Source organism: Cyanistes caeruleus, chromosome 2 (genome assembly GCF_971803275.1).
Source record: "Cyanistes caeruleus chromosome 2, bCyaCae1.hap1.1, whole genome shotgun sequence".
Lineage (NCBI taxonomy): Eukaryota > Metazoa > Chordata > Aves > Passeriformes > Paridae > Cyanistes > Cyanistes caeruleus.
In genome coordinates this window covers 15,216,903-15,337,701 of record NC_141702.1, presented here as the reverse complement: position 1 = coordinate 15,337,701, position 120,799 = coordinate 15,216,903, and the positions used below count along the sequence as shown (strand labels likewise).

Genomic DNA, 120,799 nt, shown 5'->3' with positions numbered 1-120,799 from the left:
GAAGTTGGGTGCTGCCACTACATGAAAGACACCATAACAATATACATACATATATTGAACCTAGATGCTGCGTAGATACCCAGATGAATAATGCTGCTTTCAGATGAATGAAATTAAATTCATCATTTCAAACCATCAGTACAGAGCACAGAACTTACCAAATCTGATTGATCAAAACCAAAACCAACAGCTGTTATAACCAAGAAAAATGGTGCTTGCAGACTTGACAAAGAGTAATGACTTCCTCCCCAAGCAAAGGCTTCAGTGAGATGTAATCTGGGAGGGTAATCAGTTCAGGGAGTAGATTGTGAAGGGTTTAAACCATGAAGTTGTTTAAAAAATGGGAACAGGTGAATGACAGGAGTCTGGAGCAAGTGATAGCAGTATCTCACATAAAAGTGGGGCAGACAGGACTATTAAAAGTGAGTTTTAATAGTTACATGGAAATACTGGCAAACCAGGAGGCTTTGCTGGCTCAATAGTGGCAGGAGGTAATATGGTGTCCTGATATGGGGTGACACAAAAGACACAGTTTGGGTGAAAGTTTTTACTTTTTCAGGTATTTTAATTAGTTATTGTAGCACAGGGATTTAAAACAATGGTCCTATAAAGTGACTAACATGCAGATGATAAGGTATAGTTTTAGCCATACAGAACTAAACTGTGCTTGATGTGGGAAGAGGAAAGAGACTGAATTATTACTTGGTGTATGTGTTAAGAGATTTCGTAAGTGGGCACAGTGTAGTATGTCTAAATCTATTGCCATGCTGTGCTAGATACCTCAGACTTCTGGCAAGGTATGTCTGAACTGATGTTTACATTAATGGACTTGGAACATACCAGTTTAAATCTCCTCTTATGTCTGGTGTTTGTGTTTTAAAATTAGCCATTATGTATAATGTTTGACCTCACCTGAGTAAATTACTAATATTCGTAAGTAGTAAAATTATTCTTTGTACTTTTCTAGAAGAGTATTTGTATCAGTTAAAAATCTACAGAAGTGTAATACACGCTTTTTGTGTATTGTCACTCTTTTCAACGGTGCTGGCTCAAATGACTGAAAGCATCTCATTCTTTTTATTGTAATACCTGTTAAAGTTTTGAATTAACTATCTAAAAGACATCTTGGTATACATAAAGGATCAATATAATTCAGAAGTCTTTATTTGAAGGACTTACACAATTATAGGTGCAGCTTTCTTCTAAAACTACTGTAGTAGTAAATAATCTGAGCTTCACAAATTTAGAATACTGTGCTCATTGTTACATTGTTACAAACGTAAGAAAGCTCCCTTAGATGTTAGACTAAATTAAGGCTGTACTTTAATAAACTGGCATAAAGCATGCAGTTAATCATCAAGAGCCATGTGCCTTCTGGACACAGCATAAGCTAAGAGTCAGATTTAAAATAAAGGGTGTGCCCCAGAAATGCTTTTTGTTAGCTCTATCCAGTTTAATCAATCAACCCTTGTGTTGGAGTAATGGTGTTTAAGAAGCTGACGAGCCCCAGGAGTGCCTTATCTTCGGTGAAGTGTAGTGAGCTCTCCTGGGACAGCTACTCTGCATGCAGGCAGTGCAAGCCGGAGGCGGAGCGAGCTGCGGGCATAGCCGAAGGGCAGGGTGTCTGCACAGCCCAATCACCTCCTCTCTCGGCCTGGAAATCACAGCTCCTTTCTGGAACTATTTGCTGAAAGCGCCCAGGTAAAGCTCAGCTACTTTTTTGTACTTGATCCCGTGTAATAGTGAGTAAAAGAGGTTTCCCTTGTTTAGTTTCTTACTCTAAAATTTGAATGACAGTTCTTAAGTATATAGATAAAGGCAAGTGGGTTTTTTTAGAATAAACTTTTTAAACTGTATATACTGAGAAGACTTAATTAAATATTAACCTAGGCAATTGCAAATCAGTTATTCTGAGACCTTTATGTGCCTTCTAAAGTGAATTTTCACTTTTTTCTAGTTTATGTTTTACAAAAAAATGTGTTTAAATGGGCAAAAATAACCTTGCTTTCTGAATTCTCCCAAATGCAACCTTTCTGTTGTTTTGGTGGAGAAATATGGCACATGTCTCATTTTCTTTTGAAAGGCACAGCCTTCAGCAGAATTGGTATATTACCCTTACTAGTTTTTCACTACCTCAATGTGTCTGTGTTCTCGGTATCAACCTAGTCAAACACAGTTTTCTTTTCAAAATTTTTGCTGTTGTCCAGACATGGAGAGGTGTTTGACTTACGCAGAGTGAAGGCCCTGAACCTGATTTAACCAGAGAATGAGAATTGGCAAAGCCCAATGCCTGTAAGCAATGCTAGTCTTAAGTTATTTGCCATAGGGTATTGTATGGGCTTCCCTGCAATTACATATTTTCTAATCCATTTTTAGCACAACCCCTGAAACAACTGTGTATAGAAGATTTAAGAAAGCTTCATGCAGTATTTCAGGCAAGGCAGTGAGTATCTTGCTTTCTCATAACATCTTGGAAATCTTCAAAGTCCCTCAAATAACTTTTCTCCTGTTTCGGGCACATAAGACTTCTGCTGGTTCTGAATAAAAATTCAGGATATTGTAGTAAGTTTTCAAGAGGATGCTCTTGCATGGCTGGGAGCAAAAGAGCCAGGACCCATAGGACTTTTGGGACAGGTAAAGTTTGGATATGTTAAATCCCCAAATAATGTGTCTACCCCCTAGATCATCTAGATCGTCCTTTCCCCATGTTAGGACTAAGTTTTATTCTTCACAGGCAGAGAAAAGTCAGGATAACTTTGTGTAATGAGTCTTCTATTTTGATCCAAAATTGAATGGGCTTCCCAGCACATATGGTGGTACATATTGCCTGGCTGAGCATGTTAGGTTGTGGGTTGGTTACAGCAGTGTCTCTCACTACATTTGTCTTTGTGCTAAATGCAGGATGCTTGCTTTCCAGCATTTCCTCCACAGTTACTGGTCCTGTTGTTCCTCATGTGTGAAGCTCTTTGCTCCTGGCCAGGTTAGATGAGGGAGAGCATGAAGGGGATACCAAGGTGTGGAAACAGGCATATGTGAAAGATCTCTCACTGCTGAAATGGTGAACAAAAGTAAGGATTACCAGAACAGGAGATGGAAGCTGGTGTCCTCACATGAGGTTACTGCTGCCCTTGTACAACTATTAATGGCAGTACTTCCAGAGCCAGAACATGCCTCCCCCGCCCTCGGCATCTACATTCTGCCTCCAGCCATACATCAGGTGGTTTTAGAAGAAAATACAAGCACTTTCCTCTGGTAATCTCATATGACTGCTCTCTATTGTAGAAGTACTCTGTGTCAGCTCATAGACCACCCCATTGTCCCAAGGAGCACTGCCTTTGCTCACCAGCTGCAGACCCTGCCATTGCCCCGTGACAATGCCACCAAGCGTGTTCAGTGCCTGTGTTGCGATCCTGCGGTGCTTCTGTCGTGCTGTGTTGGTATAAAATTGTGGCAAACCATTGTTCTCTGAACTGAGACCCAGGATATTGGTAACTCATAACTGGGCAGCTGTGTGGTTTCTGTGCTGAGGAGCAAAGTGGGTTGGGCAGGGAACAGTGGGCACCAAAGGGCCTGCACATGCCGTTCTCTCACTACACCAGTATGGGCCCGTGTGGCAGGACCTATGGACACAACAGTCAGTCCCAGAGGAAGCACAATATCAACCAAAGATGGTAAGTGCTCAGTGAAACCAGATGACATGCTAAAGATTTTACTGTCAATTAAATTTTAGGTTTCAGGCTTTTTTTTTAATATATAGGCTCCTGAAAAATTGGTGAATTTATATTATAGTAAATTCAGTGTCCTCAGGCTGATGGAACTGCATCTCTTGACCCTTAGTAGTCTGTATCCTTTTAATAGTATTTACATAATCTTTAGGGATAAATACAGAATCAAAAAGGAGAATTTTTAAGGAATGTTTGCAAGACTGCATATAGGGATTTGACTGAAGCAGAAAGAAAACTGTTTCTTTGTTTGATATTTCACACATTGTGCTTTCATTTATTACTATGCCTTTTCCCCCTCAGCTTTTTCCATCTCTTTCTTACAAGGCATTTCCAGCTCCCTTTTCCACTGTCACTTGTCTGTGTCTTTCCACTGTTTCTTTTGCCTCAGTTTCCACTGAGTTCATGAAAACCGTCTGGGCTTTTCTTTTGTGTTCTTTTTAAGCTCTTTGTTGACTTCAGGCTTATTCTGCAAGAGTCAGTGATCACTTTGGGCTCACTTTTCCAGGTCTACCCGTAGCGACCAGAGGCCTGTTGGCAGAGAAGGAAATTTTGCCTGGTGTGCTGTGTAACGAAAAGCATAGGAGTTTCTCTGCTCTTTACATCCTGCTCTGCAGCCCAGCTGTTGTATTTTAGGGTTTCAGATTAAGCAAAAAGTATCTTGTTTTGACTCCCTGCCGTGTTTTGTGAAATCAAAAGTACTGCCACAAACCTGATGCAACTTGTTTGTTTATTATACAGGTGTGAATGACCAGAGCATGTAGATGATAATTATCAGGTATGAGATTTTAAACCCATATTTGTTAGGTAAGTCATAACAGTAGCTAATTCTTGTCCAGAATAAATCCCAGTTTCTCTATACAGCAATGCCTAAAGACAGACTGTGAAGAGGGGCAAGCATGATGGGACAGTGCTCAGCCCGATGAGTGCCAATGATGTATGAGTGTGGTGGGGTTCCTTGCATGTTTTGAGTGGCACTCATTTAAAAGGAAACAAATGCATGAAGAGGGGAAGGAGAATACTGAAGGAAGGACTGAGGCAATGGTTAAGGGAAGGGCATGAGAGGTGGAGGAGAGCAGTGAATTCGAGGTGAAAGGGCTGAGAGAAAGATGAAGTTGGAGGGAAAGCTAGTCAGCACGGGGCAAGGGAAGTCCTGCCACAGCACTGCCCCACGAGGCTGGCATGGCTTTATGCCCCAGCCAAAGCTCTGCTAAATCCCTTTGTGCTTCTTGCCTGATTTTACTTGGTGGTGATGCAACCTGGTTAGTGACATCACATAAATACACCTACAAGTGGTGTTGCAGTGTCTAGATTGTGACCGGCAGATTAGTCAGCGGTGTCACAATCCCATGTTTATATCATTGTCTCCTGAATGTGGAAGTGATTGCTATGGAGATAACCAAGTTTTCATCAGTGGATCAGGCTGTTAAGAAAAGGCATCCCTTTCACAGAGACAAACAGCTTTGAGTTATTTGGAATAAAATCATGGTGAACTCAAGTTAAGTAGAAATATCAAGTGTGGCACATCACTAAGATTTTAGCAGTTGGGGTGCAATATAAACATGTGACTGAACTCCAGCACATCCTGCATCTGGGTCACCTATGGCTACAGGGCAGTATTATATTTTATTGTAAAAGAAAAGTGTGCTCCTGTGCCAAAAAGCAGCTGTTGCGTCTGCACATCCCAGAATTCTATAAAGAGAAGCAGGGAGCATGAGGAGTGAATGACACCCAAGAATGTCAGCAGGCCTTCCCAGTACTTGAGATTTTAAGCTGGTTTGGTAATTTGTATCAGAAACAAAGCAAGTTATACTTGTTTGGAAAAATGTAACTTCCTAACCTCTTAATCAGATGACAGTATTTTTTTCATATGTGAGATCAGATAAGAAAATTTCTTCTATGTAATCGTGAATTAGATTTTAAAGATTAGTTCAAAATATAGAATACTTTTAACTGCATGTCATAAAGAACAATTTACATCAGTTCATTTAATTTTGTAGAGCTGACGATCCGACTTCAGTATTGGTATTTATCTTTTGCCATCCTAATGGCAATGTTTGCAGATCCAAACAAAGCATTTTGTTTTTAGTACAATAACTGTAATCCACTCAGAGGATATTAAGCAACTTCCAGGATTAGACCCTTAGTTAAAGTTTGTCTTCAGTTTCATATTTCCTTCGGTTGGCTGTTCTTCTATAATTTTGCATTGGAGTATATCCTGTACAAATAGGGAAGAGATTTTGACCTAGAAGGAGAGACCTCTTATTAGTGAGCATGCTTTTAAATTACAGTCGCTATCTGAAGCATCTTGACATATTGATAGATAGCACTGTTGCTATATGGGTTTGATTCAACTTGTTACTTAGACAAGCAACCTCCCACCTTTATTTCTCAAGGAGAAACTCGAGATCTTTCTGATTTAACTTCAAGCATGCCACTTTGGATAAGTCTGATGTTTGTGATGCTGTTGCTGGTGTTACACTGGAGCATTTTGATGCAGTTTCAGCACTAGCCACATTGTAAATGTCCCTTGCTCCCCAAACCCGGGTTCATCTGAGAGACAACAATTAACACGCGGTTCTACTGCCCTTCAGCAGCTTGTGCAAATTCACAGGATCAATGAGGTTGGAAAAGATACCTGAGGTCATTGAGTCCAACCTATTACCAACACCACCCTGTCAGCTAGACCAAAGCACTGAGTTCCACATCCTGTCTTTTCTTTAAAACCGCCAGGACAAGGAGGCCACCACCTCCCGGGGCACCCCGTTTCAATGTCAAATCGCTCATTCCGCCAAGAAATTCTTCCTAATGTCCAACCTAAACCTTCCGTGGCGCAGGTCAAGACTATAGCAAAGACAATTCATACGACTGTGGCGAGCTGAGATTTTCCTAAATGTGGGTGCAGTACATGAAAAAGACATGAAGTTACACGGGAGGGGAGAGAGGGAGAGTGGAATCCCATTTACAGCACGGCAGGGATAGCAGGGCCAAGGCCGCCCGAGAGCTCCGGCCCGCGGAGCCCTCACAGCGCCGGCCACGCCCCCGATCCCGCCCGACCAATGGGGCCGCGGCGGCCCCGCCCCTCGGGCCGCAGCAGCCAATGGGAGGCGCGGCGCGGCGCGCGTCCACCTGCGGCTGCGGGAGCACCTGAGCGGGCGAGAAGAGCCGAGAAAACCCGTCGGAGCGGCGGGTGCGCTGCGCTGCTCCTCCCGACCCGCCCGGCCAGTCCTGCCGCCCGCTGCCTCCGCCAGACATGACACAGGACTACGACAAGTGAGTGAGCCGGGCGGGGGAAGAAGTACCGCGTCCGGTCCGACCGGTGCTGCCGCCCCGCCGGGGGGCTGCGGCGAGAGGGGCTCGCCGCCCGGGGGCCGGGCCGGAGAAGCCGCTCTCGCGGGGCCCGCCCCCTCGCTCCCCTCTCTCGGAGGAGTACCCGGAGGCTGCGGCGGGGCGGTGCGGAATGGCGGGGGGAGCGGGGGCTGATCCTCGTCGGGGGGGGCCCGGAGGTGCAGCGGGGCGACCCCGGCGGCTACCCCGCCCCGCGGGGCGAGCGCCGGGGCTGGGCCGGCTTTGAAACCCGACACCCGCAGCGAGGCGTGGGGCCGCCCCCCGCCCCGCCGGGCCGCGCCTTAAATGCGGGCGGCGGCGGCGGCGGCCGCGCCGTCGGGAGGAGCTGCCGGGCCGAGGGAGCCGGGCTGAGCCCCCGCGCCGCTGCCCGGCGGCCGCAGCGGCCCCCATGGACTTCTACGAGGCGCATCCCTCCGGCAAGGTGGACTTCGGCAGGTAAGGGCGGCTGCCGGCGAGTTCGGCTGCGGCGACCCCGGAGTAGCCGAAACTGGGTCCTGAAAGAGTTAAACTGAGGTCGAGGTGCGTGGGTTCTCTAACTTTGTGGTGTTGTATACGAGACGTCGCCTTCAATCGGATCCCAGGCTGTGTTTAAGGACTCGGGTCTGCTGCTGCACCGTGTCCATCTGCCGACGGTGGCCGTGGACACCTAAGTGCCAGAAAATGGGGTAACTCTGGAGTGATTTGATGTCAAGAACCGATTCTAAAATTTCTATACTTTGAATGATTGGTGACTTAAATGCACTCCTTTCCTAGGGAATGTGTAGGATTTTAAACCCAACTTTTAGTTTCAACGTGCTACTTTCTAGGAAGAGGACTCTAGTGCAGCAGCTCGCTAACTCATGCCTGTGATTAGAATTTTTCATAGGTGTTTTTATTTCCAATGACACTTAGTAGATGAGGGAGCAGCAATTTGGGTAGAGGCACTTTGCTTTTCTGGCACACAGATAGATGCCAGTGACAGAAATGCTCGGTGCTGCCTCAGCGTTAGAGGTGTGTTCTGTGCAGGAGCAGACACAGCACGGCTGGCAGCTCTGAACGTCACCAGGTAAATTGCAGGCTGAGGGACAGCACGGATGGTCCTGGATCGTGAAGGAAGGAGGAGTAGTTTCTGTGGTCTGAGCACAGAATTGCAGACTGGGGAAGCCTCGCAGGCAGAGAGAGAGTCTCTGGTTTTTGTACTATTCCTCTGCTTCCACTGTGGTCACGTGGAAAGTAAAATTGCAAAATTATTAGAACTGCTGTGTGAAAATTAATTTTCTGCCTCCGCTGGAATTCTACTACTCTGTGAAGAGATCAGCATGCCAGTTACCTTCTGAAACTTGGGAAAAAAAGTTGTGTTTGCCTTCTCTTCTTAATATGTTCTCATTTTCCTGAAAGAAGCTGTGGTTCTAATGGAGTGAGTTCCTGTCAAACACTGCACTTTTATTGATGATTCTGCAGACAACTTTTTCTGTGCTTTTTTTAAGTGTCTGGGTTACCCGCAGGGCAACGTGCATTGAATTTGGGTCTTTAAATGACACAGAAATCACACAAAAATACACAGGTCTTGCATTTTCTAGGCTTCTGGTTAGTTGATGCTTTTGTTCTCGGTATTTTTGGTTCTCTGATGATTCTCCCTTCCCATGTGAGTATTGGGCTGCTGGAGGGAATCAGCTTATAGTGGTCTTGTGAGTTCAGCAAGTCTGATTTAGCCCTTTAGCTTAGCAGGGATGGATCAAGGGAACTGCACTCAGGTTACTTCAGTTGCCTTTTTCTTTGTGAGTGAGTTTAACTGGACAATTTTCCAATTTGCTGTGGATATTTGAGATTTCTTTTATCATATTGTATAAGAACAGGAGCTTGTGCGTTGTCCCTAAAGCAAATTCTGCTTTGTCTTCTGTGGGTCAACTCACTTTGATAGAAAGTAGCTGTCCTCAATACCAGAGGTATCTGCGTTTGCTGTCTGTGTCAGTGTGTACACAAGTACGTATGAAGACCTAAGGAAAGGGTTTGATGCAAGAACTTGTCTCTTTTGTCATTTTTGTTTGCTCTTCTTCCAACTACATAATACTGATTTATAGCCACGAAGTGCTCCTACAAGTCTTGGAAACTCCCACTTGCTTTCAGTGCCTTCAGCTCAGCCAAGGTGTCTGATGGCAGCTCAGTGGGGCGACTTGTGTAACTGATAAAGCATTGAATGCGTAATTTGCTTTGCAATCTTTTTGGTAGAAGGTGGTGATAAATGTAGGATACTGCTAAGCTGATTATAGTGATTACAGTATTTCACAACTTTCTATTTCACAACTTTTTGTATTTTTAGTATATTTCAGTCTCTGAGTGTATCTGGGTAAATAGATGAAAAGAAGGATTCCCTGCTAGGAAAAGGATGTGAAGGTGGTGGGGGGCTTTCTGTGGAGTTAATTGCTTTTAAATAATTATTTTTCTGTTTTAACCATGGCCAATTCACTAAAAATGTCAACTTCGGGATTATTAAGGGAAATAAAAAAGCCTCTCCTTCTCCCCCTGTCCATCTGCAGTAAACTAATGTTAAACTTGCACTGGAAAGAAAACTGAACTGATTTAAAAGTCAGATTTAAATATTGGCTTGAGCTGACTTAAAAGATGAAGCATATGTTTTACCAATACAACCAAAAAAATTTTAAGTTTTCTAGGCTGTCAGGGCAACATTTTCTACACATTTTGCTTTTGTCTGTGGACGGAATGTAGAAGTCATTTTGGAGTTTGTTGGTTCCTAGCGATCTCCAAATGTTCAGAGTAAATATATATATATATATATATATATATATATACACACTATAGCACAAAGGGAGTAACACAGATTTTTCCTTTTTCCTCACTCATATGAGTGTGTTTCAAGCTAGTGTGTTGGATTATTTCAATAGTAACCAGGCAGTAAGTTGGTTTTTTTTTCCCCCTTGTCAGAAAAAAGCACTGCCAAATTGATTTGAACTCCCCCTTACCAATTTCCCTATGTCATCTGTAGCTTCTAGGTGATGCTTTTAGATATATTCTGAGAGTAAAGATATTTGAAAGCACTGTAGAAAAGAGATGTTTCATTAATGCACATTTTCTAATGCACCTGGGAACTGTATCAGGTTGTAGCTTGGCATTTTTACATAGGATGTACTGGAGGCTTTGTAGGTGGCTGGCTAGAAAGTAACTCTTTCTGGGTTGGATTCAGAGCATGAGCAGGTCAGTTGTGCTCTTACATGGCTTTGTCTTTTTGCAGAGGCTGGTGTAATCCATCTGAGTTTGGTCAAATTAATCCTGATTTACTGTGAGCATGAGTGAGATCAGAATTAAGTTTCTAGGCTTTTTTGTGTTGACTAATCTTTGCAGTACACTGAATCAGAATATGAAGCCCATGAAACTGGGACATCTAATTTTGAAGAACTTTAGGAATGTTTCTCATATGTTCTAACAGGTGGCTTTTTTATTTCTTCTTTTTTATGATTCAAGTAAAAGACCTGTGTTGGTTCTTCAGAATGACTCTCTCTACTCTCAGAGACGTCCTTACACCAATGAAGATGAGGCCTGGAAAACTTTTCTTGAAAATCCCCTCACAGCAGCTACCAAAGCTATGATGAGCATCAATGGGGATGAAGACAGTGCAGCTGCCCTCGGACTGCTCTATGATTATTACAAGGTAGATTGGCATGGGTTCGCTCTGGTAGCCAGCAGAGCTCGTGTTCCACCTGTGGAAAAGGTGTCATTTGCTAAAGGATTTTGCAGAAGCTGTGAACAGATCACAATTAAACAATGTGGGTTTTAAATGGAAAAAAACCTAGGTCTCTCATTCTGAAAATTTGTTTTTATTTTTAGCTCTGTAAAATATGGTTCCCCTAGATCTTGATGTAAAAGTTAAGTAGCGTTTTTCTACTTTTCAACTTGAGTAGCACTTTTTCTGTTGACCCTAAGTTCTGCAAGAGGCAATGTGTTATAGAAATAGTCATAGAGAATGTCACTTTAGGATCGTATCTCTGTCTGAATATAAATATACATGGAGAAAGAAATTCCTTTTGCTCACATGATCCCTATTCTGGTGGACCTTTAGCTTTTGCTGGAGCTTTGATGTATTAATTTTTTGCTCAGCTGATACTAAGATCCAATTACAAGTTTTTGGTGGTATGTTGGGCAGAAGTGTCCACCTAAAAGAGTTGCTGTCTGCATCCCTGTAACCCTCAGTGAGCTTCATCTGCTGTAATCTGTTAATCCTTTGATAGCAGTGATTGTCTTCCCCAATGTTCGTGGTCTTCTCAGAGGCATGTGCCTTCCTAGATGCTCATAGCTGAACTGAGCAGTCAGAGCATTCTGGTCTGCATGGGGTGCGTTTTGCTGAGCTCTGTTTCCCAAATACCAAAAGTATAAACTAGGGTAGTTATCTCTAGCCAGGTCAGTGGAGACCAGCAGGCAGGGAGGGGTCCTGCTTGTGTTGAGATGTCTGTGTTACGGTGACCTGGCTCACCAGGTGGAGATGCCTGTTTTTTCTTTGCTGAGCATGCAGGAAGGCCAGGAGGCTGACTTGGCTCTCCTGCCTGGCACTTTGGCTTGTGTCTTTAAACAGTAGGGAGCGTAGTTGCCAGCCTCAGTTATGTTCTTCAAGCACTAGGAGAGATTGCCTGATGCAAACAAAACCCTTGCCTGCACTTTTAAGAGTTGAACATGTCTTACATATTGAAATATTCTTATAATGCTTGATATGGAGATTAACACTCCACACACACATACAACAAAATGCCACAGACTAACTAATGTGGATGTTATTCAGCTAATTTTGTGAGAAAACTGCCTTTCTGCTTTGTGCTTGCTATGCTTTTGGAAAAAAAAAAAAAAAAAAGAAACAACAACATGCTTTCACCAGAACAATTTTAATCCACGAGATCAATTTTGATTTCTAAACCTGTAGATTACAAAAAGAATTTTGATGTTGATCCTTCATGCTTGGCAAAGCAGAAGGGATTTGCTGTACATTAATGCCTAATTCAGGGTTTCCTCTTATGTTTGGTTATCGGTGGGTGTACAGAAAAAATTGGTGGAAGAACAGGTATGCTGCACGCTTGGGTAAAGCAGAGTGGCTGGAGGTTGAAAGATTTATTGAGGGCTATTATGGCATAATATTATAGAGGGATGACGTTGAGGCATTTCTAATACACCCCCTCTGCATATTAAAGGCAGCTGATGAGATCACCTTCCTATTAAAAAAACAAAACAGTAAAACCAAAAAACTTGTTTCCTTCCATTTGGCTACTGGGCTTGCTCAACTGTGCTTAATAAGGCCTTATAGGAAACAAATTTTTGATATAAATTATTTTGGGAGTGTTGGCCAAATGCAGCTCGGAAAACCCTTCTTTTGCTATGGCTAGTTAGTGTTGGCCTCCCAGCAGTCTCCAGCTAGAGGTTCTCCAAATTTTCCTGGTTACTATGGGAAATCTAAGAGTTCTGGGGGTTCCAGATTCTGTGTAAGAACAAAGACATAGTTTTGAGGCAGGGCTGTGTAGTGAAGAACGCTGTTTGTGTGGTGTGCCCTCAGCCTTCACATTCGTGCTGAAGTGGTGGTTCCCCACCCTGCATGTGGCAAATGGAGGCAGGATCTGAATGGGCTTCAGTAAAGGAGAGTGATGGGAGTTCACTCCTCCCTACGTACACCAGAAGAGGTTTGCTTTGCTCATTCAGGAGGTGTGATGAGGGTGACAAAAGTCCTGGGCCTTACATGTGGGTTGACAAGAGAGCTTGTGTGGGCTTGCTGTGTGGCTGAGTGGACCTGAGCACCACGGGCTTGTGCCAGCAGCTGCAAGAGCTGTTTGAGTTGCTGCAGTGCTGATTATGTGCTCCATGCACGGAACTGAGCCACCACAGCTCTAGGAGCTCACCCTCTCCTGTGTGCCTTGGTTTTGTGGTGCAGCCAGGAAAATGGCATGTGTGTGGGCATTGTTTGATTATGTGTTTTCAGGGCAAATCCTGTCTGTGACATAAAATACAAGGAGCAATACTGAGCTGTCTTAAATCCAAAGTACTGAGTACATTTTGTTTATAAAAGGTTTGATATAGTTTGGGCCAGAGTGTTTTGTGTGGCCATGCACAAATATGAGCTGTAGTATCTCAATATGCTTACTGGATATGGTGTTCCCCAGATTCCCTGATCACTGAGGAGAAAGGCAAGCCTCAAGTGGTCTTAGAGGGAATGGCATAGAAAGCACATGTCCTTGGAGAAGTGGCTGTGGAACAGCATCCTTTCATAAGCTTTGAGCTCATCCAGCAAGCTGGACTCTGCCAGCCTGCAGAGGAGAGAACCTGCACTGCTAGCAAACCTTGGGAAATCTCTTGGTCCTGCTCACCCCAGTACTGGTGCTCATGGCGATCATGGATGGATTGTTTTCTGTGCCTGGTGCTGGCAAGAGGTCAGGGTTGACACAGATGACTGAGTTGGCCACATAGGGATCCATGGGGCATCTCTTGCGGTTGGCCTGGCATCCCAAAGCCATGTGAACATGGGTAAAGCTGTAATGCAAATAATGACTGGCATCCAAAGCAGGAGTTCCTTAATTTGACCAAATTTTAAGGAGCTAATTTTTTTTGTATGAGAGGAAGAATTGAATTATAGTATGTCTTCAATTTCCCAGGTTCCAAGGGAGAGGAGATCTTCAACAGCTAAGCCTGAGGTAGAACATCCTGAACAAGACCCTAGCAAAAGGTATTATTTTTTATTATTGCTTCTCTATTTCCTCCCTTCCCTCCTGGACCATTAAAGCTGCTGAAAGAAGGTAACTTGCTGCATTGTGGTGATGTGCTGGAGGAGAGAAATTGTTGGCTTTTACTCTGTGGCCCAGATTTCGATGTTGCCCCAGAAACAGGATGGGGACTGAACCATGGTGTGGGGAGTTGAGGCTCAAACTGCTGCTCAATGCCATCTGTCTGCTTTTAGTGTGCTGATGTTATATAGTCAGCCTGGCAAAAGCTGCTCTCTAACATTAGGCACAGCCTGGTAGCACAGGCACTCCCCCAGGCTGCGGTCACTGGGGACACTTTCCTTTTTTCATGCAGTAACTTCAGTTGCTTTCTGCTGATTTTTGTTCTCAGGTACCAGTAGAATTGCTGTTTCATGCATGGGCCAGCTGGGAATGACTTCAAAGTGCTTGTGATTTGGTTTTTTATTGTTTGGGGACTTCCTTTATATCCTCTGGAACTTTGTATCTTTCTTCCTCTACCTGTCTGCCTTCTCTTGTGCCTCCCAAGCAGATGATACTGATTAGGTGAATATAACAAATGGGAGGTTTACTCAAGCCAGGCTTCCACTCCTACCATCCTCTTCCTTTGGACAAACTAGAATGCTTTAAGGACCTGAGGTGAGGTTTTGTGGTCTGGCTGAGCTGATTGATTGACTTGTTGTTGAGTAGAGCAGGCTGGTTCCCAGCCATGTGTTTACACTGCTCCTCTTGAACCAGATTGGGTCTCACACTGATCCATCACCAAACAGGGGAAGAAAAGGTGGCTAGTTTTCTGCCAGCCAGGCAAACTCAGCTGGCTCACCAAGGAGACAGGGGAATGTGAGAATTGGTGTAAAGGAAAGGGCAGGACCACTTTGTGGGGAGGGAGAAAGGGAGAGCCAGCTGACTTAGTGGCTACTAGCTATGAGGTCAGCTCAGCCACAGATCTGTGTTGTCCTGACAGAAATGAGTGCGGTGGGGTGGAGAGCAGCAAGTTATGCAAACCACTCCCAGGAGTCTTGGTGCAGATTTTCTTGGGAGGTTGTGCATGAAGTGAGGGGTGTAATTTTCCTATTAGCGCTTCCCAGGGGTGTGCAGTCCTGGGGCAGAGGAGCAGCAGCCTTGCTGTTAGTCCTTCTCCCTCTGCCGTAGAGCAGCTTCGTGGAGCCTGTGTGCGCCAATGTGCAGTGGGAAGTGCTTAGTTTTGGACTGCTGCTTTCCAAGCAGTAAGGATCTGGGCTGTGAACCTCACCCTTTGCTCCAGGGTAATTCATCTCCAAGGTGGGATGGTTAGCAGTGGGATAAGAGTTAAGGGTTTTTTTTAAAAAATAGTTTCTCAGCTTTTCAAGTTTGGATTGAGCTGTTCTTCACAAGCAGGAGTTTGTGTCAGCTGTGCTTGTCCAAAAGGCTGAAAAACCTTTCTAGCTCTTGTTTAATGAGAAAATAAACTGTATCATTTATGCCTGATTTCTTTTTGCCCTTTTAAGGAACAGCATCCCAAACGTGACAGAACAGTCACTCATTTCTGCTGGAGAAAACAGAGTCCAGGTTCTGAAAAATGTGCCTTTCAATATTGTCCTTCCACATACCCCCCAGATGGGCATGGACAAGCGAGGCCATCTCACCACCCCTGACACAACGGTCACCGTTTCAATTGCCACGATGCCCACCCACTCCATCAAAACGGAGACGCAGCCCCATGGCTTTGCCGTGGGCATCCCACCAAGCGTGTACCACCCCGAGCCGCCTGAGCGGGTGGTGGTCTTCGACAGGAACCTCAATCCTGACCAGTTCAGTTCCAACACCCAGCCTCAAAACTCCCAGAGGCGAACACCAGACTCCACCTTCTCGGAGACTTTCAAGGAGGGTGTGCAAGAGGTATCAAGAGAGGCAGTTGCTCTGTGTGTGTGTGTGTCTTGATCTGGATGGAGAGATCCAGTTCCATCTTTAACTATTCTTGTTACATAAGTCAGAAATCAGTCCAGTGGCTTAGACATAGAAAACTTTCTCGGAAAGGTGCATAATTAAAACTTAGTAAATAAAACCTTCATAACATCAAATCATTGTCAAAAGCAAATGACTAATCTTACTGGTGATAGAAGCTTTGGCTTGCAGAGTGTGGAAATAGTTATCTCAATCCATAGAGCCAGGTTTTGCAAGAGTTCAGCACTCAGTGGTGCCTTTGCAGGTACCAAGCTGAAGTGACTGTATGTAAGGTTTCTTATTGCCAGTTTCTAGGTGTGGTATGTGTCCATGGAAAACAGCTGGATTATGTAGGGGCCTTGAGTGAGAAAATCTGTGTGTTTTGTTTTATGATGCCAACTGAAAATAGCAGCGTAACCATGTTTTGATTTTTAAGCCAAACCTCAAGGAGCTGTGTAGCTGTGCCCTTTGAGATTTGGGAAAACGTTAAAATTTTGCCTTAAGCTGACTTGGAAGGCTCACGAGATGTTGTGCTTAGTTGACACCCAAAAGGTTTAGATTAAAACACTGTTCAAGTGTCCTGTTTGTTCAAACCAAAATTCAGTTGTTCTCTGGTGAGCAATTTGCCTGACAGAAGTTCTGTGGTAAGGAGTATTTATTTAATACTGACTTTTCTTGTTGCTGCAGTGTTAATTGTTGTTTCGTCTACTCCAGGTTTTCTTTCCTACTGAGCTGAATCTCCGAATGGCCAACATGAATTCAGAAGATTATGTTTTTGACAGCATTTCTGGGTAATGATTTAAGGTCCCCATTTGCCCATATCCTCCTATTCTCTTAGTTGTCCATGAACAAACAGTACAACTCATGCCAATTTGCACCGAGTCATAGTTGGATTTGGTGGGGACCTGTGGATCTCAAACCCACAATTATGTCTGCTTATTTGAATTTCACAGTTGAAAATTGTGGGTTTAAATATACAGTTGTATCTTTAAAGAACAGTTGTATCTTTAAAGAAAACAAATACTTTAAGGAAAACTACCTGCAAGGTTGGAATTACCACCCAGCTTCAGTTAAGGTCCTTGCACCGTCTGTGTCCCATGGGAATGTGCAGTGCTGTCTGGGAGTGGTCTGTGAGTTTGCTTTCAGCTGTGCCCTCCTCCCTGGTCTGCCTGTCTTGCTCTCAGTCTGCTGGAAATCTACAGCAGAAATAGGAAAAATAAAACTCTGAACTCCAGAGGCGGGGAGTAAATTAGCTGTTTGATAGTTGCAGTTGACCAAGAGGGTGCTGGCCACTGAGTAGGTTATTAGTTTGTGATTTTAATTAAATTGCTAATAGATACTTTTCTGTTCCGTGAGAGCAGCTTGCTGCTCTCAGCCTGAATTGGGACCTTCCAGTCTTGCCTGCTGATGTGTCTTAGGATTTAGCTTGCCAAGAACTTCTCTTAAATGTTCATTCATGAAGGAAATGGTTGAAGAAGGGGCTCATCCTGTTTTGCAACTTCTTTGCCTGTTGATGGCTTAATGAGTCAACTAACGACTTTGGAATTTCTCCAAATTAAATGTGGAACGTTTAATCAGCTTTCCAGGAAAATGCCTTAGCAATCACTACCCTCTTCACTCTATAGGAATAACTTTGAATACACTCTGGAAGCCTCCAAGTCCCTCCGACAGAAGCCTGGGGACAGCACAATGACTTACCTGAATAAAGGTCAATTTTACCCAATCACGCTGAAAGAAGTCAGCAGCACTGAAGGAATCCATCACCCCATCAGTAAAGTCCGAGTGAGTGACAGCACTTGTGGTTTCTTGGGAAGGAGGGTGTGTATGATGGTAACCTTAAACTCTCCCAGAGTGCAGTAATCTAGACCAGAGCACCAGCATAAAGGCCAGCTTACCTGTGCTCTTACGTCAGTGTTCGTTCCTTTGCTGTCCACCTACTGCCAGACCAACCCATCCCAGCTCAGACTGTTAAGAAGTGGTGTCAGCACTTGTGTAAAGGTGATGCAACACCTGGAATGAGATCCTTGAGTTCTAGTTAGAAGAGCAGTTCTGCTCATCTCTGTTTATGACCCAGAAAGTGCTGTTGTCTGCCTTCCTGTTTGGCAGTGGTGTGTCTCAAGTGGAAAAGTCTAAAGCTCCAAACCAAAATGTACTCTCTGGCCTTTTCTCTATTTCTCTTTTCTCTTTCATGGTTTGTTTTTGTTTTTTTTTTTGTTTGTTTGGTTTTTTTTAATCTTTCCCTCTCTCCTTTCAGAGTGTCATTATGGTTGTGTTTGCTGAAGACAAAACAAGAGAAGATCAGCTCAGGCACTGGAAATACTGGCATTCAAGACAGCACACAGCCAAACAAAGATGCATTGACATAGGTAAGGAACACTCTCATTGCTGATGTCAAACTTCAGACCTAATTCCTTGGCAAGGTTCAGTTTTCTGCTAAAGATTTGATTTTTTAAGGAACTTCTGAATCACTTTCTCTGCTATCCATAGCTTTGCTGAAAGCCCAGAGATGGTTTGTGATTGCTTGGAGCTAATGCTGTAGCTTTTAGGACTCATTAAAGAGGCTGATTTTTTGGAGGATTTTGATTGGTGGGGTTTAGGGTATTGTACTGGGAGATCCAACAGTCCCTTCCAGACAACAGGTTTTTTTAGAATGTCCTGGTGCTTGTAGCTAAATCACAGCTTGTGGTCACAGTGGCTGTCCTAAATACTGTGTTTCTTCAAAGGACAAGATCCTTGTAGAAATACCTCAAGACTAATGATCCTCCTTCCCACAGCTTTGCTCGCAACTCGTCTTTGGTACATGTAAAAAAAGAAAACACTGCAAATTTCCACTTGCCTCCAGACAAGGCTGGGGCTGGCTGGGTTCCAGCCTTCTCTGGCTGAAGGCTGGGTTACTCCTCGTCCCTTCCTTCTGTGAATCAAAGCAGGGATTAATCACTTGGCACTTAAAGCAGACGCGCATGCAAATCTTTGTTTGTTATTGAAGGAGTTTTATTGAGAGCTTATGTCCTTGCCATACAGGGTAGAGTTTCCCGCACATAGCAGGTTATGATACAGAACACCTGATATTTAGGATCTGCCTTTCTCTCTAAGAGTTTCTAGTTTAGAATTTTTGCAAGTTCCATTTTGCTTCCTCTTGTTTGTTGGGGTTTTTTTTTGTGAGAACCATTTCTAGCCTCTTTCAACATCCATTCCTAAGGTACAGTTCAGCTTTTTTTGCCCCCAAGGGGCTGCTGAAGAATTAGTTTCTGGCTGTTGCACCTGATTAAGGACTCGGGTGATATCTTCTCTTGAACCCTTCTTTCTGACAGCTGACTACAAGGAGAGCTTCAACACCATCAGCAACATTGAGGAGATCGCGTACAATGCCATATCCTTCACCTGGGACATCAATGAGGAAGCAAAGGTGTGTGACCACGATTGTATTTCCTGTCCTTTTAGCAGATTCAGGGGCTGGGGGAAGGGAAGGGTGTGTGGCCTACCTGGTGATTAGCATGTAACAAGTTTGTTTACGCTCTTACATTAGGCAAAACCTTCTGGCTATTTCTTAAGAGGTTTGCATGTGCAACTGGGAGGGCTTTGCAACTGCTCTAGGGCGCTTGGCAGAAGGGCCTACCTGAGAGACAAGTACTGACAGAAGGAAGCACTGAGCGTGTCCCGAGCCGATGGAGTGGCGCGGGAGGTGTGATGGAGCGTAGCTGGGCTTGGCACCGGGCGCAGCCTCCCCCAGCATCCCCGCAGGAGGTGGGGGGCAGCTCAGGCTCCAGCCATGGGCTTGCCTTCCACCAAAGAGGGAGCAGCTGTAGCCTCTGAGCTCACAAAGCATGCGTTGCTTAAACCGCAGATCCCAACACCCAGTGACCTATTTCAAACTAGAACAACCTCCTGGTGAACTCTGGTTTGATCTTTCCTCAGAACTGTGGGTACTTTTGTAGGTGTGTAAGTACAGGAAGCTTTCCTAGCTAGAAGCTAACTGCAGCTGTTTGAGCCACTCTGGCTTCTGGAAAAGGCTTGTACATCTTCTAGGTTCAAGGAAAGCAGGTCAAAGTGTGGAGCCAGCTCAGTTCTAAAGGCATTCTTCACTGGTTAGTTGCTGGAGTCAAAGTGAAGGAGTTTTCTTTTGAGAATTTCATTACTAACTGGGTTTTCTTTAAAAACTGGGAATGGTTTCTGTCTGTCTTTGGTGACTGGCTGTTTCCTTGGCAGTGCTAGTAACTGGTACCAGCAAGCAGTACCAGTGGTCACCAGCATCATGGGGAAAACCACTGATGGCTGCAGAGTGCCTTGTCTAGGGAGAGCCTGGCTTGGGGGGACGTGGGACCTCTCAGCAAAGAACACAGGTCCTTTTCTGGAGCTGTGTGTGCTTCCGCTCTGCCAGAGAAGCAAGGGCTGGTGTCGCTGGATAGAGCTTGCAGTCACCACAAACTCTGCTCTGTCCTGCACAAGGGCTGTGGAGAAAATGTTGTATCGGTACTGCCGTTAGGTTTCAGCTCTGTGGGAGAAGTTTGGGATGCATAGCAGACAGCAGTAGGAGCTGTGTGTGTGCTGCTGCTGAAAGTACTGCTTTGCACTGTGTGGGGCATTACTTGTGAGGCTGGTGTTGGGTGCCAGGATTCCCTTTTCACCAGATTTGACTTCAGTCAGTTTGAAAGGGCTGGCAGGGAGGACCTTATCTGCTGGAGGATGCTAAAAGGCTGACTTGAGTTGTAAAACATGAAGCACTTCACTTTGTGAACAAACAGAAGAGCTGTCAGGAGTCAGTAAGTATTATCCTGCTGCCACAGCCCATCAAACATTTAACAAACCCAGGTAGTCAGTGTCTATGAGGTATGCAAAGGCTTAGGATTTGCACACAGGGTGGATCATGCAGACAGAACAATACAAAGTCCTCAAGGAGCTGGAAGCACTTTCTGCAGCTGCCTCTCTGCTGGCTGAGCCACTCTGCAGCAGCAGGGATGGGCCACTGACCCAGGAGCTCACAGCTGGTGATGAGAACTTTGTGGCTGCCCCAAGGAAAGCCATGCCTTCCTACCTGGTGGTTATTGCTAAGTTACTCTACAGACCTCTGATGAGTAGTTTCAGTCTGTAATGAAATTGCCAATAGCATCTTGAAAAGATCTAAGGACCCTCATGGTGATATTTTACCTTGAGGCTGAACTTTGTGGGATGAAGTGGTGTGGGGAGCTGTAAAACAGACTGGTTTTTGGCTACAGAGGCAAATTTGCTTCCAGATTAATGATCTTAGTGTGTGAGAGTCCAGGTTTATATGAACGTTGAGAGGGGACTGTTGATACCAAATGTGCAAGCCTTCACTCTTGGGATCAGAATCATATTAAGACAAAAATACTTTTGACTTCAGTATCTAAAGAATTGGCATTTTTAGTAAGTGCTCCATGTGCTTAAGTGTCTGTTTTACTTCATTTTTTCCCTGAGTGGATGTGTTTTGTCAATGACTGAATTTCTCACCAGAAGAGCTGCAGTTCTTTCTCAACTTCTGTGATCTTATCAGGAGATGTCTGAGCCAATTTCAACAATTTTTATTGCATGGTTCATTTACCTTGTATGCTCTTGCTCTCTCTTTTCCTTTCCCTCCCTGCCTCCCAACCCCTGACAGCAGTTTTAAAGTATATGAAGAAAGCAGGGAATAGATAGAGCTGAGTGTCTGATGTTACAGAAATTCCTTCACAGTAATAAATACAATGTTTTAAACTTAATAACAGCAGAAGTGTTGCATAGACAATATGTTTAACCAGCCAGCAAGCCTTGATCATTAGAAATTTGCTTCCTGAGTCCTGGAGTTACCTGGACCACAGCCAGGTGATTTTTTCTGGGCTTGCTGCTTCTTCCATTTCCCTCTTGCTTTTGCTTTCAGCTTGCTGTGGAAATGATTTGATCCTGTTCAGCCATGTTAAATGGGAGGTGATGAGGCTCTGTGTCAGGGATTTCGGATGTAGTTACTCATTTGGATACGCAGAGCGTGTCAGATTTAAGGCAGAAATAGCATGTTATCACAAGGAGTTGCCCTTAGCAGCTCCAGGACCAGGTACTTGCCTTCTTATGGGGATGTACAGGAATACTGCACCTCTGCCACTGTTTCTGTTCAGGAGGGTGTCACCTGCCTGAGAGTGCTTTGCCAGTGCCCTTGGGGCACTGAGGCACTTTAGTAAACTGCATCATTCTGGTGAAGAAACGCTCTTTCATACAAATCATGCGCTCCTTCTGTAGCGAAGAAAATGGTGTGAATTCTGTAGCTGTGGATTTGTGGGACACAAAAAGGATGTTTGAGATGGGCTCAGTAACAAGTATTTCCCATTCCCTGTTGCATTGTGCTGGGAGAGCTGAGAGCATGGCCAGGGCTCTGGTCACTGGACACATCAGACAAGCCTGGCTCTGCACGGCTGGAATTGTCCCACAGCTGCCTGTGTTGGTGTGCTGTTCGTGAGCCCTTGGGTGTAGAAACCAGGAGTATTTCATGCATGACAGACGCTTCCCACTCTGGGACCTGACCGTGTCTGTGGATTTCAGAGCAAATGTGCTTCTCTCTGGCAGCTCCCCTCTGCCCTCTTCTGTTGTTTTGGGACATCACAGGAGCTGCTGGAAGCACCCGCTGCATAGCAGAGGCTGGTTTAAGTATTTTCTGATCTTTGCAAGAGTGTTCAAGCTGGAAAAGGGCCCAGGATTCAAAGCTTCCTTGGTCTGAGACAGTGAAGGGAGCAGAGGGTGGGGAGGAAGGCCAGGCTTCGAAAGAGGCAACCTGCCCTGAAGTGGTGCGGTTATGATTTGAAGAGGAGTGAGGTCAGGATTAGAAAGTTTGTCAGGAGACACTGCAGAATGTGGAAGCAGTGATTCAGGTGGGCTTTCAGATACCTGTATTAAGAGGTGAGGTCTGATCCCATCACCTGGCAGAGCAGGGGAAGGGAATAGTTGAATGAGGAGACAGTCATGTTTTGTGAGAAGAAATGGGAAGAGGGTGGACTAGAAAATTAGTTTATGAACTGGTGAGTTGTTGAATGGGGTATTTAAGAAAGCCAGTGTAGCTACTCAATCAGGAGGCATCCTGCTTGAGTGGAAGCATGATCGGATGGGTCTGATGAGATGTGTAACTGATACTCACTTGCATGCAACAGGTAATGCTGGAGTTACCCTGAGGCTTCTGGAGACTTCAAACAGTTTCCCACCCCATGATGGATGTCTGCCGTGGGCAGACAGTCAAGGTGGGGTTCTTCTCCTGCAAAGAAGCTTTTAGATGTCTGAACACAGGCTCGTCATCTTCTGCGTCTATGACTTCATTAAGGACAAGGTGTCTAGAGCTGGGATGCAGCTTTCTCTAGAGAGAGGTGTCTGCCCCTTCTTGTTGACTGAGCAGGCTTGCCTGTCTTTGAAATATGGGGATGTTGGAAGTAGGGAATAGGAGTCCTTGCAGGCCTTTCTGTGTCTTTGTCCCCCATGTCAGTCAGAAGAAATGGTTGTTGGTTCAGGTCATGAGTTTTTGAGGCAGAGATCCATCTCTTTCCCAGGTCTGTACAACATGGCAGGCTCTTCTTTTCTTGGTTGGTACCTTATAATGGTCTTTTAATGAAAATTGCCACTATGTGTGTAGCTAAATGCACATTTCATACTGCTCTTCATAATGTTGGTCGTTGTCCTGTTATCTCTGCTATATTAACCGTTAGTCTGTGAAGCAAATTCTGTCCCTTAACTCTGGCCTGGGGACATGGCCTGCTCTCAGGTCAGTGGCAGTTGAACAATCTGGACAGATTGGTTTCCCCAGGGTTAACTGGCTTTGCTGGATCCTGCATTGCTCAAATCCTGTCTGAGCTCTTGCCTTGTGGAGCAGGAGGGTTGGGGCCTCTTGTCTGCACAGTGACTGCAAGAGCCTCCCTGCCTGTTTCTGTAGCTCTTGACAGGGCAAGGATCCTGCCCTTGTGCTGGGGCACCCCTTCTGTACTTCCCAATGGGTCCCTTCTGAAACACTGCATTGCTTCCAGCAGCTCCCAGAGAAGGGCCCCCATGGAGGTCTTTGGTCTGGCTTACTTTAGGCTGGGTAATGGGACTGTAGCCAAAAATGATGTCACTGCACATTAAGGGTTCTATTGTCCTCCTACTCCTTCCCTCCAAAAAAAAAAAAAAAAAAGGCATTGTAAGCCAGATGCTCTGTGTGAAAAGACCCTTTCTACTAAAAGGGAATACATGGAGAGAGTGTAAAAGGCATTCTGAACTCAAGAATATCATGACAGAGTTTTTTGCTGCCCTTTCACTACAGGGAAGATGCTGTGGTGTCTTTTAAGTGATGCCCTGAATGACAAAGCAATTAAACAGTGCTTTTTTTATTACTTCTTTTTTGTCCAAGAAGAGTGGAATGGTCCTAATATTATGGCAATTTGCGTCTAATTTGGGATAGCCTTTTGAAGCAGAAAATTTGGCAATGAGGGTGGTCTTCTTGGCAGATCCTCCAATGTGTTGGCAAGGTTATTTTGTTTAGAGGAGTTCAGTTTTTGGAGAGGGTGGATTTCTTGCTGCAACTTGAAGTGAGGCTGGGTGGTACACCACTGATTTATTTTAAGAGCTTATTCTAGCATAATCCTCCCTTGGTGTTCACTATAGGAAGAATTTCAACTTTTTTGATTGATGAATATTGCGTACATTTATATGGATGCCATTCCAATGAAGCAGCAGTCATATGCCTCATTAAAGAAGGTGTTGTCACCTTCAGCAGCATTGAGGAGGTACAGGTTTGACTAGTTGGAAATGAAACTATGAAATGTGATGAGTCAAACATACTTAAGGGAAAGAGATTGGTGTGCAGCCAAGGCTGCAGACCACAAATACTTTGTGGCACAGGTACACGCAGCCTTTGGAGCAGTGGCATAGGAAAGTCATAGCAAGTATTGCTTACCTGCCTCTTAACACTGACCTCTCCCTACTCTGTCCTGGGTTTTCTGGAAAACAAGCATATACTGCCCTTGATTTACAAGAAGCAAGTTTTCAACTCAGTATTTCTTCTGAATTTGGTGTCCCAAGCCTCTGGTCTTCCAAGTACAAGCTCACAGGATGTTTCCCAAAGCTGAAAGGAAAATCTCCTGACATTAGCTTTTCTATAGAGAAAACTAGGAGGTGATTTTTTTTTTTCTTTTTCCTTTTCTCTATTCCTTTTTTTTTCTGATGGCAGCTTTTTCTTCTTAGCCATTTTTGTGCCTTTATAGACTTAGTTCCCTATTTTGTGTTGTTTTGTCATGTTTCAGCTTTTGTCATTGTTTTGGAGACTCATGTTGTTGTTGATGGGGGGGGTGCATTAGGCTTGGGTTTTTTTGGGGTTTTTTTTGTTGTTGGTTTGGTTTCTTTCAACATATTGTCACTACTTTTGCCAAACTGCTGTTTTTACTTTCTTTCCACCAACCTAACAAAATCTGGCCCAGCAGCTTTATCTTATCAAAGCATGGGGTGGGAGGAAGCATCAGTAGGACTGGGAACCATTATCCCCAGGTTTCCCAGGTGTTGTAAGCAGAGACATTCCTATATTTCCTTGCCTCAGAACAGGTTGAAATAACAATCAGCACTGCTCTTTGTGAACAGGAATATGTATTTTCGTTTCATTACCATTCCTTTTTGTTTTGCTGATGAAGTGAACTTGCTAGGAGGATGTTCTTTATTTGAAGGTGGATTGTATTTCCCAGTTGTAATTTCTTGATGTGCTGTGGGACCCATGATGGCCTCTATGTCAGTCACCTAAATTGGGATTGGTGGGTTTGAATGCAAACTAACTCTCCTGGGCTGCAAGCAGGATGGTGCTGGGTCTGCCCGAGCGGAGCTGGAGCGGATGCAGTGCTATCACCCATCTGCCAGACAAGCCTTTTTTGGAGCATCCGATCCCAAAGGCAGGAGGCAGCTGAGGAACCCACAGGTGCATGAATTGCCCAATTTTTTTATCTCTTTCCTGGCTCACCTCCTGCTGATGCAAAACCTGTGGTGCGTGTGGGAGGTGAAGAAACGAATGTGAGAGCAGTAAGATTAGCCACCTCTCAGGTGATCTTACCAAAGTGTGGGTTTGGGGTTTTTTTTCTTTTAAACACAGAAGAGTCTTCCCAGCACTGCTTTCTTAGGACATGCCTTCGTGGATGTGTGCAGGCAGACCTGTGCTTGCCCTGCCCGCACTCGAAGCTGCTTGGCTCTCACCCAGAGCCAATCTTGGAAGCCGCATAGCTACACTGGCACAAAGTAGTGCCCAGGCTGACAGCTCTGCCTCTCAGAAGGGCTTGGAACCCTGCTGGTGTACTTCATAAGGCTTTTGGACTGGAGATGTTTTGTATCCAGCCAGCTTGCAGCGTATAGGAAACATATGGGACAAATCTTTAGAAAATACTTTTTTTTTTGGTCCTTGCTGTTTAGATTTGTCCGAACCTTTAGAGGAATGGTATGATTTCAGCTGTCAACATTGAAATTACAAACTTTGAGCTTCCAGTAAATTTTTCTTTATGGGAGGGGAAGACACTGCCTTTGTGTGAGAAAAATGGTCTCTAGACCCACTGTAATCCCTTTGCCTACTGTGTTTTGGGCATAACATTAAAACTATTTAGCCAAGGTCAAGAAAAGCAGTATCCAACTGCATTCCCTGGAAAGAAGCTCATTGCAGTTTAGCCTGTCTCTGGTTGTTGTGTTGTAGGCTCCAAACTCTGTATTCTGTACAAACACAGTCATCCAAAATCAAAAACATCCTGACAGTTGTAAGTTGAATATAACATAGACTGAAGATAATATAGCCTGGAAAGTGTTCTATGAAGACGGGCTGAAAAGTTGAGCCTAAAGAAGAGATGGCTCTGGAGAGATCCTAGAACACCTTCCAGTACCAAAAGGAGGCCTAAAAGAAAGCAGGAGAGGAACTTTTTGCAAGGGCTTATAGTGGTACAGAGCAAGGGTGAATGGCTTCAAACTGACAGATTCAGATTAGGTGTTAGGAGGACATTCTTCAGTGTGAGGGTGCTGAGGCACTGTAACAGGCTGCCCAGAGAAGCTGTGGATCCCTAATCCCTGGAAGTGTTTAAGGCCAGGTTAGATGGCATTTTGAGTCTTTCTGGTGAAATGGTGTCCCTGCCCATAACAGGGGGACTGGACTACACGATCTTTAAGGTTCCTTCTAACCCAAACTGTTCTGTGGTTAAAATGAGAGGCTTTTGTGTACTAATGTGAGAAAAGAGCTTTAGTTTTTAACTGAATTCTCAGTAGAGAAATAAATATCCAATGGACTTGGATTGCTGAGTAATATCTTAATCCTTTGGACACAGAAATATAAAGGATCATAGATAGGAGGAGATAAATACCATTTACCTGCCTTCTCTTGAAATGAAATAAATGTGGAGCAAGGTGATCAGCCTGGAAAAGTCCCAAGTCTGCCTGTGTAGGTCCTTATCCAGAAGAATGTACAAGTCTTTGCAGGATAGTGTTACCCTTGCCTGTGATTGCTCTGACTAGTCAGAGTTCATGGTGTGCTAAAGCAAATTGCTCCCTATGGCCTGTGGCAGCCCCAGCTGCCATAGGTGAGAACCTACACTGCTCCTTTCCAGCTGGACAGATGAGCCTGCAAGAGGTGACATTTCATCTAAAGCTGCTGCATATGTGGCCTTTGGACTCATCAGAATTGCTAGTGCTTTTTGTGTGACAAAAGAGTACGGTGTCCAAGATAAACGGAGGAGAAGAGGTCTGGGTATGCAAGCCTTCATTTAAAAAAGGCATCTTTCATCTCGCTGACAGAGAGGTTCCTGCAGCACTTTGATTGCCCTTTAATTATGTCTGTTTTTCCTGGTTTGTTTGAAAGGCAGATCTTGTTAAAAAAAGGTGCTGTGTGGAAAGAACTTGGCTGTCTCTGCTGCCCTTCCTTGAGGGCACACAGCAGAGCTGTCGGATTAATTTTTTTCCTGCGTTATTAAAATGGAAGATTGTTTCTTGTGGATTTGAATGTAGGCACAGTGTGTTTCTCCCACCTTAGGTGAGGAGGGGCATGAGGGGTCGGTTAAAGCAGACAGAGAAGTCATGAGGTCTGACTTCTTCCCACGCTAACTTTCAGCATGATCCCAGAGGAGGTGCTTTAATCCTTCTGTCTTCAGTCTTTTGTTGTGTGCAGCTGGGCTGCCCCAAAGGCTGCAGGAAACCAAGCATGGTGTTGGGGAAAGGAGGCTCTAAAGTGTTGGGGTGAATGCCAGGTGTGGGAGGTCAGCAGTTTGTAGCAGCTCACAGTTTTCATGCTCTTTGATTTAATCTGAGATGCCACCATTGTGGAGCCATTTGCTTCAATGAGTATCTCAGCTTTTGTTAAAAGGAGTTAGGAAAAGCCTTAGGAGCCTCCTCCTTAGGAATTAGGAAAAGTGGAAAAAATCAACAGAAAAAAAGGGAAAATAAAGCCTGTCTTTGGTTAGAGAGAAAAGCCTGGCTATCTGATAGCCTAGATATAAGTAGTCAAATATAGACTAGAGGGTCAGCTGCCAAGCAAGCAAAATAACTCAAAAACAGGTTTCTAAATCCTTTTACAAATCTCAGTTTTAAAGAAAATCTGCATAACTTTTGAGGGCTTGACTCATGTTTGTAAGTGCCCAGGCTTGACAATGCTCTATTTTTAAGTGCTGTCTTTATGTTGAATCTTGGGAGGTGAGATGAAAATGCGTTTTTTTTAAAAAGTAACAACAAATCTTAATATAGCTGAGAATGCGGAACTGCCCTTGGAAAAATAGGTTGGACACATGAAAAGGAATCTTGCTCAGCAGGCTGAAGACGCAGAGCAACTTCTGCGGTTACGTTTTTCTTTCTTCTGGCAATTTTGGGGTGGGGATGTAGCTGATGCAGTCACTTGGCCTTACATTTCATTTCTAATGTAAGTCAAATATTCCTGTACATTAAGAACCTGACTGTAACTGTCTTAGCCCACTGGAAAAGCTGTTTGCTAAAATACTGTTTTGTGAAACTTGAGGTAACCTGAAGTTGCTCAAAAATAGGAGTTACAGGATGGGTCGAGAGAAGTAGATGATGTTCCTTTTGAATTGAAGTGGTTCAGTACAAAAAGGAGAGGACAGGCTGTCTCGTTGTTGCTTCAGAGACGTGATTAGGTTTTAGTTGTCATCTCCTGCCTAGAGTCCTGAAGATTTAAATGGCATGAAAATGAAGTCAGCTGCTTAAATCCAAAGCTAATCAAATGAGGAGACTCTAAAGTAGGAGGATAATCTTTGTCATCTGACAGGCAATCCTAAATTCCCATGGGATACCTGTGCAGCTCTGCTGTAGTAATACGTGTCTGTTGTGCCGAGACCAACTCTTCTACCTTCAGCCCAGCGGGCTTTGTGTGGCTGGTAAGCTGTAAAAACTGAAAACATGAACTTGTAGTCTCAGAAGAGAGGTGACACCATGTGCTAGAGAACTGCTGATGCTGCACACAGAATCTTCTGGTGTGAAACTCATTTGAGGGATTTCACAGAAATTTTGAGGTGGTGGTGGACCTGCTGATGTGGCTGCTTGGGCATGTTTTTCTAGAAGAGTGTAGTCATTTTTTCATACAGAAATGGATTGAGTGAATATTCAGTGTAGGTAAATTTAAAATATAAAAATATGCAAATGCCAGAGTTGAGGATCTTTTAAAAAACAAAACCCCTGCTCAGGGAACACAATTATTCAGGCTGTGCATACATCTGATTACCAAACTCCCAAGCTGGTGAGAGCAGCTCTTCAAACTCCTTGAAGCTTTCCCCCAGGGTGAACTAGCACTGCAGGCAAAATACCCTTGCAAAGCCGAAGGTAGCAAAAAGGGAAGCAGGGTGGATAAAAGCAGGCAAAGCCATCCTTTGGGTTAGTCTGGGGAAGACTCTGAAGAGCTCATTTTAAAATAATTTTCCTTACTGTGATTTGAGATGTATTTAATGCTTTCACAAAAAGTTACCTTGGAAGAACACAGCTTTGGGGTGCTGGGACACAGGCTGGAGGGTGAGCAGGCACTGAGCACCAGCTCACCTTGCGTCCTGTGTGTGCTCCTGGCTGCTGCAGAGGCAGCAGTGTGAGTCAGAGGCTGGGGCTCTGCTGACCTGCTGTGCTGGCCTGGGTTGGTGGTGTTTCACACATTCCATGTCCCTTGGCACAGCAGGACTTGGTGGGGACACTGGAATTGGAATCTCTGGGATGGTGTGTGCACGGGGCTGTTTGCTGTACAACTGTGCTGCCCTCTCAGGGCACAGGGGCTGCAGGAAACAGCATGTGAATCCTCAATGTTCAGACAGGTTTTTATGAGAGAAGTCCCTCACCTGCACTATTTTGCCTCCCTGCCCTGGCTCTTTATACAGCTGTGGTGGAGAAAAAACAATGGTTATAAACTATCACCAGATCAGGGTTTTATGTTTCCGTCTCCCATCATTGTTAAAACTGGTAAAGGATGTTGCAGAACGTGTACGAAGAGGACCTTGATAAGCAGCACTTAGCAAAGCCAGAGGCTGTAGCTTTCCCAAGCCTGTGTAAGCCTCTGCAGCTCCGGGAGGTGGCATCAGCTCACTGCCGAGACTCAAGTGGTGCTGGTAGAATCACCACTGAGCGATCAGGTCCTGCGATGGTGCTCATGCAAAATCTCTGGGAAGGTGCTTCTGGCTCCCAAGGCTTTGATTATGTTTTAAAGCGGTGACTTCCCAGACTTTATTCTTCAGGCAGAGAGGAGAGAAGCTCTTTGCAGGTCTTGGTGGCTCGTAAATTCCTGGTAATTAATCCTTACAGCTTCTGAGATGTGCCAGTAATGGGCATTGTGTCTGTAGAAAAGCCTTGCACCTGCAAGCCCATTATCTAGATACAAAGTACTCTGGTCTATCTGCTTATATCCACTTAAGGATTTTTCTTTATTCTGTTAAGCAGCGTTGGACTTGTTCTCTGGCTGTGTGTGATTTGTGTTTTTAAGAGGGTTTTTTTGTTGCTATTTCAAGCAGTTATGAAAATGAAATTAGATATGTTTAAACATGCAATTAATTTTCCCTGTAATTAATTTTTTTGTAAGAATAATGGAAAGGTTTCTCTTACCCTTTCCATCTGAATGTTAACAGGGTATTGCAGGTCTTACTAAGGAATATTCAAAGTAGTCTTCAACTTAGTGCAAAGCCCAGAAACCTTCACTGGAATAATGGTGTTATTTCTGTGTTTAAAGATGACATGTTACCTAATATTTTTTAAAAGCTTTTAATAGCCTTTAGAAAAAAATCTCAGTCAAGTACTTTCAAGCATAAGCTGTGCTCATGTAAAACTCATGGAAAGATTTAACTTGCCCAGAGTAACAAGAATTTTTTGGAACATGGTTGTGTTCATACAAGATGCTAATAAATGCAGTGAGGGTTGATTGTAGGAGCATTCCTTTTGGTAAAAGTTTGATGGTGATATTTGAGAGTTCTTGGGTGGAAAGATGGGTGGAGTCTCCTAAAGTTTGGAGAGTTTGTTGAAATCTGTTTTGGACAAAGTGGCTTTGTCTCCTCCAGTGGTTTATGGAAAGACTTAAGAATGTTACATTGCTTCTCTTGGATTTTACCTGATGTCTCAGAAGAAAGATGGTGCTGCTTGCAGTGGCAAGGACCAGCATTTGGGTCTTAGCACTCCTCAAGTATCCCTCACTCAGTGGTCAGCCAGGACTCCATGTATCACTACTGACAGCTGCTGCTTTCCTCTCCTGCAGGTTTTCATTTCTGTGAACTGCCTCAGCACAGATTTTTCCTCTCAGAAGGGGGTTAAAGGCCTGCCCCTGAATCTTCAGATTGACACTTACAGCTACAATAACAGGAGTAACAAACCTGTCCACAGAGCCTACTGCCAAATCAAAGTCTTCTGTGACAAGGTAAGGTTGGATCAATGTGCCAGTGACTGTTTTGGAAAGGCTGCTCCACAGCTTAGCAGCACTTTTTTTTTTTTTTCCTAATTGTGTCACTTGCTATTTTGGCTTTTGAAAAGTCCTGCCTGTGTTTAGCCTTTGCAAGGAAAAAATTTCAACTCCTTTTACTTGGCTCATGGATGTTAGGATGACCTCAAATAAATTTGCTGCTCTCAAAATGCTGGAGTGTTAAGTGTTCCTGAGCATTGACTTTAGGGAAAGGTCAGTCAGTGGCAGACTGACACTGGGAAAAGCCTCAGCAGCAGCAGCAGCAATCATTGCCATTGACTGGAGCAAGTGCAGGCTTGTCTTTTTGCCCAAGTTCTGTTGTGTTGGTGCTTTTACATTTCTTCATGTTCTCATACTGCATTCATTACAAAAAAACCCAAACCAATAACTTGCAGAGCTTGTGAACAAAAGATGTACCACCATGAGATACAGCAGCATAAAAAAGCACATTTACAAGCTGGATGGGTGCTATAATTTGACTGCTCTGCCTAGTGCATTTAGCACACAGAATTAATGTCTTTCCCAAAGCCAGTATTCAACAGAAGCCGTGAAAAGAAACAGCAGAAGCTGAGCTGAAAGCATCTGTAAAAGCTTAACTGAGTTTGCAAAGAAAGGAAATTTCCTGATTTCCATAACCTGTCCGTGCCTGAGCAGTCTTTTGAAGGTTCAGGGCAAGTAATGTGTAATGTTATTATTTCCAGAGTGACCAAGATTGTTCTAGGCCATGATAAATGCTTCCTGGAGTTCCCCAGTCCTTTTGATTGCTGAGAACCATATTGACTTCCTATTTGCTGATGTCCTGCTTGATTTGGGTGTCTTATTCTTTGAATCCAGACTTGGTCTTCACAGGGTAGACTCTTTCAGGTGATGCCTCAATTGCCTCTCTGTGCAGCTGAGGCAGGTCTGTATCCCCTCCTCTGGTCCTGTGCTAGCTTTGCCAAACCACTGTGTGGTCTTGCCTGGTCTTCCCTAGGACACCAACACAAAGATCCATCTCAGGCACCATTGTTCTGTCTGTGCTTACCTCACAAGATACACAGTGCCCTCTGCACTGTGTTCCTGCTGTAGCACCCCATTAACTCACCCTGCCACATTTTGTTGTCCATCTATAGGTTTTTAAATGGGTGCCTCTGCATTCCTGCACAGCTGGGAGAACTGCCTGTAGCTGCTCCTGTTGTGGTACTTTCTGCACAGAATTTAAAGGAACTTACCAAAGGCTCTCCAGAGCCATCTTAAAGACTTGCCAGTAAGCCTAAGAAGCTTGGGTCTCATGAGATTTCTTCAGGCCTTAATTTTTCCTTCTTTTTCTATTTTCTTTTTCCTGTTTCAAGATGAGATTGAAGCAAGTGTGTCATCTAACATTTTTTCAACAAAGTAATCTGGGAGTCTTGTGTGCTATCAACCTGTTTTCTCTGCAATAGAGAGAGGACAGACTTACAACAGGGTAGGGGGGGATCTTTTACTCCTAAATTGTCCAGTTAATTACTGACACAATGCTATAATGACTGACAGGCTGGTGCCACTGCTAATAAGACAAATCGATTAATAAAAAGGCAGATGTGGAGTCAGCATATAGACTCCAATGGCTTCCTTCAAGCTATGGCAGAAATTTCAGCAAATCTAGTAAAATAATAATGCCAATGCATCTTTTATTTCCCTTTGGGATTTTCACTTACTCTCCTGATTTATTCCTTCAGATACTTTGCAAATTGTGCCTGAATTAAAAGAGGAGAGAAGAAAGGAAGGAGAAATGTAAATCAAAATCAGCACAGGATAATAAAATATAAAACTGAATCTCAACATACTTTCCTTTCACCCTTCCCTTCTTTACAGGCTCAGCTTCACTCCCTAATTCTCTCCCTTGTCCCCTGCAGCAGTGCAGGGGAATGGGGGCTGTGGTCAGTTCTTAGCACATCTCTGATGCTCCTTCCTCCTCAGGGGGAGGAATCCTCACACTCTTCCCTGGCTTCAGCATGGAGTGCCTCCCATGGGAGACAGTTTCCACAAACTTCTCCAACATGAACCCTTCCCACAGCCTACAGTTCCTCACAAACTACCTCAGCATGGGTCCCTTCCATGGCGTGCAGTTCTTCAGGAGCAGGCTGCTCCCGTGTTGATGCCCCATGGAGCCACAAGTTCTCACACAAGCTTCAGCAGGGGCTCCTTTCTCCACACGTCCTCACAGAACCCTGCTCCAGCTCAGACTTCCTGTGGAATGTCAGCCTCCTTTGGGTATCCACCTGCTCTGGTGTGGGGTCCTGTACAGGCTGTGGGTGGATCTCTGTTCTACCATGGACCTCCATGGGCTGCAGGGGCACTGCTGCCTCACCATGGGCTGCACCACAGCCTGCAGGGGAATCTCTGCTCCAGTGCCTGGCTTTTCCTTCTGCACTGACCCCGGGATCTGCAGAGCTGTTTCTTTCACATATTTTCACTTTACTTCTGACTGTTGCTGCAGCATGTTTTTTCCCTTTCTAAAATACATAAGCCCAGAGTCACTACCACCATTCCTGATGGGCCTTGGCTGTCTTAAGCTGACTGAGATTGGCTCTGTTGGGCATCAGGGAAGCTGTTCCTTGGAATAAGCACCTTCTCAGAGAATCTATCCCTGTAGCCCCTGCATGCTATCACATCATACACCATGTACTCATGGACCCTAATGCTGACTGCTGGCTCCAGGCTTCTTTAAGAGCACTGGCATTTCAGAAGGAGCGCCTATTTTCTGCCCTGTAATGAATTGTTTGTAATCAGCCTGCTGATTTTGAATGTTTATAGGACCATTGTTACTATAGTATTCACACCTGTTACAGCCCTGAATGTGTTTGTCCTTATGTGGTCACTCTTACCTGCAGAAATTTTGTGACCCATATTTTCTTCATGGAGAGCCAAGTCTATAGTCTGTTGGAAAAAAACCCCAGACCAGCAAAAAATTGTGATGTTGTGGCCACCTCACACAGATGTCTCCTCTATTCCTTTGTCAAGGCTGTGCTTGCAGTGCCCCAGATGTTTGGTTTTCATCTACTCCTGTGTGGTTTCAGGAGCTGAGTAAAGCAGTACAGGTATAATGGTGTCATCCTGTAGAATGTTGTGGCACAAGCTTCCTTCAGGCTTGGCCAGCAATATTGGGGCTGACCTATCCTGGAGGAAGAAGACCTCCTCTATTCCAAATGGTACCTTAGCTATGCATCCACATGAGGAGAACTGAACACAGCGTTTCACAGCCTAGAGCTCGTGTCACCCTCTGGGATCTGCTGTTACTCTGGTAGCAATGGGCAGTGCTGTGGGAAGGCTTTCATGGGATGATAGGAAAAAATGAGTGAGATGCTGTTGGAAGGAAAGAGTGGTGCAAGGCTGCTGGAGCACTGTTGTGAATGGGCAGCAACATGGAGACTGTGTTTCAGTTGCTTGATCACAGAACCGTCTGGCCTTTAGCACCTTTAGAGGTCATCTAGTCTACATCTCTGCCATAGTCAGAGATACATTCCACTAGACCAGCTTACTCAGGGCCCCATCCAGCCTGGCCTTGAACACATCCAGGGATGGGGCATCCACAGCTTCTCTGTCCAACCTGTTCCAGTGCCTCACCACCCTCATCAGGAAAAAATTTTCTCCTTATGTCCAGTATAAAACTATCTTCTTCCACTTTGGAACCACTGCTTCCTGAGCTCTGCTGGCAGGACAGAAGAACCTTTTATCGAGATATAACTTAGTTTTTTTTAATGTGGGTTTTGAGGCGTATTTGTCCGGGCTCCAGTAGACAAATGGAGTCTCTCAAAATGAGATTTTGAGAAAATGTGTGCTCTTGTTGAATCAGCATATTCTCCACGAGGAAGCGGATGCTGTTCTGTAGCACAGTGTTTGAGTAGCACAACTTTATTATTTCCACATGAAAGGTAAAAATCAGATCTGGAACCAAGTCTAATCTTTCTGTTGTCAAGCTGAGGTGGGACTGCTCTGGTATGGGATGACACAGAAGGGTTCAGGTCCAGCTGTACTGAGGTTAAGGTGGGATGTCTTCGCTGTAGTGGGCTATTTCAGCTTCATTGGGTCAAGCTAAGCTGACAATGCCTGTGTCTTCATGTGTAATTTTTTCTCTTACTCTTTTTCGCCACAGCTGCCTGAAGCTGTTTTTTTCCTCTCATTGGGTGGAAGAAAAGATTATATGTGTTAATGTGTATCAAATTTCTTGGCTAATTTTCCTTTTTATTGCTGGTGCAGATAAGCCCAGTACTATCAGCAGGCATAGGCAGCCTGGCATCTGTAGAACATTGATTTACTGTGAAGTAAGGAGGGCTGTTACCCTTTTCCCATGCACCATTAGGCACAGGCTCCTATCCCACGGCCACAGGAGTTTTGAAACCTCATTTACTGCAGCTAATCATGTCCTCCTCCAGTACCATGCAAGGATGTGGGTGTGTTTTGGGAGCTTTGAAGGAGAGGGAATGAGAAATAATGGGTTGGTGTGGCCAGGTAACTGTTACCTTTTGCCCTGCTTTGCAGGAAGCTATTGGGAGACAGGTAGGACTTGTGTATAACAGTTTTGGTGACCTGGTGGTGGCACCAGGATTGAGTGTTGGGGATCTGCTGTGGGCTTATCACTTCATGCAGCTGGCAATGTGACATCCCTGACTTAACTCGCAGTCATAAGTGAGGTCTGGGCAGAGCTGGAGGAATCAACACTATTCCAAAGCTTCTTCCTTTCTTTTCTTTCTTCATTACAGCTGTCTGCACCTTGCAGAAAAAAATGGCAATATGGCACTGTCCCCTCTGCTGCTTGGTTTGGAAGGCCAGGAACAGTGCAGGAACAGTGCAAGCATGAACCCAGTTAGGGAATCTGTGGATTCCACCATGGCCTGGCCCCAATGAAAAGAGAAGAAACCTTCCTGCTTTAAAGCCATGCATGACTGCAGCTTGAGCTCAGTGAAGGCTGGTGCAACTGCTGCAGGCTCTGTGTGAAATGTGCAGGAGGTATCTTGCACTTGGTGATCCAAGTGTGGTGTGACTTCTATAGGTTGTAATGACAATCAAGGGAACTCCTAAACTGGGGGAACCTGCAATTCTTTATTGTTTTAAACAGTTCAACTATATTTTTATCTAACACTTTATACAATTGTTATAGATGTGTGTGTCTTTTGTCATTGTATCTCCATCTGACTTGAAAGAAAAGTGTTTTTATCTTAGATACGGTTATTTGATTTCATTAGATGATAGGACTCAAAAGTAAGCAGATCTTAAAGTTGGCACACTCTGGTAAACCTGCAGCGTGGGTACTGTGGAACTGACCTTCACAAACGTAGCTCTGGAAGAATTGGTGTTCCTGCCTCTGCAGCTGAAAAAAGCCTCAAAAAATTAAAAATACCTTCTCTTTCTCTCTCTCCCCCTTCTCCTCTTCTTTACTCCCCCATTCCTTTCCCTTAATCTCGTCTGACAGGGAGCAGAGAGGAAGATAAGGGATGAAGAGCGAAAGCAAAGCAAAAGAAAAGGCAAGTGCACTGATCCCAGCTCTCAGTTGAATGCCTGTAAGTAGAACTTATTCCATCAGTATTTTAAATATTGAGTTTCATTTTGGCTACAAATAGCTTGCGCAGTAGAACCCTCAAGTCAATTTTTATCCTCTATGGACCAGTGTTTGTTTTAAGCAGTTCCTTATGGAACAGTCATTGTGTTTTGCAACACACTGAGTCATTTAGGGCTTCATTCTGTATAGTTCTTTCTGTCCAAGACAGTCCTGCTGTATTCAGGTATGGGTTGTAGCAGTTGAAGTGGTGTGGTGAGGGTGGGATTTTTGGCCAGTGCTGGAGCCCCTCCCAATCCAGGTGGCAGTGAGAATGTTTGGTTCCAAATATTTTCAACTTGATTCTAAACCTAGGTTTTAACTTACATTAAAAATGCATTTGCAACTCCTCAGCAAGGCTGTGGCAGCTTTGAGGCTGAGCCTCCAGCTTTTCAGCCCTGTGTTTACTCTTCTAGAGCAAAGTGCTCCTTAGCAAGTAATTTCAAAGTTTCTGCATGTGTGAAGTATGTGGAGACCTCAGCACTGTAGTACATAAAGGATGAGGAGTTCCTTTCTGCTGAGCATCTTCTTTTAGCTGCTGCAGATGAGAGATCCTGTGTTTGGATGGATGACTGGTTATTCACCAGCAGAGCTGCCTAGAGGAAGCTGTAGCTCCCTGTTCCTCGTTGGCACGGGGCAGGCGCGTGCTCTCGCTCGCTCTGCTGTTGACAGCCCGACTGGTTCAGCCAGCGCACAGCGCTCAGCTCGCCAGGCAGGATTTTCCTGATGCAGCAAGTACAGGCTGCTAGAGCAGCTTCAGGAGATAATGCTGAAGGGAATCCATTTGCTCAAGGGAAGCTGTGGAAAGGGCTGGGTTTTTGGTTTCTTTCGAAGTACCTCACAAGAGGCAGGCCTAGCACACTGTTTCACAAACACAGTAGCACCTGTGGCTCCCAAAAGATTCCTGCATGCAACCCTTTGCATCGTGGCTGGAAGGGGAAGGCAGTTTCAGTACACATTTCCCAGGATCTTAGGATTTTACAAAAGCTGCTTTCCAGTGTTAATTTTCTAGGCTTGGGCTTAGCCCTATGTGATCCTTTCTTTTCTGGAAAGTACGATCTTTGGCTTTTTAGTCCTTATGTGGGAAGTTTTTGATTCCTTGAAGCCATAAGCTGTTATACTCACTTCCAGGATCACTGTCTTAGATCATTTAATCACAAATGTCCCATGTACATGAACTCTTCAACAGTTGGTGGCTTTTGGTCAAAGCTATTTTTACAGAAATTCAGCAATCTTTAAAAAAATCGGTTTGCTAGGAGAAAATAATGTCTTCCCTACTGAGGACATGAGAAATGATTTTGTTTGAAAAACATTTGTTTTGTTTGCAGTTGGTTTGACCTCAAATGGATAAGTTTCCACTTGGTAAAATAAAGTCTTCAACTGTGATATTTTGACATGAATATGTCTGAAATGCAGTTTAAGGCACCTCCTGCCTCACTTTCTCCTCAGAGGGTCTTTGTGGATGAAGTCTGTCCTCTCGGTGGGTTGTGTCACATCAGCTGGTACATTGTGAGAGCCAAAGGGCACTGTGGGAGACAGTGCTGACCCTAGGGGGATGGACTCGGGGCTAGCACCCTGAGGTGACCAGGATGAATAATGAGAGGAACATATCAGAATGTGAAACTTGGAAGTGTGGAATCAAAATGTAACTTCAAATATAACAACTTGCACAAACCAGTATTTGTACTACCTCTGTAGTATAGTGCTACTGTGTTGCTGTTTCTTTAAGATGCTCCCAATTGGGAAGACACAAGTTGTCCCTTTGTCTTCTTTGTATCCTCCTGGCATAGGAACACCAGCAAACTTTTGATGGAATGGAGAGGGAGAAGGTGGAGCAGGGACTAGTTTTTGCCCTCTGTTTCGATGGCTTACTTGGTACATGGAAGACCTTGGCTCCTGCCTTGAGCTGAGTGCAGTGTTATTGTCCATCCTAATTAAAATCTAAACGAAGATGAGCTGCTCAGTTGGAGGGCCAGAGAAAGCTTTGACTATTCTGTGTAACAAGTCCTCAGGGCTCAGGCCCTTAGTTGAGAGGTAGACAACCATAGTTCAAACTCCTTTACCACGTGAGCTTTTTGCTTTGACTCTGACTGCAGCATACCGTTGTTCAGCAGTGTATGTACCTTTTAAATGATGTAGAGCCCCATCAGGGCCTTTAGTATCCTCTATCTCGATCTTTGTCTCTGCAGTTTCTGATGTCAAAGTGCCCATGCTTCCCTCGCACAAACGTACTGACATCACCATCTTCAAGCCCTTCATGGACCTGGACACTCAGCCTGTCCTGTTCATCCCTGATGTTCACTTTGCCAACCTGCAGCGTGGGGCTCACGTGAGTAAAGCTCATGGGTGTGGGGATGAAGAGGCTCTGGGATGTGTTGCAAAAGGCCTGGGATGCTGTGTGTGCATGTGTACATATGAAATGTCAGACTTCAGCAGTGCTGTATTCAAATACCAGCTGAGTCTCATGTGGGCAAGAAATGTTGCTCCAAGATACATTGGCTGGAGTTAACTGCGAGTGTTTCACCATCAAATTATCTTCCTATCAAGTCCAGTTTCTGTGAATTAAAGGATTTTTCCATAGTGTTTCCACTGCGTGAACTGCAGGGTGTTCTTGTAACATCCCTTGAGATCCTGGTGTGCTGTTGTACAGCACAGACTCCTCCAGATGCCTGCTGCAGGGTGAAAATCTATCCTGTGGAACTGGCATGAGTGTCAGCTCTGTGATCCACTGCCAGAGCGCCCTGCCTCAGTGTTCCTGGAAAGTTCCAGCTTACAAGAAACTGGAAGGGAAAAGATTAGCATGTAACCAGGTTTCAAAATTTTGAACTTTGCTGTGCCAGGAGTTCTGCCATGCTCTGACATAATCTAAACCTTACTTTTTAAGAGCATTGCCTGAACTCCTAGCAAGGATGGAGAATAAACTTGTGTCTGTAAGGCTGATGTTCCTGCATGTTTTTCTGCAAAGGCCCTAGTGCTGAGTTTTGTCAGATGACTCTACACCGGTCCAGGTAGAAAGTTGGTTAGCTCCTCTTTGTTCCTCTTTGATTGCATTTGAGATCCTTTATTATTTTTTATGAAAAAAGGCAAAGAAGATGTTTATTTGCTTTTGGAGCCATTTAATTTAGCATTGAAATATTATAAGAGAAAATTAATTCTAGTCCTGGATGAAATATTCACAAAATCTCCCCTTTGTTTTTAAAGGTCCTTCCTGTTGCTTCAGAAGAACTAGAGGGTGAAAGGTAAGAGCTGCACTTCAACCTCGTGGCACCTTGCCCTCAGACAGAAGGGTAAGTCCTTGTAATTGTACTACTGCTAACTTTTTGCCCTGTCAATGACAGCTCCAACCTGAAGAGAGGAGCCTATATTGGTGAAGAGGACTTCATTGCTACTCCAAATAAGATGGGCAGAATAGAAGAGCCAAAAAGAGGTATTTTCTTCTTTCAGAGACTGAATTTTTGGAGTATTTATCCATCATGATAGAGAGATGCATCTGAGGTTAAAGAATTTTTAATTCATACTGATGTGTATTTCAGACTGATTTTTCTGGCTTTGAGTAGTGACAGTTCATGTATCAAGAAGTGGTTCAGCTGTGCAAATATTTTACACTGTGAGAATTTCTGGGGGTTTCTGGCAACTCAGACAGTAATGGGCTCTGTACCTATAAGGAAAGAGAGTCAAGACGAGGTGAGCAGCTTACCAGTATCCCTAATGGACTGGGACAGAGAATTCATCATATAATCTGCTACAAAATACTCTGGAAATCTCCTCCAGGACTTCAAGCAATGAACACTGAGAACTGGTTCTGGGTATAAAACTGTTGCATCTTTTAATGATGCCAGGAAATGTGATGTTCACCACTGAGAGCCAAGCTAAGAGAATATTCTGCTATTTTTTAACTGAATTTCAGTCTTTGCAATTTCCATGTTGCTGTGGTGTTGTGGAAGGAGATGAGAGGTCCCTTTGGGGTGTTGGAGGTGGTATGCCTGCTTGATGATAATTGTATTTGGAAGAACCACAACAAAGCTTGAAATATTAAACCTAGGAAGCAGCAAATGCTAAGTCTAGCAAGTCTGACCATAATGGGGCTGCACTTCTGCAGTTTGGATAAACTAGTAAGGAAGGATGAATTTTATAGAAGAAAATCAGACTTCTTGGTTTTTCATGTTGCTGTATGCCATAAAACGAGGCCCATGGGATTCTCTCTCCTTTGGCTGGCTCTCATCTGACCCGTGCTGTAACTGAGAGTACGTGTCCTGTCTTCCTTTTTCAAATCTACAGTCCTCCCTTTTTAAACCTGCCTTTGGCAGGCAAATTGGGAAATGCATCAAGGTGCTGTGCTGTCCTGAGTTCACCTTGTTCCATTAGAAATGCCAGTAATTGTTCCATGTTGCAGGTGTGTCAAAGCTGTGGCTGATGAAAACCTTGCAAATGACCCAGGCTGCAATACCTAGTCATTAGAAGATGGATTAAAGACAGCAAAGCTGTTAAAGTCCAAGCTTTCTTGCTCTCCTGGCTTATTCCTCAGCCTTAATGCAGTTTTTAATGAGGCTGATGTTACATGCAATGAGTCTGTGCTAGCTTGAGAGCGCTAGGGATGCTCACCTAATTGCGGTTCTTGCTCTTTTGTTCCCCTCCTAGCAGGAGACCAGGCCAGCATTGTATGTCAGCTCTGGTGGTAAGAGTGTTACTGAAACACAGCAAGGGGTAGGAAGAAAGATAAGACAGCGTAGGAGGGGCACAGAACTCTACAAATAAATTATTTAAAAATTAGAAGGTGGCCAGGATGGCTTCACCTGCTGTGATAGCATCTGTCAAATCACTTGATTGTGAAAAGGCTAGTGCCAAATGACTGTAAGATATAGAAGAACCCTAGACTCTGAAGGATTTGTGTTTGTGTTCCTCCTTTCTTTGTTTCACATATGACCTTCTTTTTCTAATAATAGAGAAAATAAAGAAAATACAAAAATATTTTGACAATAAAGATGCTTGACCATACAGTAGCTTTATGTGCCAGAAGTAAGTTTTGAGCTGACCTAGCTGTGCATGTTTGTGCTACAGTCTTAGGTGTATATTGAATGTATGTATATATATTTCTCCATAAGATCCTCAGTGGATGTCTCCATGTGCTTAGCCACTGTGGGATATAGATTTTTCCTGAGGAGCAATTGCACAGTTGATTCCTCTCCAAATTGCTTTCCAGTGTTGCTGTATGTCCGAAAAGAGTCAGAGGAAGTCTTTGATGCACTCATGTTAAAGACACCATCTCTGAAAGGCCTAATGGAAGCGGTAAGTAATGAGGTTGGTTTATAGTCCTTGAGAAAAAGCCTTGGCTACCCAGTCCCTACACACTGGCCAGTCACAGGAGTCAGACTTTCAGTCATGGCTTGTTTCTACATATTTCTGCTCTTCTGGATAAGACTAAGGAAGATTTCCTTACAATAACATGGAAATTAATGCAAATAATGCTTTAATTTATTATTAAGAGAATTCAGGAAGCTTGTCTTTTAAGTACCTTACCCCACATCTATGGGGTCTGGGTGTAAGAAGCCTCCCTGAAGTTCCAGGTGTATTAAACTTGATGATTGGATGCGCCTCTTGTCAGAGGAGATACTTTTGTTAGGAGATGGAGTGATTTTCAGAATGTGTCCAGTGGCTTGGGTTTGTTTCAGCCTTTCAAAGCCATGTTTGGGGCCCTGCACTGCCCCTTCACAAGCTGCCAATGCAGAGCTCCAAGTTCCAGCTTCTGTGTGTTGCTGAAGACTTGTATTTATATATCTGTGCACACGTGTGAAATTGCTCTCTGGTGCTTGACTTCCAAAATAGCCTTCCACTGTTCCTGCTGCTGCAGAGCAAGGGAAGTACAGAGCTTAAGTCCAAGGAATGGTGTAATGTTTGGCATGAGCTCAAAACTGACATTTCTGTCTGTCTCTTTCTGTGACTAATGCCCCTGCTCAGGGAACAGGGGCTTTGGGGATGTACAGCCAGGTCTGGCCATTAACTTTTGGTTGTAGAGACAGTTCTGTAACCAGAATGTTAATCTCTTCCTGGCTGTGAGGCTTTGCCAGCTGGAGGGTGGGGGCTGATGGAGAGCGGGATTGAAGGCTGTGAAGTCCTCCCTTACCCCTGAAGTGAATCTGCACCTTTGTTGTTTCACTCCGATTTCTTAGAGCAAGGAACCAAGTGCTCACAGCTGTAGCTTGGGGGAAACTCCCTGTACATTTGCATGTGAAAGCAGTGTATTGGTTTGGTACTTACTGTCAGTTTCGATAGAGCAGTAAAAAAGTAAACCAGGCCGAGGTTACTGACCTCCTGACTTTCTAGAGGGTGTGCAGTGAAGTGCCATGGTCAGTGGCTGTGGCTCAACACTGATGTCACCCTGCTGGGGAAGGAGAACGTTTCTGGTCACCTCATGTCCATAGCAGCAGAGGTCCCTTCTCTGTTGCTATTTTCTTCTTTCAGCCACTGTCATGACTAGCTTTCACTTGATCCCTCTGACACTAAATTTAAAAATGGTTTTCAGTATGCTAAGAGAACAGAGAGCCAAGAAAGGATGAGAGTCAGGATGTGGAGTGGGCTTTTAATGGGGGCGGTTTTGAGTGTTGAGTGAGCCTTTTGAGCAGGAGGTTGCTGTATGACCAGTAAGTAGCCAGGTTTCAAACATGGTTAAATTTTTTACACAGAAGTTAGCTACATGCAGAGAAGGGGTTCTGATCTGTAGATTTATGCTATAATTTGGGATTTAGTGTTGCCTTTATAGGGCAGAGCAGTTGTCCTCATTTGCAGGCTTTTTGTTCCTTTCTGTAAAATTGCAAGTGAAAGACAATGAGACAAGCAGCCACCTTGCTTCACCAATCATTGCTTTCTTTTATTCTAGATATCTGACAAGTATGATGTTCCTTTTGATAAAATAGGAAAAATCTTCAAAAAATGTAAAAAAGGGTGAGTATGTACCTGTGCAGTAACTGCATAAGAATATGAACACCTTTTTCAAACCTGTAGGCAGATCTGCTGTATAATTCCTCCATGCACTGCAGATATGTGAATGCCCTTTGCTGTTACATGTGTGTGCACACAAGTACACACATTCAAACATTATGCACAGGGCAGAAGGAAGGCTCTAGGAAGGGTCCTATAGAAATACACAGTCTGGCTTCCTGGGTAAATACAAGTCATGGACAATTATCTCACTGAGCCAATTGTTGTTTGAACCAGAGTTGATCATGTCAAACGGAGAAGAGTTCAGTTTGTTAAAAGACTCCCAATGACGGAGTCACCTCCTTCTACCCTTGTTAAATTGTTCCAGTGGTGACTGGACTCACTATGTCTGCATTTGGCTACAATTACTAAACCCTGGCTGTCTTTTTGTGGGCTAAATTGAAGCGAACTTAGTTGTGAAGTGTCTGTTTCTCCCAGAGGCCATACTTCATCATATTTTTTATTTTGTAGCATAATTAATTGATTTTCTGAACATTGTCTGCTTTTGTTTTATCTTCTAATTTCTCAGTAATTTCCTTGGGCTGTGTATAAGTCAGTTTGGAGTCTCAGCCCCTTCTCCTTCTAGCCAGAAAATTTCAGAAAGCCTTCCAGGGTTGTGCTTTCATAGCAGAATTACCCCCACCAAAACAGCTGCAAAAGCTTAGAATCTGTGATGTCTAAACCACTGCTAAGCACAGCTTTGTGTGTGTGCACAAATACACAGGTACTGGCCTTTCTGGCAAATGAAAGAAGTGGCCAAGCGTGGGTGGTTTCTTTCCTGCGAGCTCTGTAGGGTTTTTGCTGATAGTTTACAACTGACAAGCAGATGCATTCAGAGCCCCAGGTGCCTGCAGTTTCAGAAGGATTCTGCTGGTTCCAAGATATCTCTCCCTCCCTGATCCAGGAGCCAGATTTAATCCTTCCATTCAGACCCTGAGAAGTGTGGCTGCCAGCCTTGATGGCAGGTTTGGGTCAGAACAGCCAGATATGCTATGGGAAACAATGAGTCAGAGAGAGATGAGCAGGGATCTTGTGTTACCCTTGGGTAGTCCAGCCCTTTTTAGGTTTGAGAGTACCTTTGCTCTCTTTGGCATTTAGAACTGTAAAATACCTGATGTATTTTGTTTTTCCAGAATTCTGGTCAACATGGATGATAACATTGTGAAACACTATTCTAATGAAGATACCTTCCAACTGCAGATTGAAGAGGTTGGAGGATCTTACAAGCTCACTCTGACTGAGATCTAAGATCACAGACCACTGTGGATTTTAAACAAAGGTCTCAAGTGAACATTTTCCCATAATTCAGTATGTTGGGCAAAACACTAATCACCTCCAGAAGAAAGCCAGATGTTTGACTTGTTCTGGGGAGCAGAGCAGTGGTTTTGCTTAATACGTTTGTGTTGGTGTTCTTGCTCATGACCTTATTTGCACTTGAAATGGGCAAGCAAAGATTGGCAATTAAATGAAGAGCATGTATATATTTTTACTAGTGTATAAACCACTAGTAGGTATGGGAGGGGAAATCTCCTGGAAGGTGGCCTTTTAGACTGGTGATGTCTTATTTATCTATTCAGTAACCATGTTTGAGCCTGTTATCAGCTAATACCATTTTACTGGACTGTTTTCTGCTAGGGAGAGCTGCAAAACTACTAATTGATACTAGTAGGAATTGCATGCAGGTTGGAGAAAAGTCTATAATGTTTACTTGTGACCAGGGCAGACTGTTCAAATCACTTGTGTCTTTTGTGGGGAAGGTAAAACTGCCTTGCTTATGAAGAACTCGCCTTAGTAACTGTGTGAACTCTCATCAGATGAAGCTATATTGTATATAAGTGCAATATATTTTTGAAGGTTTGTAAATGTGTACATATAAGCAATATATAATATATATAAAATATGGTGTTCTGTATATACAGTGAATATATGCAATGAAGCCCATCTAAAAGGATACCATATACAGAGAAAACATATTTAATGTAGATATTTAAAAATGGACAAACCCTTATCATGCACCAAAGGTGAGCACACATTTGTACATTCATAGAAGGCACAAGAGACCTGCTTGTTAAACATGGATCTTCCTATGTAGAAGGAAAAAGATACCAGCTCTCTCCTAAATCCTCATGCACAGGTAGGCAATGGAAGTCCTGGTTTCGGTCATGAACTGTCAGTAAGTCCTGAAACAGCTGTGTACTGCTATCCTGGGAGGTAATTTGGGCCCAGTCTGAGAGCTGGTTGTTCACAAGAGGAGCATTCTCTTGAAGTCTTGTGTTTGGGGGTCAGGAAGAAGGTCTCCTGGAGGGTGGATTTTTTTCTGTAGCAGTGTACTTAAGGCTCAGCTGGATGTTGCCCACAGCTCAGGCTGGATGAACCCATGGGCTAGATGGAGTCAGCTTGCAAGGCCTAGGATGTCAACAATTGGAAATGCACAGGCAAGGCTTTTGAGAGAGGAAGGTGGCAAAATGGCTCAGCAGGCCAAGTGGTTAGCAGGGATTAGGGCCTTCAAGGAGGTTATGTGCTGTGTCTGTACGTACGATGGACCTGCTGCTGAGCTGGAGTACCCAGTGGGCACAGCAGGCATCCTACGCCCCAGCTGGGAGTGCCAGACACCTCCAAAAAGTACTGTCCCGTGCTGTTTACTCATCATGTGCATGTACTTATGAAGGAGAGGCACTCTTGGGTCAATAGCAAGTGAGAAATGAGCACATAAAGGGCAGCACTAAGGCAAAAATCTCTGTTACATAGTGAGCAAATGAACATGAGTGCCAGGTCCAGTGTCAGAGCTTTAGTTAGGGATCTAGGTAATGAAAGAGGTTTATAACATTTTCAGACAGTACAAGGCTGCACATACCTCACCTAGGACATGAAGGTCAACCTGGAAAAACTGGAGAAATAGTCTGGAAAAGTAGCATATGATTTTACTTAATAAATAATGATTCTACTTAATGGTTAACAAATTGTAACCTACTGTTGTTTAGCTCTGTCATGGTGCTGTTTGGAAGAGGGCAGCAAATGTCATGTTGAGTTGATCAACAGGAGCATGACCTGCAAGAAATAGGAGACCTCCCTGCTTTGGCTCTGCTTGGCATCGCTGAGGCCTCCACTGGAGCACAGACCAGACTTTGTCCTTTGGCCAGAGCTCATGGCTTCTGAGGAGGAAGGCCTGCATGATTTGCATGATGAGGGGTCATGTTCAGATGGGATGATTGATGGGAGCAGTCTCCTGACCCATGGAAGTGTCCTACTTACCCATGGCAAGCACAAGGAGTAGTGGGTGTAAATCACAGAAATTCAGACTGGGTGTTGGGGCAGTTTTCTCTAGTGAGAAGAGCAGGTTGCCCATGGAAGCAGTGGTTTGGTATCAAAGGTCTTCAGAGCCTGGCTGAACAAAGGTATCTCTGGACTGTCAGAGGTGTAATTGATTCTCCCTTGGTGGTGAATCCAGGTGACCACTTGAAGTCCCTCTCCACCTTCTTTTTTGATGATTTATATAAAATACAATATTTTCGAATTTGTATTTGGATCAATCCTGAGCTGGTTCATTCCATTCCCCCCTCTATTCCCCTCTCCTTCCTCCTCCTCCTTCACTGATGGGCCCCAACAGAGGGTTGGTGATGCTGTGGGGACTGCATGCTCCCCTCTTTGCTCTGTGGCTGGAGTTTGCTCAACTCCACACAGATGTATTTATGGCTGTGGGCATGTGCCCAGAACACATGGGCTCGAGGCCGAAGGAGAGAGGCTGATGTGCAGCTGAAGAGACTTGGCCAACACCTGCCACCCTGTACAGGAATCCACCTGGAGCAGCCACGGGACTCATACCCAGCCAGCCTGCTTGGGCTTCCTTCGGCAGTCATGGGAATAATTTTACTATGGCAAGGGAATTTTTTTTTTTAAAAAACGATATATAGAATACATATATATTTACACATTTTTATTGAAAATGGAGGTTTTATTATGGAAACTTGGTCTAGGGTCAGGGAAGTAGATTTAGAGTCTCCATAGAGGTAAGATTGACATGAATGTTATTTCTTTTTACTGCTTAATGAAGTATGTGAACTAAATCTGACGATTGTTTTCCACTATAAGATATTCTGGGACACGGGTCTTATAACAGTAGCAGCAATGTCATGTATGTTTTATGAAACTGATTTTTTTGTTGTTTTTGCCTACTGTTTTTTAATTGAAAATGTATTTTAAACCAAGCTATTAAATTTTATATGTTCATTTCTAATGATGAGTCTTTTATATAACAAATGCATCTGCTCTTATCCCTTCAATTTTCCTCTGACACGGAATCTATAAAACTTTGGTGATTGTTTCCTAGTTTCTCCTCCTAAAAGAAAATAATTCCAGTGCCAGCTTTGCTGTTGTTATTCCCATATAAGAACTGGCCAGCCCCATTCTCATTCTCTGCTTTATTCCAGCAGACCTTGTTCAGTTCAGTGTGTGGGGAAGCTGCAGCATTTGCTTCCACAGGACCCTTTCCTTTGGCAGGAGAGCAGAACATCCATGGGTAAGGTCAGGTGTGTAGGGGGACCACTAGTGAAGCTGCAGGCATTGACTTTGCCAAGCTGAAACCAAAGTTCATGCTAACGTCTCCAGGAAAATCCTAGCGCCATGGTAGCTGGAGTGGTGTTCACTTCCTCTTTTCCACTGTCAGAAAATGTCTCAACAAGCTTTTGCTGTAGCTGGCTCCCAGCCCCAGCAGCAGTTGCTGTCCTGGAGCAGCTCCTGTGCCGGCATCTTCCCAGCCACTGGGCTTGTGTCAACACGCTGGGGCTGGGTGGGGAGCAGCGTGGGTGGCAGAAGATTTCTGGGCTAGGAAAAGGCCAGGAAAATATTTACTGATTTCCTTATTTATTTGTAGTTTTTGTGTAGGCTCTGCTCGCAGGGTTTGTCCCAGATGCAGGAAGATGCTGCAGTATGTCATGACTGGGTGATGCACCAGTGCTGGGGCATGCCCTGTGTCTTCTTCACCTGAGTTTGTGCTTGCTGGAAGACTGGGCAACGTTCTGCCCCCATGCAGTTGGTGTGTGGCCATCTCACAGCAAACCTCAGCATGATACAGACTCCACTGCAGGGCTGGCTGAGAAACAGCTGCTGTCCCCTCTTCCCTGGCCAGCATTTTCCTCAGTCTTCATGTGGTGTATGTATGTCTGTGCCAATACTCCCTCCTTCTCCTGACACCCCTCAGCCCTTTTCTATTCAAGTGAGTTTAAAGGAAGTGAAGGTGAACCCCCAAAGATGCAGCTCTGAGCTCCCAAGGCAGAGCCTTACATGGAACTCCGTGTTTCTTCCCAGGGCATGACTTGGGGCTCTAATATTGAAAACATTTAGTTAGGCTTTTAAGATCTGACCTATTTTTATATGGGAAAGCTGAATTCTGCATTAGTCTTTGGCTTCTTGATGGAACTTTGTTGAACAAGGGCTTGCAAGAGCACGGAGCTTCAATGCTCCTCTATTTGGTTTGTATTTTACATCACTGAAGCTATTATTACAATTAAATTATTAAATATTAGACAATATTTAGATGACACCTCAACTAGATGAATTGATCTGAGTTCTCAGAACTTGTTTAGCTGCTTGTCCTTGAACTATCCTGCCATACCACTGGAAACCTTTGCATAGTTCACAATGCTGCAGAAGGAATATTTAGCTTTTTTCCCCCTTGGCTAGTGTCAGTAGCAGCTGGGGTGGTTGTGGGGTTTTTGGCACATCCCACAGGTTCTTATTCCCGCAGGGCAAGGCTGCCCTGCCCCATCCATCCGTGTGCCTGTGCATGCAGCTCGTGGATGGCTGGTGTGCCCTCTGGCTCAAGCAGGATTTCTTGTGTCATTCCTCCAGTGTGGCTACCCTGCAGGCTGCAGACACATATGCCAATACCACCTGGTGACCAGTGTTAACAGCACCGAATCTGTGTGTCCCTGCTGCAGAACTGGTCACCTCGGGTGGCATCCTGAGCCTAGAGCTGGCCTGCAGGTCAGTCACCACCACTGCAGTTTGGGAAGCATGCAGCAAAGCAGAGGAAAGGTGCATGGCTGAGCCTGGCAGCAGCTCTGATGAGTGGGAACACAGTGGAAAAGTGTTTGGATGTCTTAAGGATTTGATATCTGGAGGAGAGGCAGCCCTGGGCTCAGGGATTATAGCAGTGAGGGATGATGGAACACGCTGTGCAGGTGGCTGCTGCCACCAGGCTGAAAAAGACTGTAAATTGGAGTGAAACTTGGATGGTGAGGATGAAGTGACATGGGGAAAAGTGGATGGTTCCTCTGGTTCCTCAGCAGCACAGAAATCGAGTCCCTTGATTCCTTAGTGTCCAGCAGGAGAGGAGAGCTGGATGGAGCCCCAGCCAGGCAGTGCTGCCTGCCAACGTGTTGAATCTGCTCTTCTAGCTTCTGGGCTCACTGGTTTGGGTTGAGCAGGGCACTGTCCTGCTGCCACTGCCCAGGAGTTGAACCAACCTGCCTGCTCCAGCCATTGCTGCCTGAATCACCCTCTGCTGTGCTACATGGCCAAAGGAGCTGGCACCTCATGGCAGTCCTGTCCAGAGCTTTGCCTGTGAGTGACCTCTGGCCCAGCCTTGGGGGACAGCCGAGCTCTGCTTGTGGTGATGCTGCAATGCCTGGGGCTGCCTGGCCTCAGTGGGGTGAGGGTTTTGGTGAGAGAAGGGCTCAAATCCTCCTCATCTCTGTAGAGGCACGGCTTTTCCCTGTTCCTCTGTACATGCTGCAAGGCAAGGGACCACAATGCTGCACCATTAATGGTCAGCAGCACCCCTGACGCCATTCTTTTGTTTTTTCAAAGGAAAATTTTGAGCCCTCCTTCAGGACTGAAAAGAAAACTTGAAAGATACCTCAAGAGAAAGAAAAATGAAGATTATGATTGTGATCCAAAATCACTCTCCTTCACACCTTTTTTTTTTTTTTTTTTTAATTTTTCTTTAGGTCCATCTTCCAATTTCTGAGTGTTGGGGGTTAATTATGATCTTCAACACCATCACATTGTGCAATATTTAATTATATTTAATTTCTTGGAGGAATTTCCCCCCATCACCCTGCTTTGAAAACACTCCCTCTCTGATCCTCAAGGGTTTTTTCATGCTGCATTACATCTGCCCATTACCCTGCTGTTATTTTGCTCTAAAGGTACATCTTGAGGCTTTTATGAACCATATTTGAGCTCCCTGACAACAGCAGTTGGGCGGATGTAATCCAGCGTGACAGAGCGTGTGAATGCCATAAAGTGCAGGTTTAGCAGGTGGAAATCTGGCCAGCAGGGACCTGGCTGCACCAGCAGCACTGGGATTTCATGCCCTCATGAAGGGAGAAGGAGGACTTGACCTGAGCTGGGGCAAAAAATTAGCTGCCAGCCAGGCAAATCTGTGTTTGGCACTGAATGGAAGCCTGGAATAGCAGGTTAAGACATTCAGGCAGGATACTCACAGCTCAGTTTTCTTTGGTCAATTGCTCAGGAGAAAAGAGGGGTGGTGCTTGTGGAGGGTGAGAAGCTGTGGCCAGGGCTCAGTTTGACTGTAAGGCTGGAAGTTACTGGCTGTGTGGGAAAGGTTTTGATGTAAAAGGAATGCTTCTCCCCAGTCCAGGGCCATTCCCATCCAGCAGAACTATGAACTGTGAATGTGCAGCCTCAGATGGCCCTTCACAAGTCAGCCACTGCATGGCTAGGGTTGAAAGGGATGGCTGGAGGCACCTGGTCCTGTTCCTTTGCCCCAGAAGGGCCACCCCCATCTGCTGCCCAGCACCCTGTCCAGAGGGCTTTTGAATATCCCTAGGGACAGAGACTCCACAGCCTTTCTGGGCAACCCAGTAGTGGGTCACCCTCACAGAGAAGTATTTCCTGATGTTCTGAAACTCCTTCTGCATTTGGGTTTGTGCCTTTTGTCTTGTGAAGGTATGTGCTGGGTCTCCTGGAGGAAATACTACCAAGAGATCAGAGATGAAGTGGTGATTTGGGACTGCTGCAGGTGAGCTGCAGCCATGGGGAAGAGAAGTGTAGCAGCCCAGAGTGGGGTGTGCAGCTGGGGGCATCCCTGGACAATATCCACCCCTTGGAAAGGCACTGCAAGACGTGGTGCTCTGCTGGCACTGTGGAAGGATGCCCAAGGGGAAAGAAACTGAGTGTAAACAGTGCTGCCCGTACTCAGGAAGGGAAGATAGCACAGCTACACACCAGAAGAGCTTCAGCACAGAACTGGAACCTGAATTTATTTCACATTAGTCATCTTGTTGCACCTCTAAACATCCTGAAGCACTGCAGTAGTGAAGGGGAAGTGCACACCCAAGGCTGATGTAAGGATTTACCCATGCTGGGAAAAAAATAGGGACTCCTTGTCCTTTTTATGTAAACAGTGTAAAAGTAAGTAGGAAAAGCTTTTGAAGGAAGGTATTTAGGATCTCCACTGTGCAAGAGGAGTTGCAGTGAGTAAGTTCAGGTAAGCACTAGTTATGAGAAAAAGCATCAAGCTGGCTGGATACTTGATCCAAACAACAGGCAGGGTCTGTTCTGCAGCTGAGCGAGTGGATGGAGCCAACTGAGTCATGTATGACTAGCAGTGCTGCCAAGGAAGTATCACAACAACAGGAATTGCAGTTTTCCAGCTCCTCAGCTGGGGCAGGGATGGGATGTAGCCATTGCTGGGGTGAGATACCTCCCTTTAGATCCTAGAACAGGGATTTAAACGATTAAGCAATTCAACTGCCACTGACTTTTCCCCCTTAAAAAGAACTTGAGAGGTGGCTTTTAAATGTGTTTAACTATTAATGGAAAATGTATTTTTCAGCAGTAAAATCCTATACTTGACTGTATCCTTCAATATATAGTTAATTCAGAATTTTATACAGGAGGTTGCTCAGGGTATAAAATCATTGATGGCATAGTTTGAATGCAAGCACTGCAGAGGAAATTACCCTTACAAGCAATCTCCTCAGCTCATGCCCTCCTTTGCTTTGGCTGTCATTTACCAGGGATGTGTCCTTGTCCCTGGATTTGGTATCTGGCCTGCCAGCTGGAGCTCTTCTCTGGCCCCCAGCATTTGTCATTGTGATGTCCAATGAGACAAATGTGGCATTGGAGAGGGAAACAGAAACCCTGTCACCCATGAGGGAGCATGGGCTGACTCAGCTGGAGACAAGGTGTCTGTAAGAGCACAGCTGTTCTGTGTTTGGGGAGGTAAAGGAAGGTGTCAGGCAAGCAGGATGCAGACCCTGCAAGCAGGAGCAGAGATGGGAGTGGGCACAGCACAGCTCAAGGAAACTGGAAGAAGGTGATGGTGTAGCCAGAGTGGTTGGTGAGGGGTTTATAAATAAACCTGCTGATGGGTTAGCAATCATATCTCTGTTTGCATGTGTGTAGTGTGACAGCTGGCTGCTACAGGAGCAATATATATACAACAAAATTCACAGTGCACTCGCTCTGACATAATTTCATACGTGTATGCTGTTGTAGGAAGCAGTAAGCAAAGCTGAGCATGCCAAGCAGGGGTACCTCAGCTTCTGTCTCTTACTCATCTATTGCAGACACTGAGTATCTGTGAGCATCAAGGGGGGACAGACCACACTCCCACTGCACTGGGGGCCCCATAGCCAGGTTCTTCACCCCTGGCCAGAATGCATCCAGGGGCAAGCAGGGCTGAGCCCTGGTGTCCATGAGGACATCCATGTGCAGGGGAGCAGCAGCAGAGGTGTGTTTGGTGCCAAGGACGGTAGTTTAAAAGTGGCCTTCTCACCTGTCTTGTTCTCTTCCACACAGGCTTTGTGTTTACTTCTGCTCAAGGTTGCCCTGGCTGGTCTCCTGCCCCTGCTCAGTCTCCTCATTTGTTCTGACTTGCAGTGATGGTCAATAACTGCAACCCCTGAGGGTGACATTTTTACAGGGATGTTCCTTATTCTTAATATTTTACCAGGAGAAGGCCAAGAACGGAGAGGGAGAGGCTTGTTCTGCAGGGCTGGGGAAGGAAAGCTCCAGGGAGGAGGAGATGGAAAACCTGCAGAGTGAATGATGTGGAGCAGGGATATGTGATTAATTCCCCAGGAAGTGCAGGGTCAGGAGTCACCCTGGAAGTGGGCAGGGGGAGGGCAGCAGGAATGCAGATAAGGTGCTAGACCAGAAGTAACGTGGACTCGTATTTTGGGGTCTGCTTAGAGACATGACATCCAGCAGCAGCAGCCTTTCATCAGACAACCAGGTCTGGGATGTCTCAGCCACTCCCAGGCACATGAAGAAGGGCCCATTCGCAGAAAGGGGTGTTGGGGGAAACTTTTGAAAGTGCTCAGTAGTGTCTCACATTATCAAACAAGAGTGGGGGGACAGAGGTACATCTGAGCCATGCAGGGAGCCCCTCTGATACCAGCTGGGGAATCCAGAGCCAGGGTGAAAAATGGGGAAAAGCAGGATCTTAAACAAGCCCCATCTTGTGTCAAAAAATGTGACACACATGACAAGACAGCAGGACACCTGTGATCAGCCACAATCCCCACCAGCAGCCAGAGCCCTCCCCGGGGCCTGGCACCATTCTGTACTGGTGCTGCACAACACTTGGGTGCCCATGGACAATGTCCCAGGGGAGATGCCAGTGTTGGTACTGGAGGAGCCATTGCCAATGCCAGACCACTGCTACCCCTGTGGTACCCATCACCCCCACTAGGAACCATGTCCAGAGGTCCAGAAGTTGGTCCCTGGTCACAGAGGATGTCTTCCAGCACCTGAGTGCTGCATGGAAACACCGCAGGTTTGTTAACGTGTGGAATTCAGCTCAGGATGAAACATATGTTTGCACACAGGCTTGATAGCTGCCCCAGCAAGTCCTGAGATGATCAAACGAGGGGAACATCCACCAGCATTGCTAATGCTTTAATATACTCTGTGTCAGAAAATATGGGTAGGCTTAGCTAACAGTAATGCTGAGGACAAAGGAACAGTGAAAACAATGAACACATCCTCTTAAGCAGAACAATAAATAAATAGTATGTAATTTTAATTTTTGCTGGTTTTTCAATCCATCTCCTGGTGCCCCTAAAATAGGATCAGGGCACAAATAGCTGCAGTACAAAAACCAGATGGTGCACTCAGGCAAGCAGATGGTGCACTAGTATGTCACAATTATCACTGCCACTTACTTTTTTATTTCTATTACAGTGGACCTGTGGGCAGTCCACACCTGTAATCAATATCTGTGGACTGGATTCTTTTAGTTCAGTAAACGCTATGTTTCACATACTCATAACAAATCTGTTTGAGTGGTGATTTCTCCCTGTAGTACTGCCAGGGCTCACAAAGCCTTTGATGCAGTTAATATTTTTTTTTTTGTGTGTGTAGAAACATATTTTTGGGAGTGAAGAAAAAAAAGTTGGCAGAGTGTGTTTATTCTATCAGCACACTGGGTCCAAAATAGAGCGAGAAACAGATTTTGTGGCTCTTCTCTTAAAGCCTTTCCTTTTGTTGTAACCTGGCCATGTTTCCTTACACTTTGCCGGCTGCTTCCCCACTCCTTGGATGCTTACCCATGACCAAAAGCTCAATCAGCTTCTGAAAGCGAACACGAAAATCGCGGGCGAGGAAGAATTTGACTTTTGACTCAGAGCAGCTGGGGACAGCACGTGAGGCCTGTGGCTGTGTGCTCCCTTTGGCCAAAGCTGCTGTCCCTGCTGTCCCTGCTGGCAGACACGTAGGCAGTGAGCCGAGCTCCCATACCCGCAGCCAGAAATGAGATGTCCCCTTGGGCAGCTGGCCCACACACAGTGTGACAGTGTGGGGGGATGGCACGTCTGCCCTGCCCTTCGCTCTGACTCGCTGTCCAGTGCTGTCCCTGTCCCCGCAGTCCAGCGCTGTCCCTGTCCCCACTGTCCAGCGCTGTCCCTGTCCCCGCAGTCCAGCGCTGTCCCTGTCCCCACTGTCCAGCGCTGTCCCTGTCCCCGCAGTCCAGCGCTGTCCCTGTCCCCACTGTCCAGCGCTGTCCCTGTCCCCACTGTCCAGCGCTGTCCCTGTCCCTGTCCCCGCTGTGGGGACAGTGCCCGCGGCTGAACGGCGCCTCCACAGCAAACTCCCCACATCGTCCCTCTCACACGCCCAGCCTCAGCTGGGCACAGTTTTTGTAAAAGCCTGTGGATTTATCATCGCTTTTACACTCAGAAATTGTTCTACCAAGAAATATTCCTTGTTTGTCTGCCTGCTTTCTTTCATTATCTTCCCACCTCTATTCTTCATGGTTATATCCCTTAAATCTCTTTCCCCACAGTATTTTTCAGAGATACCCGTATATAACATTAAATACCTTCTGTATCTCTGCTGTTTCCCTGGGTGAATCCCTCTGGTCCTGCTCCTGCCCTTGGCCAGGGGCTGCTGCTGCCGGTTCCATCAGCTGGTGACACCACCTGGCTGAGCCCCTTCATTTCCTCCCTGCTGGGCATTTCTCCTCCTGCTGTCTGCCCAGCAAGTGTGGCTTGGGACAGTCTGGGGTTGTGGCAGCTCTGACTGCTCTGTCCTTCACCACAGAGGGGTGGGAGATGCATCCTTACACAAGTCTCACCACATGCATCTTGTGACAGTCTTTCACTTCTTCCCATGAATCTTCTCAGGGCCCCTGCATGGCAGCTCTGATTCTAATTATCTATATTTATTTAGTGCTCTCATTTGCTATGCTCTGTGTGTTTGCTACAGTAGCCTGCTGCTGTATGCAGCCAGACCAGATGCTGCTGCCAAAATGCAGTAACTGTAGAGCTGCACCCAGACTGCTTTGGTCTATTTTTAACTACTGTTAAATATTAGGAAAACTGTCTGAGCCCGTAATATTCTCCCTTCAGTCTCTTTTGAATGGTTTATGACATGATGAGCTACAAAAAGGGAATGGGGGAGAGCTGCCTGCATGACCTTTTGTTGTTTTCAGTTTCTATTATTATTTTCCCTGCTACTCACACGGGATGTTTGATTCTTTCTTGTCATCCCAGCCAAAAGGATAAGATAACCAGAGCAGAGCCTTCTCAACCCTCCACTGCAGCCACTTTCATCTGCTCCTTCCTACCTCGGAACAAAGGCATTGTCTATCTCCAACAAAGAAAGCTTTTCTCTGAAGTGTTTGCCAGCGGTCTGAGTTAAACAGGCCTTTATAAAACCACATGGTCCTCGGAGAGCCGGATCCAGAGAATCCCGGAGCAGCAGCAGCAGCAGCACTGGGGCCGGGAGGGGCTGGTGCAGGATGGCTCTGCTGGGAGGCAAAGCACATTGCCACAGCCAGGCAGGGCAGGGACATCCTGCAGTCACTGACATGGGTAGGCTGCTCTGAGCTCTTTGGAATGGAGTACAGAGGATACCTTTATTCCAGGTTACTACCTCCAAGGAAGGAAACTGCAGCCAGCGTGGATCATCCCGAGGATCTCGCTGCTGCGTTGCTCAGGAAGTTGTGCTGCGGGGTGAAACCCGTGGGGAAATCAATGGGTGTAGGCACAAGTATAAAGAAGCAGGATCATGTTAACGGCTTTATTATTCACCGTGGTGCAGCCTTGGGAAGGGAAAGAAAGCAGGGAGAAGTAGGAGTCAGGAGAGAAGGAGAAGCTCTAAGGCTGCCAGGGCTGGGGACTCAGGCTTTATGGGGTTCAATATTCACTGTAAGGATGAAGGTGCTCCTTCCTCATCTAACACTGCCTCAGCTGCCAGCAGCAGAAAAAGGCAAACCAGGTGACTTAGGCAAGAGTTTCAAGGATTTATTTTAAAAACTTTAGTTGTAATTTTTAGCTCAGCAAGGGGAACATAATCAAGCACATTTTCCCCTTAGCACAAGTCAGAGTACAGACCTGTAACATCACTTCTTTTAACTGGTCTTGCATCCATGAGCTGTAGTGAGGACCCCTGGGGAGCTTGGACTACGTAGGCAGAGTCTGTGGTGTGTGACACGGGAAACACCCTGTTGGGAGTCAGGAGAAATGATTCTACTCTACTTCCCTGTGACTGCTTCTTCCCCAGTGAGGCTGCTGTGCTGCCTCCAGATGCTGTTATTACTCAATTAAAAGTCTCTGCTGTCAATGACTAAGGCTGTGCAAGTAAGTGCTTTGAGCAGAACCTGCATGTGTTACAACAAGCAGCAAGGAGACAAACACAAGTCACTTCCCAACTACAGCAGAACTGTAAAGCATGCAAAATAGAACAGTAATTTCCTAGTTTTACAATTCCCTAGAGGTTTTGTTTTTAAGGATCCATGAAACTGAGAGGCACAAACCCTGTGTCCACACTGTGCTACTTGAACTGTGCTTTTTAGTCACCGATAGCATTTTCACAGATGTTTTTTTTCATTCTCTGTCACACAACTGGTTTCCTTTTGCGAACAAAACTCTTTAATGTTAGAACTCAATTTGCAGTTTAAATTATCAGCATTTTCCTTACCATCATACAGCGGAAGCCAGGGCTCCAGCACAGCAGGTCCCATGCATATATGGAGAGAAAGCTGCTGGTAACCTATGCACTGCACAGAGAGCTGGCCAGGGAGATCTTTTTAATTTGCCTTTTGATGGGCTGGGAAGTGGTAGTGCTGGGAAAGCACATGAAATGTGCAGTAATGGAGAGCAGGGATGAGCACAGTGTGGTGAAGCTTTAGAAACTACATAGACAGCAGGGAAGGACAGGGATTCAGAAGAGCTGCAATGGAAAAAATAAATCCCAGTGGCAAAACAAAACTGAGAGTAGAAGCAGCCCAGAGATTCAAGATGATTCTCTGTGTGGACACTTAAGGATGTAACATCTTGATAAACCAGGGAAGGAACACATAGAGATAATTCAGCAGGATAAAATGTTTTTTTGTTTTACACATTCTGTATCAGGGAGGCACAAGGGAGGGGGCAGGGTGGGTTGGGACAGTGCTGGCAAGACCAGCAGCTATAAGAGGCCTGCAGGACCCACATCTGTCCTGTCCCAGAGGACACAGGTCTGACCCCTCCTTGGGGACCCAGGTCTTTCCTGTCCCATCCCAAGCTTTGAGATGTGGAGCTGCCCTAGCTGTGGTCGGTGCTGCCACTTCCAGCACTTAGTGCTGCTCAGTACAACCACAAATCCTGCTGAGTATCACAGGCCCAATGCACTTCAGCTGCCACTGGATAAGGAAAACAAGGGCTAGGACAGGAAAAGCCGAAGAATATGTATTTTTTAATAGAACATATGTTGTGACTCGGAGGTTTTCAAGAGGCACATGCTGGGCTGGCCCAAAGGAGGCCTTCCAACACCAGTGGATCCAACGATCTGCAACACTGACCCTTCACGGATTTTGGGAGGGGGTTCAGGGCTATCTCTAATCCCAAATCCTCCATTCGGCAAAGCAGTGCCCTGGCCGGGCGGGGGCCCACCCCATCCCCATGACATGTGGGAGGCAGTACCTCGGCGGGAAAGCTGGTGGCGGGAGCGGGGCCGCTCCCCGCGCACGCGGCCGCTTGGCGGGAGCGCTCGTGCCGCGCCGCACGCACCGCGGGGGAGGGGAAAAGCGGCGGCCCCGCCCCCCCGCGCGCGGGCATTCCCGGCCGCCGCCCGCCCCCGACCTTTCCCCCAGTTTCCAGCGCGCGCTCCCCCGCCCCTGCCGGCCCCGCCCCCTCCCCGCCTTCCCGCCGGCCGTGCCCACGCGCCGCCCTTCCCGCCGGCACGCCGCGATCACGCCGCCCGCCGCCGCTCATTGGCCGGGCGCGGGCCGCGGCGGGCGCTGATTGGCCGGGGCCGCCCCCCCGCGCTGTTTGGCGCAGGCTGCGCTGGGAGCGCTCCCCCAGCGCGCGGCCGCGCCGCTCCCGGCGGGCGGGGCGGGAGGAGGCGGCGCTGCCGGGTGCCGCTCCCGGGTGCCGCTCCCGCCGCTGCGTGCGTGCAGCTCCCAGCGCTGCCGCTCCCCGGGCGCACCGCCGCCAACGCCGCCCGCCCGAGCCGCGCCATGCACGGCTCGCCCTGCTCGGACATGGGAGATGCGCCCGCGGTAAGCACCGGGCGGGCGGCAGGAGGGAAGAGGGGGTGGTGTGGGAACCCAGCGGCCGTACAGCGCGGGCACGTGTTCGGTGGCGGGCAGAGTGCGGGGACCGTCGCGGTCTCGGCAGGGACCGCTACTCACCCGGCGGGGAGCGGCTTGGTTGGGCAGCGGGGACGGGGTGGCTGTGCCAGGGCAGAGCCCTCAGGAGCGGGCGTTGCTCCGGTCACCTGCAGGGAAAGGGGGGCGGCCCGCCCTCCCTCAGCGACCGTGCGGGGGCGGCGGCAGGGTGGGAGCTGCCCCCCGCCCCCTTCTCCTCCTCCTTCCTTTCGCGCCATCCTCCTTTCGGTGGCACCGCCCGGCCCGGGGCAGCCGCCGTGGGGCGGGAAGCGGCTGGGGGTGAACGCGGGCAGGGGGAGGCGCTGCCCTGCGCTGGGACCCTCGCTGCCCTCACGGCACTGCCCGCCCGCTCCCCCCGCAGCCCGCGCTGCCCGCGCCTTCCTGCCCGGGGGCGATCCGCACTGCCCGCATCTCCCTGCCCACCCGCCGTGCTCCCCGCCCCTGCCCCATCCTTCCCTCCAGCGACCCGCCCTGCCCGGCTCCACCCTGCCTGTCCCCGTCCTGCCCGCAGCCCGCTCCCCGCACGTCCCTGGCCGTCCCCGTCCTGCCCGCAGCCCGCGCACGTAGTTCCCGGCGGGGTGATGTGAGGACAGGCGCCCGGCGGCGTTGGCCATTTCTCTGGCAGCAGCCGGGGAGCCCAGGCTGCAGCGCTCGTCTGCAGAAAGAGCTTTTCTTGTGAGGGTTTATTTTTAGATTTGGGAGGGTTTTTTTTTTTTTTTTTGAGGAAACGAGGCATGTTTCATGTTTCTTTAGGGAAAGCTGCTCTTCTGAAGCATAGGGTTGGAAAAAATAAACCTGCTGGCTTGGCTGCTTGCAGACACACTTAGAAGAACCCTGGCAGACTCCGTCTGCTGTGCAGAGCCTTGCCTGGTGTGGCCCCGGTGTGACAGGCAGTTCAGATCCAGGCTTGCAGGCACGAATTGTGTTTTCCTCTCATTGTTTTTCAGTGGAAATTCTTAGAAGTCTTTCTCCAAGGTGTTAATCTTTTTACTCCTTCCAGACCCTGAATTGTGACATGATTAAATCGTTCACCTCGTGTTTTAGGTGAAAATACTCTGTGAGTGCAGTACCAGCATTTTTTATCTATTACATTTAGCATGTTTGCCTGCACATCCCTGGAGTGTAAACACAGCTTTACATCTTTGTGACACTGTTGAATAAGGATCATCCCACATTACTTAACTCGGTAACAAAACCCATTGACTTAGTATACATGCTGTCACCCAATGAGTAGAATTCCTTCTAGGGCTTGAGGCCATGCTAATGGTGTGGTGTTGCCTTTTATATTAAAACCTTTTTCGTGCAGTATATAAACACTCTGTGTAACAGCAGTAGGCTCAAGAGGCTTGGTCCACACTTCTAAATCCCAGTCTTCAAGTTAGTTGGTGTGCTTAAAGCCTGGAAGAGTCTGGATGCCTAGTTGAGACTGAGCTGGCATGTGAGTAATAACCCATCAGCCTAGATAGCTTTTGGGGCCACTGCCAAGCACTGTGAGAGCTTTGTGAAGTTTGGATATCCTTTTGCAGAGAAGTCAAACACACATGCATGCACAAATATTCTGTGATGCTTGCAATTAGAAAAAAATCATTATGATTACATTTGTCTTCATGTTACTCAGAGTGCATTTTAAATACCAAGCACCTATGTAGTATCAGAGCTTTCTAAAGTACAATGCAAACAGTTCCTACTGCACTTTGAAGACTATTTTCCTTCCATCTTTTCCCCATCCTGGCTTCCCTATTAAAAATAAGATTAAAATACTTTTATGTGTGCAGTACTCCAAGCCAGTGATCATACCTTAAAGCATCTTACTGGGAGCTGAAATTTATCTTCTAAATGTTACCAGAATGAGATTAGTGCTGAATAGTCTTTTGGATTCAGGAATCAGCCTCGTCTAAACAAGGTTGAAAGTCAGGATTTTCCTTTTTTGCTTGTATGCAAGCATGGGATGTGTTTGTTCAGAGCAGTGTGATCCAGGAAAGTAAGCTTGGAAATGTGAGCCACACACAGATCTGTTCTTCACCTGGAAAATCACATGTCTTCCTTATTTATTTTTTTTTTTAAGAGAAGGGAATGTGGAGATGAGCTGCTGGGAGGAGAGTGAGAGTTGGGCCAATTGGTAAAAGTCTTGCCATGAACATGGTTGTGTTTCAGTTGACCTTCATTGTGAGCAGACAGTGTGTGGGTGGTGTCAGCTTTGTATTCTGACTTGTCCTAATAGCCAGTAATCTGATTGCACTCAGGTTGACATTGTGGACATCTATGAGTCTATCCGTGAACGGCAGCGTCATGACAGCGAAAGGTCTACCTGCAGCACCTTGGAGCAGAATGACATTGAAGCTGTTGAAGCCCTTGTTTGTATGAGCTCCTGGGGTCAAAGATTGCAGAAAGGTGACATATTAAAGATAAGGCCCCTCACGCCCTTCTCGGATTCTGGGGATTTCACAATGCACGCCGAGGCTACGGCTGAATTACCAAAGGACTATCTATCGACACTGGTAAGAAAAGCATGAACACAAAATAAATATGCCCTACACCTGGATGTCACAACCCTGCAATGCTTTAACTTGGCTGGAAAAGACAGGCTTGCTCAGGTGTCCCTTTGTCACAGCCTGTGTTGTGTGTGTGCACGCACAGAGTAGTGAGGTGAGCCTGTTGAGTTTGTTTTTTTGCTTTCTCTGGTTTAGCAAACATAGAGGCTTTTGTTAAATTTAGGTGTGAAAGCCCTTGCTGACAAGTTATTGGATATGACAGGGATGTCAAGATGACTGTTGTAGGTTTCTTGGAGCACTTTGAGTAAGAATGGCAGAGTGAGCTTTGGTGATTTGGCATCAAATTATCTGCAAGCATTGTATAAAAAAAGGCCCCAGACAACATTATACTTCACTGGTCATAAGAGAAAGTACACATTACCATTATGAAATAGGTAGTTTAATTAGTTTCTGTACTATGTGTTTGTACATGTAGTCTGTTATTTCTCCAGACATTGGTCTACTTCAGCTGACTAATGTTGGTTGAATCCAAATTTTTTTCTTTTGTTTCAATTTATGTTGCAACAAAAGTAGGTATTAAAAAAGGGCTTGGTGCCATTAAGGTTTTAGATGGTTAAGGCCCATTTCATTCAGTACGCTTCTAGTATGCAGTTGCCAGGACAAATGGGAATAATAGAGGAAAGAGGCTGAGATAAGGGCAGCCTGACAAGCAGCTGCCATAGTATCTCCTGCTGCTCAGTGTTGACACTCCTGAGCAGCACAGGAGATATTTTTCACTGGTATAGGAGGAAGGAGAGGTGATGCAGGGAATCAGCATAGAGAAAAATGGATGAATAAGAAGGGACAGAACAGTTTTATTTGTCTTTATCTAAAAAGGAGCCATGAGATGATGAAGTAACCATTGAGAAAAAGTCTAGGGCTTGCTGGGAGCTTGAAATGGAAAGTTAGGGTATTGCTATCTATTGTTGGTCTGTTTATTCCGCTTATAGCCTCTTACAGCTGTGCCCATACTGAGGAGAAAGAAATGAAATACTTTTTTTTGTGGTTCAGTGAGTATACTTGCAGTGTTTATGCAGGTTTACAGCTGCCTCATTGCCTTCCTTTTATTAATATGCTTTTGAGCACAATCAGAATGGCCATGAGATAAGGCAATGTAGTGTCATGGTGCTGGCTAGGATAAAGTTAATTTTCTTCCTAGTAGTTGTGATTTAGAATGAGAATAATGCTGGTGACACACTGATGTTCTAGTTGTTGCTGAGCAGTGCTTACCCCAGGTCAAGGACTTTTCAAATTCCCATGCTCTGCCAGTGAGGAGGTGCACAGGAAGCTGGGAAGTAGCATGGCCAGGGCAGGTGATCTGAGCTGGCCAGAGGGATATTCCATACCATAGAGTGTCATGCCCAGCATAAAAACTGGAATGACCAGTGATGTTGGGAAGGACCTGGGCACTGGTCAATGGGTGGTGAGCAATTGTAGCGTGCACCACTTGTTTCTCTTGGGTTTTACTGCTCTCCCTCTTTTTGGTCTCTCCCTGTAATAATAATTACAATTGTTGTTACTGTATTTTACTTTATTTCAATTATTAACTTGTTCTTATGTCAACACGTGGATTTTATCTTTCTGATTCTCCTCCATTACGGATCTGACCAGACCGTGTTGAAACAAATTTGTTACCAGGATTAATCTTATTAGTTTATTAGCTGTTGATCACAGTGTTGAATTATTTGCTATCAGAGTTATTGTGTTATGTAACAATTTACTTGCTGTAGTGTTGTGGTATCATCTCTGGGGTCTGGGCTAAGCTTATCATTTTATTGTACTTCGTAACACTGGATTATGATAGCACAGAACTGCTGGCCTTGAAACTGATCTGATTTTCATACTCTCAGCCCCTCTGCCACCACCTTTGTACTTGGGGAATCATTTATTAGAAACTGCAAATAGTGACTGCATTTGCCTTTTTTGCCTAGGAGAGCCAGCCTGCATGGAAGACACACATAATGTTCTTTTTCTCCAGGCATGGGAATTTTGGAAATTTTTAATATCCTGAAACCAGCACGGTCTGTGAATGACCAGGAACTGTGAATGTGGTTAAGGTCTTGTTTAAGGTTAAGCAACTGTTTATGGCTTCCCAGACCCTGGCATCATGACTACGTGTGACTACTCAGACCCCAGCAAGGGATGATGCAGCTGAGTCAGAGGATGAGCATGTACCATTATCAGCTGTTCTCATACACAAGAAGAAATGTCCATGAAAGCTCGTTTAGTAAAGGAGGATGAAGCAGGACCATGACAAAAACTGAATGGAGGAAGAGGCAGGACGAGAGATAACCACTCAATCCCTATCCCTTAGGGATCTGTGGGACATGTGAAGAGGTTTCAGCTGCTGTGCAGGTGTACACGTTATCACCTGGCTGCTCCAGTGGGGTTAGTAGCCTGGATAAGGAGATAGGGAAGCCAAGCAGTTGGGGTGACTTCCTAGGGAAGACAGCATTGATGAGGTGATTGGAAAAATGACACAAGTCTTCAGCCTCTGGAGGCAGCTCGGTCAAGTGTGAAGGAAAGGTATATCTTCAGGAAAGAAATTATGTCACCTGGGCAGGTGGGCTACTGTGGAGAGAGATATCTGGTACCTGAGGTAATTAGCTGTACCAGAGGGGGTTTATTAGGACATGAGCAAGGCACAGTCACCCACAGATCCAGACAAAGCCAGTGTGCCCAACCCACGTGGCAAAAATTTGAACCATTTCAATGAAATATAACAGAAAAACTAGGTTGGAAGAGATTTCCAAGATCATCGAGTCCAACCCCTGCCCTAACACCACAACTAGACTTTGGCACCGAGTGCCACATCCGGTCTGTTTTTAAACACATCCAGGGATGGTGACTCCACCACCTCCCCAGACAGACCATTCCAGTCCATTTGCCATGGACTGATCCAGTTCCAGAACACTTGCAATATATTGATGATACCATTGTGGCCAGTACAGCAGCAGAAGATTTTGAGAAGGGGAAGAAAACAGTACAGATATCTCTGAAAGCTGCCGGAAAACAAAGTAAGGTCCAGGAGCCTGCACAAGAGATCCAGTTTTTAAGAGTAAAATAGCAAGGTGGATGCCATCAGATCCCAATGGATTTGATTAGCAAAATAACAGCTATGTTTCTACCAACTAGTAAGAAAAACATAAGCTTTCTTAGGCATTGTGGGATTTGGGAGAATGCACATTCCAAATTACAGTCTGATTGTCAGCCTTCTCTGTCAAGTGACCCAGAAGAAGAATGATTTCAAATGGGGCCCTGAACAACAACAAGCCTTTGAACAAATTAAACAGGAGATAATTCATGCAGAAAATTAACTCTGCCCCAGCCCTTGGGCCAGTCCAGGCAGGACAAGATATAAAAAATGTGCTCTGTACACTGCAGCCAATGAAAATGGCCCTACCTGGAACCTCTGGCAGAAAGCACCAGGGGAGAATTGGGTCAACCTCTAGGGCTTTAGAGTGAAGGGTACAGAGGGTCCGAAGCCCACTGTATTCCAGCTGTAAAAGAGGTATTGGCAGCTTACAGAGAGGTTGCAGCTGCTTTGGGAGTGACTGGTCTGAAGCACAGGTCCCCTGGCATCCTGATTTCTGGGGCTGGGCTGGATGTGCAGAGGATGGGTCTCCTACACATCACGTAGCTGATGCTGTGTGGAATCAGCGGGTCTTGCTGGTCACACTAGGTGCTCAAATAGGAAACCTCAGTCGTCACAATTACTTTCAAGACTCCTGGAATTAACAAGAGAGCAGATTGCTGGGATGCCACCTGACGAGAAGATGACATGCTGAAGAGACTATTATATAAGTTACCAAAAATTAGAAGCAATATGCCATGTTTGATGATTCCTGCTGTATTGTAGGAAAGCATTGAAGATGGAAAGTGGCTGTGTGGCATATCCTACAAAATTACAAAAACTGCTGAAGGAGAAGGTAAATTGAGTTGTGGAGGTGAAAATTTGCTTTAGACACTGCTGAACTAGAAAAACAGCCAATGCTTTATCTCTGTACTGATTCATGGGTGGTGGCAAATGCCCTGTGGTGGTGGTTGCAGAGATGGAAGCAGAGCAGAGGTAAACGCATCTGGGCTGCTGCCATGTGGCAAGATACTGCTGCCTGGGAGGAGACCCTGGTTGTGAAGGTATGTCACATGGATGCTCATGTACCCAAGAGTTGGGCCACCAAGGAACATCAGAACAACCAACAGGTGGATGAGGCTCCTAAGATTGAAGTGGCTCAGGCAGATCTGGATTGGCAAGATTCACAAGAGTGAATTATTTACTGCTTGGTGAGCCCATGACATCTGAGGCCATCAAGGAAGAAATGCAACATGTAGATGGGGTGATGATCGAGGGGTGCACTTGACCATGGACACTACTGTAGGGCTATCCATAGTTGTGAAACATACACTTCAGTTGTTTGAGCTGAGCAGTTAAAGCCTCTTTGGTTTGGAGGACAATGGCTGAAATATAAATATGGGGACACCTGGCAGATGGACTCCCACAAACCCACCAAGGCAAGCACCGTGTGCTTATGATGGTGGAAGTAACCACTGGATAACTGGAAACCTATTCCATGCCCAATGCCACTGCCTGGAACACTGTCCTGGGCCTTGGAAAGCAAGTCTTATGGCAGCATGGCACCCCAGAAAGAATTGAGCCAGACAAGGGGACTCATCTCCAAAACAACCTCACAGACACCTGGGCTGAAGAGCATGGCACTGTGTGGGTTTATCACCTGCCCTATCATGTGCCAGTCTCCAGGAAATTTGAATGATGGAACAGACTGTTACTGAGAGCAGTGGGTGGTGGGACCTTTGAACAATGGGATCCACATTTAGCAAAGGTCACCTGGGCAGTCAGCACTAGAGGATCTGCCAGCTGGGCCAGCTGTGCTCAAGCAAAACTTGTACATAGTGTAGAAGGGAGTAAAGTCCCTGTAGTGCACACGGAAAAGCTTCTGGGGAAAACAATCTGAGTTATTCCTGCATCAGGCAAAGACAAAACCATCCACGGGATTGCTTTTGATCAAGGAGCTGGGTGCACTTGGTGGGGAATGTGGGAGGATAGGGAAGTCCAAAGTTTGCTTCCAGGGGATCTGGTTCTGTGTGAGAATAGCCACAGTTGGGTTGTATGGTTGTTAATTGCCATTAACACTCATGTCACCACTGTTGAGCTGGCTACATGCAACATCAAGGGTATTGCAGTAGGAATCACCCAGATTAATGAAGAACAAACTGATGAAACTGAACAAACACAGCAGTGATGGAATGAGAACTGACTTCAGTAGGCAGCAATCCAACATGAGAGACACCACCTCTCCTGCCCTGAAGAACTGCTATGAATTGGAACCCAAAGCGATGCATGAATGAACTTAACAGATGTTTCAGAGGGATGGCAGTAGTCTAAGGGAATGATACCTCTATCAAAAGAGAGGAAAAATAATGATGGTTAATTGGGATATATTGAAAAAGTGTGGGCATGATGTAAATGGCATAGAATATGGGGTTGATATTGTCCTGTCTTCAGCTGGTATAGAGTTAATTTTCATCCTAGTAGCTGGTACAGTACTGTGTTTGGGATTTAAAATGAGAATAACGTTGATAACACACTGATGTTTTAGAGTAAACACTGCTCAGCAACAGTTAAGTCAAGGACTTCTCAGTATCTCCTGCTGTGCCAGTGAGGAGGAGAAGCTGTGAGAGAGCATGGCTAGAACACTACTGACCAAACTGGCCAAAGGGATATTCCAGACTATAGAGCATCGTGTTCAGTGTATAAACTGGGGGGAGTTGACCAGAAGGGGCCAATCACTGCTTGGGGTCAGGCCAGGTGGGTGGTGAACAGGTATACTGTGCATTATTTGTTTCTCTTGGGACTTATTTCTCGCTATTTTTTTCTGCCTTTTTATTACAATTAATATTTTTATTATTGTATTTTCCTGTATTTGTATTATTAACTTGTTCTTATCTCAGTCCATAGGTTTTAGCTTTTTCTGATTCTCCTTCCCATCTATCTGGGGATGGAGGATGAGTGATCTTCATGGGATTTGGTTGCCATCTGGGATTAAACCACAGCAGTTTGCTTTATTCAGTTTGTCCTGAGAGGTGCATTCTGAGGTGCTGGGAGAGGAAATGTAATTTTATTTTTCAGAGTAAAGATAGGGGAAAACTATGCTATGGAATTACACTGATCCACAGTGGTGTGGGTTTTCTTTGCAGTGCATGACTCCTCCGCACAGCCCTGACTTGGTTGAGATGTCGGCAGCTACGCTCCTGTCCTCGCAAGTCACTTACTCCAAACCAAGGACTGTCATGGCAAACACAGCTGCCTGCTCAGTCACATCAGTGACCGGTGCCTCCCCCATAACCAAGCCATCTGTTCCCAGCGTGGGGCAGCAGTGCAGTCAGAAGCCAGTGATCTCTGAATCCTCTGCACCTCAGCCTTGCAGGGCCATGGCAACAAGCGTCATACGTCACACAGGTGATAGTTCTGCTTACCATCACATTCCTGCTGTGCAAGAGAAAACAAAGGTAACTTCAGGCTACAGCACTTCCAGAGACTGGTGTGGAGCGGATGACCGAAAACATTCCAGACTGCCACAGGACACGTGTGCTGTGGATGATTCAGTCAACAAAACCTCTCCAGTACATCAGCCGTGTGCACATGACTCCAGTGATATTGTGACCAATAAAGGGCAACTACCAGTCCGGCCTGTTTCACCGCAAACCCACTTACCAAAGAATTGTGACAATGACTTGCAAAAAAGAGCTACCCCAGTGACACTTGCCTCTGTCTCAAGCCCCCAGGTTCTCTGTCAAATGATCCCTTTAAATGGACAAAGCAGCATGATCAATGCCTATGTCAAGCCTTCAACTCCAGCACTCCCGACTCCCATGAAACCTATTTTACCGCAGACAGCCCCACTCTCCCAGCCTGTGCTCATGGGACCTTCTGTGCCTCAGGGGACTGTCATGTTGGTTCTTCCTCAGCCCGCTGTCACACAGACACCGCAGTGCCCACAGACCGTGGTGACTGTTGGCAGCACCAAGTTACTGCCCCTCGCCCCTGCTCCCGTGTTCATCGCTTCTGGTCAGACCTGCGCCCCCCAGATGGACTTCTCCAGACGGAGGAATTACATTTGTGACTTCCCGGGGTGCAAGAAAACCTATTTCAAAAGTTCCCACCTCAAAGCCCACCTTCGCACCCACACCGGTGCGTACAAGGGGGCTCTGGCGCTGGCTGGTGTTGGGGGGGGTGCTGAAATGCACGTTTTTTGTGGGAGGTGGGTGGGAAAGGGAAGAAGCAGGTGATGGGGAAGCTTCTGCTCATCTCGGGGATGGAAGGAATGTTCATGCTCCATGGACAAGCAAAACAAGACATACTTTGTTCTGAGACCTCAGCTGACCCTGTAGTGTTAGTTGAATTTCACAGGCTTTAGTTGGAGTGAAGCTTTGCCATCCGTGTGCCTGTGTTTAGGTCTAAGTGGAATCCTGCCATCTGGACTAGATTGAAATGAATTGTGCAAGTCCCTTGTTTTGGAGCACAGGGAGGTCTGGTGTAAGCAAAACAAAGTACAGGTAGTTTGTCTTAATTGTTACGTGAGTAAAAGAAGAGAGACATTCAGAAACTGCTTTTTTGTTTTTATTATCCCAGAGTTTTGTTTAGGCTAAATGGGAATGCATTGAGATTTTGGGCTGCTGTGTTAGGAAGCAGAGCTCCTACAGGAATGTAACGGTTTCTTCAGTTACAGGAGGGGAATTTTAGAGATAAATGAAAATTAATTGTAATTAACATAAACTGATTTGCTCCATAAATTGGGTCAGTGTGGAAACAGTCTACATATGTTTTACTTACCCTTTTCCTAGTTCTGGGAGCTTGTTAAATTAGAAATAACTTTGAGTTCTCAGGGATTATTTTTGATGTTAAAGGATAGGCATTGTGAAAAATTGGTATTGGAATTGGATTCTGTCTATTTTTGGTTTTCCTTGACTTTTTTTCCCCTACCTGCTGTTAACCCACAGTCACTGGTTTATTGGATGTCAGTTTGCGTGACAGGATTTGCATTAGTTTGGCAGCTTGTCTTCACTGTTCCTTTGGGGAAGGAGCTTAACCTCTACATGAAGCTGATAATTCTTGTAAATCATAGTTCAGAGGTAGAATGGTGGTTCTGTTTCTGGCTTGAGAGGCTGCTGAATTAAACCCAGTGCTCCAGGATAAACAGACTATCAGCAAGGGGCTTGCTTTGTGTTGATCCATAGGGAGCCTGTGTGTGTGTGTGTGTATGTGTGTGCCCCTGTATCGTGATTAAGACATCAATGGCAGGTGAAACACACTGACCCCTCACTAGCCAGTTCCCATTACAGGATCAGGAGGAAGAGTAGTTCAGCTTGCTTTCTTTTTTTGCCTTTTCCCTGCATACCGACTGTCTGGATGATGGCGCATCCAGCAGACACAGACTTTACTCTCCGTACTTGTAAGAACACTCCTGTGGGGCTTCCTTTCTGCAGGTCCTTTCTCTTCTGCTCCAAAGAGTCCCCATAACTTTGGGCCACGTGGTAGATGTTTATCTGGAGCTCTGTGGGAGTTGCTCAGTAGCTGCAGTTGTGGTTGTTGAGGACAGGTGGGATGTTCAGCATGGCCCACGATGAGCAGTAGCTGACGTGGGCAGCCTTGCTGACTGCTGCCATTCCTGGTCTGTGCGGGGCTGGCAGGGCAGGCTTTGCCTCGGCAGTGCTCGCTGGTGTGTGTTTGTGTGGGGCTCTGGATCACGGGAGCAGCAGGACCCCGAGGCTCCGTTCCAGGCTTCCTGTTTGCCCACAGTATTTTTGGATGACATGGTGCAGCCAGAGAGATGCACATACACGGGGATGGCGGCAGGGGCTTGCTTCTAGTTCAGTCAGTGGATGGAGGCAGCTTTATGAAGGCTCTGTTTCTTTAAACTGGAATTTTGGACAACTGAAAAACCAGACTTGATTAAAGAACACTTAAAGAGAGATACAAGGAAATAAGTAGAAATGATACACCTATTATTTTTCTCTGGAACAGAACTTTAGCGTAATCCTATGTTGACCGCACAAATGAGCAGTTCTGTGGAATTCACTGGTTTCTGCAAGGCAGATTTTATAAGTTAGTTATTTTATGATAAGACTGCAGCACAGCTTCTCAAAAGTGACATATGCTTCCTTTATGTCCTGCAGGAGAAAAACCTTTCAGCTGCAACTGGGACGGCTGTGACAAGAAGTTTGCCCGCTCGGATGAACTGTCACGGCACCGCAGGACGCACACGGGGGAGAAGAAGTTCTCTTGTCCGGTGTGCGAGCGCCGCTTCATGCGCAGCGATCACCTGACGAAGCACACCCGCCGCCACATGACCACCAAGAAGACTCCCAGCTGGCAGACAGAGGTTGGCAAACTCAGCAGAATTGCCACAGCAGAGAAACCCAAGAGCAGCAGCGCTCTGAGTATGCTCGTCCCCGTGCCATCACCTGTCTGCCAGGGCTAGAGTGAAGAAGCACCTTCCCTGCAAACTTTCTGAAGATCAGGAAGAGCTCCGATGGCAACAGCAGAATGGGCAATGGCTTTTGTTTTCCCCGTGTTTGTGTGTACTTTAGTTTCCTGCAGCTTAGGTCCTCTGTTGATAGTGTTATGTGAGAAATCTATCGTATTTCCTCGTCCCTTCCCTGTTTGTTTTTTTTCAGTACTTGGGCAATTGCAATCACCAGCACTTCAGGAAAGTATAACTCCTTGGAAATTATTTTGGCAATAGGTTAAAAAGAGTTACTTGTAATGCTTGCTGTTAATATTTTGATGGACAGTAAAACAGGGTGGTTTTTAATTTTTATAGTACTATTTTCTATACCAAATATATTTTGTATTTGTTCATTTTGGTCTTGTTATGCAGGCAAATTACTTGCATTAGTAGGGCTGTGCTGGATGAGACCCAGAGTTTTGGAAACTCTTTTCAGTAAACCTAAACTATTGCATTCAGAGTGTTTTGTAAACACTTACTGTTTGATAACTCATATTGGTTGGTGTTTTCACACTTGCAAATACTGATCCTGCAATGGGCTAGTGCTCTTACACCCTCCTTATGCAGGTACATTGGAAATCGAAGTGACTCAGTCATTTTTAAAACAAAACAAACCAAATGACCTTATTTGAGAATACAAGTGCTGAAATCCTCAACATTTTATGAATTCATACCCTTTGCAAGTAGAAGCCAATGTGGCTGTTGGTAGAAGCATTCCCAGGTCCACACTCCACTGGAGCAAAGTTTGGAGGAGCCAGACCGCTCTGATGGAGGTAAAAGCACAAACACTACAAATTATGCTTTATTTTTGGTCCTCCTAAACCGACATATCAAAATAAACTGAAAAATGCAAAAATGGCAAGATAGCCCATGAAAAATTAGTGGGTCTCTCTTTATATTTTTTTGAGTAGAGGAGAAATAAAAAAGTTTTTTTTTTGTATTGTGGATGCTCGTGCACCTTATAGGAAATTGTTCGAGGCTTTCTTTTATCTGTTATCAATGCACCAGAGGAAGTACTAACTGTGTCTTGAGTTAAGAAATAGCCACCATGTCAACTTGATGATGCTCTTCATGTGGCCTTATACTTCTCCACAGTACTTTGTATAAAATCACCCTTTTCTATTAAACAATACACTCTCCCTGTTGAATGGGTTTTCTTTTACACAAGGTGTAGTGATAGTTAAGAAATGGAGCCAGTGGCTGCAGGAGTGCTGTGTTGTAATGGCATGGTGTCAGTAACCAAGTGCCCAAAGTAGCACAATGGGACTGCTCCACTCCCCTGGCACGGGAGGAGTGTGTATGTACTGTAGCAGAGCTGACACTAGAGCAAAGCACCAGGTGTTTTGCTGGGAGACAGCTCCCCTCCTGAATTAAATATTTCTGGGGTGCTTATTCCTTCTGGGCTCTTTTCCCTTCAGCCATTCCTTCACTGAAGCTTAGCTGAGCCTTGAGGATTCTTTTTCCTATATGTGTCAGCTGTGGATAACTAGGAATGCAGTCTGTCTTTTACTGCTTTGTTCTGAAATGCTGGTCTTGCTTCCCAGTGTGGGCAAAGCATGGATCTCATCTATGTAAGTGCTGACTTGCTGACCTCAACTGGCCGAGGAAATCGGCAGAGACCTGCTTCAGTTAAAGCAGATTGTCATTATTTTTTACACTAAAGTCTATAGCTATAATTAACAGTAGTAAGTTTTCAAACTGCACTAAATTGGAGTATTGTGGTAAGTGTACTGAAGTTTTTGTGCCTGACCTTATGAAGGCCCACACCCTGTTCACTGACACGTGCTGTAATCCCACTGACTCCAGTGTCCTGTGCCGGTGAGCGTGTGTGTGAACCTTGCTTTGGACTCTCTAAAGGGCTTGCTTGGAACCTTTTCCTGGTGAAGTGCATCCTTGTGGTGTTGCTGTTCTCTGTTGCTACCCAGTTTTCCAAGTTTCTGTGGTGAACAAAGAGATGTTGCTGATCTTGTTTTGTTTTGTTTTGTTTTTCTCAGAAATCCCTTAGAACTAGAAGTCTGGCTTTTGGATGCTATTTTTGCATGCTTTGAACCAGGGGAAGCATGTCCTGTCTCAGTTTATTAGCCGGTTTAGCACTTCATTTTTTTACTGACTGACCATTTATGGTGCTCACCTGAGAAAACAGTTTGGAAACTCGTGTCATAATTATATAAATTGTCATGTTTGTTGCATTACGGGGAGGACAACGGTGGACTGGAGAGTACAGACTTTTTAAAAGTGTGTCATGTGTGTGTGTCACGATGTGGAAAAGCAACTGCTTCCTTCTTGTCTGGGTGTACCTGGCCTACAATTCCTGGCAGCCTGTTCTGGGATGTGTGGCTCATTCTCTTGTGGATGTGCGTGAATAGCTGTGCCGCGGTGTGGCTGTGTCTGCTCTGTCTGTTCCTTCCTGCTGTGTAAGGGTTATTTATGGATTAAGCATGACTGGCATAGCTGCTGTCTTTGCACTTTACTGCCTGAACTCTACTGTTCAGTCTTTTTATTTTGAGCCTATATTTTAAGGAAATGGAACTGCATTTTTGTACATGTTTTTAACTTTTATTAAATAAAATGTATGTAACGTGACTGGTTTTTAGTTATAAAAAAAAAAAATCATGGATTTTCAGGTTTCATAGGTATCCATTCCAGAACTATGTAAATCCTTCAGGATTAGGTTGTGTGTCTAGGGCAGTGGAAGACTTTGGGGTTTGCTAATCCACTTACTTGTGAAGGCAGGATTTTTTGGATCCTGTTGTAAATTGATCAGTGCTAACCTGTTTATGATTTTACACCGCTTGTCTCATGTTTTTGGTAAAAGGTGCACACCCCCACCAGGCCTTGGGGCTTCTCTCTGCTCTCTGGGAGCAAGTGCTCCCAGCTCCACACCACTTCCAGCCCGCCCTCCAGCAGCTGTGAGCAGAAGGGATGTGCTGGGTGCTGCCAGCATCACAAGCTGTTCATGGAGTGAGTGCTAGAAATAAGGCAGAGACAAGAATTTAACTCAAAGGGTGGCTGTGCTAGCCCCAGTTCTTCCTGCTCTGGTGGGGAAGTGGCTCTGGCAGGCTGGGTGTTACCTTCCAGTTTCAGCTGGGAAGGAGGTGTTCAGTGATGGTGACAGCAGCAGCAACTACCTACATTTTTATGTAGGTAAGGCTTCCTTGTATGCTGTTTCCCTCTGCTGTTTCCCTCTGACCATTTCCTGAACTGCAGGAATGTTTATTTCCAGCAGAAAGGGAGAAGGTGTAATGAGTCCAGCTTTTTGTCACAGCCTTGCACTGCAAGGTGGCTCAGTGTCTGCAGGCAGAGCCCTCAGGGAGTCATTCAAGGCTTTGTCCACAGAAGAGCACATCGTTCTTGCAAGTGTGAGGAAGGGGAAAAGAGATCTCACGGATGGTTCTGCTTCCCTCTCAGGAGGACAGCTGGAAGGGAAAGCTTAGGTGCAGGTTTAATGCTCTGGCAGAACAGCACAAACTTTGGCCCCTGGGCTCTGCAGGTTGCCACAATGCGTTTGTCTCCCAGGGGAAGATGTCCTACCTGTCCCTACTACTATTTTCCAAGAAGGACTTTCCTGAACATCCAGTTATATTCCCAAGAATACTTGTTTTGTTTTGTTTTTTTTTTCTGATTGTTATTTTGTTTCCCTGGCTTTGTTTATGTGAAACATGACAATGGATTTCACAGTCTGTGCTCACCTTTGTGCTTTTCCTTAGACCCAAGATGTGGCTGAGATGTTCTGTGCTGCCAGGACGTGCATTCAGTCCACATCCTAATGGGGCTGGAGTCTGGAACAGCTTCATCCAGTGAGAGGAAACAGCCTGCATACAAGGAAGCCTTCCCAGCTACTCCTTTACTGACACAAGCATTGTTGAGGGCAAGCCTTTCTGTCTGGAAGCCATTCTAAATCCACGAAATGGAATAATTTATAAAGGACAATGGATTTGTGGTCAAGCATGACTATTGGCTTAATGCTTCATCTTGCAGCCCGAGTGGCACTGCTCGTTACACACACCACCCCATGTGGTTGTACAGCCAAACCGTGGGCTGAGCACCAGCTGGAGTTGTCCTGCAAACCAAAGGGCACTGATCCTCTTCAAGTGTGGGCATTGGAAGAGTGAATCCATTCTGATGCTGCCCAGGTGGCCCGTGCTGAGGGGTGGTTGCACACTTGGTGTGCTCTTCCAGCTGAGGCCACAGCTCTGGCTAACTTTCCCTTTCCAGCTGTGAAAGCTGAACTCAACATCCTTCATCTGTCATCTCATGAGCTGAGTCCTGCCCCAGGGTTGCCTCTGGCTTGAGTTCATCTGCAGGGATAAATCTGACCGGTTTTGAAGTTTAATCTGTGAGCCCATCTGCCTGTTTACCTTCCATTCACGTCTGGCAAGGCAGCTTGGGGCAGGCAGGCTCTGGCTGTGAGAAGGCAAATTGCTTCCACGTCTGCAGCAAGAGTAAATCATGACTCAAAACCCAGCAACCTGCAGGCTGAGGAAATGGTGAGACAGTCCAGGGAGGAGGAAGCTGCAAAGCCTCAGCCACATCTCACAGTCCAGGCTGTCCTGAAATCCTCTGTCAAATGCAGCCTTTCCCACTGTCTGTTTCAGCCTTCAGATGTAGAAGGAAATTGATAACTTTTATGTGCTAATGTGTACAGGAGGCAATGGGCACATCTTAAAACGTGCATAAAACTTGGGGAAGCTGGAGCATACCCTTTCTTGGGAGAATTTGTCCCAGATGGGAAGAATACCTTAGGTTTAATTGTCTCTCTTGTAGCATCTCCTGCGTTCAGAGTAACTTCTTTTCTATTGCTTATCACTGCCCACATTAATTCACTTCACTCTGTGCAAATAATTGCCATGTCCTGTGTCCAGAGTGAGGTGAGGGGAACCCTGCTGTGGATGTGGTCTGTGCCAGGCAGCAGGCAAATGTGGTGGGCAGCTCCATGAGGTTCCTCTGGCACAGCTCCAGGCCAGGGTCGCTGCGCCCTCCTTGCTGCTCCCTTGCTGGGGTAGAGGCACTGTCTCAGCAAGGCTCTCTTGTTCCTTTTGGGCTAGTGCAAAATGCAGCATGTAGCACTTGTCATTGTTAGATAAATAATGTAGTGTTTTGGTTAAAAGTAATAGCCTTCTGCTGGTTTATTAATGGAGACTAACAGTGTCAGCTCAAAAGCCATTGTCAGCCATCCTGTTTTATGCTGCAGGTGTTGAACAGGAGGGTAGTTTCCAAAATTATGAGTAAGAGACTCCAGAACCCTGCTTAATTCCAGAAAACTATTTTACTGGCAGGAAATACTGGCAAGTTGAATGATTTTTTTGTCCTTCAAAGCAGTTGTGATTTGATGATGCTTATAGAGAAACACCATGAAAAGAAAACAAACCTTCCAATACTTCAGCTGGATGTCAGGTTGGATGTCAGCATTCACTCCCTGAGATGTGGCAAAGTGATCTCTATAGTGCAATTATCCTTTTTTAAAAAACCCATTAATTCAAGAAGTTTCTCTTGAAATCTGTTGTGGGCACAGCTACTGCTTCCATACTATTATTTACCTATGATCTAGTGTCCTATTTTCTGTGAGCAAAGGATGGACCAAAAGCAGAGTTACACTGACACCAGGTAATTAAACTGTAGCTGTGGCTTCCTAGGCACCAGCCTCACTGCCCCTGTCCCTTTTTGGCGTGCCACAGGCTGCAGGTCTGACACAGAGGGAGGAGCACAGGCCCCATCAGTTCTTGGGCAGACTGGGATCCTGGTTGTGTACTGCCATCCTGTTCTGCATGGTATGACACAGATGGCTGTGAGCTGTCTGTGCTGGCTGGCTCTGTGGTCTGAGCTCAGTGCTGAGCACACATCATTTTACAGCACAGAGAAAGCCTGCAAGACCATACCACGGTTTGAGCTCTCTCCTTGCAACCCCAAACTTCTTTCTTGTACCTTTTCCCTGCTGCAGTGACTGTCTCAGCTGTATCACTCCTTTCTGGCCCTTCCTGTCTTTCTGCAGCTCCTCCTTTTCTGTTGGTGATGGTGAAAATGTTATCTGTGAAACCCACTGCACCTTTGTTCCAGGTATAGAAATGTGCTTGTCTCTTGGTTATTTTAGATGCTCATTTTATAACGCAGCTCAGTGCTTTGCGGTGTTCAGTAGAGGGAGATTTTTTTGCAGTCTAACAGTATGTTCAGTTTAGGTGTTCTAATTAGTCAGCTTCTGTAATTGTGAATACTTAGGCTTTCCCTTAAGAGAGTCTGAAATGGGTTGTAGAGTGTTGCTAAAGCACACAAAATGATTCACACAAACGCTTCTCAGTGTTAGAACAGGAATGAAGTAACCTTTATTCTCTGACTCCAGTATTTATAGATTCTTGACAATGACCAGGGATTGGATAATTAAGTTACCACCTTCCCAAGCACACTGGTCATGCGAAACATCCATCAAAAGATGCTTCTTAGAAGGAATTTGGTAAACAACTTACGTTTATCGAACTTCCATGGGAAAGTAACTAAAACTATGAAAACATTACCAGAAGGCTTCAGGGCGACAGTAGAGCTGTTACCTGGGCCAGTCACCAAACGCAGCCTCAGAGAGAGAAGCTCTGTAGGGGCAGGCAGGGCACGTGCAGAGCGACACGGGGGGAGGCAGAGCCCTGGTCCCTGCCTGCTCCTGTCACAGCGTGGTCTGACAGCAGCGTGGCTTTCCTCTGGTTTGCTGTGTCATTGGAGGCCATCCAAAAAGGCAGCAATCCACTGGCCCTGCCCTCACGAAGGGGGAGCTGTGACTGAGCTCATGGAAATACCTCCACACATGTGCCAGGGACTCTGGGGACCATGAGAGAGGGAAGGTCTTAGCTGAAAGAATGAAATCCAAGTTCAAAGAAAATCTAAACCACTATAGTGATTAGAAAAGAATATAGAGTACTGTGGTTCCCTGTGGTGCTGGGGTCACCGTGCTTTTTCTGCTCTCCACAGGCAGATTCTGTTCATCCCAGTAGGTCTTTGAGAGCTGCTGAAAACTAACACAAGCTCTGGGAGATCTGGTGAGTGGGCTCTTGATAAACTGCAGAGAAACTGTGTTCCTGCCATAGATCAGTGACATTAATAGATCTAAAATTGACTGTTCTTGTGAAAGAAGCGCTATGGTTCAAAATTGGATTTTTTCCAGGAGAGTTAGAGAGCAATTGCTCCAGAGGGCCCACCCAACTTCTCCCAACAATGCAGGGACTATTAGACAGTAGCTCTAATCCAGCTATTTCCGGCCACCAAAGTTATCATAGAATGATAGAATGGCCTGGGTTGGAGGAGACCTTAAGGATCATCTAGTCCCACCTCCCTGCCATGGGCAGGGATGTCTTCCACTAGACCGGGTTGCTCAGAGCACCATCCAACCTGGCTCAACACTTCCAGAGACGGGACATTCACAACCTGTTCCAGTAGCTCACCACCCCCACAGTGAACGATTTCTTCCTTATGTTCAACCCAAATCTAGCCTCTTCCAGTTTAAAACCATTATCCCTGTTCCTATCCATGCCCCAGCTGGTGTGCTGGGAGCTCCTGCCCTCAGGCATGCACAGCTTTGTGGGAGGTTGGCTCCCTTCCCCCTGCCCACCCTGGGCTGCCTGGTGGCTCCCCAGCTCCCAGGCAGAGCACAATGTCCAGCCCTGCTGAAGGCTGCTGGGCTGTGAGTCTGTGTGCCAGGGGTGTGATCTCGTGCCCCCTCAAGGTGTCCCACCTGCCATCCTGCTTGGTCTCTGCAGGTTCCAGAGCATGATTTCCCATGCAGGCCAGACAGCCTTTTTCAGAACATTTGATGCCTTCACTGGGGGCTTCAGAGTATAGATACATTTATTTCTTTTTCACAGGTCCCAGGAATCACAAGGTACCTAAAATACAGCATCTTAAGAGGTGTTCTGCAGGGTTTTTTTGCATTTACACGTAGTGAAGATTTCATCTGATGCCTTTTATGCTTCAGCTGAAGATAGAAATAAAGTATTTTTCTACTTCTGATAATAAGCATATACTCATAATATGTTAAGATGCAGACATAACAAAAGCAGAAACCCAAAATACCAGGCTTCCCTGTCTGGGAGCACTGAAAATACTATTTCCTTAGGAGAGACAACTTTCTGGTTTACTTTGCAGTCAGCTAATGGTAAAATGCAGTGATTTTTCTTGTAGGACAAGAAATATTAGGGAAAGGCCAGAAGTGGCAAGTCTGAAAACTGATCCCAAACAGCTGCTCTACAAGAGCATGCAAGTCCCTCTCAAGGAGGATGACTGAAATGGGGATGTGCCTCCTGCTTTCACTGCCATCCCTGGGATGGATCCACGCCCAGGAGCCCCAGGTAAGACACCTATACTGGGATCCTGCCCCAAAGGGATCACAGAAATCCTGTGTTCCCTGATGGCTTCTAGGAGCCTAGTTTGCCAGTGTGGTGGGATTTGAACTCTGGGATTACACTGCCTATATACTAGATGGTGGGCTCAATCCCCTTTTCCTCTTATCTCCCATCCTGTGGACCAGACTGAAAGAGACAGGGCCAAATTCAGACCTAGATCTGAGGCTTGCACAGTGCAAGGAATACATCTGGCACATTTTAAGTAGCAGAAACATGAATTTCATTCAACATCCCCTTTAGGCTCTGGATCAGACGATATTGCTTTTTTTTTTTACTAAGTTCAAAGCAAGATCTTCCTTCAAAGCACCACATTTCAACATCTCTACTACGACACAATTCTAGTACATGTTAATTTATAAACAGCATTTAGAAATTAGCTTCTAAATAATGATTCTTAAGATGAATTGGTTCCTCTCCCAGTGACACCAATCAGAAACCAGCAGCTGGTGAGGATCTTCATTCTCTCACTGATCAGTTGAACTTTCTCCTCTGTGCCTCCCAAGCAGCCACGCTGCCTCTGGTGCTCCAGAGCCTCCCCACCCACCTCTCCCGTGCTGTCTCGCTGGGTGAGACGTTGTGTTGTCAGTAGCAGTTCTGCTCAGCTGGGCTTCCAGGATCAAGCCTGACATTCTCGTGGTGGGGAACTGGATTCAGCGGCAGTACTCCTGCTCGATGCTTGCCATGAGCTCCTCCTCCGAGTAATCATATAATATTGTGGACTGCCCCAAAGGCTTCTTGTTGCTTTCTGGGCACCTATCATGGAAGGGAATGAATTACTGCTGTTATGAGAGAGAATCAGGCTCTGAAGATACAAGAAGACCCTTGGTTCATTTCTTTTTGTGAATGGAAAGATCGAGCTGCATGTGGCTCGCTGAGACACAGATATTCTGTCATGTCTAGTTCCCATACCCCACTGGCACGTCGCCTGCTGACATTTGCTATCACTTGGCACCAGTTTAGTCTGTGAGTTCATTACAGTACAACCCTTACAATGCTCCAGATCAAGCTCCCAGAACCTTCTGAGTTAGGCTCAAGCCCAGCTAAAGGACAGTGTAATCTTCATGTGACTTTTAAGGTTTTATGCAAAAAAGAGATTATTTTGCTTGTATTTATAAGGGATCCGAGTTTCAAGCAAAGTATGAAAGCAGCTCCCTCAAATTCCTCTTATGGCTATTATTTGTTTCCACATCAGCCCTCCCATGAGTGGGAACTGATGTATTACTCAAAGGGAACTGGTATGAAGTTTATTGCTGTTTTCAGAGGTGGTTTTTTTTGTGTACAAGAGAAATCTGTCCCTACCTGCATATGGGAGAACAGTGACAAGTCTTCTGCAGGCTTTGACCACCGTACCTCATGCTACCAATTAAGTCTACTTGATCTTGCCTTCCAGGACTCAAGAGAGGAGTGACAGAAGCTGACAAGTGAGTGCTCCTCCTTGGCCTTGTGGGCATCTGGGAGAAAGCTGGGCCATCAGGCTTGGAACACACGGCTCCTTGGAATGGAGGTCACGGTGAGGTGCAGAGCTAATTGAGAGAATTGAGCTGGTAAATCCAAACTGTAAAGTGCTCTGCCATGCCATGTCAACCAAGACTTTGTGACCATCCACTAGAGAAGAACAATAAATCAATGTTTTGGTTTTGTGTGTCAGTTAGTTTGTTGCCAAAGTGGAGAGATTTTCATATCCACTAGCATGGCTCCAGATCTGTCCCAGACTCACCATGTATTATCTACTGAATTCCTCTAAGGATGAGATCTATCCCAACCATTGCTCTTGCAGCTGGGTTGACTAAAATTCATCCTTTAATGAAAACAACTGAGGACCTGTTTACTAGACAAAATCACAGGAACTGCCCCAAAGTAGGTATGTAAATGTAGAATTGGAATTGAAGCAAAGAACCCTGACAGGCTTTTCTAAGGACACTTTCTCCTATAGAGGAGGTGCTTTTATACTTCTCTCCTTGGGCCAGGGAGTATCCTCAGTGTTCCTCCCACAGGCAGTGGCTGTGGAGTGAGTGGCCACAGTGCAGTGCAATGCTCCCTCTGCTCTGACCTGCCCTGGCCACAGAGGCTCCTGCCCAGCACAGCTGCCCTGACCAGGCTGTGTTTGTGCCATGTCCCCCCTGTGTCAGAAATAGCTTGGTGTTTTCCCTGCAGTCACCTGATGGCCAGCTGGTGACACTGGTAGTGTAGGTATTAAACTGCACTATGCCCTCGATGGCAACTTCTACTAGCAGCAAGTAGGATTTAACAACTGGACTCTTCTGCTTATTCCTTTTATTAATTTTCCTGCTGAGGGCTGCAGGGTATCTGATTTCTACTGCACTAAATAAGACCTGAGAAGAAAGCTACAAGTCCAAGAGCTCAAACCATACAGCAGCATTTACAAAGCAATAATGGGCAAAGGAAGTGCAGAAATCTGAGTTAAAACACACAATTTACTGATTTAAACTCTGCATTGTGACAATCCTCTATCTAATTTTATGTTACGTGATGAATAAGAGGCAGAGCTCCTGGCAGCTTGCTTGCAGGCCCACAGAAGAGCCATTGTTTCTCTATATATTCTCTTTATATAAATTCTCACTGTTAATTATTCTCAATGCTTTGGTTTGCATGGAGAAAATCTCCAGGTAAAACTCCTTGAGACACAGATGTGCTTTTGAAAAAAAAAGCAAAAAAAAGCAGACTCCACTTCCTATGCACACCCCAGAAATGAGAGGAAAAGAGGGCTGCATTTCTTTCAAGAGTAAAGGAAAAGCAAGCTGCTGTTCATACTATTCCTATACTTGTGGCAAAGTTCTCTATCATTTAATACAGGAAAATTGAAATAAAATAAAAAACAGCAGCTTTAATCTGGATAAAAGGAGAAACTTCTGCAGCCTGAGGACAGCAAGCAGAGGAACAGGCTGTGTGGTTGCACAGGCTCTATCCTTGGAGGTTTTCAACACCTGATGGGACTAAGCCTGGAGCATTCTGCTCTGACTTCACAGCTGATCCAGCCTGGAGCTAGAGCTAGAGATTGGACTAGAGACCTCCTCAGGCCATCCCAACCTAAACCTCCATCTCAAAGGCACGTTGCTGCAGCTATTTCTGCTGATCCTAGAATTCAGTGAGAAGCTGTGGCAGGGAAATCCCAAGCTCAGGATGTGCACAGGACAAAAGCTGGTGGACCACAGGCCTGTTCCCGTGCTCCTCCAGCTGCTCCAGCAGCAGAGGAGGCACCTTGCTCCTCCTGTAACCACATGCCAGGGCTGCAGAGCCTGGCTTCATGCACACCGAGTCCACCTGAGGGCTGTTAGACCTTCCAGTCAGGAAAGTAACAGGTCAGTACCTTGCGTGGAAAGATTTTCAAACCCCAGGTGTTCTGGGGAGGGAGAGAAACCTGTGAAGGAATAAAGCTGAGAGAGAAGGACTTAGCTGAAAAGCATACAAGAGGGGAATCTGCAGCATGATAGGACAGCAAGGAAAAAGAAGGCTAGTACAGCTCCATCAGGATTACTGTGCAGGCTTCTGGGCGCCTCACTGCTGAAATGTTATTAACAGCTTGGAGGGAGTTTAGAAAACAGCAATAAAAGTGATTTAAGAGGCTAGAGCAAAGCAATTTAGGAAAGAGGAAAGCAAGAAATGTGTTCCATTTCAGCTACAGGCTTCTCGGTGTTTAAAGTTTTGTAAGGAAGCAGGAATTGTGGGTGGGTTTTTTGTTAAGTGTAAAAACAATGAACTATGCAATGTAGAGAAGGAAACGCAAAAGGCAAAATTAGAACAAAAGTGAGCAAAATCACCTTTGAGCAAGATCCCAGCAGTGGGGGTGGCTGTCAGTGCCATATCCCTGGTGTCAGGCAGGTGCCTGCTGTGGGGGAGAGCTGCCTGCGGGCTCCTGTGACAACGGCCCTGATGGGTGACTAGGGTGACAAGCTCCCAGGCAACTAATCTGAGTTAAATGGCTGAAAACTAGGCTGGGGTGAATCTAGGCCAGTGTTTTTTATCATTTTGCTGAGGATGGGCATATCCAGGGTTAATCATTAAAACGCCTTCTGCAAGACCTAGCAGCTGTAAAGTGGGTCAAAACAACGCCCCGGTAACCCTGCCAGAGCCACGAGCCTTGGCAGCAATTATAAAATCATTACCGTGTGCCTGGGCTGTGTCATCCACCCCTCAACTAGCAGAGAGCAGATCCCAAAAGATTTTGGCGGGGGGATGATGAGAGGTAACGCAGCCCAATCAGGAGCACATCCAAAGTATTTACCAGGGGCTGGTTTAGGTGCTTGTGTGGTGTCACACAAGCATGTTCTAGGACAGGAGGTGCACACCCACCTCTATCTCGCGTGACTGCTCTCTTGACAGACGCTATTAAGCCTCTGTATCTAGCTTTTCTTCTCCTTCCTTGACACCTGCTTCTCCTTTAATTGGCTTTATGGGAATTTCTTCAGTCAGCAACTCTATCAAGACAAGGCTGACTTTTGCTGTTTGTGAGTGTTTACCTAGAATGATTCCAGCCACAGAAATGTGAAGGATGAGACACCTACGCACCCACATTAACCTCTGTTTCCATGGCTTTATTTGATTTTATTTGATTTGATGTCTTCAAAAATTTGCTGTGTGCTGGGTCATTTCCAAAAAAGTGTTTGCATAGTTCTCGCCTGCAGAAATTGCAACTCTGCTGATCTCAGGCAGTACAGGCACTTCACAAGTGAGCTGTGCTATGGGACTCTGCAGTAGGTATAAAGCAAATGTTGTCTAAATGAAAGCGACCTCCTGCTCTGCCATCCCAGATCAGAAAACATTTCCTACTGTCTCAAACCTTCCCTTTGCGTGTCAAAGACGGTGGGAGAAGGAAAGCCTTGGCAGGGTGTGAGGGGCCAGTGGGGCCAGGGAGCTGCATAGGGGCCTGGCAGGGCTGGCTGTGCACCCCAGGAGGAGATTGCTCAGCTGCCATCATAGCCCAAAAGCCCCTGAGGATGCTGGAAAGCACACAGGAGAGGTTAAAGTCCCTGCAAGAGCACCTGTACAAGCCTTGACATCAGAAAAGCCAGGGGCAAATGTGTTTTCTGAGCGCTCTGGGAAGCAGCAGCCTTGCCAGACGAGCTCCCTGCCAGCTGGGAGGGAGAGCAGGAGCGGGAGGGAGGACAGCAGAGGGTGCCTGGGCTCTGCTGACATCCACCAGCACTGCTGTTAGTAGGTCACACAGCCCATGACCAGGATCTGCAGATTAGTCTGCTCCTGAGTGCTGCAGGGGCAGAGGGGCTGGATGACAGCCAGAGCTTAGTGCTGAAGAGTCACTTTTTAATGCAAGGAGGTGATATTTTAAGACAGTTTTTCAAACCTGTTCATTTCACCTGGGATTTTTTAACACGTGGTAAACTCTCCCCATTCCTGGTGCAAGCAAATTCGGAGGCTCACTCTGCTGGGCAGCTTTTTCTCGTGGAAAATTTCAGATTTCTTTTGTTTGGCACCCAGAGCAGCAGGTCCCCATCATTCCCCCATCCCTGAGGGACACTTGTCTCTAACTGGTGTAGCATTGGGGCATCTCATGGGCTTTCTATTATGATTCCTGAGGAGCAAAGAGACATTATTCTCCTTTCCCACATACTGCAGAGGCCACAGGTGAATCAGGGCCTGAGCTCTTTGTTGGAGCAATTCTCCATAGCTTTGCACTAGCTACTCCAAGGTGCCTTTCTGACATGTGGATATCCTAAATTCCGACTGCTCATGACCTCTATACTTAAGCTGGAGCCTGGATCTTTTCAAGCAGCACCTAATATTTTTTTAAAATTTGCAAGTAAGTAAAAGAGCAGAATATTTAGGGTTACAAACCATTTAACACAATTCCATTCCCAGCTCTTTTACACAGTGTGAAGAATGCAGAAATAACATAAAGGTCCCTTTATTCCACCTGCTCCTTCCCCCTCAAGACACCATGAAAGCAGGGAATACTCACTGATGGTCGAGGTTGTTGTTCTCTGGGCCTGGTAAGCTTCTGGTTGACAAAGCCTAGGATAGAAGACAAGACACAGTTACAACACTTTAAAGTCAAGGAAGGTGATTCTCCCCCTCTTCTCTGCTCATGTGAGACTCCATCTGCAGTGCTGTGTCCAGGCCTGGCATTCTCAGCACAGGAAGGACATGGACCTGTTGGAATGAGTCCAGAGTGGGCCATGAAAATCATCAGACGTGGAACACCTTTCCTATGAGGACAGGCTGAGGTAGCTGGGGTTGGTCAGCCTGGAGAAGAGAAGGCTCTGGGGAAACCTTGCTGCAACCTTTCAGTACCTAAAGGAGGCCTACGAGAAAGATGGAGAGGGGCTTTTTACAAGACCTGTAGTGACAGGACAAGGGGCAGTGGTTTTAAACTGAAAAAGGGCAGGTTTAGATAAGATCCGAGGAAGAAATTCTTACTGTGAGAGTTGTGAGGCACCGGAACAGGTTGCCCAGAAAAGCTGTGGCTGCTCCATCCCTGGCAGTGTGCAAGGCCAGGATGGATGGAGTTTTCAGCAATCTGGTCTAGTTGATGTCCTTGCCCATGATGGGGGAGTTTAAACCAGCTGATTTTCAAAGCTCCCTTTCAACCCAAACCATGATTTCTTTCTATGAAACCCACGTCTCTCCACAGTGGGCAACATGTCCTGGTTTAAACCCCCTGGTTTGGTTTAAACCCCAAACAACCTCTGTGGAGATAATACAGGTACAAGAGGCTCTCCTTTACCAGCCCTGTTCTGCCGGTTCTGTTTCAACATTCAAGGTGGCTGGGTGGCTGCCAGCTACAGAACCAAAATCCCTGAACACTGACCTGTTAAACCTCCCAGTATTCCATGAATGCCCACTGCGCCACCAGCTGCAGGTAACAGTATGAAAATACCTGCTAAGGGAGGAAGTCACTACAACATCAACACAGTTTTCACCTGACAAAGATGATTCCTGGAACAATTATCCATCTGGAGTGAAACATCCATCTTCCCTATGCTGGAATCCACAGCATATGGGGAAACAAGCAAAGTCAAACCTAATGGTATTGAAAAATGGGGGCAGTGATGGAACTGTTCGTGACCATCTGGGCCAGTGTGGGAGCTATGGAGGGGCAGTGCCCCACTACAGGCTCTGCTGGTACAACAGTGATGGCTTCACAGACGGGTTTGCACCAATTTAAATCTGTTGGTATTGGTCAGGCTGGTATGTGCCATCCACTGGGGAGAAATACCCACCTGGGTGTCTGCAGGTATTGCATGGCACCTGATTTTAATTTGCAAGATTTTTTCACTACACTCCTTCCTCATCTGCTTCTCCTGGGGGATGGACAGGAGTTGAGGTTTAAACACCATGGCCTCAGGTGTTTAAACCTCAGAGGCAGACAGAGAGGTGCATGGCAGCGAACTGCTCAGTTCTTCCCTGCCTCTTGCAGGGCTTTTGCTGCTGTGGCCACCTTTGGCTCCCATGCTTCAGCAGGCAAGGAGAGTTGCAACAAGGACACCTCTCCCACGGCTCTGGGTAACCATCTCTTCCAGGTGAGCCCTTTGTAGCTTCCATTTCAGGAGCCAGGAAAGGTGTCTGTTATCCACTGTATTTCACATCCTAGCTGCCTGCTTAAAGTGACAAAAGATGTTGCCAGTCTAGAGTTTTAGTGTAATACCTGTCAAAAGGCATTCCACATCCTTTCAGAAGAATCCCTGCTCTTTGGCAACACTTTATTTTCTCTGGAAGAGACTGAATTACTCTAGAAAGAGTTTCTGGGTCCAAGCAGAGACAAGGGTATGTGAGAAATCTGACAGTGAGGTAAGACAGTTCTCTCCTGGTTATTTATGATTGTTTCTTGGCAATCTCCCACAAGGAACAAAAGCAAGAAGCAGTGCCAGGAGAACAGCATGCTGAGCTCTAATGGCTGACTCCTCCTGGGATTGCATCCCACAACACAGCTCCTCATCCATTATCCATCGGACTACTGTTGCAGCCTGATCCTTCTGCCAGGTAAAGAACATTATTCATCCTCAGCACCAAGGGAAATACAGTTCTTTAGGAATGCTTTGATGATGTTCTTCCCACAGTGAGAACCCAGTGTCCAATACTTCTGTGCAAAGGATGGGTTTGGATCATTTTAGGAAAGAGGTTGGATTGTACAGTAGGTTGTCTGTTTTTCCTCCCCTTGTGGCTGACTCCTCCGTATTATGAGCTGTACGTGTTGTGTGGGTGGAAGACAGAATTAATTCGTCATCAGGACAGTGCAGCTCTGGTTAGCAAAATCTGCTTCTCTGTGCAAAACCTGCTCCCACCTTTTCCAAGGGATCTGTCAGCAGCAATACTTATTTCCCAAGAGAATTTGGAACTGGCACGGGTAGATTTCTCCCAACATTTCATCCAGTGCATGAATCAAAAAATGAGGGAAAGTAAACCCAAAAGGCACCTCCAGCCTCTGCCTTTTCCCTGCCATGAGAATGCCAGTGTTTCGGGAGCTGCCCCAGTTCCTGCGGGCGAAGGAGAGCTGGTGGTGGCCGGGTGACACCGTGTGCTGGGTGACACCGTGTGACACCGTGCGCCGGGTGACACCGTGCGCCGGGTGACACCGTGTGCCGGGTGACACTGTGTGCCGGGTGACACCGTGTGACACTGTGTGCCGGGTGACACCGTGTGCCGGGTGACACCGTGTGACACCGTGTGCCGGGTGACACTGTGTGCCGGGTGACACCGTGTGCCGGGTGACACTGGGTGACACCAGGTAACACCGTGCGCCGGGTGACACCGTGTGCCGGGTGACACCGTGCGCCGGATGACACTGTGTGCCGGGTGACACCGTGCGCCAGGTGACACCATGTGCCGGGTGACACTGGGTGACACCAGGTAACACCGTGCGCCGGGTGACACCGTGTGCCGGGCAGCGGGCAGGGCGCGGAGCACCGGCTGCCGGGGGCTCTGAGACACAATAAAAACCGGCCCCACCCAGCCGGCTCGGGATTGCTGTAATGGGTATGTTGCAAGTTCAGCAGATAATTAGTATTAGCCCTTTATGTGGGTTAGGATGATGTGCATGTCAGGACACTTTAATATTATGGGTTCCTATCCTACAGCTAAATAAGTAATTGCTGGCCTGGTTGGCCTGTGTCCTGGTAAGAGATAAATGAAGTCAGCTTCTCCTTTCTGCAGCTTGCAGTCATCTTTTTATTACTCATCTAGACCATGGCGTGTCTCCTTGTTTTCCACTCCACTCTCAGCACAGGCATCTTGTGCTGAGGTCTGCTGTGCCACAAAGCCCCACATTTCTCCTTCAAGTTTAAAGGCTTGGATATTAAGCTCACCCAGCATGTAGCCACATTTAATTTAATGTCAGGACATGTGGGATGGAACGGTTTGACAGTCATTGCACACACAGTTCAGCCATCCTTTAGGGCAGCAGCTCCTGGGAGCAAGGCAGAGCTCAGAGCTGGAAGCAAGAGCATTTCCCTCTGCTGTGTGCATAACCCAGCACTCCTGGGGTGCAGCTTCCCTCTCCCCCCAGTCCAGTGCAAGTTCCTCATGGCTCTGCCAGCCCTTAACCCCCTACTTTCTGTCAGCTCCAGCAGCTGTGAGTAAGCTGGGTGAGCACACCCTTTCCTGGAACCTTCCACAGGGCCATCTGGAGCCGTGTACCTTTGGAGGCTCCAGAGCTACTCCCAAGCTGCACTGAAAGCAGCCAGCTACAGTCTTGACTACTAACATTGTCTCCAAAACTGGGAGGCTGTCTTTGAGAGAGTCCCAGTGCTGGTCCCTAAACCATGCCCAGGCATTATCTGGGAGACTACAAGGTGGTCCTGACCAAATATCATGCCAGCTCAGAGGGGCAGATCATCACGGTCCAGTGCCAGGCAGCGGCTGTGGTGCAGTTTACCGGTATGGATACAGCCCTGAGATGCACTGGAGATACAGACCCTGAGCACTGCTCAGGTGCAACTCACATCCAAGGAGTGACTGATCCATGTACAGCATCCACCTGGGAGCAGCGAGGTCTCTGCCAGTGCTGGCCCACTGAGTGTGGGTTAATAGCACAGCCTTTCTGAAAAATGTACGCCAGTGCCTCTTTCCCTGCCTCTGCTCCTCCCAAATCCCTCTTCACAAACACTCCAAGAACTGGACCAGTGGACCAGTCTGAGCTGAAATGCCGTGGCAGGGAGGGAGGATGTCAGCTGCAGAGCCCTGCAGGTGTGGGCTGCAGCGGAGCGCGGAAGGCTGAGCTGGTACCGCAGCGGGGCTGACCTGGTACCGCAGCGGGGCTGAGCTGGTACCACAGCGGGGCTGAGCTGGTACTGCAGGGGGGCTGAGCTGGTACCACAGAGGGGCTGAGCTGGTACTGCAGGGGGGGCTGAGCTGGTACCACAGAGGGGCTGAGCTGGTACCGCAGGGGGGCTGAGCTGGTACCGCAGGGGGGGCTGAGCTGGTACCACAGAGGGGCTGAGCTGGTACCACAGGGGGGCTGAGCTGGTAACACAGAGGGGCTGAGCTGGTAACACAGTTGGGCTGAGCTGGTACCGCAGGGGGGGCTGAGCTGGTACCACAGAGGGGCTGAGCTGGTACCGCAGGGGGGCTGAGCTGGTACCGCAGGGGGGCTGAGCTGGTACCACAGAGGGGCTGAGCTGGTACCACAGAGGGGCTGAGCTGGTAACACAGTTGGGCTGAGCTGGTACCACAGAGGGGCTGAGCTGGTAACACAGTTGGGCTGAGCTGGTACCACAGAGGGGCTGAGCTGGTAACACAGTTGGGCTGAGCTGGTACCGCAGGGGGGCTGAGCTGGTACCGCAGGGGGGCTGAGCTGGTACTGCAGGGGGGCTGAGCTGGTACCACAGAGGGGCTGAGCTGGTACCGCAGGGGGGCTGAGCTGGTAACACAGTTGGGCTGAGCTGGTACCACAGAGGGGCTGAGCTGGTACCACAGAGGGGCTGAGCTGGTAACACAGTTGGGCTGAGCTGGTACCGCAGGGGGGCTGAGCTGGTACTGCAGGGGGGCTGAGCTGGTACCACAGAGGGGCTGAGCTGGTACCGCAGAGGGGCTGAGCTGGTACCGCAGCGGGGCTGAGCTGGTACCACAGGGGGGCTGAGCTGGTACCGCAGAGGGGCTGAGCTGGTACCACAGAGGGGCTGAGCTGGTACCGCAGGGGGGCTGAGCTGGTACCGCAGGGGGGGCTGAGCTGGTACCACAGAGGGGCTGAGCTGGTACCGCAGGGGGGCTGAGCTGGTACTGCAGGGGGGCTGAGCTGGTACCGCAGGGGGGCTGAGCTGGTACCGCAGGGGGGCTGAGCTGGTACCACAGAGGGGCTGAGCTGGTACCACAGAGGGGCTGAGCTGGTAACACAGTTGGGCTGAGCTGGTACCGCAGGGGGGCTGAGCTGGTACCGCAGGGGGGCTGAGCTGGTACCACAGAGGGGCTGAGCTGGTACCACAGAGGGGCTGAGCTGGTACCGCAGGGGGGCTGAGCTGGTACTGCAGAGGGGCTGAGCTGGTACCGCAGCGGGGCTGAGCTGGTACCACAGGGGGGCTGAGCTGGTACCGCAGAGGGGCTGAGCTGGTACCGCAGCAGGGCAGCACCTCCAGCACAGGACTGGGGGCTGGACAATCAGCATGGCTGCAATCAGCCTCTCCAACCCACAGCCAGTTATTGCTGGCAAAAAAAGTGGCTCATCTAGGGTGCCAGTAGGTACCAGATGTGACGCATGGCCCTGGCTGCACGCCTGGAAAAGCACTCCCAGGCAAAGCACATCCAGCTTTGCTTTGGTCTGCAGCAACATCCTCTGGCCAGCGAAGGAACTGGGAGCAGGCTGTGGATGGGAAGTGGGCAGGGATGCAAGGAATTCCCACATGATTCTCCTCTGCTGCTTGCTGAAACACCAGCTATTCTGTACATGCCCTGGGCTTACTTTTAAGATCACGAATAGTTTCCAGGGCACAAACAACCCACGCTCTGCCAAGTGAAGGGGGGAAGTTGTGGAAAATAGCTAGTCAGCAGTTTTCCAAGTCCAGGTGCATCACAGCTTTGCTGGAAGGGTGATGCTGGCTGAGGGGGCAGCACAGCTCGCTTCTTCTGGACTCCAGAGAAGTCTCAAGTGCTCTGAACAAGACAAGAAATATAATGGGAGAGAGAGGGAGACCTTTAACTCAGCAACCACTGGATCTACAGGTGGACATTAACTGCAGAATCTGAAATAATCTGACTTTGGGAAGTTCAAGGAGTCACAGATATTCAGCTGGAGACGACATTTTCTGAAGGCCCCATGCTCCCTATGAAAGTGTAGCACAAGGTTTAGATCTGAGGTCATTTCTGCCTATTAAGACAACCAGAAAGAAAATGTTGAAATAGACTGCTAACAATGTGGAATTGAATCAGATTTCTGTTTGAGGGAAATACATTTTAACAGGAGTAGAAAAATAAACCTGAATTCCTGTAAGAAACAATTGGGGCATGGCATTTCATGTCCCTTCAGGACCCTTTTGTGTTTGCAGCTGGGGCTGACCAGCCACGAGGTGACGCTGTGCCACATCGGTCTGCAGAAAAAACATCTGGCTGAAAAAATCAGGCAAAGCTTTGAACACTCGGGTGTTTTAAAATTATATGATAGTCCCTCTAGAAGTTGGTGAATACACCCTCTACCTGTGTTACTCCTGTGATGCAGTTGGGCTGATTTGCGTGATGGAATCACATCCCATCTCCAGTCAGAAGGAGCAATGGTGCCATGGAAAAAGCTGTTAAAACCAAAACCCTAACATGTCTGTATAATTCCTCCATTTCAGGAAACCAATGGGGAAATGCCTGAGGCCACGGCCTCTGCCCTGGCTTCCACCAAGAGCTGCCACCCCTGCTCTGTGCTGCAGCAGCACCTGAGAAACCTCAACTACATTTCTCAGTCTTGAGCAAAGAAAAAGGAAAAGCACATACAACCATCTGGAATTGACAGCAAAGCTGAAAACGGATGTTTGATGCTGACAAGAGGTGTTGGGGTCTGCTCTGAGGCACATGCAGGTTTCCCATCGGGATTTGGTTCCCAGCCTGCTGCTGTGATATGCTTTCACCCTTCTTGCTCGCAAGCATTATCTGAATATAACAGAGGTGGCTCAAGCCTCTAAAGGCAGCTGCATGCCTCTCCACCAGCCTTTGTCACCTGGCCCGACTGCCCATCAGTGCTGCCAGCCTGCTGCTGGATGGCAAACTCTGCCAGGGCTCAACTGTAAAACACAACACTGATGCACATTACACCCAGGAGAAACCCAGCCATGACAGCAGAACAAGGAGTCCTGCTTGCAATTCTGCTCTCTTCTGACTGGTGTCAAAGGTCTCTTCTATTCCCAGTGGCCAGAATCTGCTCCTCCAGGGGCTATTTCTCATCAGACTTTCTTACTGAGATACCTCCTTGTTGCCTTTCCTGTTCCTGCCTCACCTTCCCCCATTAGCTCTGTTGAAGTAACTCATCCTTTCTTCTCTGAAATTTCTCTGCTTATCCTCCAATTTGGACAACTGAACAGGGCAAAGCAAGCAAGTTCCTACTGCAAGACAGAAACTACAAATGACTTGAGGAGCTGGAAAGACTGAGAGAAATTGCCCTCAAAATTACTAGCGATGCAATGAAGCTGATATCCCTTTCCAGAAACCTCTTCCCCATCCTCCTGGGAAGGGTGGGATTGCCGTTCACAAAACAACCTAAAAGACTAAATTGCACCCAGTAAACAACCAAAACCTGATGCTGCAAACAGTTTCCTCTCTCCTTTTCACAGGCAAGTGACTTTTTAGGCCTCAAGAAGTCAGAAGAGTAAGCCCATGACTGGTGTCTCTGCTATCTCAGGTTCAGGAAAGTAAAGCACTACCAAGAAAAGCTTGAAGTTTGCCCTGAAACCACCTGAGACTTTTCTTGTATGTCTTTTGTATTTTTGCAAAATACAGGTAGTTCTTTGCTTTCTTTGCATGCAACCAGAGCTGTGAACTGCCTCCCCAAAAAGATGCAGCATCAACAGCTGGATGAGGAGACACACAAGATGCTCAGCATCACTGCTGCCTCACTGGTGGCACTGCTGTGTGCTGCACACACTTGGCCTCACTGGATGACCAGGGCCCCACATGCCTGCTCCTCAACCAGGCTGAGTTGTCAGGACCCTCACGGACATCTCTGTGCTGCAAAGCTTGGCAGCATTCCCACCCTGGGTCTGCACCACAAGCTGGGGTGGCCAAGGTGATGCAAAAGGTTCCTCACCATCATTTCTGCCCGAGAGGGAAGTCTGAAGCAGGGAGTGAGGCATAGTGACTCCCACACTACCCCAAGGGTACCCACATCTTAAATTCCTCAGCCTCTAGTTTGCTCCTTGTCATTAGTTCCCTGGTATCTACTGTCATATGGACTGTCTCTACAGGCATTAGAAAAGAAAGATGAGGGCAGCTCCATTGCCTTTCTGATATGTTATTACCCAGAATATACCTCACTTCAGAATAGGGTTAAGATACCGGTTTATACATAGGAAAAGTCACAGCTTATAGAATTATTAAAGATCCAGCCATGATATTCACTTGTGGAAAAAGAGGGAAAAAGAATACCAGCAGCCTCTATTCCTCTAAGTAAAGATAAATGGGAGAAGTCAGGAGGATTGCTCATAAATGAGAGTCCCATTGAGGAGAAAGTAGTGCTGGAGTAAGCTGCATTCATTCTGCAAGAGGATTTGGAGTTTAAAGAGCAAGGAAAAAATATGTCAGTACAAGATCTGTATTTTTTTTTCTTCAATTTCCAAACCTTACTTTGAGGTTTTTCTTTAAAAGCTGTCTAAATAAAGGGTTCTCATACAGAACCCTGCCAAGTTTCCTAATGGAAAATTTAGTCTGTGTTAAAGTAATCCTTAACCCACAGAAGTGCAGTTCAGTGATGGAAATGATACCCTTCTTCTGAGCAAAACCGAGGCATGCAAGGCAGAATGTTCCTGGGTCCTAAATATTTCTTTCAATCTTTGAATTTATTACTTTATACTGACAACTTTTGTGTATCTATGGAGAGCAGTGTTTATCTAACAAAAAACACACAGCTTCCAAAGCCAAGCTAAGATGAAAGATGTCAGTGATTTTTGGCCTCATCACCAGCTGATATATATGCTACTGTTATTCTTGGATTGGAAAAAAAAGGCCCAAAAGATAAATCTCAACTCCCTCGGAAGCAAATCCATTATTTGGTAAAGAGACTGAAACATGCCTTTAGGAAGAGCCAGACCGCAGTTGCAGTGGATTGGCAAACATTAAAGGACAGCTTTATGTTCATATTTTAAAACTTCTGTTTACAAGCCTGACCCAGGAAAAAGCAGGAGCCGAACTTTATAAAGTCGAGCTATTTCCACAAGTCAAGAAAAGAAACCTCCAGTAGCACCGGGAGACCGAAGAACGTGATGGCCCCTCTCGGGACCGTCCTTCCCTTGCACCGGAGTCTGAAAGCGCAAAGACAACAGCAGAGAGAAAACGCGAAGCGAGCACCGAGCCTGGCTCGCAGCAAAGATCAGAACTGAACGCCGTGGATGTTGGGGGAAGCCACGGCCGGGGCGGGTGGCGCCGGCTCCGGCAGGGCTGTCCGGGCGGCGGGGACACCCGGGCCGGGCCGGGCTCGGGGCTCGGGGCTCGGGGCTCGGGGCTCGGGGCTCGGGGTCCCGTTCGGGCACTTACCGCCTGCTGGAGCGGGGCCGCGCCGCCTCCCGCCGCCCCCGCGCTGCTGCCGCCGGCGGCCGGGGCTCTGCGCCCGGGGCCGGGCGGTGCCGCCGCTCCCTGCCCGTCGGCCGGCGGCTCCCGGCTCTGCCCCGCTCTGCCCTCGGGCCCCGGCGGCTCCCGGCTCTGCCCCGCTCTGCCCTCGGGCCCCGGCGGCTCCCGGCTCTGCCCCGCTCTGCCCTCGGGCCCCGGCGGCTCCCGGCTCTGCCCCGCTCTGCCCTCGGGCCCCGGCGGCTCCCGGCTCTGCCCGGCTCTGCCCTCAGGCCCCCGCCGCCGGCTGCTGCCGCTGCCCATGGCTGAGGGCCGCCGCCTCTCCCGGCCGGGCCGCAGCGGCGCTCGGCGGTCCCGGAGCCTGTCGGGGGGACAGTCCCAGCCCGCAGCGCCCCGGGGCCGGGGGAGGGAGCCGGCGTGCAGGGGAGGGGTGTGCGGCCGGCTCTGATCGCGGTTTTGGGCAGGCTGCCGCGCTCCCCTGTCCCTTCCAAAACTTCCCAGCCCAGCCCGTTAGCTCGGGCCTGCCGAGCACCAGAGCCTTGCGTACATGTCCCGGAGCTGGGCTGGGGGGACGCTGCCATCTGCGGGGACCATGCAGCGGGATCGGCTGTCGCAGACCTTGGCAGAGCAGCCCGGGCCGGGCGATGCCTGTGGGGCAGGTTTGCGGCACGGAGAGCGGTTCCGGCCACGTTCCTGGAGTTACAGGGAAGCCCCCGGGCAAAGGATGGCTCAGCTGGACACCCTCTTGGCCGATGCCCACAGACGGAGTCGCTGTGCTTCCCGACAGCCTGTCGAGCCTGTGGAGCTGATCCCCCAACCACCCTCAGCTGCTCTTCGCTTCCAGCAGTGCAATATTTGCACATCGTTCGACAGTGGAAGATTATAGACACTAAAGGCAAGGCTGTCATTCCCTCCAGGGATGGAGGGCAGGGGAGTGCAGTGGCTGCTTGGTGTCCAGCCTGTTCTGCCTCCCTTCCTTCCAAACCAGCCGCTGATAAAGGCAGGAGGCACAGGGCTGTAATTCTTCTTGCTGCTCCTCAGCACTGACTGCAATGGTTGCATATAGCAGTTGTTCATTCTGCTGGTTCTTCCTAAACCACTGAGCTAAAGGCCAAGAGTTTGTAATGGAGGGGCTGGAGGAAAGAATGGTCAGATCATTGCCAGAAAGATGAGCTCATAGCAGTGGGGGCTTATAAGAAAGATGGGGACAAACTTTTTACCAGAGCATGTATTGACAGGACAAGGAATAAGGTTTTAAACTAAAATAGGGCAGATTCAGACTAGATGTAAGGAAGAGATTTTTTTATAATGACGGTGGTGAAACACTGGCACAGGCTGCCCAGAGAGGTGGTAGATGCCTCATCCCTGGAAACATTCAAGGTCAGATGGATGGGGCTCTGAGAGTCTGGGTGAAGTGGAATGGCAGGGGGTTGAGCTAGATGACCTTTATAGGTCTCTTCCCACACAAACTGTGACTGAGGAGGATGTTCTGTTGGAAGAGTAGATCATCGGGGAGTGTGGGGGTGTGGTGTCACATGCAGAGCCCTGGAGCTGGAGCCAGGCCAGTCACAAAGCTGTTTTGGATCTGAAGCAGGTCTTGGAGAAAGGAGAAATGATGAGGCCTGGTTTCTGAGGAGGAGACGGTGGAGCTGAATATGGGATTAATTAAATAGCCCCAAACAAAATGTCCCAAGGGAACAGGCTCTGCAAGCATCAGAGACAGAAATTCTCCACAACAAGAAGTGAGCAAATTCCTCCTCCTTCTCTGTCCCTGCAGGCTGTCTCTGAAGGAGTGGAGCCTCCTGGAAAGCTTCCTGGCTTCCCCCATGGAAACAGTTCATTCCAGGACAGTTCCCCAGATTCACTTGGAAGCAATGCTGGCTCCATAAACCAGCTGTCAAAATGAGCCAAACGCCTTGTGTTTTGAAGCAGATCGCTGCTGGAGCCAGGAAAGTGTTTGAGCAGCAGTGATCTCAAATGCTGCTGTGGTTTAGCAGTGACACTGAAGGACTCTGAGGCCATTAAATGATATTTCCCTGCCCCTAAAGGACTGCTGAGAGTTAAAGAGAAAACTTCCCAAAAGCTAAAGGCCTGATAAGCACATGACTCCTCAGAAAAATCAGTAAATTGGAAAATTCCTTTTTATGATGGCCTTTTAAGACTGTTTCCCAGCAGGGTCAGTGGATAGTATCTTGGATGGTATTCAAGAGCAAGGGTGAAGTGTGTAGTACAAGTGCCAAATATGGCATGTGGATCAATTTTACATGGTACCTAGCCAGACCAGCAAGGAGCCAGAATCCTGCACATCAAAAGCCCAGTCTTATGGAGCCAGCAGTGTTGGCTCCTGGCTTCTCCCAAGCCATGTGGGAGCTCAGGAGCTCTTCTGGACAATGATGCTGGAGTTCCATGGTAGATGGTCTCTTCTGGCTGCTGCTGTGCTGACACTCTCAGCCTCTGCTTTGTGAAAGAAAAGGGTCCCTGTTTTTAGCACTCTTCAATCATGCCTTTTATTAAAATATTTAATTATAGAGAGATAAATGCATACGCACACACATTTATACTTGTACATATTAACATCCGAGTCTTTCTAAACCATCATATTTATTTGAGAAATGTGGGATTATTTTAAGGTTACCATTATCTATTGGAGCCACTAGCACTTATTTACCCTGCTATAGAATTTGACTGGACTTGTATGAGCAAAGCCCAAAGTGGAGTTGAGGAATGCAATTGCCTGGACAAAATGGGACTTATTTTCAGATTGCTCAGTCCCCAAGTATGAGACTAAACCGCACTTAATTTATACCTGACTCTACCTCATGCCGTGTCTCATGCTATCACCAGACTACAGGCAGGACTGTCACTCCTCTCTCCTGACAAACTTTCTTCTGTGAAGAGAAAGGACATGTGAAAAATTGCAGCCAGCTCCGGTGATATTTTTTGTTCCCTGCCTGCTCCCCAGCCCATGGTTGCTGTGGGATGATCTCACAGACCCTATCCTACACCCCACTTGAACCTGAAAGGGAGACCCCTTAGTTCAGACTTGTTCTTTGTTAAAGCCAAGGAATTGTTGTTCTTCTGTGATGCAGAGCCTGAACTTTTTGCTTCCTCAGGTCTTTGCTCTCTTGTCTTCAACTCCCGGAGCACCCAACCCTCTGGCCCCAGGACAGATCTCCATGGCTGTAGGCAGTGCAAGGAGCAGCCCAGCCCACCCTGGCCCTTGCACTCAGCAGCACTGGTGCAAGTTGGGGATGGGGAAGATGGAAGAGCATACTCTGTGCCCCACAGACATGTTCCCCTGGCAGGGAAAGCATCCTGAGAAGGTCCCAGCACCAGCACTTGGAGGGGTGTTGTGCTGGGCTGTGTGTCTGCTCACCCTGGTGAGGTGTGATGGGCAGCTGCAGCACTACCAGCAGTTATGATGGGAGCACCAGAGAGCTAACACGAGGAGTTTCCTTGCTGGGTAAAATAACAGGCTCCCTCCAACATAATAATCAAAGCAAAACCTTGGGAGCTGGGTTTTTCCAGGTTTTTGTTCCCACCAGAAATTTTATAAGCTATTTGCTATTAGTTCACTGAAGGAGCTGATCTTGTAGCAATAAATGTCACAGCACGTGTGTTTAGATTTAGTTTTCTTTCCTAATACTTGCTACGTTTTCAAAAAGTCTTCAGCAGAGATAGATGCAGTCCCTTGTCATAACAGTTCTGTAAAATGGTGAGGCTTTTTTGTGGTCACCTGTATTGACCACAGAAAGGATTAAAATTCAAAGTTAAAATATATAATGCTAGATTGGATCTCTCCCTCTTGCTTGCTGACTGAAAGGGCAATTTCTCCCATGCTTCCCAGGTATCCTTCACAGGGCATCCACTGCCCTGGAATGTAGCATGGGGAGATTCTGCCTCTTCCTGGCTGTCCTCCACTACAGCATGGATGCTTGCTGACCACTGCCCAGACCTGGACACTCCTGCCTTGCACCATGAGGACACCATGGCATGTTTGGAGAGAGCCTGGAGATCTTGGTACAGATTTTCACTGTGGATTTGTTAGAAGAAGCCCAGTAAATGTCTGTCAAAAAGTTGTTTAGATTTCAAACTAGCTTAGACAGCTTTTGCCCATGCTCTGAGAAGAAAACAGAAAGATTTAGTCCGTATGGAATAAGCAGGAAAATCTTCATTTCCCCACTGCAAATGGCTGGATTGGTGTTACCCTTCAGTGAACAAGTTTACATATTAATCTGCCTTTCTGACATTAACTTGTAGCAAAGGCAATGTGCCCCTTGCTCAAAGCAAGAGCCAGTGTCTGTCACTTAGCTTTCCAAATGTTTACCCAGATAACATCTTCATTTGGGTTTTTCTACAGTTCTGACCCAAAACCTTCTGAAAAATTTATTTATAATGTTGACAGTTCTTCAGGTATTTGCTTTGATGCAGAGACCTTATATCTGGTGGGTCTGTGCCATATCCTGAGCTGATGTGCTGTGAAATTCAGTGGGTGGAAAAAGCTGGACTTGGGAAAGAGCATAGTGCCAGTGTTGTCTACCTGGGGACCCAAACGGGGAGTGGGAACAGGAAATTTGCTTTGCCCCCTCAAGTCCCCCAGAGAAAAATAACTGCAAGAGAGAGGCTGTTGAGATGCAGATAAGAAAGGTCCAAGAGGCTGAATTGGAAGGTGAGGGTTAGGAGTTAATGTTCCTAAAGCTGTTTCATCTCTGCTGCTCCTCAAGGTGCTGCCTCATGCTGAACATACGTTTCCCAGCTGACAGGAGCTGGCAAGATGGGTGCTTTGCAGCAGGGGAGACCAATTCTCTGACTCAAGAACCATCCTTCAGCAGCTTCAGGCCAGGATGCAGTGGGGAAACCACAGCTGGAGGAGGGAGAGAGGTTGCCCCTGTATAATTAATGGAGCTGGGCTTTGGCCCAGGGCTGGAGTTTGACTCATCTAATTCACTAAAAACCTGCTGAGAACAGATGTTTAAATACAAAAGCATGTTTTTTAGGAGTGTCCTTTCAACACATCTTGGATTTTACTGCAACCCAAGCATTGCCAGTAAATATTTATTTTCTCCCTGCTTCCCACATTTCAAGGGATGGGCTCTGCTTTAAAAACACAAGAATAAAGACCCAGCCCAGCAAGAATTGTGTTTCGTGTCTCTCACCACACCGTCTTTCCTTTGGGAGCACGGAGGGCTCAGGCCATGGGAGCATTTCCAGCATGGCATCTGCAGCCAGCTCCTGCCCGGAGAGGCAGCTGTGCCACAGCTGGAGTGTGACTGTACGTCCTGTGTGAGCAGCTTGTGTGCTCGTAAGGCAGCTCTTTCTTTTGAGTCCCTCTGAGAGTCTCAAACTACGGCCAGATGACAAAGAAAGGCCAAAACCACCATCACCTGCAGGGCAGGGGGGAAGCTCCCCAGCAGGTGAGACACAGCACAGTGCAGATGAGCTGGTGTCCACCTGGTAGGGCTGTGTTCTCACCAGTGACAACTCAAGCTACAAATTCCAGTCAGTGGCCAGGATGCATCAGGATGGATGCAGTTACCAAAGTGGGGAGGACTCAAGCTGTCTGCATGGTGTTCTCACATCATCAGTAGCATAAATGCTGCCCTTGGCTCCACTCAGCCCCTTTGAGTTTTCCCCAGCTCCCTCATTTTAATTCTGACTTCCCTCCACCCCGGCCTTTCCCACTGTGACTCCCAAGCCCAGCATATCTCCGAACAGGGATGCCCTGCAGGCACACCCTGCTCCATCCCCAGTGGGCTGCTCTTCTGCAGAGAGCCCTGCTGGGTGTCCTGCTGAGGCTCCCCCTCCACGTCCTTCTCCTCTCTTTGTCCTTCTCCTCTCTTTGTCCTGGTATTCACGGTGGGACTTTGTGGGTGGCCCATAGAGATGGCTGCCTCTAACTCTGTTGGGTAAACACAAGAGTGTAAGGAGGCAGGAGAGCTCTGAAGAGATCCTGTGGGTGTGTGAAGCTAATTAGCAATAGATGAACCTCCCCTTCCTGCAGAAACTTTGTTCTTGTTCCAGGTTTGTGAAGATTTTTTTCTCACCCTCATTGAGGACAGGGTTGAAGTTTCTGAAGACTGGCTGACCTTGGACAGGCTGACATTCCCAGTGTTTGGTGGGCTACAGGATTTCAGCTACAGCTCTAAATCTGAGGCCTCAGTGGAGTTAAGCTGCTGCTGGGCTTGGACCTCAGCAGACCTGCACAAGCCTGGAGTGACACCAGGCAGGCTGTAGGGAAGCAGGAAGGTGACAGGCCTGGCTTTGAACAGCAGAAAGTGCTTTGTGGCCTGAACAGCACCCAGTTCTCCTGTGCCTTTTGCCCTGTCCCAGCCTAGAAGAAGGCAAGAGGCTACAGGAGCACTTCCCCAGCACTTGCCCAGCACAGATGTGCTGCAACCTCGTGATGCTTTGTCCAGAGAGCAAAAGGCAGCTGTGACATCTGGCATTGCTGTTGGTCCACTTTGCCAAGTGGAGCTTTGCAGATGTTCATGGCCAGGGACACCTCTGACACCCACACCTTTGCTTTCTATTCCAGCCTGAGAGCCTGGAGCCCTGCAAGAGAGGTGATGGTGGGTCAAATGTAAACTCCAGTGACTTGAGACACTTAGGTTGGTTGACCTCCAGCTCTGCAGCCTTTATCAACACCAAACTGGGACTCATGCTATTAAATAAAGACTCTGCTCTGTGGAGTAGAGCCCTGGCTGTGCAGGGAAGCCTGATAGAGAGGGACCACCAAATACAGACGCAATCAAACTGGTTTGACTTGCACAGAGGAAGAAAGTAGCTGAGGTTAATGCCTTACCAGCAAGTAATAAAGCTTACCTGGCATTCAGACACAGATCTGAGTTATGGGAGCTGGGCTGTGCTGGCAGTCCCTCTGTCCTTAACCCACTTCAGACTTATCCATGCATCACAGATGACCTGGGATACAGACATGCATTTGGGTAATGCTGGGTTTTATGGCACAGGCCATGGAATAACTTCTGATGGCTGTGCTGGGATTCTGGCTGGTGCCTCCATGGTATGCCTGACCTATCCTGGTGTTAGCAAACCTGTGTCTCCTAACCAGTCCCAGAGACAAAGTGTGTTTGTTACAAAGATTTTTGAAGCTGGCCTGTGCTAGAACATATCCATCTCCTGGATGGAGTGGAGGTGGGACCAGAGCTGGGTGGCCTGAGGGAGAGGCAGGGCAGGACTTCCCAGGGTTTTATCTGCAGAGGGTGTCAACAGGATGAGATCGCTTATGAAGAGACCTTCCTTTCATCTACCCTGCCTTTAATGTGCAAAATTGTGTGCTTTTACTTCAGAGGAAGTGCTAGCATTCTTCTAGTTGAAAGAACTTGTACATTTTTGGTATTTCACATCTGAAGGGATTAATGGCAAGGAAATTTTTAAAAGCATTTCCTTTATGAAAATGGTCACCTATACAGACTGTAGCTAATGTAAAATGTACCTTTCAGCATGTAGTTAAAAATGTCAAGCTGTGCTTTTCCAGAAGGCAGGCCTGAGGGATGGGAGCTCAGGGATTGGCATTGCTTTCATCTTTTCATCATTGCTGGGAACTAAAAGGGGAAGGAGGAGACTTAGGATTGTTCCCTTGAACTCCCCAGAAATATGGGTCACAGATCCAAGGGTTTGGGTTGTGTAAACTCAGTGAATGCATCTCTTCTGACATCTGCAAACATGGAGTAGTTCACTAGGAAGGGAGGTGGGCAAATTGGTACTGCTGGCATGGAAGATTTTTTTCTTTTCCAGCTCATGGAGGAGCGGATACTTCAGCAAACTGAATCTCCACATGGGAAAAGAGAACCATTTGAGATGTCCTAGAGATGTTACCCCTGGAAGGTCTCTAGTCCAACCCTCTGCTTAATGGAGGGCCAGCAAGTTTGGGCTGTTCAGGGTCTCATCTGCTTTTAAGTATCTCCAAAGATGGAGACTCCACATCCTCTCTGGGAAGCTTGATCCAGTGTGTGACCACATTCACAGATAAAACTTATTTCCCTTGTTCCAGAGTGTGGCTATTGTCCTGTTGCTGAGCTCCTCTGAGAAGAGTCATGAATGCTGTGATTGAGCACTGACACCAGCCCATGACTGGAATCAGAATCATAGAATATCCTGACTTGCAAAGGATCAGTGAGTCCAAATCTGGGATTGCTTGGGCAATCACATTCTACCTGGAGAGGAGGGTATGTATTTGCTAATGTGCATGCAGCCTGTCTGCACAGGGTGAAAACTGCACATGGACCAGCTCCTGATGAGTAGAAACAACTGAGCTCAATGGTGGTGCTGCCTTTTTTCCCTTTCCCACAGAGGCCACTGAGATGCTCGGGTTCTTTGCTCAGGATTGCTCCCAATACTCATTTGTGTGACCAGATCCACCAGTTATTATTCTCTCAAAATGTCCATCCTTTCCTTGGCCTCCAGGTGCTGGGGAGGTCAGCTTTGCACCCTTAGCTCTCAGATTGGAGACTGGTGTGAAGAGAATAGAGCAGTAGAGAGGTGGCCAGGCTGTGTCAGGTGGCCACTGGTTGTAGACAAGCCCTTCCCAGCCTTATTGGCATGCACAGATGGACTCTGAATCTCCTTTGGAGCTGATGGAAAGTTGGAGGTAGATATACATGTGTGTAAATTATAGACTTAGTGGATTTGTCACCTGTGTGTGGCTGAAGATTGAAAACCCAAACAGAATGGGGGAGATGGGGTTATTTAATGGGGGCAGACCCCAGGAATCAGAGATCCTCTGCATAGAAAAATAATTTCAAACAAAATTATGGAATCTGTCACATGATGGACTCATTACCTTTAATCTCACATGTGAGTTTCTTCTGCCATTACTCTGATTTTCTCTAGGCCTGAACTGTTTATTACCATGACCCCAGCCATGACCTTAAATAACCCTTTATGCCCTTGATTTTAAATATCTATGTACAATACCACCAGGACATCATCTCTGCAAAAATCTTTTCTTTTCTTCCTCTAGGGCTCTTGTCCCTGTTTAGGCAGCTCCAGGATGTCATGAAATGTCAGCAACATTTCAGCGGGGCATGCAGCCAAGTCTGTGTTTTCAAAACACAGGGGGAAATTCCCAGAGGAAGGAGGTCAAGTGCCTCAGGTATTTCTAGGTATTAACACTCAAATGCCATCTGACAGGGATCAAATGGAAACATGGTTTTGTCCAAGAGATATCAAAGCATGTATCTGCTGAGGGCCTTTAGTGACCTTCCTTAGCAGACCATATGGAAGCTCATGGTCACATCTGCTCAGGTGCCTTGGGCCCAAGAGAGACCAGTGCCTCACCCTGGGGTCAGTGACACATTGCAGACAAGTCACAGCTCAGGTCACACAATAAACAGCACAGCTTTGCCACCTCTGTTAGCCAGTCCTGAAAAATATGTTTGGTTTAGCCCAGAGGACACCAATCCATCTGCCTTTCCTCCATTCTTGTGTTCAGATAGCTGCCTGAACCAGGCTTGTTTTCAATGATGGCAAAACAGTTTTTTAATTTTTTTATTTTTTTTCAGCAGTGGAGTATATAGTGCTCCCTGCATCAGAGAGTTAGTTAAAGCAAATTGGTTTAATGTCACTGAGTCATGAGCAAGTAAAACTTTTGCCTACTACCTGCTTCTTCTGAGACATGTCAGGGCATCTGTAAGACACAAGTGTACTTATGTGGGAATAATAGGTTTCTTAATAACAAGGAATTTTTTTGCTGAGTTTTGTGAAATGCCCCTTACACAAATTGGGTATTGAAGTCCTGGAGACACTGCTTTAGTATGTGACCCTAATTATGACAAAATGAAACTGTAAACACGTGGCTTCCCTGTGAGAGTGTTGTGTAACCATCACTTAATGAAACTTTCTGAGCCCTCTTGGGGTGGATGTGGCTACCTCCTCTCTGTAAGGGCAAAGCAGAGAGCACAGAGATGCTTTGTTGGCTGCTACAAACAGTTCCCTCATCCCCAGAAGAACTTCATGCTAAATCTCCTGCTAATGTGGGTAGGTCTTGGTTTTGAAGTAACTTATTTAATTAAAAGTTTTGTGTGGGTTTGTTGGTTTTTTCTAATTTTTTTTCTTTTACAACTGTAGCTACAAAGGGTGTGGAGGAGAGGCTGCCTTCACTTTCCTTTGTGGTGATGTACTGCACAATGAAGAGACATCCCATTGTGCCTTCTGGAGGCCCAGAGTGCTGACTGTTAGAGTGTCCCTGGTGTTGCTGCAGGATCACTCACCATGGTGCTGTTACAGGCAGGCTGATTGTGTCTCCTCTAAATGCACATGGCTTATGGACTTCACTGCAAAGCCTCCATAGCCTGTCTATGTATAACAGAGCAGTGCCAGGGTGGGTTTTGTGCTATCATGAAATGTCTTTCCACAAGAGCAAGGTAAGGGCTTATGAATTGCTGCCCCTCACAGACCAAGTGGCCCCAGCCTGCTGGAATAATAAAGATGCGAGAAAAGTGGGGAGCCAGGCATGGCTGCACTATTTCTAGCAAGACACTGCTCCAAGCAAGAGATGGAAAGGTGAGGATTTAATTGCAAAGTGTTACTACCAAGGCAGGCTGCAATCTTTTTCCCAGTCTGAGTGGTTTGTAGGATGCTGAAAATTAGTGTAGTCATTAGCATGCTAACTGCTGCCATTGCATCTTCAGGATCTCATTTGGCACCTTAGTGTAATAAGGATGGAAATAGTAAATTGTGTGCTATAAAACCTTGTGCCTGACTCCCTTTGTGCTGACGGTGGCTCATTTCCATAAGGCAGTGTAATGCCATGCTGCCTTTAGCTGAGTCAGTCCCCAGCATCGTAAAGAACCTTTGCTCACCAGTTGGCAGTGATTCAGGAGCTCTTGGGCTGAACAGGTGTTTGTGTTCTCTTTTGAGGTGAGGGGTCCCCAAAGGATGCTCATCTTAGAGGTGTGAGCCTCAGCCTGTTGTGACAATAGGTTTAATTGGTTTTTGAAGATCTGTTGAAATAGTATGAATGCCCTTGGGGTCTGTGGAAAACATACAGTGGGAACCATTGGCAGTGGATCTCTGTCTTGGAGTGAAAAGATCAGATTTTCTTCTTCATTCTGCTGTTAATGTCTCTCTGACTGAATTTCTCTTTCTTTTTTTCAAGTATTTGCTCCTTGTACCTAAACTCAGCACCAAGAAGAATGTGTCCTGCTGTGCCCACTGAAGACAGGGTTTAATTTGTGCAGCTCCTGGCCACTCAGTGGTCTGAGAAATGTCCACACCCCAACACCAGTGTTTGGGGGATGCACCCACATGCTAGACCACACTCACAAAGTACAGGCAGAACATGCCAAGCACCAGGCCCTGCTGTGTACTTGTGTCTGTCCCTCTGGGACCAAGTGGTGATGCCTCCTGCAGCCACCTAAGAGGAACTTGCTCACCCCTGGGTCACTCTGTGGTGTGACTGGCATGGAGTGCCCTCCCCCGGCATGGCACCTGGACTCTGGGCTAAGAGAAAGCCTCAGTCACTATCTCTGCCTGCTTTTTGCAGTGTTTCTAGCTCTCCATAGCAAAAGCAACCCAAACAGGCCATAATCTGAATGATCTGCCACCTGCTGAGATGGAGAAGCCCTGGACTGAAACCCGCAGGTTGCTGCAGGGGAACACCACCACATTCCTGCAGTGCTTTGGATGCCTCTGCAGCAGGATGGCTTTGAACCCTGTAATCCATTAACACTGACTGCCTTAATGCTGCACTAAGGCTACCTTGGTTTTATTAGCCAGAAGAGTCATGCAATGACTTTCAGAGTGTGCTGCTTTCACAGATGTATCCTTAAATTGTCATTTAAGACATAAGGGAAAAAAAGACCTTTTAAAAGTTAGATTCAGTAACTTTTTATAAAGGAGAACTAAATTTATATCACCTGGTGAGACATGAGAAATTCTCAGTCCTTTGACTTTTTTATTTAGCTTTTTAAAACTTTTTTGGTAATATCCATATTTCTATATGAATTTGTGATGTAGCTATTTCATAGACTTCATTTTAAATACAATTAATCATACTGAACCAACATCTTAGTAATCTACATTATATTACAAACACAAGCTGGCATTGACAGGCATTTTACTGAATATTTCGGTTGCTTTTCATCTAGTTTCATTTAAAAAATGGGAAAAAGGAAATGTCTGGTCTTTTAAAATAGTTGTATGGTGGCTGTTAGTTTTGACTACCGAATACAGGCACTTCTAAACAAGCTGTTGCTCTTTTGCCATCTCAATGCACTTAATTTTCATCTTATGATAAGTGAGCCTTTTAACCCTTAAATACCTGAGCCTGTTAATAAATGCATGTAGGATTGGGATTTGCTCATGGTCTGAGCTAAGGGGGAGCACAAAAAAGGACTCTTCACAACACAGAGAATAACAGTAATAGCAGAGGTCTGATTTGAGAAGAAGGAAGATATGATTTCTACTTCTCTCTTTTTTTTTCCCACCAATGTTTGTTTTATACTGTTTCCAGAACAGCTTCCCATAAAGAGGTTATTTGAGTTTGAAACAAAGCTTCTGTTAGCTCACCAGAGAAAGCTTTCTCCCAGCTCTTGTTTAACATGGATTAGACTCAAAAGCAGACATTGGAAGGCATTTTAAGTAGAATAATAACCATCTTGAAAGGATTGTGAGTGAAAAACCCTTCACCATCCTCCTGATGAATAAATCAGCTGTTTAATGCTTAATAGAGACCAGGGAGCTTTTTGGGATTAGAAACATGGTTTTTTTTTTTCTAGCTCACTGTCCAGAGGCTAATGTGGCTTTAGGTCCAGGAAACCAAACAAAACCCCCCAACTTCACCATGTTTTTATTTTGCTAAACCCAAACGAAATGTAAAACAACCCTAACTGGTTGTACAATGTTATAAGAACTGGCTCGAGCTAACAGTGAGAAGCTGTCTGAAAATATGCTCATAAAATGGCACTGAAGGGAGCCTGTGAAAAGGAGATAACACAGGGCAGGGAAACATTTGTACAATTTGGTGACAGAAGTTACCTCAGCAGATGGTGATTTTTATAAACACCTCTCAAACACGAGCATGTATTGTTTTGGAGTTATATAACTTACCCCAGGGGTGCAGCCAGCAGTGCTTTCATCTGACACTACACAGTTCAAACCAGAAAAGTACGTGGAAATATCCCACTGCTTCAGTCGGTATCAGGCACTGAGGGAGGATGAAAACCTGACAGTGACAGTGGTGCATGTCTGGGAAACCCACTGTTTATCACCAGGACATGTCACTGATGGTATCCAGGATGTCCCTGGCCCAGCACTGTCCCTGACACAGCCTGGATTACATCCTGGAGTTTAAAAGGGGGGATGGAGAGGGCTGACCAGTTCAGCAGCATTTCCTTCTGCATGGCTCTGTCCTCCCTACCAGGTCCTGGTCCCCTGGACCAGTCACCACTGCTGACTGCTTTTGTGGGGTGATTTGGCTGTGGACACCCAGTTTTTAAGGCTGTTTCTCTCTGTGCTACTTGTAACCCCCGACGATGCTGTGGTTGTGGCTTGGGGAGTGGCAGGAGATGGAGGATGAGACTCAGTTTGCAAGGTTGCTCCTCAGCCTTGCCAGCTGCAGAGCTGTGCCAGAGCCCCTGAGGGGCCAGCTGCTGCCTCTGTGCTGGGTACAGAATTCCCAGCCCACGGGAATTCTGTACCCAGCCTGGCACTTCAGAGGGAGCTCAGGGGTTTGCAGCGCGGGTGGTGCTGCGCTGCACGCACAGGCTGTGTGCAAGCAGAGCATCACTGTGTGCCTGCTGCAGCGGAGATGTGCCTCCTCCTGCCTCAGCAGCAACAGGCAGGGCTGCTTTTAGCCCCTGCCCTGAATTTAGCTGGCTCAGAGCAGTTAATAGCTATGTGGAGGGAGGTGGTGATGTCTGTGCTGTGCCCCTCGAGGCCTGGACCACGCTCAAGGCAGGCAGCCAAATGCTTTTTCTGGTTTGACAGCAGTCAAACCAGTAGAGAGTTTGGTTACTCTCTACATCATCAGGTACTTGTATAAATGCCCTGTTGCTAAATATGTCTGGTTTTGCTCTACTTCTGTTCAGCCTCATCAGAGCAGATGATAGATGCTCACCTCTCTCCACAATCAATGGGAGCAGAGCCAGCTTAGCCCCACTGAGAGGTAATAAAATTCTGAGATGTGGCTGCTCCTCCTGTGCTTGCCAGGCAAGTTCAATCTAGCTTTCTTCTCCATTAACAAAACTTTGCATGGTTTGTGGTTGCACTCAGTTGGGCTGATTTGAAAAATTAAGCAGTTGCGGGTCTGTGTTCCTCACAATCCCTGACATCTTCCCCTTTTATTAGTGCTTCTATACGAAACCAGTGTGAGCACATTAGGAAAAGGCATGTTTTCTTCCTGGCAACAGTGGGAGCAGGAAATACTTTGCCAGAAGTTGGAGTGTATTTTCCCTAAACATTAGCACTACTGTGGGAGACAAGGGCCTGCTCTTGGCTGTCATTTGGTGATCATTCCTCTCAACATTTAAATGTCTGTGTGAATAATGAGTTTTTGGTGGCTAACTAATTCCTGGTGATGACAGGCACTTCGGAAAACAGTGATGACCTTATTTCCTTCTGCACAACTTTCTCTGAGTTCTAAGGTTATTGCTATAGATTACTTACAGGGTATTGAGAGGTGTGTTTTGTAGAAGCAGTGTGATGGAAGCAGCCCTGTATTGCCTGTTTCCAGGTGGTGTGGCTGAAGTCTGCTCAGGTTGGCTAGCAAGCTGCCTTCTTCCAGTGGCACCACTTTCTCTGGGTTCTAAGATTAATGTCCCATCAGCTGGGGAAAGAGGAGGAGGTGATACAGAGAATGGAAACTTGAATATAGTGGGGGGTGAATTTAACCCAGTGCTTATCTCCAACTCTGGAATTTCCTTTACAAAGTGTTTTGATAACTGCCAGCACAAGATAGGGAGAGTGTGTTCTGCTCAGGGCCAGGCAGCTGCTGGCAGGCATTTGGGCCATTTTAATGTTATTTCTGAAGGAAAAAAGGCACCAGAGTGCATGAATTTTGGGAAGGCAAGAAGGAAAAGAGCTCTGGTCTCTTCTGCTCCTGCTCCCCACTTTGTGTGTGTCCAGTCTCCTAATCTGTGTGAAGTCTCATTCCCTTTCAGGCAGTGACCAGAGAATGCCAAAAAGGATCATGGCTTTGTTGGACTGGCTTACAAAGTCCAAACAGTGCAGATCCTCTGCAGCCTCTCTCTTCTCCCCTGTGCAACCTCTCTCCTCTCCCCTGTGCAGCCTCTCTCTTCTCCCCTGTGCAGCCTGTCTTCTCTCCCCTGTGCAGCCTGTCTCCTCTCCCCTGTGCAACCTCTCTCCTCTCCCCTGTGCAGCCTGTCTCCTCTCCCCTGTGCAACCTCTCTCCTCTCCCCTGTGCAGCCTGTCTTCTCTCCCCTGTGCAACCTCTCTCCTCTCCCCTGTGCAGCCTGTCTTCTCTCCCCTGTGCAGCCTCTCTCTTCTCCCCTGTGCAGCCTCTCTCCTCTCCCCTGTGCAACCTCTCTCCTCTCCCCTGTGCAGCCTCTCTCTTCTCCCCTGTGCAGCCTGGCTCTTCCGAGCTCTGTGTTTGTGCTCATTAACTTTGCAGCCAAGCGTCCATGAGCTCTGTGGAGAGATGATAGGACAGCAGCTGTGTAGTATCTCATTCCTTTTCTGACCAGTGGCCTTAGGAAACACTTCATGCCCAGGTAATCACGTGCCTGTTTTCACTGCATGGAGCTGGAGACAGCAGGTCCCATCATAAGGGATGTGTAGCTGGGGTGTCAGGACTGTGACAGCCAGGGAAGGGATGTGTCATGCATGGGGTACAAGTTGCTTTCTGAAGCTGCTTTACAGCTGGGATCTGTGCTGGGCTGGGACAACTGGGCACTGGATAGGGGGCAGTTGTGGAAAATAAGAATGGAAGTGTCTGAGGAAAGCTGGTACTGAAAGCTCAAAAATGAGCTTCATGGTCCAGGTGGGGAGAGAGCAGGATCCCAGTGGAAAGAGGGTGCAAATTTCCTTGTCCTGAGCAATTCATGTGGTAGTACTGGAGAAAAGGGGATAAATGGGAACTGAAAGCTAACACGAAAAAATAAGGAAGAGATGGGGACAGTCACATGGAAGGCAACTGTTGTAGAGAATTGTATATGGATATGCAGTTCTGCAATGCAGTACAGGCAAAGAAAGGTCATATAATACCTTGCTGTCTCCATCTGTGATTGATCTAGGATGGTTATAGAATGGAAGCTCTCCCAATTCCTGCTGGGAAGGAAACACAGTAGTACTTCAGCTGTGTAATTCCTCTTTTTCCCCAAGGGCTGGTGTGGGAAAGGAGGAGGGAGTGCATCTGTTCAAGGGTTTTGAAAGGAAGGGAATATGGAAAATGCTGTATCCTTTAAGGGAATTATTTGTGTCTCAGCTTCTCTGAAAATGCTAGAGGTCACTGAAGCCCCAAGAGAGAGACGTGGCAATATGTGGTGGAGCAGGTACGGTAGGGCTCTGTTGTTAAGAGACCTGTTGTCTCCTGTTTTATAGTGGGGTTTTTGTTTCTGCTGGAGTTACATGAGACCAGAGTGTTTTCCTGCAACAAAACATCACTTATTTATTTATTTATTAATGTACTCAGTGTTAAAACTTTATATTGAAGATTCTTTTTCCCCCCTTTCTTCAGCTGGGTGTGCCAACAGGCATAGCTGGGGAGAAGCTCCTGGCATGCCCTTGCGTTTGCTGTGCAATGAAAGAACATCTTGATGGATGCCAGACAAAAGGACTAATAAAATAATATATCCTAATCCTTTTATGCTCAGAAAAACTTGACGGTAACTGCTGAACAAAACATAATTTGCCTGAATAAAACTGTCATGTGAAATCTTGAAATCATGACTGGGAATTGAGGAATCTGCCCTGTGCTCAGGAAAGCTGTTCAGTGCATAATTACACCTGGTGGGAAATACCTTCTCTCTGAATTCCATGTTCTGGTGACTGCTCAAAGCTGTGAGATCTTACACCTTTTTTCCCCACTGGCTGATTACAGCCATTCTTGGTTGGGGTGGATACCTGGCTGCTCCCCAGCTTGCTCTCACAGCAGTGAACAGGACTGCCTACTCCAGCAGCTTGCTCCAGGGCAGGTTTGTAATCCTCTGGTGTGCCCTGGAGCTGTCTTCTGAACAGCTCCCACATTGTCAACACCCTTTTCAACCTTTGCTTTTGGGACTGGGCACGGGGAGTGGGTTTGGTTTGAGATAATGACAATGAATTTAGACATCCAGCTCATATTGTATGGCTTTATTTGGTTGCCTAAATACGGATATTTGTGCCATTTGAGAGGCTCTGGAGGGCCTGGATGTGTGGCTGGAAGGAGTGGCACAGCGAGGTCAGGCAGGATGCTTTAGAATGTCTCAGGTACCCTCGGTGCCTGCACACCCCACCCATGAGTAGGCACCTGCCTTGGGTGGCTGAATCTCAAGGTGAGCCCTGCTGGTGCTGCCCCATGGATGCTGTCCCACATAATGCAGGAGGGAAGCAGTCATGCCCCCAGCTGCAACCCCTCTGCCAGTGGAGCAGAGGATCTGCTTTTCTCCCTTGACCATGGGTTAGTCTGGGAAGCTGCTGATGGAGCTGCTATGAATCATCACCCAGGAACCCCTCTCTGCAGGATAAGTCCAACAGTTCATAAATGTGACCTTTAGCTTTTTTCCCCAGTGCCTGATCCTGCATTTAGCCTCATTAATATCAAGGACAGGTTACTTTTACACACATTCACTACCCACCACATTTACCACATAAAACTTTGCATGCACATCAGGACATTGAGCTAGTAATGATATGCCCCAACAGTGACTTTCTAAAATCTATCAGTTAGCCAGTTTTAATCCTCTCAATGTCACAAAGCAGTGAATCAAATGCACCCTTATAAAGCAAGGGATTTTTTTTGTTATTAGCCTGACTGTACTTCCAAAAGGATAATGGATGACAACCTTCTTTTTTTGTCACCCCTTACACCCCATTACATTCCCACACAGGCCTCTGTCTCATTTAATATCAGACCTGCATCAATTTATCTGCCTCTGGTTATCCCTTTGAATGCAAATGCAACATAAATCCACTTTTCTGTGTTTTCACAATCCCCTAGGTGTTGTAGGCACCTGCCTCTCTAGTTTTCTAATTTCCATTTTATCTTTTTTTCCCTGGGTTACAATTCCCAGGATCAATTACTGCCTTCATATATAGGCATATTCCTAGCTCATCTTTCACTTTCTTGCATGTATTTGGGATCTTTTCTACTGCTGCCTGTTTGTGCACAGGTACTGATCAGGTAAACAGTCCCTTGCACCTTCTCCTATCACCATGGGGTCACTGCTAGACCCCACAATGAAATTGCCATGGCAGAACGACGGCATGGAAGGAGCTGGCTTTTCCCAGTCCCTTCTTTGGTAAAATTGTAATTGAATCCTGACAAATACTGATCATTTTCCTGCTCTGCAGGGAAGTGTCTGGCAGATGCCACCAGAAAAACATTCAGTGATAAGTCTCCCTGTTTTCTCTGCCCTGCTGGATGAGTGCAAATGTCATGGCCATCTGAAGAAGAAAAGGGCTAAAATGTTGTACTGTCCCAAAGGTGGGAGGCAGCATCCTTTCTCAGTCTTTTCATGACAATCCTGACGAGGTGGTTTCTTAGGAGAGGAATGCCAATGTACGCCAGGAAGTCTGGTAGTAGGAGGTATCCACTTTGTTGAAGATAATCTGCATCTTCCAGGGCTGGGGAAAATCTCTGCTGGAGAAGAAAAGGTCGTTGGAAGAAAATAGAGCAGGGATGTGGAATACATATGAGTTCCCTGCAGGTGAGTAAAATTTGTGTGGTAACCAAACTGCTCACTGCTGACCCAGTTAGGAAAAAGGGTTTGAAGTCCCACCTTTGCCTCCTCAGTTAATCGACTTTCACTGAGGCTGGTTTTCTTTGGAACCATTTGGAAGTACAGGGGGGCTCCTGGCTGCCTTACCAAGATGGCAAGGTTGTCTTCAAGGTTGTCTGGACCAAGAGGGAAAGGGTGGCTCAGACCACTGTATGTGTACAGTAGCAATGAGGAGATGTCCCAGAAGTGCTGCTGTGCAGCCCTGCTCAACACAACCAACACAGGCCTGTTTAAGAAATTAAGAACCTGCCTCGAACAGGCAGTTTTGGATGAGTAAGTGCTGAGGAATGTAACTCTCAGGAAAGTTCACTGCTCTGTTCACAGGCTGCTAGAGGCTGTAGTTATTCGTGTGACAAGAGATCAGGCACAGTCTCCATGAGCAGAGCGCAGGAACTGAGACCAAAATAAAGACCAAACCCCTGACTGCTTGAGGCAAGTCAATGGTGGGCCAACAGGCTGGAGCCATTGCCTTCTCTATTGCAGGAAAGGAGGTGCTGCTACCAGTCAGGAACAGTGACAACCTTCTGGAGCACAGGTATGTGCTATGTGGGCCTTGCTACTCCAGCTCCACAGTGTGCTCACAGATCCTGAGGAAGGCACCAGAATCAGTGCTGCTCTTGCATATTACTGACTGCTGATGGCCAGCAAGTGCAGCTGCTTGGAAAGCTTCGTTTTTCCAGCTCTTGAAAGTCCTTCAGTGCTGCATGATCTACCTGGCACTTGTGGGACTGTATTGGCAGCACTGCGTTGAGTTTCATGAACAGCAAAGGAACGTGCCCAATTACACCGTTAAATGCTGTATGTGGTCATGTATTACCTGCAGACTTTGTCCTGAGAGTTGTAAATGTTGAGTAAGGACCTTGAATAGGCACAAACTACAGCTTTAAAAAAATTCAAGGCACTGGGGATGTTAACCCTGTGAAGGCTTTGCTTTCCAACAGCTCATTATCTCCAAAGAGGCTGACTGTCAGGTGGCTAATGATGGTGCTGCAAATGAATGGGCTGTATTGGCAAATGTGATATCCAGCCAGAATCATTCTAATGAAGGCTTATTTTGTTCTGCATTAATTTCTCAGTGAAACAGCCTGTTGAAGTGCCTTGGCCCTGCAGTTCTCTTTTTGCAGTTATAAATCCTGTAGTAAATGGAGGGCAACCACCTCTAAACAGGTGGACAGCAACTAGGGGAAATTTTTCATTCAAATGTTTGAAGTTTTGGTCTGAGTCCTCATGGTTCAGATTGGTTCTGGAGGGATGTGGAGCATTCTCCTCAGCACAGCTGGGTGAGGAAATGCTGAGGCCTACCTCCAAACCTGCTGGAGAAAGTGGAGGCCATTGAGACCACTGCTTACCATCTCAGAGATGTTGGCTGGTGACCTCTCCTGCTCACCTGCTCTGTCTCAGCTTATATTTAGAGTACTTAGATTTCTTTGTGCTGCATGTGGAACTCAGACCAAAGCAGGAGTCCTCGAGCATGGTGCTCTACACAAATATCAACCCTACCAGACTGAGCAGTAGATGAGGATTTCAGGTTTTGGCATGGATGAGTGTGGCTGGATCAGACCAAGAAAACAAATCAGGAGAAAACCATCAGCAAATGCTGAGTCCTCAGCTAGTGATGAGTCAGTTCTCCTCACTGACTTTGATCAGACCAGTTGCTGCAGTGGTGGGAGGTGCCTGGAGTCACTAGTTATCTGTTCTGTAGGTAATCTGCATTAAAATGGAAGAAAACCAATCCTGTGAGCAAGGAGAACCCTGCCCTGAGCGTTACCAGTGTGTCAGTGAGCTGAGAGCCACGGCAAAGCCATCCTGAGAAACAGATGTGTGATGGGGACATGGGGCCTGGGGCTGTAGGCTGTGTCTGGTGGGACAGGGCTTTGCCATGCTGGCCCTGGGGGCACCACAGCAGCAGTGGCTGGGACAGAGGCTGTTGCTGACCAGCTGATGAGAATGTCAGGGCCTGGGTGGAGCTGGGTCCTGGGACCCCAGTGTGAGGGCCTGGGGGGCACCTGGTTGCAAACAGAGCGGTTACACAACATGGTTACACAACATCCCACACCCGCCTCACCCAGACACCCCAGGCTGTTCTTACTTCCACCTTTTTGCGTGACTGAATTCCTGCAAACAGAGAAGGCGAGAAACTAATACAAGTCTGGGGCTGTTGTTTTTTAAGCACATAGTACTCAGAACTAGTGGCCAGAGGCCATAAGAGCAGAGCATTCTTTCACACAGCCAAAGAGAGGGCAGGAGCTAGCTGACTATCCCTGGCCACTATCCCTGTCATCCCTGATGCTGAGCACTTCAGAGCAGGGCAGCAGCCTACTGCCTTCGACCCAGATCTGCCGAAGAAGCTGCTGTGAAAATGCTGGTCCCAAAATGCAGTTGCATCATGGAGAAGGATGTACATGATGGGAGGAAGAAATGCAGTTGGGTTAAACTGCTGTAATGGGAGAATTCAGCACAGACACTCATTTCTAAATACCATTTGGTGGCACCTCCAGCAGCACAGAGTTGCAACATGCTTCTTCACAGACCCTCTCTATGCTCACCCTAGCACTTTTCTCTCCTTTCAGAGTCATCATCCTCAGGCCAAGGCCTTGATGCCCTGCCATGAGCTTCTGCGAAGAGGAGCTGGACTGCAGAGATAGCACAGCTGTTGCATTGTGACAGCCTTTGGTCCAGAGCTTGTGGTGCTTTGGGTTCATTATTGGGGTGGGAGGGTAAATGAGTTTGGGTGGGATAGGGAGGGTGCTGCTCTAGCTCTCTGCCAACTCTCCCAGCAGTTGTAGAAGTGACAGGAGATAATAGGGTGTTATATGGACACTTGCAAGCCTTCTGAGAGATGCTTGGTACTCCTGCCTCTAGGGCCAGCTTCCTGGGATGGAGCAGGAACATGTTTATCCTTATCCAGGCTGCCTACTAGGATGGGATTTTGTGGTGGTCACTCTCCTGGGATGGAGATGTATATTTAGGTCTGTGTACTGGGATGCATGTTTAACTCAGAAAGTCACATAGAACATCTGGGTGGGTGTCTGCACCAGTCTGATGTCCTAAATAGGACCAAGAGAAAACACAAGCAAACCTAATGTCTCTGCTGGCCATTTCTCATAATGTCCCAGCTGAGGAGACCTCAGAGCCAAATCTGTGGCTTTGACCTGTCACACCAGTGTCAGAGGTGGTGCTGGAGGAGGGGAATACTTTTGTTTTTCTTCCAAACCCACACCAGTGAATTTAACATAGTAACATTATATAGTTCTGCTGCTCTCCTGCTTTATCTGCCTCCTCTCCAGCCAAGCATAGCGTGGTGCTTGGCCACCTAACTCATCCCTGAGAGCACGCTCAGGTGACAGGGACCATTCCCAGGCTATTCTGCATCCCATGTGACTGAAGAGCTTCCAAGTCTCATGGAACTCCTGGTTTCGTTAAAACTGCTTCAGGGAAAACATTTTAGCTGAGAGAAGCAGATCCCTTGTAGAACTGGATGTGGAAAACGATGTTGTGGCTTAATTAATAAAAAATAAATGTTTTTAGAAATTATGAATATTCACCTTTTCTTCATACCTGTGTTCTCCTTTTCTTGTGCTATTTATTTAAAACACGTGAAACCGGGTGGCACACAGAGTCAGTTTCTCCAGAAAGCAAATTTCTGTTTCCAAATGCAGGAATGTAGATTCTCGATCCAAATTCAGGGATCGGTGTTGAAAGTGAAGACAAATAGGTTAGGTAGGAGGGACCAGAAGAGAAAAGAGGAAAGCAAGGCAAAGTGGCATTTCCAGATCTGTATGCCAAACCCAGGTTACGTTCTCGTATCAGAAACGAGTTTTGGACTTTCCCATGGCAGCCGAATCTTTCCCAAGCTCAGAGCTGTCTTTGCAGGAGCGGGGCGGGGCCCGCCGCGTTCTCCCGCCTTGTCCGCGCGCCTTGGCGCCAAAGCGAAGGGCGGGGCTTTTCCTCCCGCCGCCGCCACCACAATGGGAGGCGGGGCCCCGCCCGCGGCGCCAGCCAATAGGAGCGCGGGGGCGGGCGGCGGGAGGCCTGGCGAGGGCTGTGAGTGGCCAGCCGCCCGTTCTGGCGCCAACTTCGAAGGCCTTATAAAGGGCCAGCGCGGGGAGTCCCGCTTCCTGCCGCTCCTCCCGCCGCTGCTGCTCCCGCTCCTGCTGCCACCGCTGGACTTCCAACCATGCTGTCCGCCCGCACCCCGCTCGCCGCCCGCCACGACCAGCCCCAGGTGTCGCCCAAGAAGAGCCAGTCTCCTATGAAGGGTCTGTCGCCCATGAGGGGCCTGGCGCTGAGGGACAAGGAGAACACGGTGAGCGCCCGCCCGCCCTCCCGCCCCTCTCCCGGCAGTGCCGCATCGCGCTCACCCTGCCCCTCTCTCCCCGCAGCCGCCCGCCCTCAGCAGCGCCCGTGTTCTGGCCAGCAAGACGGCCCGCAAGATCTTCCAGGAGGGTGACGACAAGCCGGTGAGTGTAGAACGCCCGGGCACCGCGCCCGCCCTTGTCCTGTTTCCCGGAGGCTCCTGCAACCCCCGCTCCGCTCTCCTCTCCCATCGGTGGCCGCTCCTTTGTGCCCCCGACCGAGCCCGCTGGTTCCCGCCGGGCACCGCCCCGCCCCGGCCGCTCTCCCTCAGAGGGAAACCTCCCCCCTCCAGGGCCCTTGTCCCTCGTGGGGCTCTCTCCGCCCAGCCCAGCCCCTCTCTCTCGGAGGGGTCTTTCCGTCCTCCCAGCCCTTCTCCCTCTCGGGGGTCTCTCCCGAGCTGCCGCCCCTCAGTGTCCCTGCAAAGCCCGGCCCGAGCCGCTCTCCGCCATTCCAGGTGCCGCGGGCCGGGGAGGAGGAGCCGCTGCTGCGGGAGAACCCCCGCCGCTTCGTCATCTTCCCCATCCAGTACCACGACATCTGGCAGATGTACAAGAAGGCCGAGGCCTCCTTCTGGACGGCGGAGGAGGTGAGGGATGAGCTGCCACGGCCCCTCCTGCCCGCCAGCCCTGTGCTCTGGGATGGGCTTCCACCGGAGCACCCGGTTCTTATTTAACCTGCAATGTTTTAGGTGGACCTTTCCAAAGACCTCCAGCACTGGGAGTCCTTGAAGCCTGAAGAGAAGTACTTCATTTCTCACGTTCTTGCCTTCTTTGCTGCCAGTGATGGCATTGTCAACGAGAACTTGGTAAGTTCGTAGAAAGTCCCGACAGAAATACCATTTTGGGTGAATAACCAGATAACTCACATGTTCCACATGCTTGCTGTGGCTAATCGTGTTACAGCATTAGAAGACATAGGGCAGTCCTGTGTTATGTAACAAATTCGGGTTAGTTTTGTAATCTCCAAGTGTGCCCACTCCCCACTGGGTACTGCCCTACAGTAACACTTGTTTCACAGCCCTTGTTCTACTTCTTCTCTATTACAATTCTTCCTGATGAGGGATAAATAAAACTGAGACGTTTTCCCATGGGGCCAAAGAATATCTTCTGACTTGAAATTCTGAGGGGCTGGTGCTTTGCATATTGCTGTTAGTAATCTGCATCTCTGGAATTAATCCAAAGAAGATTTTATGGGCTGACCAATAACTGGTCCACACAGCATTAATGCCTCTAACCTGCAAATTGCAAACACATCTGGAAATGCTTATTTATTTCCTCTAGGTGGAGCGGTT

General features: G+C 47.0%; 4 protein-coding genes and 2 long non-coding RNA genes across 9 annotated transcripts in view; 5 read left to right on the top strand and 1 right to left on the bottom strand.

The window, feature by feature from the left end:
• Positions 1 to 1,519: 1,519 nt before the first annotated feature.
• On the top strand, positions 1,520 to 48,334 carry GRHL1 (grainyhead like transcription factor 1). Of its 3 annotated transcripts, XM_086875886.1 has the most exons (18): positions 1,520 to 1,701; positions 2,208 to 2,292; positions 2,377 to 2,443; positions 10,530 to 10,716; positions 13,691 to 13,761; positions 15,262 to 15,652; positions 16,412 to 16,488; positions 17,323 to 17,479; positions 17,952 to 18,063; positions 19,009 to 19,103; positions 31,371 to 31,529; positions 37,003 to 37,090; positions 39,315 to 39,454; positions 40,327 to 40,364; positions 40,464 to 40,552; positions 42,326 to 42,411; positions 44,000 to 44,064; positions 45,234 to 48,334. In XM_086875886.1, exons 4-18 carry the CDS (start codon positions 10,651 to 10,653, stop codon positions 45,346 to 45,348), a joined length of 1,749 nt encoding a protein of 582 aa, XP_086732012.1. In that variant the 5' UTR covers positions 1,520 to 1,701; positions 2,208 to 2,292; positions 2,377 to 2,443; positions 10,530 to 10,650; the 3' UTR covers positions 45,349 to 48,334. The 3 variants fall into 3 exon arrangements, with proteins under 3 accessions (XP_086732012.1, XP_086732011.1, XP_023778354.1); XM_086875885.1 differs by lacking the exons at positions 1,520 to 1,701; positions 2,208 to 2,292; positions 2,377 to 2,443 and adding an exon at positions 6,456 to 6,995; XM_023922586.2 differs by lacking the exons at positions 1,520 to 1,701; positions 2,208 to 2,292; positions 2,377 to 2,443 and adding an exon at positions 7,385 to 7,505.
• Positions 48,335 to 48,530: 196 nt separating this feature from the next.
• On the top strand, positions 48,531 to 53,451 carry LOC147654627 (uncharacterized). The gene is made up of 2 exons (XR_015282759.1): positions 48,531 to 48,616; positions 48,971 to 53,451. It is a non-coding gene; the product is annotated as an uncharacterized LOC147654627 (long non-coding RNA).
• Positions 53,452 to 59,826: 6,375 nt separating this feature from the next.
• On the top strand, positions 59,827 to 74,801 carry KLF11 (KLF transcription factor 11). 2 transcript variants are annotated; one of them, XM_086875882.1, is made up of 4 exons: positions 59,827 to 60,052; positions 62,404 to 62,658; positions 68,908 to 69,901; positions 71,887 to 74,801. In XM_086875882.1, the coding sequence occupies exons 1-4, from the start codon at positions 60,011 to 60,013 to the stop codon at positions 72,189 to 72,191; spliced, it is 1,596 nt and encodes a 531-aa protein (XP_086732008.1). In that variant the 5' UTR covers positions 59,827 to 60,010; the 3' UTR covers positions 72,192 to 74,801. The 2 variants fall into 2 exon arrangements, with proteins under 2 accessions (XP_086732008.1, XP_086732009.1); XM_086875883.1 differs by lacking the exons at positions 59,827 to 60,052; positions 62,404 to 62,658 and adding an exon at positions 63,154 to 66,620.
• A 3,705-nt stretch (positions 74,802 to 78,506) lies between these two features.
• Positions 78,507 to 96,640, bottom strand: CYS1 (cystin 1). Its single transcript, XM_086875881.1, has 3 exons — positions 96,227 to 96,640; positions 86,532 to 86,584; positions 78,507 to 81,349 (listed from the first exon to the last, which is right to left on the bottom strand). The coding sequence occupies exons 1-3, from the start codon at positions 96,557 to 96,559 to the stop codon at positions 81,247 to 81,249; spliced, it is 489 nt and encodes a 162-aa protein (XP_086732007.1). The 5' UTR covers positions 96,560 to 96,640; the 3' UTR covers positions 78,507 to 81,246.
• A 622-nt stretch (positions 96,641 to 97,262) lies between these two features.
• On the top strand, positions 97,263 to 108,279 carry LOC147654626 (uncharacterized). Its single transcript, XR_015282758.1, has 2 exons — positions 97,263 to 100,276; positions 100,981 to 108,279. It is a non-coding gene; the product is annotated as an uncharacterized LOC147654626 (long non-coding RNA).
• Positions 108,280 to 117,095: 8,816 nt separating this feature from the next.
• RRM2 (ribonucleotide reductase regulatory subunit M2) overlaps positions 117,096 to 120,799 on the top strand; it is a 7,525-nt gene continuing 3,821 nt past the window's right edge. Inside the window, exons 1-5 of the mRNA XM_086875880.1 lie at positions 117,096 to 119,458; positions 119,535 to 119,612; positions 119,963 to 120,094; positions 120,197 to 120,313; positions 120,789 to 120,799. The exon at positions 120,789 to 120,799 is cut by the window's right edge and continues 123 nt beyond it. Of these exons, the coding sequence (XP_086732006.1) occupies positions 119,330 to 119,458; positions 119,535 to 119,612; positions 119,963 to 120,094; positions 120,197 to 120,313; positions 120,789 to 120,799 (467 nt within the window). The 5' untranslated portion in view covers positions 117,096 to 119,329. The remainder of the gene's footprint in view (positions 119,459 to 119,534; positions 119,613 to 119,962; positions 120,095 to 120,196; positions 120,314 to 120,788) is intronic.

Excerpts from the sequence above, each read along its gene's own strand:
- GRHL1 (XM_023922586.2), top strand. The coding sequence starts at position 7,459 with ATGGACTTCTACGAGGCGCATCCCTCCGGCAAGGTGGACTTCGGCAG. Across the intron at positions 10,717-13,690 it reads TGCTCTATGATTATTACAAG|GTTCCAAGGGAGAGGAGATC; the intron begins GTAGATTGGCAT and ends TCAATTTCCCAG. Across the intron at positions 39,455-40,326 it reads ACCTGCAGCGTGGGGCTCAC|GTCCTTCCTGTTGCTTCAGA; the intron begins GTGAGTAAAGCT and ends TTGTTTTTAAAG.
- KLF11 (XM_086875882.1), top strand. The coding sequence starts at position 60,011 with ATGCACGGCTCGCCCTGCTCGGACATGGGAGATGCGCCCGCG. Across the intron at positions 62,659-68,907 it reads AGGACTATCTATCGACACTG|TGCATGACTCCTCCGCACAG; the intron begins GTAAGAAAAGCA and ends TTTTCTTTGCAG. Across the intron at positions 69,902-71,886 it reads CCACCTTCGCACCCACACCG|GAGAAAAACCTTTCAGCTGC; the intron begins GTGCGTACAAGG and ends TATGTCCTGCAG.
- CYS1 (XM_086875881.1), bottom strand. The coding sequence starts at position 96,559 with ATGGGCAGCGGCAGCAGCCGGCGGCGGGGGCCTGAGGGCAGAGCCGGG. Across the intron at positions 86,585-96,226 it reads CGGCCCCGCTCCAGCAGGCG|GCTTTGTCAACCAGAAGCTT; the intron begins GTAAGTGCCCGA and ends CTTCTATCCTAG. Across the intron at positions 81,350-86,531 it reads AACAACAACCTCGACCATCA|GTGCCCAGAAAGCAACAAGA; the intron begins GTGAGTATTCCC and ends CTTCCATGATAG.